Source organism: Nomascus leucogenys, chromosome 7b (assembly GCF_006542625.1).
Source record: "Nomascus leucogenys isolate Asia chromosome 7b, Asia_NLE_v1, whole genome shotgun sequence".
Lineage (NCBI taxonomy): Eukaryota > Metazoa > Chordata > Mammalia > Primates > Hylobatidae > Nomascus > Nomascus leucogenys.
The window spans coordinates 78,487,229-78,631,407 of record NC_044387.1 but is presented as its reverse complement, the minus strand read 5'-3'; positions in this window follow the sequence as shown (position 1 = coordinate 78,631,407).

Sequence of the window (144,179 nt, the reverse complement as noted above, 5' to 3'; positions counted from 1 at the left end):
GTATCTATTTTATTAATTTTTTCAAAAAAAATCAGGTACTGGATTTGTTAATCTTTTGAATGGTTTTCATGTCTCAGTCTCCATCAATTCTACTCTGATTTTGGTTATTTCTTGTCTTCTGTTAGCTTTGGGATTTGGTTGCTCTTGGTTCTCTAGTTCTTTTAGTTGAATTGTTAGGTTGTTAAACTTGAGATCTTTCTATCTTTCTGATGTGAGCATTTATGCTATAAATATACCTCTTAACACTGACTTAGCTGTGTCCCAGAAATTCTGGTATGGTGTATCTTTGTTATCATTAGTTTCAAAGAACTTCTTGATTTCTGCATTAATTTCCTTATTTACCCAAAAGTAATTCAGAAGCAGGTCATTCAATTTCCATGTAATTGTATGGTTTTCAGTGAATTTCTTAGCCTTGATTTCAAATTTGATTGCGCTGTGGTCTGAGAGACTGTTTTTATAATTTCAGTTCTTTTGCATTGACTGAGGAGTGTTTTACTTCCAAGTATGTGATTGATTTTAGACTATAGGCCATGTGGCTATGCAAATAATGTATGTTCTGTTGTTTTTGGGTGGAAAGTTCTGTAGATGTCTATCAGGTCAATTTGATCCAGTGTTGAGTTAAAGTCCTGAATATCTTTGTTAATTTTCTGTTTCAATAATCTGTCTAATATTGTCAGTGGTGTATTAAAATCTACCACTATTATTGTGTGGGAGTCTAAGTCTCTTTGAAAGTCTCTAAGAACTTCTTTTATAAATCTGGGTGCTCCTGTGTTGGGTTCATATGCATTTAGAAGAGTTAGATCTTGTTGAATTGAATGCTTTACCATTATGTAATGCCCTTGTCTTTTTTTATCTCTGTTGGTTTGAAGTCTGTTTTGTCAAAAACTAGAATTATAACCCCTGCTTTTTTCTGTTTTGCATTTGCTTGGTAGATTTTCCTCCAAGACTATGTGTGTGATTATATGTGAGATAGGTCTCTTGAAGACAGCAGACCCATGGGTCTTGGTTCTTTATCCAGTTTGCCACTCTGTGCCTTTTAATTGGGGCATTTAGCCCATTTACATTCAAGGTTAGTATTGCTATGTGTGGATTTCATACTGTCATCATGATGTTAGCTGGTTATTTTGCAGACTTGTTTATGTGGTTGCTTTATAATGTCACTGGTCTGTGTGCTTCAGTGTGTTTTTGTAGCGGCTGGTAACAATTTTTCCTTTCCATATGTAGTGCTTTCTTCAGGAGCTCTTGTAAGGCAGATCTGTGGTAAAAAATACCCTCAGCATTTGCTTGTCTACAAAGTAACCTATTTCTGTTTCACTTAAAAAGCTTAGCTTGGCCAGATATGAAATTCTTGGTTGGAATTTATTTTCTTTAAGAATGTCACATATTAGCCCCCAATCTCTTCTGGCTTGTAGGGTTTCTGCTGAGAGGTCCACTGTTAGAATGATAGGCTTCCTTTTGTAGGTGACTTGACCTTTCTCTCCAACTGCCTTTAAATTTTTTTCTTTCATTTCAGCACAGGGGAAGTTGCAGTATGGGGAGGGTACATGCGGGCTAGTGCATGGCCATAGGGACTGCCTTGCTAAGGCTCTCCACCATTCAGGCACTGTCTGCCGCGCAGAAGCTATGGTGTGGATCCCAAAGGCACCTGAGACTGCTCCGTAAGCAAGCATGGCCAGGCTGGAGTTCTGGGAGAGGTCAGCAGATCAAGGGGTGCTTAGGTCGGACCAGCCCTGTTTGACATGCAAGACCACTGGGCAGAGGGCAGGTCTGATGGTTGCCCTAGACCTAAGTCTTTTATAGGAGCAAGTTGAGCCTAGAAGAATAGCTGTCTCTGGCAAGGCTCTGCTACACATGCTCCTGAACCAAACCCTCTGGGTTCCATATCATCTGGCTTGCTGCTCCACCACTTTGCTTGTCCCCTGGTGGCTCCACCTCAGAGAGATGTGGGTCAGCAATTGCTCAGAGCAATCAGCCCAGGAAGAAGGGCCTGTGTTGTGGGCCCAAGACTGGGGTTCCCTGTCTTGTGATGAGCAGTGGGGGATGTGTGCAACCTGTGAAAGATGGACTGGCCTCCTCTCCTTGGGATGACTACAGCTTGTTGAAGGTGTGGATAAGGCACTTAGGGTCTTCGTTCCTTCATTAGTCTGAGGGTAGCAAGGACAGGTCCACTGCAGAGGCAGTGGCAGAGAGGCTTTCAGTTGCCCCTGGAGGCTCTGTCCAGGGAGTTGCTGAGTTGGCTCAATAACCCTGGCAGGGGGTGACTAGAGGCCCAGGCTTGGAGAACCTGCCTGGTGAGGAGGTATGTGAATAGGCATCCACTTAACGGTTTGGCCATGTTTTTGTAGGGCTGCTGTGATATGCTGGGGGGTCTACTCCAGTCTGTATTTGCCTCGAATTTTCTAGTACCTAGAGGTATCACCAGTGAAGGCTGTGACACGGCAAAGATGGCAGCCCACCCCTCCCTCTGTGAGCTCCATCCCAGGGAGATACAGACCTGTTGCTGGCCTGAATGCACCTGTAGGAGGTGGCTGAAGACCATGGTTGGGAGGTCTTTCCCAGTGAGGAGAAATAAGGTTGGGAAAACACTTTAAAAAGCAGTCTGGCCATGGCCATGTTTTTCTAGAGCAGCTGTGCTGTGCTGGGGGTCTGCATCAGCCCCCAGTTGCCTTGGACACTCCAAAGCCTGAAGGCTGGAATGGCTAAGTTGCCCACACAGCAAAGATATTGGCCCACCCCTCTTGCTGGGAGCTCAGTCCCAGGGAAGTTTGAAACCTCTGTCAGCTGGAGAACACCAGCAAAGGTAGCTGGAGACCCTGGCTGGGAGGCTCCATCTGGTGATGAGGGATGGGTTTGGGGACCTGCTTAAAAAAAAGTATTCTGGGCACGTTTTTACCAGGCAGCTGTGCTGTGCTGGGGTACCACTTCCACTGCTGGTCAGGGCTCCTCAAAGCCTGAAGGTTGGTACCGCTAAGTGGCCCAAACAGCAAAAATGCCAGCCTGCCCCTCCCTCTGGGAGCTCCATCACAGGAAGCTTTCAAAACTCTGTCGGCTGGAGAATTCTGGCGAGGTTGGCTGTAGGGCCTGGTTGGGAGGTCCCACCCAGTGAGGAGGAGTGGGATTAGGGATCTTCTTTAAAAAAAGAGTCTGGCCACGTTTTTGCAGAGCAGCTGTGCTGGGGGATACCTTCTGTCTCTGGTTGGCTTGGACTCTTTAAAGCCCGAAGCCTGGAATGACTAAGTGGCCCAAACAGCAAAGATGGTGGCCTGCCCTTCCCCTTGGAAGCTCTGTCTCAGGGAGGTGAAGTTTTGCTACTGGTTGCTGACTGGAGTTCCATACTGTGAGGTGCTGTGGAAGCGGGGCCTACAGACTCTTGCTGCTTGGCCCCCTGGATTCAGCCTGTTTCCTAGGGGTATGTACAGGGGTCTAACCTCCCACTTTGCCCGAGTTGCAGCTGCTTTTGCTGGGAAGCCTGGAAAACCCTAGTATCTCAGGCTCTCAGGTCTGTGTGTGTGCCTGAGCAGCTGCTCTGCCGAAACTCCACATAGCTGTGTGTGTCAGACTGAAGGCCCTGGTGAAGTGGGCTCACGAGAGGATCTCCTGATCTGAGAGTTGCAAAGATCTGTAGGAGAAGCATGGATTCCCAGGGTCACACATTCACTTATCACTTCCCTGAGTGGAGGATGGTTTCCCGGGCTTCATGTGGCTCCTGGGCAAACTGTCATCCTGCCTTACTTTTCTCCATTCTCTCTGGGTTGAGTTGTTTCCTTGATTATTACCAATGTGAGTACCTGGATGTTTCAGTGGAAGGTGCTGTATTTACTTGCCCCTTCTGTTCCTCTTCATGAGAGCCACACACACTAGCTGCATCTAGTTGGCCATCTTGGCCACCTCCCCAATTTTTGAAACTATAAATTAAAAGGGTAATGATAGAATTAAATGAGATATTTTCTTATTTTTATTGCCACATTATTGTCTTTATTTTTGCTATAGTCTAGTAAAAAATATACTTGTAATATATTTGTGTCAGATTACACTTTACAAAGATGGTCATAGCCGTATCTCCCATCTCACATGATATTTTTACAATACATCTTTTATATTCCAATTGAAAGATAAGACTTATATCCCATACTCATGAAACAAAGAAGGTATCTGGGCTGTTGGACTAACAAAGTTTGGCAAAAGTGATGTTGGATTTTTTCCAAGGCTAGGTCATATTAGGAGACTCAGCTTCTCCCTTGATCACTGAAACATGCAGTCTGGAGTCCTGAGCTGCAATGTGACTAATACTACTGCCTTGAGGCCACCATGCTGTGAGGAAGTATAAACTGTCCTAATGTGAAGAGGTCACATGGAAAAGCTATGAGACTATATGAAGAGAGGGATGGTTGGCCATCTCTACTCTCCCGTCCACACTTTCACCTGCAATCTGTCACTTCATGAGAGACCCTGAGACACATCTGCCTAGCTATTTATGCATTCCCAACAGAGAGAAATGAAGAGAAATAATAACACTATTATAGTTTTATGGTATTAAGTTCTTGGAGATTTGTTTTACAACACTAGTAACTGATAAGATTATTTGTCTAGCCTTTCTCAAGTTTATATTTTAAAAAGTTTCTTTAATACATGGAAAGATTACATTTACTGTCCTAAGAATGAGATATATAATTTCAAGAGCTGACATTATTTTCCTACTCACATTGATTGCTTGAAATTTGTTTTCTTTGATCTGGGAGGGTTATAATTCTCACTTCTTTTTCTCTTCCTTACTTCTATCTCTTTTGGGAGAAATGAATTTGAATTTCATAAATGAAAGTGACAGCAAGAGGATGATGCATTACTTTCTGGTTCAGTACAGTTATTAGAATCAACAGCATCTTCCTTCAGCATAAGCTTATTGAAATTACCTTTATATTATGCATAATGTATCTTTAATGTATTTTAGAAATCTATCATTTGGAGATAATCGTGGTTTTCTGTTTATTCTCTACTTCTGTAAATCTCATTATTTTGATCTGCTTTTCATACGCAGTTGATTCTTCACATATTTTGCAGTATAATTCTCTTCTTTAGTGTGTTCAATGGCTTGTATCATTTACACTAACATAGTTCTTCATATAGTTCTTATTTGCAATCTTGTATTTTGTGATCAAATTTCTTGAAACACCTGATTTCAGTGGTTATTGAGCTGAATTGATGATGGTGACAATGGTAATAATAATGTGAGTCTTTCTCTTTCTCATTCTCTTCTTGTCTGATCTTTTTCAAGGATATCCATTTACTTATTTTCAAATTTTGTTCTGTGCTAAAGGGGTTACTTACAGTTAAAATACCTTTACTCTCTACTCCGTTGATATTGTGAAATCCAGTCTTTATTGTAAGTTAGCCTTAGGAAATGTGCATCATCAAGGAACAAATGAAAAGCAGTTTTTCTAGTTTCCTTCTCAGATATCCCTTGAGTCCTTATAAAAGTGGTTCCAAGACAGGTTTGTGAAATGGTTCAATCTGCCTTCAGTGTTCTAGAGTTTGTGCACTTTCTCATTGTCCTATTCCAGATATCTGCTCTTCTTTTCACCCCTCCCACGTCTCAGAAGTCACATGTGCCCTAAGAAGACCATAGAAAAGCTTATTCTCAAATTGTTGTTCACACAGAAGTATGAATGACTATTAATGACATACATTTAGCCGTTTCAGAAACTCATCCTTTTCTTTTTATTTGTATAAATTTAAGCGGTACACCTGCAATTTTGTTATGTGGATATATTGAGGGGTGGTGAAGTCTTGGCCCTTACCGTATCCATCGCCAGAATAATGTTTTTTGTGCCCATTAAGTAATTTATTGTCAGCACCTTTTCTGAGTCTCCAGTGTTTATTATTCCACACTCTACATCCATGTGTATACATTATTTAGCTTCCAGTTATAGGTGAGAACGTATGGTATTTGATTTTCCGTTTCTGAGTTGTTTCACTTAAGATAATGAGTGGCCTTCAGTTCCATTCAAGATGCTGCACAAGATATGATTTCATACATTTTTATAGCTGAATAGTATTTCATTGTGTACATATACCACATTTTCTTTAATCCAATCATCTGTTGATGGACACTGAGGTTGACACCAGATTTGCTATTGTAAATAGTGTTGTGATAAACATATGAGTACAGGTTTGTTTTTGATGTAATGATTTCCTTTCCTTTGGGTAAGATACCCAGTAGTGGGATTGCTGGATCTAGTGGTAGATCTATTTTTAGTTATTTGAGAAATCCCCCTACTGTTTTCCATAGAGGTTGTACTAATTTACGTTCCCATTTACAGTACATGAGTATTCCTGTTTCTCCACATCTACCTTTTTCTCCACATCTTTGTCAACATCTGTTATTTCTTCACTTTTTAATAATTGCCGTTGTGACTGGTGTGAGATGATATCTCATTGCGGTTTCAGTTTATATTCCTCTGATGCTTAGTGATGTTGAACATTTTTATATGCTTGTTAGCCATTGATAATACATTCTTTTTAATGGTAATAAAGCTAAAGAAATGAATACCCCATTGCATATTTGCCAGTAGCTAAGGAAAGTTTTCGAAAGTGACCTCAGTTTTTTTTAATGGCCCTGAAACAATGCTTGTAGGTGATCCCTGGATCAAAGAATTAGTTCATTTCAAACTCATGTGTATTAATTTCCTGACACTTATGTATAAGATCATTTTTGCTCAGATGTGGGTCTAAATCGGTTTGTTCATATCTGGATAAAAGGGAGAAGGTATTTGATATCTTCAAACTGTTGTTTTTCAATCTATGAGATTTTCTTAAGTACAAAAAATACTCTTAATGAAAGCCATGGTGTAAAATACAGTTTAATATTCAGTGGTTTTCTTATGTCTTCTCTATCAAAGCAGGAAATTAGAGTTAGTAAGTAGGATGAAAAGAATGCATTTCTTATACTGCACATAAATGAGATCATTTTATTTATAGCCACCTCATCCTTGGGAATCACATGCAGAAGGCAAGTCTTAAACAATACACCATTTCCAGAGGGTTGGAGAGAATGTAATTTACACGGTGAAATCCATTCTCTGTTCTTAAGAATTTTATTCCTTGAGTATTGTTTCATCTAGGTGCTGAATATATGTGAATTTTAAGATTTATAGTCTGGTTCAATGTTGCTGGAATCATAATGGCTGTGATTCTACTTTGCTGATCACTTGAAAGCCATACATAAGTTGATGGAGATAGAAATTCGGTCACCTTTATACCTAGGTTAGAATGATCAATTCTTCCAAAATACTACCGAGGTTAACACTATGTTTTTACATTTGATTTCAACACACATGTAAAAGCAGCAACTGATAATTAGGTGTTTTTGTTGTTGTTGTTTTGTTTTGTTTTTTGATACAAAGTCTCACTCTGTCAACTAGGCTGGAGTGCAGTAGCACGATCTCGGCTCACTGCAGCCCTGCTTCCTGGGTTCAAGTGATTCTCCTGCCTCAGCCTCCCAGGTAGCTGGGATTACAGGTATGTGCCATCATGCCTGGCTGATTTTTGTATTTTTTAGTAGAGACGGGGTTTCCCTATGTTGGCCAGGCTAGTCTCAAACTCCTGACCTTGGGTGATCTGCCTGCCTTGGCCTCCCACAGTGCTGGGATTACAGGCATGAGCCAATGCGCCCAACCATACTGATCATTAGGGGTTTATTGGTAGAATACATCTCCTTGTTTATTACATGAAGCATATGCGGACTCCAACAAGTCACAACATTTGGTATAATATATAAACAATAAGTAATTGTTAAATAAATAAATGCCTGGGATTGAATCTTCTTTCTACCATTCTTAGTTGTATGATGTTTCTCTTCGTTTCCTCATTGGTACAAACGGTGCTGATAGTAACAGTTTCTACCCATTAGAGTGGATTAAACATGTTAATACAGGTAAAGCACTTAAGAAGGTGCCAATGCATGTTAATAGTAAGCCCTGCCTTAGTCACCCACCTCTCACCAACATGTCCAAAGATAGCTCCTACACTCTTGGCCACACCACCAGACTCTAACCAGAGCTGTGATTGACCTTCTTAACCTTGATTGACTTTGTATAGGAAAACTTAGAGGGCTTTCAAAAAATACTGACATCTAAGTTCCCACTCCTAGTGAGTTTGATTTAATTGGGTTAGGGTTTGACCTGAGCATAGAGATTTATAAAGACTCTGCAGGTAATCCTAAAGTGCAGCTAAAGCTGAAGAAAAACTGGACTAGATGTGATCAATAGGGCTTGTCTACCACTAAATCTTATAGCTTTTCTTCAGAGTATCTAGAAATCAACAATAATATATCAAAATCACTCCTCTTAGATTTACAACTCTTTTTATGCTAGATGAAATCCAGATAGGTAATATCTTTATAATGTTAACATATTTTTAGTTCTAGATTAATGCCTCTTTGGCCCAGGGTGTGTGAGTTGTTAAATTCGTTCCTATCATTTTAGTGTTATCTTTGTGAGAAATGAACATACTGATTAATACTACATTTTACAAAGTGGCATATTTTCAAAGCTTCTTTGTAGAGACTACTGCTTTGACTTAATATCAAGGAATAGAATGGCTAATGCTCTCTGAATAGGCATTTGTTTTGCTGTAAGAATTCCTTAAGCATGATGTCGGTGACTGACAAGATGAAAAATGGTTCTGTGATTCATTTCCAGCCTCAGGCTTATAGAACCACTTAAATATTTTGAGATGTCCTCCTACATCCTGAAATTGTACTAAATCAGAACTGAAAGGATCTCAACAGTCTGAGATTGATCCAAGAGTTAATATATCATACTCTATTTCTTTTCCATAATACAGTAATGCTATGAAAATAAAGTTTACTAAGAAAGATTAAATATGATTAACAGGCAAATTTGAGCTTGAAACTTACTATCATATTCCATTATAATTTGTCTGAACAAGTTAAAAAAATGTTATATGCCCCTCTCATACTCCTAATCATCAGATGCTCCTAATGAAACAACATATCCATGGATTCTTGAAAGCATTCACAATTCCAGACCATTTTGAGCCAGTCATTAAAATATTTTGTTCTCTTAATTCCTTGTAAAGTTATTCTCAAGCAATGTTCCAGCTGACTATGACTCATAGTCAGGGGACCAGGACAGTGGAACTTAGCATGAAGTGCTTTCTGTGGTATAAAGAGGCTTCTACTGTATTTCAATGTATGGACTTTGAAAGTAACACACAGTAAAGCCAGATGGTAAACACATGTTGACCCCATTCAGAAAACACGGTTCTAAGATTCAACATAAGCTCTACATCAAGAAAGAATGCAAGGTTGTTAAAGAATAACAGACTCTCACTGAAATAGATAAACAATAGTATAAGGGCCTACAAAGATAATTCAACTGAAATACTTCCTTGTTGGTTTTAGCAAAAAGAGAGTATCCTTGATATTTTCAGATGACTGACTATATTCATGTATCAGAATTTATTTTTAGACACAGCCTATTGACTGTAATATTCATTATAGATTTATTCATTCCACAAATGTATAGAGAGTGTCTACCATGTGTCAGGTATTGTGATAAGAGTTGAGACTTAGTGAACAAGATTAGCATCAAACTTATTAGGAGCACTGGAGAAGCACCCAGAAGAAATGATTATTATTTATATAGTTATCATGCTCATATGAAGTCCACCAAAATCTAGAATAATACAACACATATAGAACTTAATATGTGTGAGATTCTGTTCTAAATGTTTACACATAATAACTCATTTAATCTTGCAACAATCTGTGAAGTGGTTTCTACTACTATCCCACTTTAATGTGTGAGGAAAATGAAACAAAGAGAGGTTAAGTAACTTGCCTAGGATGACCCTGCTAGCAATGTCAGAGCTGGAGTTCCCTGCTTTCCAGATAGTCTGGTGTCTGTTTTACATTTTGAGCTACATCATGAGCTAGTGATACAATTATTTGACACTAATTATACTTTACAATAAAGCATATTAATTCAAGTAATTTTAATACAGTAATCCTTTGATGTTTATTACTTGAAGGAATAGTACAGGTTAAGACAGAATAGCAAGAAAACTTGAACGATAATAAAGAGATACCAGGGAGAAAGTGTTACTTTATGTATTATGCCGTAACATTTAAAATATTTTTAGTAACCTTAATTTTATTTTTTAAATATAAAAATAATTAACACTCATAGTAGAAAATATAGAAAAGTGAAAAACCACCATACACTATCTCATTTTCAAGATGAGAATATTTTATTACTATTCTTTTTCTATATGTAAGATTCATAGAATTATAATATAGTGATTAAAATAAAATTGTATGCTACTGATTGCATACATTAGTATAATATAAACATATCTCACAGTAAAATAGTTATTTCTAAACCTTATTTTCAAAAGTAGCTCCCCATCCCATCTTTTTAGGCAAAGAGGATTATCTTACACATTTTTCCTTGATACCAATGTTATCCAGAGTCTGATATTTATCTAAGCCAGCCTGGTGGTTTGGGAGTTCTTTAACATGGGCAGAAGGATGGTCTGGAAAAACCTAAGTGATTGTTCAACAGCTGAATAAACTATCAGTATCAAGAGAGCAGTCCAAATCTCTCTAAATAATTCTTTTAAAGAGGAAGCCATCTCAATGGAAATGGGTGAATATTTATCCTTTGTAATATTATGATGCTAATTTCCAATTACTGAACCCAGTGTCAGCTCCTGAACAAGTGAGATAAATGCCTTAGCTCACAGGTACTTTTGACTCCCAAGACATGTCACTCTAAAACCTCATGTTCATTTATTTCACCAACATTTAATACCACAGCACATGATTTATTTGGTATGATTCCAATGCATTGGCAGAGAAAATAAATAATAGTTCTCTGCATATAATTATCTAGGAGACTAGGTCTTTGACAGGGGAATTACCCATTTAAAGATGGATGGCAAATGCTGCTAGTCATTGGAGAATGTCTGAAAGCATTTTCTTGTTCCAAAATTAGTCTTTAAAGAAGGCATCTATAGAACAAATGATTATAGAGGTCACATAGTTCAAATGACAAATTCTGCTAACAAAGCAAGGCTCCTGTGTATTAGTGGGCACTTTTGCTTCTTAGGTCATGGAAAGAGAAAAATAAAGAGATAGCTAGGGAAGGAAAAGCAATTGTTCCAAAAACCACCACTATCACCAGCACCACCACCAATGATAACAATAAAATCACCAAAACAATTGCAACAAAAAGTAGATAAAGTTGAAGAGAGAGAGCAAAGGAGCAAAAAGGGAAGTGAAATGTGGAAAAAAGTACATATGGTAAGAATTATGGAGAAATTCTGTCAGTGGTACTAATTGAATAAACTGTCGAATTGATCTAATATATGGTTCAGAGGACTGACAGCTGAATTTCAGGTATCTTCATTAGTGATTGTGCACCTTTAAAATGGGGCATATGTTTATTTTTCTGTCTTGAAATAAAACAATAGAATATCAAGAAACTGCATTTACCTATAAGGCCCTAATCAGAATGAAATGATGGGTATTAGATAATGTTCTAGACATGATTTCAAATACAAAGACCCATTATTTTAATTTATTTTATGATGAACATATATTTTTGTGATATTCTCTGATCTAATTTCCATCCTTTATATCTCTGTATGCTTGGTATATTTATCATAAATTTAAAAAACAGAGCTGTTTACCAATGTCAAGTGAAAAGTCTCATAATAGTGAACAATTAATAACTGATTACAATACTAACCCAAGAGGTCAATGTGAACTTTCTCATAAATTTATTTGAGTTAGGTGGTATTGTTATACTTTTTTTACAGCTGGGGAAACTGAGTAACAAAGCAGTTAAGTAACTTGCTCAGTAGAGGAGCCATGACTTATAACCCAGGCAGTCTGATTCTGGAAGCTGTGCTCTTAACCACCACATGAAGTAAAAGAATAGTAAAAGAAAAACAAGCCAGGAATAAATGAGGTTTCTTCAAGCATACTTTATGATTTTTACTTAATATTTTCAACATTGATTTACCTAATATTTACCAAGTACCTTCTAGATTCGTTGTACCATGCTGCACTGTATTATTGTGATTGATGAATGATATGTGTGGTGCCTGCCACATGGAATATGTAATCGAGAGAGATAATGAAATATAAATAATTTGTCAATTTTTCATTTATTGCAAACACAGATCTGGGTGTTCTGGGGCCAGTTTAATTTTTATAATATAATTATTACTAAAGGTTAAATAGCTTAGAATATATATGTATACATATACATATGTTAGTACATATACACAATATATGTACATATACAATATATACATATATTCAGTTTGTGAGTCTTCTATTCTAATGTTAACTTTCCTAAAAATGTTGACTATGTTATTAGGCAAGTTGTAACTACTTTTTACATCAAGCATCCCACTCACCAAATGACGCTAATGCCTACTACAAATGCAGGAAAAAATGATGACATAATTTTTGGGTAGAGTTCTCAGCTCTGTGGTAGGGCAAGAAAAACAAAAACCTTCATTGTCCACCTTGAATAATTACTATACAGTGGAGACTAATCCTTGATCTCAAGTTAATAACGGGAAGCTATCTGAAGGTGGTTACTTTGAAAGGTTACAGGCTTAAGCAGATATAGGGGGATCAGAAATAGCAGACATATTGTGAAATAAAATTTTACTCCAGGAGTACTAAGAATGTTTTTATAAGGATGTTGAAATAATGGGTTGAAACCATGGAGACTGAGTTAGGCATTGGATGAGCTGTTTCCACATTGTGCCAGAGGTGAAAAGATGAAGGTGAAGAGTGAAGCTATTGAACTGTGAGAAGGTTATAAGTAAACTAAAAAGTGGACTGAAGGATAGAATAACTGTTTCTGGAAGGAGTTGCCTAAGCCAAAAACCTTTTCCTGGCATATCCGTAGAACATCTTGTTTTTATGCTGAAAAGAGAGTCCACATTAACGTAGTTTAGTTGTGTTTGCATCCTTGTGATTTTCTGAAGCTCATAATAAGGGTGCTAGGAATAGCTTAATTGTTGTAGTTTACATCATAAAGTAATTACCACCATCATGGTGGTCAGTAGAGATCTTCTAAGGATAAAATATGTGCTAGTGTTTTTTTCACTTTGCGTCATTTTTTCTTTCTTTTGGCTATGATTTCTTGGGAATAATATAGAGACAACAAATGATGTCTTAAATTCATAGTTCTTACTCTTCTCCCAACTTTTTTTTCATATAACTATCCCCTGGTTGGAATAGGATTTTCTACCTTTGCAATATGTGTATTAAAAACCGAATTTGTGGCCGGGTGCAGTGGCTCACGCGTGTAATCCCAGCACTTTGGGAGGCTGAGGCAGGCAGATCACTTGAAGTCAAGAGTTTGAGACCAGCATGGTCAACATGGTGAAACCCCATCTCTACTAAAAATACAAAAATTGGCCGGGCATGGTGTCATGTGCCTGTAATCCCAACTACTTGGGAGGCTGAGGCAGGAGAATCACTTGTAACTGGGAGGTGGAGGTTGCAGTGAGTTGAGATGGTGCCACTGCACTCCAGCCTGGGTGACAAGAGTGAGACTCTGTCCCAAAAACAAGCAAACAAACAGACAAATAAATGGAATTTGTAATTGTCCAAAACATACAAACAAACAAATGGATTGCCCACAACAAAAATTGACAGTAGAGAATATAACCAATTGTATCTACTTGTAAATAGATGGTTACTTTTTTTGTTTGTTCATAACATAGAAATAATGATATTATTAAAAATCTCTCTCTTTTTTTTTTACCAGTTATGGGCAAAGTAGTAGTGATGTATATCAGTGTGTGAGTCATGGGCAGATACCATCTGCATTACCCACAAACCAGCCTTTTTTCAGCCCTACTGAATTAGAAACTGTTGGTAGAGTTCAGGAATAGACGGTTTAACTAGTTTCTCAGGTGGTCTTTATGAAAACGAAAGTTTGAAAAGTCCTAGTTCATGTCACTTTCATTCACATTCTCTTGGCCAGAACCCAATCATATGACCCTAATTTCATGCAAGGCTGTGAGAGAAGCCAGTTTCCAGAGCAACTCTACCCTTTGGTACACAGAAATGCCCAACTCGACCTAGTGTTTGGCAAACAACTAGCTATCTCTAGCTAGCATTAATCTTTCAGAAGAAAAGTTATGTCACAAGAAAATAAGCTTTAGAAGGTACTGGAAATGTTGTTTCATCAATAGTCAACCCAATTTTATTTACTTGTATTGCTTTATATCTAAAATATAGTGCTAATTCTCTCTTATATTTGTGGCACTTTGAAAAAAATTCAACCAAAAGGCTTAATAGAAAAAAAAGTTTCAATGAAAAGGACATGTTCTGAGCAGAGCCAAATTTCTATTTATTTCTGCCAATTGCTAACCAAGTGGCATTGGGAAAGTTGAACCTGTTTTAAGAAATTCAAATTAAAATAAAAGCTTTAACATTGAGGTTACTTGAGGTTTGACAGTTTTATGTTTTCTAAGTTAATATTTTGGGATTATAATTAAATCCAATGATTAAATGAATATGTATTTGATTATAATTTTTTTAATGTTTCTTTTTGTTATTGTACTTCAAGTTTTAGGGTACATGTGCACAATGTGCAGGTTTGTTACATATGTATCCATGTGCCGTGTTGGTGTGCTGCACCCATTAACTCATCATTTAGCATTAGGTGTATCTCCTAATGCTATCCCTCTCCCCTCCCGCCACCCCACAACAGTCCCCGGAGTGTGATGTTCCCCTTCCTGTGTCCATGTGTTCTCGTTCAATTCCCACCCAAGAGTGAGAACATGCGGTGTTTGGTTTTTTGTCCTTGCGATAGTTTACTGAGAATGATGATTTCCAGTTTCATCCATGTCCCTAAAGAGGACATGAACTCATCATTTTTTATGGCATAGTATTCCATGGTGTATATGTGCCACATTTTCTTAATCCAGTCTGTCGTTGTTGGACATTTGGGTTGGTTCCAACTCTTTGCTATTGTGAATAGTGCCGCAATAAACATACATGTGCATGTGTCTTTATAGCAGCATGATTTATAGTCCTTAGGGTATATACCCAGTAATGGGATGGCTGGGTCAAATGGTATTTCTAGTTTTAGATCCCTGAGGAATCACCACACTGACTTCCACAATGGTTGAACTAGTTTACAGTCCCACCAACAGTGTAAAAGTGTTCCTATTTCTCCACATCCTCTCCAGCACCTGTTGTTTCCTGACTTTTTAATGATGGCCATTCTAACTGGTGTGAGGTGGTATCTCATTGTGGTTTTGATTTGCATTTCTCTGATGGCCAGTGATGATGAGCATTTTTTCATGTGTTTTTTGGCTGCATAAATGTCTTCTTTTGAGAAGTGTCTGTTCATGTCCTTTGCCCACTTTTTGATGGGGTTGTTTGTTTTTTTCTTGTAGATTTGTTTGAGTTCATTGTAGATTCTGGATATTAGCCCTTTGTCAGATGAGTAGGTTGCAAAAATTTTCTCCCATTTTGTAGGTTGCCTGTTCACTCTGATGGTAGTTTCTTTTGCTGTGCAGAGGCTCTTTAGTTTAATTAGATCCCATTTGTCAATTTTGGCTTTTGTTGCCATTGCTTTTGGTGTTTTAGACATGAAGTCCTTGCCCATGCCTATGTGCTGAATGGTAATGCCTAGGTTTTCTTCTAGGGTTTTTATGGTTTTAGGTCTAACATGTATGTCTTTAATCCATCTTGAATTAATTTTTGTATAAGGTGTAAGGAAGGGATCCAGTTTCAGCTTTCTACATATGGCTAGTCAGTTTTCCCAGCACCATTTATTAAATAGGGAATCCTTTCCCCATTGCTTGTTTTTCTCAGATTTGTCAAAGATCAGATAGTTGTAGATATGCGGCGTTATTTCTGAGGGCCCTGTTCTGTTCCATTGATCTATATCTCTGTTTTGGTACCAGTACCATGCTGTTTTGGTTACTGTAGCTTTGTAGTATAGTTTGAAGTCAGGTAGCATGATGCCTCCAGCTTTGTTCTTTTGGGTTAGGATTGACTTGGCGATGTGGGCTCTTTTTTGGTTCCATATGAACTTCAAAGTAGTTTTTTCCAATTCTGTGAAGAAAGTCATTGGTAGCTTGATGGGGATGGCATTGAATCTATAAATTACCTTGGGCAGTATGGCCATTTTCACGATATTGATTCTTCTAGCCCATGAGCATGGAATGTTCTTCCATTTGTTTGCATCCTCTTTTATTTCATTGAGCAGTGATTTGTAGTTCTCCTTGAAGAGGTCCTTCACGTCCCTTGTAAGTTGGATTCCTAGGTATTTTATTCTCTTTGAAGCAGTTGTGAGTGGTAGTTCACTCATGATTTGGCTCTCTGTTTGTCTGTTATTGGTGTATAAGAATGCTTGTGATTTTTGTACATATTTTTCATATCCTGAGACTTTGCTAAGTTGCTTATCAGCTTAAGGAGATTTTGGGCTAATTTTGGGCTGAGACAATGGGGTTTTCTAGGCTTACCAACCAAAAAGAGTCCAGGACCAGATGGATTCACAGCTGAATTCTACCAGAGGTACAAGGAGGAGCTGGTACCATTCCTTCTGAAACTATTCCAATCAATAGAAAAAGAGGGAATCCTCCCTAACTCATTTTATGAGGCCAGCATCATCCTGATACCAAAGCCTGACAGAGACACAACCGAAAAAGAGAATTTTAGACCAATATCCCTGATGAACATTGATGCAAAAATCCTCAATAAAATACTGGCAAACCGAATCCAGCAGCACATCAAAAAGCTTATCCACCATGATCAAGTGGGCTTCATCCTTGGGATGCAAGGCTGGTTCAACATACGCAAATCAATAAATGTAATCCAGCATATAAACAGAACCAAAGACAAAAACCACATGATTATCTCAATAGATGCAGAAAAGGCCTTTGACAAAATTCAACAACTCTTCATGCTAAAAACTCTCAATAAATTAGATATTGATGGGACATATCTCAAAATAATAAGAGCTATCTATGACAAACCCACAGCCAATATCATACTGAATGGGCAAAAACTGGAAGTATTCCCTTTGAAAACTGGCACAAGACAGGGATGCCCTCTCTCACCACTCCTATTCAACATAGTGTTGGAAGTTCTGGCCAGGGCAATTAGTCAGGAGAAGGAAATAAAGGGTATTCAATTAGGAAGAGAGGAAGTCAAATTGTCCCTGTTTGCAGATGACATGATTGTATATCTAGAAAACCCCATTGTATTTGATTATTTTATGCTTTGCAAAGGTAGTTACTGGGGATTAAAACTTAGTCTAGTGATAGGAGAAATAGATATGTAAATAAATAAAAACAGTACATATGTGATTTTATTGTCTTTTATAAGTTTCATATGTTTCAGCTTTAAAAACAAATCTATTAAAATAGTTAATTCACAATTTAGGACAATTTCTAGTGGTATTATGAGACAGACCATGCAGACTTTTTTTTTTTAATTTTTTTATTTTTGAGGCAGTCTTGCTCTGTGACCCAGGCTGGAGTGCAGTGGCATAATCTTGGCTCACTGCAACCTCCTCATCCTGGGTTCAAGCAATTCTCCTGCCTCAGCCTCCTGAGTAACTGGGATTATAGTCATGTGCCACCACACCCGGCTAATTTTTTTTTTTTTTTTTTTTTAGTAGTGATGGAGATTCACCATGTTGGCCAGGCTCGTCTCAAACTCCTGACCTCGAGTGATCTGCCTGCCTTGGCCTCCCAAAGAGCTGTGATTACAGGCCATTACACCTGGTCCCATATAGCATTTATTAATTATATATTTATAATAATATATATTTATTAATCCTCATTACTGTATAAACAATAACTATTACTGTATTCTCAGTTCCTGGAACTGTATATACTTAGTAGAATAGCATGCACTATATATTTGTTAAATGAATGAAACAAAATATGAAAATATTAAACCCCATGGTTTAGTTACGACTCAGAGTATCTTCCTTACCATTCCCTAGTGCATTGTGGCCAAAAATTTTCATGCCTTGTGTATCTATCAAGCAATGTGATCTATGATAATCACCAGTGCAACTAAAGAAAAATAAAAAGAGCTTAGTGTTGTTATCTCTGAAAAGTGAGTCAAGTGGTCACTCTGGTCTATGTGGATTTTTAAAGTTTTGTGCTGGTAATAAAGAAGTCCCATTTGTGAAGGAGAGAAACACACATAGCAAAAGGAGAAGACTTCTGTTTGAGCTTGTGAATAGGCAAGAGAAATAAAATAGATTTAAATAGGAAAATCATATAGCTCTTCAATTAAAACAATAAAACCAAAAGATGTTAGAGTGTCTTTTAAAAGAAATAAATGCTTAGGATAAATTCAGATTTTTAATTGTTGTTGTTTTGTTTCATTGTCACTTACCATTAACTTCTTTGTCAACCCAACCCCAGTGGCACTTTCTAGAGATCTTTGGTTTGTTTCTTAGGAGTGGGCTGTCTTCTTTCTCTGTTTCAAAGCAACAGCCGTCTATTTCCTCTCCTAGGCTCTAAAAATGAATCACAAAATGTGTCATTTGTTCAAAGCAAAGATAGCCTCTTCTGTATTCAGCAGGACCAAATCAGGTAATATACATGAACAGGCCTCATATAACTTGTTTTTGCTGTTGTTTTTAGAATCTGGAGAACAACTACCCTACTGCAGAGTGGGGGTGTTGCTGCTGCTCTGTGCATGTTTGTGTTTTAAGAGACTGAGTGAAATCACTCATTTTAAAGGACAGATCAGAGACATTTAAACAAAATTGAATTTGGAGTTTGGATGAAAAATTTAGTTCATTTTCTTACAAAAACCAAACTAAATCAGACCATGTTTTCGTTTTGTTCACCATCCATTGAGAATATTATGGATTTTTTCTGTTTTTTAAATTTTATTATCGTATATTAAAATTTGGTTTTAAAGTTTGTTTGTTTTTTTTTGTTTGTTTGTTTTCAGATGAGATTGGGCGCGTTCAGGGCGATATGACCGTAGCCTGGTTTTTTTTTATTTTCAGAAATGATGCCTTTAGTCCTTTAATTTCCTGACTCCTTGCTCATCTGACATGTGTTCCTTGCTCTCATTCTCCTGCTTCTCTAAATAATATTAAGTAACAGAAGGCCAGGTGCTGTGGCTCACGCTTGTAATCCCAGCACTTTGGGAGGCCGAGGCGGGTGGATCACAAGGTCAGGAGATCGAGACCACGGTGAAACCCCGTCTCTACTAAAAATACAAAAAATTAGCCGGGCGTGGTGGCGGGCGCCTGTAGTCCCAGCTACTCGGAGAGGCTGAGGCAGGAGAATGGCGCGAACCTGGGAGGCGGAGCTTGCAGTGAGCCGAGATCGCGGAGCTTGCAGTGAGCCGAGATCGCGCCACTGCACTCCAGCCTGGGTGACAGCGCAAGACGCTGTCGCAAAAAAAAAAAAAAAAAGTAACAGAAAATGTGCTATTTAATAAAATTGAAATGAAGTTTATTAACGTATTTTTCAGGATACTATGTGTATTCTTAATATTTGTTTATGTCCGGAGAATTTTTACTTTAATGTAATATAAACCTTAGGACTAATTGAATTGGAAGTATATTCTAAAGGCTACTTACTCCATCATTCTATGTTAACTCACAAACTATATAACAGAAAAAAATCATTTTTTCTTTGTGATAAATCTTAGATTAATTTTGACAAGCTCAGCGTAACAATCAAACTTGCTGTACAACTTTGATTTATGTGAAAACACACACACACATATACCATCCATCAACTCAGAAATTTCTTCTGATTGATTGGCTAGAGAATGAAAGATTTACAGAAATATATTAGACAAAAGAACAAGCTATGAAGCTAAAATACTAATTACTAATGACAGAAGGGCAATAACATTTATAGGGAAAAGTATCTCTTCCCCTGAAGCATCTTAAAGGTCGTCTATTGATGGCTTCCGTGCTTTTCAAGGGTTAAACAAGACAATCAAATTAAATTCATATTTGCATATATGTAAATATGGTTGAACAGTATAAATAATGCCACCTCTATGTCTAATAAATTGTACTACATGAAAAAGATGGACTGCTCATCATCAACATGTTCTAATTAAATTTCTTCTGTGAACTGAAGTGTGCAGTTCACAGTATGCATGAAAGCTTTCCAGGCTTTCAGTTTCTTAAAGCATTTGAGAAGGATCATAAAACTGTAAACAAACAGAGTCCTCTCTAAATAACCAAATTAAGTCTCCTATCATAATTAAAATAATTTTCTTAAAGCACATGATCCAAACTGAGCCAAGAATTAATTTAAAAAATAAACAAAATAAAATAATATTAAATATAAAACTGAAACTATCTACACAATCACCTTATATACAGAAATATGTTATATGATGACAGTGAAGGTTACATATTCTTCCCACTTTGCTAGAGATCAATGCTTCTAGGGGAAGAAAATTTGAGAATTATCAGGATGATATTTCTTCTTATTTCACCAGGTACATGTTAGCATCTCAGTTTTCCTAAACTGAATGTATGCATTTTTCATTATAAAGTACCTGTACTCACTTAAAGCTTCCAGTTAGCAGAAAGTTCATTTCTGTGTGGCTTTGGGATTTGCACTCTTTATTTGGGCTAAAACCTTGTGAAGCAAAGACAGCTGAGGGGAAAGGACAAGAAGCTACATGGAATTCTTCACCTTAAGGCTGGAGCCAGAGAGGAAGGGAGCGCCAGCGACCCCAGGCACGTGTCAAGGCGTTCCCCTCCCAGAGACTTCGAGCCAACTCCAGCCACTACCTGGTGAGATACTGTACTGCCACTGCAGCAGACCCATCTCCAGGATCCACTTCATTTCTTTACAACAGCTTGCTCTGTGACAAACCCAGTGCCTAATCCTACCTCCCTGCACAAAGAAGAAGATTCAGGTGCACACTCTGCCAAAAACTTTAATATTGACAGTAGTCTTTATGATGTGTTTCAGTCCCACTGATAAGTGCAGGAGGCAACTTGAGAAGAACTGATTGTGTATAAACTAGAGCCTTGGCAAATATATCAGAATATCAACACTGTATATAGCTGGAAGGCATTGGCTTGCAAAAGTCTTGGCCACATCCCCTAGAGGGGCACAGGAATGATGCAGGGGTAGGGAGGGGGCACTAGGATGGGGACCACGGAGAGTTCTGCTGTCTTTGGGTTCCACATGTCAAACAAGCACCAGCTACAAAATGACAGTTCCGAAAGACTCAGCATTGGTACATTGGAAAATACCCAATAAATGTGGTAAACATAAAAAAATGTGAAATTTGACAATTTAGCAAAGTTATTTGTGATTATCAAAACAAAATCCCCCAAATTTAAAATGGCCATATTTAAACCATAGACTGTAGTGACTGTACAGGCTGCAATGATAGTGAATGAATATTTTAAATTCAGTTCTGGTGACAACTATGACCAAAGGTGATATTTTCTAAATTTATTCCTTCAGAAAATAAGTGATACAATTTCATTTGCTTAATTTTTACAAAGATAGAATTCTTCATAATCGGGAAATGCTGTTGGCTTTTATTCTCTAAGAGTTTAGCAATGGTTATAAACTTCAGTTCTATTTGATCATTTGTTCACATCTCCATGTTAACAGGTTGGCTTGTGATGAACCCTATTCAGCTAAAGCCACTGAAGTACTGCAATATAGGGCAAAACAAATCATACAGTGTTTTTAGTGGGCTATCAAGATACTTCACGTTTTTTCAAGCATTTTCTACTGCATTATATAATGTTTCCTCTAGATATTTCAAATATTGCACAGTTTAAGATCCCCATATTCACTCTTCTCCAAACAGACCTTGGCAGGCAAGACATGATGGCTCATGACTATAGTCCCAGCACCATGGGGGGCTGAGATGGAGGGGCGATTGCTTGAGTCAGGGAGGTCAAGGATGCAGTGACCCATGATCACACCATTGCATTCCAGCCTGGGAGACAAAATGAGACCCCATCTCAAAAAAAAAAAAACCCCAAAAAAACAAAAAAAGTAAACAAAAAGCAGAAATTGGCCATCATTTCCCTTTAGAAAACTAAACTTTAACCTCCAAAGAAATGCCATTCCCTCATTTATACTCTCCTTGTGCACTGTATAGACTTCTCTCAAAGCATTTATAGTGATAGATTCATTAAATCTGTCTATCTCTCTATCTATTATCTATCTATCTTGCTTGGTTATTAACTTACCCTATTTATTCCCTCACACAGACTTAAGTGCCCTATGCTCTGAAGGCTTAGGCTGTATTCATTTTTACATATTCAGCTCTCTGCTTCAAACCTAGCACACCTAGTTATTTAACAACTATGTATTAAGTGCTTACTTAGAGTCAGACTGGTGTAGTGGAACAGCGCACTAGCTGTGTGATTGTCAGAAGTGTTTGAACCAGAGCAACTCCATCTTGAATAGGGGCTGGTAAAATAAGGCTGAGACCTACTGGGTTGCATTCCCAGGAGGTTAAGGAATTCTTAGTCACAGGATAAGACAGGAGGTCGGCACAAGATACAGGTAAAAAAGACCTTGCTGATAAAACAGGTTGCAGTAAAGAAGCTGGCTACAACCCACCAAAACCAAGATGACCTCGAAAGAGACCTCTGGTCGTCCTCACTGCTCATTATACACTAATTATAACACATTAGCATGCTAGAGGACACACCCACCAGCACCATGACAGTTTACTATTGCCATAGTAACATCAGGTGGTTATCCTATATGGTCTAAAAAGGGGGGAACCATCAGTTCGGGGAATTGCCCACCCCTATCCAGGAAAACTCATAAACAGCCCAGCCCTTGTTTGGTATATAATCAAGAAATAACTGTAAGTATCCTTAGTTGAGCAGCCCATGCCACTGCTCTGCCTATGGAGTAGCCATTCTTTTATTCCTTTACTTCCTTAATAAACTGACTTTCACTTTATGGACTCACCCCAAATTCCTTCTTGTGTGATATCCAAGAACCCTCTTTTGGGGCCTGGATCTGGACCCTTTTCCAGTAACATGATCATGGGTAGTTACTTTATCACTCTTTATTTCCTTTTCTTCATTTTTAAAATGAGTGTAATATGTCATTTAGCTTGCAAGGTTGAAGGGATTGGAGTACAAACCTTCTCAACAAGCCTGAGGAACTTGCCCTCAGGTTTGTCAAGGAGCAAGGCTGCAGCCGACAAATGGAGCCACTGTTCTCTGTTTCTCTGCTGTGTCAAGTTCAGAACTGATGACCCAAGAATGGAGCTCATCAATTTCAAAAGGAAATAATTCTATGCTTTTTTTTAGCCTCAGAGGATAAATATTTCTTGTGGTACCTCTGACATGGCAACATGCCCATGCATGTCGGCAGTAAATAGATGGGGTTGGTGGATGGAAATGGCAAACAGACCGGACAGACCTCACCCAAAACTTACATCAGCGGGCCCTGAGAGGGCCAGTGAATCTCTCCATGATCCTTGGTTAGTGGTCAATCTGAAGCTTTTCTTACCAAAACAAATAAAGATATGTCTACAACAACCAATATTGACTGAGAGGCGTATCAGGCAGGGGTAGCTGCCTGAACTCTGAAAGGGACAGAGAGGAGGCACAGTGAAGACAAAGAGGTAATGTGTAACTTTTAGGGAATGAGGAGGCTACAGAGCCTGATGGAAACACTATGTCAGCTGCTCAGGAGGGAGAAGCTGGAAGGGAAGTTTGTTGTTCTTGGCAGGCGAATGTGGAGGTTGGAATGAGTGTAGTCCTTTTAAGTTTTGTTTTGTTTTCTTTCCAGAATATCAGTGACCTTTTCTCCCAATCTAAAAATTTAACTTGAGAATGTATTATGTGTAAACTTGGGGCAATAAGGGCAAAACAAAACAGCAGCAACAACAAGGCAATAGCATTTGCTAATCTTTACCTGACAGCTGAAATAGATAGCATTTGTAAAGATGCCTGGCTCAAAGAAAGTACTCACAATTGATAATTACTGCTGTTGATGTTTAGTTGTGGATCTGTTATGAGTGCCATTTATTTGTTGTGTCACTAGGCTTTTGTTTATGTGCAATTCATTTTCTCTAATATATTCATAACAAACTTATACAAAAAGTATCAATTTCCCATTTTGTACTCAATGGAATTGAAGTTGAGAAAAATTAAATTAACTGAATAAAGTCACATAGACAGGAAGTCAAAAATCAAATGCAGACTAGTATATGTCCAGGTTCTTTCTTTTACATGGCATTGCAAATATTTAACATACAAAGTGTGAGGTTCTAACCTATACAAATATAGAAAATGGAGGAGCAAATGGATGGCAACTAAAGTATGAATACACTAAAGATCTATTTTCTATTAATCCACACTTGTCCTTATTTTGACATTGTCTCTATCCCAAGCACAAGTAAGTATTTCCATTTGGATGCTAATAGGTGCAAGCTTTCCAGCTTCACTTTTAAGACTTGTTAAAAGAAAAACTTTAGCTGAATTAAATTTAAAAGAGTTTAATAGAGCAAAGAACTATTCGTGAATCATGAATCAGCAGCCTCCCGAGCCAGAGTAGGCTCAGTGGCTCCAGCACAGCCACAGATTTAGGGACAGAAAAAGCAAAGTGATGCACAGAAAACATAAGTGAGGTGCAGAAACAGCTAGGTTGGTTACAGCTTGGTGTTTGCCTTATTTGAACAGGGTTTGAACAGTTGGTCACATCTGATTGGCCAAAACTTGGTGATTGGCCCAAGAGTAGGTTACAACTCCATTTAGTTTATAGTTCAGGATGTACAGAGAAACCTTTAGGGTGAACTTAAAATATGTAAGGAGATGGCCTTAGGCTAAACATAATTGAACCGACTTAAGGGATTTGAATTTTTCCCATAAATTGTGGGAAACATCAATAATTTAAGGATGATCACTTATATCATCTTTCATCAAACTATAATTCTGTATTCAAAAAGCAAGAAACCATTGAAAAGAGAAAAACAACAGGTTTACAAGTTATTAATAGCCTAAGTCACAGCTTTGGAAGACAATTAACATTTTTAAAGACAATTATAAAACTTATGAACATGGTTTCCACAGTAACCACTGTTTGCTATTTAATTAGGATATTCTTAAAATTCTGTTATAAAATAAGACACTTCCAGCAATTGTCAAGATATAAAAAGGTTCATGCTGTGTTATGCATGGTAAGGGTTTTCCAGAATTAATGAGGAAGTGTGAACTTGTTGGTTTGTTGTTCTGCTACAGCTGAGGGAAAATGCTGTAATACAATGAGTAGGCACTCAGCCAGGCGGCCATTTCCTAATAAAAACAGTTAGCATTGTGCCATAAGCATATGAAAAACAGCTTATAAAACACCAGTATGAAACTTGAACTCAAGGAAAAAGAGGATATGATTTTTTTGTAACATCCTAACTTAAAAATAAATGTTCTCTCTTTTGGCCACCAGTAAATACCTAAAATAGTTTGATAATTATTTCTACAGTTGTGTCACTTTTTCTTTTGAGCATTAAAGTAGGTGGCACATTGTCCGAAGGCAGGCATTTAAAACATACACCTTAAAAATAGATTGTTGTCCACCTTAAAATACTCTTGTTTATGAACCTTCAGCAAAGTGTTATTTTTAGCCAACTGAAGTACTGATATAGGAGTAAATGAAAGGAAAAAAGAAATTCTGGTGGAACTCAACAGATACAAAGCACACAAAATTTGAATATATTTAGGCCGTAACACTCCAGTTTCTACTCTGTGTGAAAATATTACAAATAAGCATAGATATTCAAGAATTAAAACTTTCTTGCTTAGAAAAGAAGTAGTATACTTAAAACAAAGATTTTCAAAAGGACCACACATTTTGGAAATAACAGTGTAACTGCTATTGCCAATGCCTTGTTACAAATTATTTTAAATCCTATATAATAATTTTCTGCTTAAAGCCAAAATAACAAATAGAGTGTGAATAACAAAACCCCGTTGCTGATTGACAAAACCTCTGTATCATATGTGAGAGACATACACAGGAGATCACATGTTTTAGTTGTAGTCTTAGAAATGATAATGACTTTGGAAACATGAATCTATTTAGAAGGTTGGGGATGTCTTTACAAAGGAAGAAAACAGATAGTTGAGCTTTACTGGGTAAATAGAAGTTTTCCAGGGAGGAAAGAGAAATAAACATCCAGTCAGAAGCCTAATAAGAATGAAGTCTTTAAAATGTGAAAATAATGGTTATGCTTGGTGTGGCTATGGTATAAAATTGTGCAATGGGGAGGGAGAAATAAATTCAGAAAGTTAGTTGGGATTTTTTTTTTCCTGTTAAAAGTGAATGCAAATTCAATCTCAAGCATCTCTAACTAAAAAGATAATTAATTAGCTTAATGTTACTGAAAAATCCAGAGTTAGATAAATGTAAGCTTTCAGTCTCTCAATTCAGGGTCTGATGCAATTAGTAAGACTCAGTTTCTTTCTCTTCATCGTTGAGCTCTGCTTCCCCTCTGTTGGGTTCATATTCAGCTAGAGACTCTCCTCATCATAAAATGGGCCTTTGCCTTGTATCCTGAACCAGGTCCCTTCCATGTTTGACCTGTAATTTCTTCTCATTGAATCAATTTGGTCACTTGCCCATTGCTGATCCAATGCTGCTGTGTACCATTTGGCCAGGTGTGTGGTGCTACTTTAACATTGAAGTTGAGAATAGAGATACATTTGAATAATATAGGGGGCATGGGTCCTGGCAAATTAAAAAAAAAACAACTATAATCCATCCCTTAGGCCAGCAAAAGTACAAACACAACCTTATTCTTAAATTCCTTTTTCCCAGTTACTACATTCACTCCAAGCCTATGGCCTCTGGTCAATATTAATTCCTTCTCATCAGGTCTGGGTGTAGTTCCTCATGGTCAACAAACAAGTAGAGAGTTTATCTTTGTCATATGCAAAACACATTGATAGAAAATACAAATATCTACCACAAAACTTCCATTGGATGGAAAGAATGGGAAACAAAACATGGTGGCCAAGAGGCCATACCATATGTCATATCTGGCTCAAAAAGAATAGCAAAGATTATTTGCTCCATTTTCCCTGACACTGTAAGTTCTTTTGTCAGCAGACCTGAATTAGTCACCCTAGTTCTATTTTACCCTATAGTTTTCCTTATTTTTGTCCTCAGTGGTCATGTGTGAGATGTGTGTGTTGGGTATCCCCTATCTGTTTCCCTTGCTATCCGATTAGGAATTTGGGATATGCTTTAGTGGTTGTACTTGCAGCCTGTTTTATTCCAGTGTTGATAGCACAATTCCATTAAAACTTAAGTGGACTTTCAATCTGTCTTCTAGACAATTCCATGGGCAAGTGCCAAAGGCCAGAAATCTCCTCAAGCTGGTCTTTGTATGAGAACTAGGCCCCATATTTTTCTTAATTAATACTGGGCTGACACATTGCTCTGCCCATCTTCCTTAACCAGAGAATCTGCATCTTGCCCCTGCCTTGGGCCATTTAACATAAGGACTGGGGCTGATGTGGGATCTTTATACTGAGGTGACCATCCCTCTAAGTATAGTTTAAAAAAGGAGCTTTTCAAAGAATCCTGAGGAGGATGGCTTCTTTCTGGTTTTAATATTACCTCCTGTGATTGCTCCTACTTCCCTGCTTTTGCTGGCAATAACTTTAATTTGGAGGAGAGTATCCAGCTGTCTGAACTTTCAAATTTTTCTGTGACCTCGAATGGAAAGTCTCAGGCAAGAAACATATTTCTTGGTAAAGCCATATATTTTTTTCTTCCTGTCTTTACTTAGAGGAACAGATTTCAATGTCAGCTTCTTTTTAAAAATAAGACTTACAGTGAACCATAAGAACTAGCAAGCATATGCCACAATTCTACATTTTTTAAATTCAAGACGATTAGTTCTATTGTCTCAGTAAGGATAGCTTCTGAACACCAAGCTAATACGGGTGTAAATTTACCTATTTGTAACCTCTGTTACCAAATTACAAGTGTTACCATCTTCCCAGCACGAAGTGTTAGAGTCCTCCTCCCTCCTTGATTCTTCCAATTATGAATTTAGTGTCTGTCACTTGCATTGTTCCATTCTTAGTATTAGCTTTTGTACGTTCTGATGGCATGTGAGAGAAAAGACAATCCAGAGTACATTATGACAAAGCGGGTTTATAGACTCACACAACTGAAAAGGCCAGGGTTTGCTTGAGCCAGGGAGATGTTAACAGGATCAAGTTTTTCTTTGTTCATGTTTAACATTCACATCTTCTTTGTTGACTTGTTTTGCAGATAGTGTGCTTGTTTGAGTTGTGTCAATTTTTTGAAAGATGGTCAGATACTGTGTGAGGATAGATAGGTGAGAAATAATTGAGTCCGAATTATGGATTTGCCTAGACAGGAAAATACAGATGAAAAGAGAAGGATACCAGGCTAGAATTCTGGAATATACCAATGCTTACTGCAAAGGAAGAAGTGATGATAAAGGAGGTGGAGAGACAGCAGTAAAAATGTAGTAACTGGGGTAAGTCTTCTTATGACTTCACTAGACTAGTATATAAGCTAATACTTTCAAAAAAAAATTGAATATTTAAAAGCTTTGACAATTTTTAATGCATTTTTGGTAGCACATGATTCTGAAAAAATAAATGAGAAGTTGGTTTTTTGAAAAGAAAGAGAATAAATGGGGAATAATAACCAAACATAACAGTGAGTTCTTTTATTTGAGAATAAAACAACTATAAATAAGACAGAAAGTGAGTAAAAAGTAATCTGTTCTTAGAAAAAAGAGTCTGACAGTTTATCCAAGTTTATCATAGAATACCCGTATAAGTACACTATTTTAGGTGCTTTAACATTTTGGAACATTCCAATTTTGTTATTTATCAATAACACTTTCAAATGTTTCCTAATAAGAAACACATGTATTACATATAAATTTGTTATTCTTCTACCATTACTTCTACTTTTTAGAATTATTCTTTTCGGATCAGTTCTTGAGTGTTCATTTCACCAGAGCCAACACCTAAACAGAGAACCCCAGGGAAATTCAGGTTTTGTGGTTTGTATTGCAGCTTCTCAGGAAGCTAGCATGAAGTTGTGTAATGTCTTTCTATCACCTATTCCTTATGGTTATAGTGACCTATTTTCTCATGATTAGACTCTATAATTACAGACATTTAATAACAAATCATGTAATGATTGGCCTAGGAATTTCAGCCATAAAATTGGCACTTGCCAAATATCAATTATAAAACTCAAAGCATTATATAGATATTGGTAGTATTGTTTTGTTCTCAGACCATCAGCACATATGCATAACAATTATTGTCATTGCCACATAGATTTTAAATCCCTTTGGGAAGATAATGCCTGCCTCAGTGGTAATAGTATTTATCGTTTGATCTTTCTGCCTAAGGTATTATAAGTTACTAACTCCCAGAGTCTTTTGATTTCTTTGAGTAGGTTTTTGTTAAAAAAAAAAAAAAAGCCAACAACACATACAAACATCAACCATAGTGAAGCACAATTAGAAGAAAAGGTAAACTGCTAGTTAGAGACTGCCCATGAACTCGGACAGTGAGTGAGATATTTCAGTGTCAAGTTTATCAAGGGACTTGAAATCACTCTCAGACTCGTCCCATAAGACTTTCAGCTCAGTGTTTTTTAATTGACAAAATAAAAATTTATATACTTATGATATACAATATGATGTTTTGAAATATATATACACTGTGAAATGGCTAAATCAAATTAATTAACATATGTATTACCTCAGCTACTTATCATTTTTTGTGGTGAGAAAGAACACTTGAAATATACTCTCTTAGCAATATTCAAGTATACAGTGTATTGCCACTAACTATAGTCACAGTTTCTTGAACTTATTTCTTCTATCTATCTGAAATTTTGTATCCTTTCACCAACATCTCTGCAATCTCAACCCCTACATTCCCCCGACCGTTCACCACCACACAGCCTCTGGTAACCACCATTCTACTTCTGCTTCTAAGAGTTCAACTTATTTAGATTCCACATAAAAGTGAGACAATGCAGTATTTGCCTTTCTGTGCCTGGCTTATTTCAGTTCACATAATGTCCTCTAGGTTCATCTATGTTGTTGCAAATGATAGATTGTTTTAACACACACATAAAAATGAAACTCTGCTGTTATATAAGACAAAATTCAAAGAGGGAACAAAGTTTGTAAAGCAAAAGCAGTAAACAAAAATTCCAAATTGTCATCTAAATGATATTTGAGATAAAAAAGTGATTAGAATTTATAACTGTAGACTATTAGAACAATAAAAATGAGAACCCTATATTAAAACTAATGTAAGTGGTTCAAAGCTAAATTCAAATGTGATTACATGGTTAAACAACAACACAAAAGCAAATTAAACCTTCAACTTAGAATGGTCCAGAAAAAGTTAAAAGGACACACACACATATACACAGAAGAGAGGAATAAAAGAAACAGAAAGGAAGGAATTAAAGTAAGGAAATTAGAGAACAACAAAAAAACAGTTGAACTGCAAGGGAAACCATAAGAATTGATTCTTTGGGGAAAAATAGTAAAGCTAAACTTGTGGAAACTATAATAATGAGATAAAAATTTTTCAACAGAAAAAAGGAATGTAACAATGTTTAAGCAGGATATTAAAATTATGAGACTATTGTATACTCAATACTAATACACTTAAACATTTCTATGAAATAATTGTTTTGTAGAAGATAATAAACTTCTAAAATATATCAAGAATAGAAAGTAAAAAACACATTTTGAAAAATTATTTCCACATAAAACTCTAAATAAAAACAGATGACTTATTACAGATTTACAAGGAATGGATTTAACATTTCCATGCCAAATTGTGTGGCCAAGAGTATCGAAAAGGATGGAAAGTGATCTAATTAGGTTTTTGAAGGTAGTATAATTTTGAAAGTCTCATCACTTACATAATTGTAAATATAAACATTCAAAATAAAACTGATTACTGAGAAAATAATCACTATTTTCAAGTAGTTTTATTCTGTGAAACAATGGTTAAATATTAGAAAATATACGATATAACACAAATTATATGTCCAATAATTAAAAAAGCTTATTTTAAAAGAGACTAAAATATATTTAATAAAATTAAACCTTTGACTATGTGTCACAGCTTTCAGAAAATGAGGATGGAAAAGCCCTTTTTTGATTGCAGTCTTTTCCCCTATTCCACACCATGCACCCACTTTTGTGTTTCTACTTTGTAGTCTTTCACTAAATTTTTTATTTCGCATATTCCTCTTAGCCCTACTTTTTATCCTTTTGGCTTGGTTTCTCTACTAATCCCTAGGATGATCATGGTTTGAATTAACACAGGTCTTCAATACATTTTTCCTACCACGTTACTTTTCACCAACCCCCTCCCACCCCCTATCTTCATTTACCTTTTAGCCTTGTCTAAATTCCAAGATGAATCATCATAATCACTCCCTTGCAAACAGATTCATCTCGTTTGTTATCTTAACCCCTTATAACAATTGTCAATATCTGAGCCTCAATTAACCCAGCTGCCCACCTATACCATGCTTGCAACCCAATAGCTTAACAAGGGAAAAGTCCAACTGATTTCACTTTAATTTGTTAACCAGAAGCCTCAAAACACCCTCCGCCCTTTCTGACACTCCTACTCATTTTCTGATTATCTGAGATGACTGTGTTATCCTTCATGTTCTTGTCCCCAAGTTCTTCCGCCATCTCTTGCAAGCCTCGCTCTCAGAAGATTATTTAGTGTTATAATTCATGGGTTAATTAGATGCAGGATATCAGAACATCCTCTACTTACCTGAAATTATAAAAACTTAGCTACGTTTGTATCCATAATGCTGTAGTCTACTTGTTAACATGGAAGACGTGCCTGTTCTCCAACAAGGCCAAGTCCTCCACCAAAGATTGGTCACTTTCACATAAAAGAAATCTAACAACTTTCTTCATTCTACTTGTTAAAATGGAAGTGCCCCTGCGCTAATCACAGGTGAATCTTTCTGTTCACCTGAATTTTATTCCTTGGGGCTTCTGAAGACTTCTTTACCTACCTCCATTTGAATCACATCTCTCTCTCAGATTGGTTCAATCTGACTGATGCGTAGTCAGACCCTCAGGGTGTCTTCGAACTTTTTCTCTATAAAGAGCAACGGACAGTCGCAACAAAAATAACAAAATTTTGATCACACGTTAATTTCTCTGCATCCTTCTCAGCAACAGGACATATAATTGTCCTCACTCATTGCCTTCATTTTATTCCTTTGCATTCACTTTTTGTCCTACTTAAATAATTTTAATGTAGTTTTTTGAGAAGGCAATATATGACTGTCTTACAAAATTTGAGCAGTACAGAATGTTAGCACCCTTCTATCATCAATCCCCAATACTAAGGTTTCTCCAAGTTGAAGTGATTTTTTTTTTGCATAGATTAAAGCATGCTTTGCTTTTCCACTTATCAAGGAGATCGTTCATGAAGTGTACACAGGTATGTCTCATTCCTTTTAATCACTTCTTGGCTTGCTGTCACATAAATGTATTTACACAGTTCCCTACAATGAAGAGTTAGAATGCTTGCAATCTCTTACTAATACAGAAAATACGGCTCGGAAAATCTTTGTAATTATATTTTTATGCCATGTATTTATAGGATAAACTCTTAAAAGTGGGATTATTGAATCCAAAGGATATGTTTATTTATAATTTTGGTAAATGTTGGAAAATTGCCTTCCAGATGTTTTACTAACTTAAATTTGTACCAATACTGTATAAGAGTGCTTGATTCTCCACACCTTCACTAATACAGTATAGTAAGAGAATTTTGCTTTTTGCCAAATGCAATATTCAAAAACTTGATATCCAAATGTAATTATAATTTACATTCATTTTATTATGACTGAGGCTGATAATATTTTCAAATTTTAAAAGGCCTTGCGTTTCTTTTTATTTCTGAATTCACGTCTTTGCCCATTATTTTTCCATTGGTTTGTTGATAATTTTTGCATTAGTTTGTATGGGCAATGTATATATATATATGTTAAGAAAATAAACATTTCAGCAGCTGGATTACTAACATATTTAAGCTAGTAAGTTTGTAAATTTTTTTTCTTTTTCTTAAATTTATTAAGTTTAAAACTTAATTTTGATGAACTCAAATTTATACATTTTTAAATAGTTTTGCACCATGTTTTGAAAGTTTTTACATCATGCTTATAAATACCTTACACAATCAAGTATATGAGAAGGTTTGCCAATGTTTTTCTTTCATTTCCTTTCAATTTTATAGTTCGGTTTTTACACTTTGAAAACATTGGTCCTTCTGAAATGTATTTAAGAAGCAAGAGAGAGAATCTAGCTCATTCGTTTTCCCTAGATGCTACCCAATTATTCCAGAATTATTTGATCCACACAACTCCCCCGTCTGCCTCTGAATACCCATTGATTTAGAATGCCACTTTCACCAGTAACTAACAATCCATATATATTTAAGACTATATCTGACTTCTTGGTTATATTGACTATTTGTGGCCAGTGCTAGTATTTCCTATTGTTTTAGAACATTTTTTTTTCTTGTATAGATAGTCTTTGCTTATTATTCTTCTGCTTCATATTTTCTTGGATATTAACACGTTTATTTTTTCTTTATAGACTTTAGAATCAATTCATAACATTCCTAATCATGAGAGAAATACAAATCAAAACCACAATGAGATACCATCTCACACCAGTCAGAATGGTTATTATTAAAAGTTAAAAATCAACAGATACTGACTAGGATGTGGAGAAAAGTGAATGCTTATTCACTGTTGGTGGAAAGATAGATTAGTTCGGCCCCTTTGGAAAGCAGTTTGGAGATTTATCAAAGAACTAAAAATAAGACCACCATTCAACTCAGCAATTCCCTTACTGGGTATCTACTAGAAGGAAAAGAAATTGTTTTATCAAAAAGACACCAGCGCTCATATGTTCACCACAGCACTACTCACAATAGCAAAATCATGGAACATCCTAGGTGCCTATCAACAGTGGATTGGATAAAGAAATTGTGGTACATATACACAATAGAATACTATGCAGCCATAAAAAAAATGAAATCATGTCCTTTGCAGCAACATGGCTGCAGCTAGAGGCGATTATCCTAAGTGAATTTGAGCAGGAACAGATAATCAAATACCTCATGTTCTCACTTACAAGTGGGAGCTAAACACCGGGTACATGCAGACACAAAGATGGAAATAATAGACACTGGGGACTCCAAAAGGAGGGAGGGAGGGAAGGTGGCAAGGATTGAAAATTACCTATTGGATACTGTGTTCACTATTTGAGTAACGGGTTCAATAGGAGCCCAACCTCCAGTATCATGTAACATATCCATGTAACAAACCCATACATGTATCCCCTGAAATTAAAACAACAACAACAACAAAGTTTCATGAAAAACTCTGGAATAAATTCATTTGTATTGAGTTAAATGAATAAATTATCTTAGGGTAATAGATATATTTATAATGAGTCATTTCATCAAAGCACAATAAAAAATTTAAACTGTTTACTCTTTTAAAACTTAGGTAGTTTTATTATTATTTTGTAAGTCTAGACTTCATGGAGTTCTTATTAGATTTATTTGTAATTTAATGCTACCCAGAGTTTTAAAAAATTACATTATTTTAGCTGCTTATTGTTCCAGTCACTCAAGAGTAGCTCTTGTCACCACAAGTCCACTGAAATGTTTGTTGTTAAGGTGACCAATGATTTTTCTTTTGCAGAACCCAGTGGCCTCTTCTGTATTCTTCCTTATTTTGATTTGGAGCAGCATTTGACCCTACACTCTACTTCCTTGAGAATCTTTCCTCCTGTGGTTTCTTGGGCACCATATCCTCCTGATTTATTTATTTATTTATTTATTTATTTATTTATTTATTTATTTTTATTTTTTTACCTAATTCACCAGGGACTTTTCCTCTATCTACGTTGCTTTCCCTTCCTCCTTACCTAACTTAAATATTGAAATGCCTTTGGGTCCTTTTGTCTTCTCTAGCTACAGTCTCCCTAGGTGATGCCTTTCAGCTTGCTACATATTAACTTATATGTTCTATTTCATGAGATAATCATGAGAGACTTTCAGATATTTAAAACTAACCTCCCACTAGCGGTTCATATAGCCCTGGATGAAAAGTTGTTTATCACCCTTCGAAAAGAGGTACATATATGCTTTTTAAAGAAACTTTTGGAAGGGATAACTGACTCCTTCATACAGATTATCTGAGCTATAATTTTCACATTTGGAATAATACAACTGCCAAAATGGTGCAAAGCTTTACTTTGACCCCAGCAAAAGCCATAAATAATATAACTTATACTCTGAATGCCCAACAAACTAGTCTCAATTCATTAGCTAGGGTTAGGAAAAATTTGCAATGTTCTTGCTTTCCTTATAATTAACCAAGAGAAAATTTACATTACAGCAAATACTTCTTGCTGCACTTATGGACTACCAAGACAAATACATAAACACATGAAGAAGATAAAATGAAATAGAGACCTGACTTTCTAAAACAAACACAAAAGGATTTATTGCCTAGATTTTATGATCTAGAATCCTGGCTTCAAGACCTGTGTCAAGGACTAATAATCATTTTGCATCTGATAATTGCTTACATTGCATTTGGCAGATGTAGGGCATTCTAAGTTTCTGTATAGCAATGATCATGCCAGCACATTCAGTAACTCATCCTGCAATGAAAGACCATGTGACTAATTTTAATTGAACTACAGACTATGTTCTCTAAAAAAAACTCTTCTTAGCAGCAAAATCTTAATGATGGTAAAAATATAAATATTATGGATTAATGTCTTGTGGCCTTAACTATGTTTGCCCTTGACCCAGAGGGGAAACTGAGAAAGAGAAAAGCAGCCCTTGACATGTGGGACTGGCCTGGTCCTATCAGCCGGACTGGTATGAAGAGCTGGCCTGGCACTTGCAGTTAGGCCTTGTGTATTTCTTTTGATCATAAACAATTTCACAGAACATCAGCATCAGACAAGGTCACTCTATGAACAAGATAAATCAAGACAAAAGTAAGACCACTCATAACCAGGTCTGAACACAGACAAGAGATACACACTGCTCCAGCCACAAAATACCAAGCACCCCCCTAACCTGGCAAACACGAGTGCCTGCTGTTCTTTCCCACTGACAACTCTATTCTGACTCCAGTCTTCCCTCCTTCCAGATGAGATTAAGATAAACAATCATAGACTTGCCCTTGCTTCCTGTTGGCGTCTACTCCAGAGCAAGTCCTGGTTTCCTGAACCACCCCCCCCTCCAAAATCATCTCATATGAAGCCAAATTCTTTGATAGTGAGATTTAGGGATAAAAATTTAAAAAATAATATACTGTGGAAACAGAAAGATTTAAAAATTCTTAATATGTCTAGTTAGGTAGCACCTTACTAAGAAAAGTGAGAGCAGTCATCTCATGTTCAATAGTAGAAAGGCAAAATGATATTATTTTATATGCAAATAAACATGATAAAGTTCTAAAATCATTTACCATTGTATGGAATGAATGAAACACAGGAGAAAGACAAAAGTGATGTATGGTTTGGGTATGAACTCAAGATTTTAATAGTAATTTTCAATATGAACTGACTTTCTATCACCTAATTTGTCTCTGCTTTGTGATAACTATGACATAGGTACCACAAAGGTATAAAACACAAATGTATTTTATAGCATTAGTTAATTTTTCATGTGTTGATTTCCTTTTATTAACTATATGTAAGCATGGAAGCCCAGTACCTCATCATAATTTCTTATCCTGTTTCTTACCAAGTGTTGAGATTTTCACATTGATGTATTTTAATATTTAAGGATTCATTTTATTATCTTTTAGAATTATTAAAATTTAGCCAAATCAGAAATTTTTTTGATGCATAATAGGTAAATATGGTACCAAATTATCAAATGGAAAGAGAGAACTAAGGTTGTTCTCTCTTGTTTTATGCATCAAATAGCAGAAATGGAAAGTGCTTTATGGTTGGGCCAAATGAAGGCCACTCTATCATTAAGAATTTACTCGTGGCCGGGCGCGGTTGCTCACGCTTGTCGGAGAGGCTGAGGCAGGAGAATGGCGTGAACCCGGGAGGCGGAGCTTGCAGTGAGCCAAGATTGCGCCACTGCACTCCAGCCTGGGTGACAGAGGGAGACTCTGTCTCAAAAAAAAAAAAAAAAAAAAAAAAAAAAAAAAAAAAAAAAAAATTTACTCGTATACAAACAAATTGAAAACCAAGCAGGGTATGTATATATACATATATAAATATAAAATATATATTCAGAATATATATTCAGGATCTACCAAGAGATAAGTAGATTATCTCTTTCCTTCATCATTTTTAGAGATATAATGAAAGATTCGTTTATTTGGCTTTGCTTTTTCCTGGCTTGCCACTCTTATGCCGTTTTAATTAATCGCCACCAGTTGCAACAGCTTGATTTTTCTGGAATAAGAAATGAGCTGTTTTGCTCTGTAAACATTTTCTATGGGCATTCAGACACATGAGGAGACGAATGAACAAATGAAAGGTCTTTCGTAATACTGGTAGTTTACCAAGCACAAACAGAAGATCAAAGTGCCTTTGTTTGGCTTTATCTCTTTTCTTCAGAAGAAATGCCCAGCCATGACTGTTCCTTGTTTACAAAGTCTCAAGGATTTCAGTTTTTTGAAAGAGAAATGTAAGAAAAAAGGAATGCAATTAAGAAACTGAAACACTGTCTTTGGGCTATACTGTTGGGTTTAAATCTACAAATCTCCAACACACTTTCATTGTTCTCTACATTGCTTCTGGCAAAAATGTAAACAATATTCGTTTCATCAATCTCTGTCCTAACTACTGCCTACTCTGCTTGTTTTTGCTAGATTTTCCTCTAAAGCTGAAGAATATATTAAACTGACGTGTGTGTGTATATATATATATATTTGTATATACAAGTATATATGTATTTATGTATATACAAATATATATACACACACACACGACACACATATATACATATATGTATGTGATATATACACAAGACATACACATATATACATATATATGACAAATACATGAAGCCATGATGAAATTAAAAAGTAGATTTATATGTCAGTTTAATATATTTTTATTTACATTTATTTTTTATTTTTTTGAGATGGAGTCTTCCTCTGTCACCCAGGCTGAAGTGCAGAAGCTAAATCTTGGCTCACTGCAACCTCCACCTCCTGGGTTCAAGCAATCCTCTTGCCTCAGCCTCCCAAGTAGCTGGGACTACAGGTGCAAGCCACCATGCCTGGCTAATTTTTCTATTTTTAGTAGAGACGGGATTTTACCATGTTGGTTAGGCTGATCTCAAACACCTGACCTCAAGTGATCTGCTTGCCTAGGCCTCCCAAAGTTCTGGGACTACAGACGTGGCCACCATGCCTGGCAGTTTAAGGTATTTTTAATATCTATTACATATATACATACACATATATTTAATTTTCTCACTTTAAATATTTTGATATCACCCCAACAATATTCTGGTTTTGTGTCAACACCCTGTCTAAAGGTAGAAATACTGAATATTGGATTCTTTTGGAGTCAACAAATATTTGTCAAGAATTTGCTTTAAATGCAATAGTAATGGCTATTTTTATGCCATATTAGGACATTTGGACTCTATTGTATGGAAGAATGGAGACTTATTGTAGGTATTTGGACAATGGAGTGAGATAATGGCATGTGTGAAAGAAAGCGTTCTGATAGTATAGGTAATGTTTTTGAGAGATTCAGGGTAGAGTTCAGTTAAGTTACTATAGGTCTGTAAAGTGACAAAGGATCTGAGAAATATCTATAAAATAAATATAAGCTAAATTAGTTGATTTGAGGACATGCAGGAGAGGATACAGTCGAGGACGCTTTTTGGTTACTTCACTTGGATGAAGTGATGAGATGTGGAATCCCCACACTTTGCTGAGAAAATAAGAGGATGAGCAGCTTTAGATGAGAAGGCCATGAGTTAGCTTTAAATACATTGACCTTGAGGTGCTTCACAGTATTTGAACTCTGGAAGAAACATTCAACTATTTGGTTATAGGAGTAGGAAAATAGATTTGTAAGTTGTTAGCATTTAGGTTAAAATGTAGAGCTTTGTAGTCATAATAAAAAGGGGTTTTCACGCATTTTACCTTCTTTTTATCTGTTTTATGTCTTCTTAAAACTTCAAACCAATATCTCTTTCCTTCTACAGATAAATGGGAAGCTTGTAATGATATTGAGGGGTCTTGTCTTTAACATTTTTATGTTTTTATCAATTCCCAAATGGACCAGCTACTTCTCAGCTTCAAGCACATCTTGTTTAATGAGTACACTTTGTTTCTCCTTTAATTTCTAAGCTCAAGGAAACAAACTATAATTTTGCAAGAATGTTCAATAGGCAATAAACAAAGTCAACATCACATGTTCAGGGTCAATATTAGAACAGTGACATTAAAAACAAACTCTTTAATTTTGTTAGTTGACAACTCTAGTATTGTGTTACTCTGTGGGTTTTATTTCCAAATAACCCCTGTAAAATCTGATGTTTCCTTAGATCTGGAAACCCACCAGAACGAATGCTAATAAAATCAGGACTTTCAATGCATTTTATTATGAATTTTAAAAGCCCCAGCAAAAGTAGGATATATCACTCATAAGTGATTTTTTAAAATAAGTTTAGATTCCCTTCTGATATTAAAACAATGGATGTTCATTTAATAAACTTGTAAACATGTATATATAATAAGTTGAGAATTCAAAAAGGAAAAGGTAGATGATTGAGTTTTCCTATTAACCTATTTTTAAAATATTTTAAATTAATTTCTATTAGTAGTAATGGCCATTGAAAGTATAATTGATGCAATATTTTTGCCTTTATAAACACTTGTGTGTTTCCTGAAGACTCAGAAAATAACACTGTATTTAAAAAGTTATAAATCTGTTTCATTTGTACTGCTCAAGATGGGGAAACAAAAATCATGAGGAAACATCTGGTCTTTTTGGAGAAGTAGAAATCCCACAGAAAGTCTAAATGACCAATTTCATAACTTTCTTAAAAAATTGGAGCTACCATAATTGTCAGGAAGTTACGCAGTTTTCATTTTTGAGAAAGCCTTAAAATGTTCATTGTTTGCTGATAAAAATTGAAGTGGCAGGCAATTTTCTAAAAGGTGGCAGAATAGTGCAAGTTTTTGTTCCAAGATGATGTATAGATAAGACTATAAGATTCAGAGAAACATTTAGGGAAAGCACTGGCCCTTTGGTGTCTCTAGAACGCTCAATGTTTTTATTAACTTGGATTAAGAATCAGCATTTGAATTCATGCCTTTTCTCTGATCTTTGCTGCCCCCTAGTGACTCACATTACTACATTACTCCTGTTGAAATCTATGTAGTCTACGTCTAATTAATATTGTAATTATTGTGCTGAATTAAATATTTATGAGAAACAAATATTTAAAGATTTCTAATGTTTAGGTAAAAATACTAACCTTGCCTCAAGGTTAACCCACTGGTCTCAAGAAATAAGTTGGTTGGATTACTCACCATGATGGATGAAATAGTTGAAAAGAGAAACACCATTCCAAGTTATTAAAATAGTAGCGCTGAAAGTGTGATTTGACAGAATATTTTGGATGGGGAAAACACAATACTTGATGAAATCATGTAAATTTTCACATCTTTAAGCCAACTAATGCCATATGGGGTATAATTACTACCCAAGAAAGTAACGAAAAAATATAAATTAAAATAAATGCAACTATTTTTACTAAGTTGTTAATAAGTTTGATACAAATGATAATACAAAATTAGGAATGCATCGTATGGCCTAAAGTTGAGAAATGCTTTAAAAAGTGCGTGCATATATACATACACTTACAGATGTTTGTGTAAAATTGTATGTCCTATTGTTGCCATTAAAAATAGAAAATATGCAAGTTATATAATAACCTGCATGTTTCCAACTTTCAACCACATAGAATACAGAATTTATCCTGTAAATTATAATGCTTTCAACCATTTGTAATACAGAGTTTATTACTATAAAATAAAGTGGTTAGTATGCAAAAGTGAAGAACAACAAAATTCAGAAGGGGTTTTACTACTTGTAAATGAAAACTGGATTTGTATTTTTTGTGTGTTTACTGATTTGTTTTTTCTGTATGGATGAATAATCATGCATGAAAAATAAATTAAAGGATGTGGCATGTGCATGAATGATAGGGCTTGGTGAAATATTGTCAAGTATTATTTTCATTTAACCTTGCTTGGATCGCAGCTGGGGCTTATAGATTTAGAGTGCTTGGCTGAATAGCCACCTGGCTATTATGAAAAATTCATGGTTTCAGGCAAGATTTCAATCACTGCCACTTTTCTAAAGCTGAAAAATAAAAATCCCATCTTTATTCACATAGATGCCCTAAATAGTAACATCTGTAACATGATAACTATAGTTATTTTAGGAAAAGGGGGATAAAAGCTTATCTTTTGTATAACTCCTTAGAATTCCAAATATTTTATTTTAATTTGGTTTACTATCAAAATTTCCTAATTGTTGAAGTTCAAAGGTGATTTTTGAATTCATAAAACAATCAAACCCTTCATACTCTTCCAAAGCCAAATGTATGAATAGCTATCTGTCCTGTTATACATGTATTTTTAAACTCACACCTTCACTATTCCAGTTTTCCCCTAAGGTGGGCATTGCCTGAAGTTTAGTCCCATCTTTCCATTTCTGTCTCTATGTGTTGCGCTTTGGAGATCTTACTCTCTCCAGCTGTGAGCATTTCTCCTTGTAGATACCTCTACAGTCAGCCTCTCCAGCCCTGACTGCTTGTCTCAACTTGTGTTCGACATTTCCAGCAGTCTCCTGCATATAAGTCACTTGGTTGTTCCACGGCTAATACCAACACAAGTGTAAATTCGTCTCAAACAAGATGGAAGAAAAATAGAGATCACTGAGTTCAAAACCTTTACTTTCTTTCTTTTTCTTTCTTTTTTTTTTTTGAGACAGAGTCTCACTCTGTCGCCCAGGCTGGAGTGCAGTGGCACAATCTCGGCCCACAGCAACCTCTGCCTCCTGGGTTCAAGTGATTCTCCTGCCTCAGCCTACTGAGTAGCTGGGATTACAGGCATGTGCCACCACGCCTGGGTAATTTTTGTGTTTTTAGTAGAGATGGGGTTTCACCATGTTGGTCAGTCAGGTCACGAACTCCTGACCTCGTGATCCACCCGCCTCAGCCTCCCAAAGTGCTGGGATTACAGGCGTGTTCCACCGCGCCCGGCCAAAACCTTTTCTTTAAAGATAATAAAACGGAAGCTATAGAAGTAAATTTACTTGACCAAACTCACAAGTAAATTGGCAGTGGAAAAAGGATTAGGAATCATGTTCTCTGACTGCCAATCAGTTCGGCATACATCCTTCCTCACCAAACTCTGATTTCTCTCCTATATGATTGTTTCCAAAATTATCTTCAATCATCCAGACAAGATATCGTAGTGTTACTTTAAAATTTATCATTTGCTCCAAAATCTGGTCATTCTGCTTTTTTTTTTCCCATAGATTCTTCTTTGCAATAACTTCTGCCCTTTTTCTTCTTTAAAAAATAATCAAAACAATTCATACCCACGGTTTAAAATGTAAAGGAGTTCGACAAGACTTATAACAAAAAATAGTAGACCGTTTCCGTATTTCTTTCCTGAATTCCGTTCCAAGATACAGAAATCTTTGCATCTTTTACCTGTTTCTTTGGAGATTCACATCCATGTCTCTAAAAAGAAGGCATATGTTTTATATTGTCATTTTTAATTTTTTAGGTAATAGCACTTTGCTTTCTTTCTTGGAAGATATTTCCCTAAAATGTTCACCTTCTCTTCCTCTTATCCTTTCCTGATCGTCTTAGTGTAATTATTTTAATTTTTGCTTAAACATTCAGTGTTTTCATTATAGTATTTATATTGATATTATCCACAACTGTGGCACCTAAGTACACTATGATCACATATTCTTTCTTGTAATTTTTTTCCCTCAGGAATTAGTAATAATTGATTTATTCTTGTTTTTAAGTGTACTATGTAACTCTTATCATTTCATCTACAAACACTTGGAGAGCACAGTAACTCCCTCCTTGACATCGCTAAACATCAGATGATGCATCAATTCTGTTTTATCTTTAGAGACTTCCTTGCTGGAGCCCTTCTATAAAACTTTGATCTAGACAGATGCTTCTCTAGGACTGCTGCACAGCTGTTTTCTCGAGCTTTCCCTTCACTGTCATTGTGGGAGTTTTATAGACTGCTCTTCTTTTTACATCTACTCTTTGTATTCCAGGTTTCCTGCATCTTGATTATTCTTTGATTCTTTTTTTTTTTTTTTTTTTTTTTTGAGACAGTCTTGCTCTGTCACCCAGGCGGCTGGCTGGAGTACAATGGCATGATCTCAGCTCACTGCAGCCTCCGCTTCCCGTGTTCAAATGATTCTCCTGCCTCAGCCTCCTGAGCAGCTGGGGTTACAGGCATGCACCACCAAGGCCCACACCTGGCTAACTTTGGTATTTTTAGTAGAGGCGGGGTTTCACCATGTTGGCCAGGCTGATCTTGAACTCCTGACCTCAAATGATTCTCCCACCTCGGCCTCCCAAAGTGCTGGGATTACAGGCATGAGCCATTGTGCCCGGCCTATTCTTTGCTTCTTAATAAGGATTATCTTCTTGCAATTTCTTGAGCAGAAGTATATGAGAGGTAATTTTGTTTAGAACTTGTGTATATGAAAAATTAAAAATGTTTGTTTCTACCTTCTCATTTGATTGGTAGTTTGTCTGGGTTCAGAATTCTATGTTGAAAATTATTTTTCACAGAATATTGAAGGCATGAAATTCAATTTTCTTTCTGCTTCCAATTGTCTGTTTTTCTCTGTATCTCAATTGCCTGAAATTTTACAGTACTGTGCTTTGCTATGAATTATCTTTTCATTCATTGTGGTAGGTACTAATCCACCCTTTCCATGTGTGGAAAGGAAAAATCCAGACATTTCAATCCTAGATGTTTTTTTGTTTCTTTCTGTATAATTTGTTTCCTTTCATTTTCTTCTTTGTCTTTTTCTGAGGCTCTTATTTGACTGTTTGAACTTTAGTAACAAACCTCTAAAACTTTAGTAACAAACCTCTAGACTTACCTATTTTTCTTTTTTTTTAAAATTTTATTATAATTATACTTTAAGTTTTAGGGTACATGTGCACAATGTGCAGGTTTGTTACATATATATCCATGTGCCATGTTGGTGTGCTGCACCCATTAACTCGTCATTTAGCATTAGGTATATCTCCTAATGCTGTCCCTCCCCCCTCCCCCCACCCCACAACAGTCCCCGGAGTATGATGTTCCCCTTCCTGTGTCCATGTGTTCTCATTGTTCAATTCCCACCTATGAGTGAGAACATGTGGTGTTTGGTTTTTTGTCCTTGCGATAGTTTACTGAGAATGATGATTTCCAGTTTCATCCATGTCCCTACAAAGGACATGAACTCATCATTTTATATGGCTGCATAGTATTCCATGGTGTGTATGTGCCACATTTTCTTAATCCAGTCTATCGTTGTAGGACATTTGGGTTGGTTCCAAGTCTTTGCTATTGTGAATAGTGTCGCAGTAAACGTACATGTGCATGTGTCTTTATAGCAGCATGATTTATAGTCCTTAGGGTATATACCCAGTAATGGGATGGCTGGGTCAAATGGTATTTCTAGTTCTAGATCCCTGAGGAATCACCACACTGACTTCCACAGTGGTTGAACTAGTTTGCAGTCCCACCAACAGTGTAAAAGTGTTCCTATTTCTCCACATCCTCTCCAGCACCTGTTGTTTCCTGACTTTTTAATGATGGCCATTCTAACTGGTGTGAGATGGTATCTCATTGTGGTTTTGATTTGCATTTCTCTGATGGCCAGTGATGATGAGCATTTTTTCATGTGTTTTTTGGCTGCATAAATGTCTTCTTTTGAGAAGTGTCTGTTCATGTCCTTGGCCCACTTTTTGATGGGGTTATTTGTTTTTTTCTTGTAAATTTGTTTGAGTTCATTGTAGATTCTGGATATTAGCCCTTTGTCAGATGAGTAGGTTGCAAAAATTTTCTCCCGTTTTCTAGGTTGCCTGTTCACTCTGATGGTAGTTTCTTTTGCTGTGCAGAAGCTCTTTAGTTTAATTAGATCTCATTTGTCAATTTTGGCTTTTGTTGCCATTGCTTTGGGTGTTTTAGATATGAAGTCCTTGCCCATACTTATGTCCTGAATGGTATTGCCTAGGTTTTCTTCTAGGATTTTTATGGTTTTAGGTCTAACATTTAAGTCTTTAATCCATGTTGAATTAATTTTTGTATAAGGTGTAAAGAAGGGATCCAGTTTCAGCTTTCTACATATGGCTAGCCAGTTTTCCCAGCACCATTTATTAAATAGGGAATACTTTCCCCAATGCTTGTTTTTGTCAGGTTTGTCAAAGATCAGATAGTTGTAGATATGCAGTGTTATTTCTGAGGGCTCTGTTCTGTTCCATTGATCTATTTTTCTGTTTTGGTACCAGTACCATGCTGTTTTGGTTACTGTGGCCTTGTAGTATAGTTTGAAGTCAGGTAGCGTGATGCCTCCAGCTTTGTTCTTTTGGCTTAGGATTGAGTTGGCCAGAAGAGAGTGGGGGCCAATATTCAACATTCTTAAAGAAAAGAATTTTCAATCCAGAATTTCATATCCAGCCTAAATAAGCTTCATAAGTGAAGGAGAAATAAAATACTTTACAGACAAGCAAATGCTGAGAGATTTTGTCACCACCAGGCCTGCCTTACAAGAGCTCCTGAAGGAAGCACTAAACATGGAAAGGAACAACCGCTACCAGCCACTGCAAAATCATGCCAAATTGTAAAGATCATCGAGGCTAGGAAGAAACTGCATCAACTAACCAGCAAAATAACCAGCTAACATCATAATGACAGGATCAAATTCACACATAACAATATTAACTTTAAGTGTAAATGGACTAAATGCTCTAGTTAAAAGACACAGACTGGCAAATTGGATAAAGAGTCAAGACCCATCAGTATGCTGTATTCAGGAAACCCATCTCACGTGCAGAGACACAAATAGGCTCAAAATAAAAGGATGGAGGAAGATCTACCAAGCAAATGGAAGACAAAAAAAGGCAGGGGTTGCAATCCTAGTCTCTGATAAAACAGACTTTAAATCAACAAAGATCAAAAGAGACAAGGCCATTACATAACGGTAAAGGGATCAATTCAACAAGAAGAGCTAACTATCCTAAATATACATGCACCAAATACAGGAGCACCCAGATTCATAAAGCAAGTCCTGAGTGACCTGCAAAGAGACTTAGACTCCCACACAATAATAATGGGAGACTTTAACACCCCACTGTTAACATTAGACAGATCAACGAGACAGAAAGTTAACAAGGATACCCAGGAATTGAACTCAGCTCTGCACCAAGCGGACCTAATAGACATCTACAGAACTCTCCACCCCAAATCAACAGAATATACATTTTTTTCAGCACCACACAACACCTATTCCAAAATTGACCACATAGTTGGAAGTAAAGCTCTCCTCAGCAAATGTAGTAGACTTAGCTATTTTTCATTTTGTATTTTCGCTGTGCTTTCTGGAAGACTCTGTCATCTTTATTTTAATCATATTTTATTTTCTGGGAGCTTTTATTGTTTGAATGCTCCTCTTTCATTTTAAAATAATAGTCTAAATATTCTAATTTATGGATATATTATCCATAAATTTTTATCTCTTTAAGGCGACTTTTATCTCTTTAAGGCAATTGATTATAGAGACTTTTATCTCTTTTTAAGGCGATTGACTATAGAGTTTCTTTGCGTTCTTTCTCCTAGTTCCTGCCTTGCCTCAGGTCTTCTGTGTTGCTTGTTCTCTTTGTTGGGCTTCTATGTTTGAGTTAGTGATATGACTTTCCTCATCCTTGGCTGTTATTTGCCATTTAAGAGTAAAACCCTAGAAATATATTAGGAGCTTTGTGTTAATTTCAGGGCTTGTTGACCAGTGTGATTTTCTGTAGGATAATTAGACAGAAACACAGTTGTTTTCTCAAGGATACTCTTTCCCCAAATGTCAAGAGTTTTTCCTTAAGCCAGTGGTTCCAAAGAGATGAACCCTGCAGCCTTCTTCCTGTGAGGGAAGCTGGTTGCTTACGTGATGGAAAAGTGGGAGAGTATAATATGGGTCTCACTGTTCAATGTGTAGACCTTCATGCAAAGTCTTGACTGTGTTAGGTGTCTCTGGGTTCAAAGTGTCTCCAGAGAGTAAAACCTGAACCTCGTTCTTCTGTTAAGTAGGGAAAATTTTAGACCTGATCTCTTCTCATATAGAATTTTAGGATATGCAAAGGTCTAAATGCTTTTGGAGAGTTGCAACCAATCTTTATGTTGTCTGCCTAACTACACCTCAGCTGTCAGAGAAACATGATGCCTCTAACTTGTAGGCCTCCCTGGATTCCAGGACATGAAGTGACTAGTGTCTGACTCTCCACTCTTGCACCTTGCAGACACTATCTTTCTTCTTCCTCTGGCCTTAATTTTCTGCTGGATATCTTCCTGTTTTTTTTTTGCATCTCAATTTTTTTTGTTCCCACTTCTGGTTTTTCTTATGTAATTTTATGCATTTTTAAAATCCTTTTACTTAACTTTTATGGGATTGTAAGAAGTGAAAGTTAATCCCACGTAATTCACCAAAATTTAGTTCCTTCTTTTTTTTATTCTATTGCTATTAACTTATATCATACTTTAATCACTTAATGCTGGGGTAAATAAATTGTTTCCTAACTAATTTCCTCCTTTCAATTTTTTTGTCCTCGACTAAAATGTCCTGTTAACTGCCACCCTGGGAACAACTCTAAGATAGCACTCTAATTAGATCACTCACCTGCTAAAAAAACTCCAGATACTTTTAATACCTAAAAAACTAAATTTCTGACCCATTCATGATCTACTCAGATTTCCAGGCTTATCTTTTACCATGCTTCAATATGTACATTCTCCTTATACAAATGACTTTACTCATTGTCTTTGGAAAATATCTGCCTATCTTCCCACTATTCTTGGCAAAACCTGTTCTTTTCATTTAGTCTTACTCATTCTTCTCAACTCCTCCAAGAAGTCTTTTTGATCCCTCTAGTAGAAAAAAAAATTATTAGTGCCAGGTTTGCGGTCTATTTCTTTCATTATAGCGTCTGTAACACTTAGTATTTATATTTTTATCTTTCTCTTCTAGATTCTAAGTTTCACTGGAGGCCAAGACCTTGTTATATTTTCTTGTTGTATACCAATTTTCAATCAATATTGAATACCTACTATGTGCCAGGACCTGTGCTAAAACTTCTTTAGGCATTCCTCGGGTAAAGGCATATAAGCAGTAGTTTTCAGAAACAGTGAAAGCTGAGAATGGGGTCTCAGTGGCTACCTGGAGTTCAGAAAAAAGACTCCAGATTCCTGAGAGGATGAATTTAAGCCAGCCTCATCTCAAGACTTACAGAAAACGAAAGTATAGACTCAATTCTATCATAGGTATCCAAAATGGATGAAGCATAGGGAAATTGTTTTCTTGCTGGCCAATAGACAAGGGACCAGAGCAGGACTAATAGCAAGGATGAGTTGCTTAATGTTGTCTTCTTTCCATCCCTTTTTCTCAGGCAGTGTTGGTCTGCAAGCTTCAAGAGCCAGTGACCCTGACTGCCAAGTGATTTGCCAAAGGGAGTTAGGGTAAGTTAATAAGACACCTGGAATTGTGAAAGACTAGATTTCTCTAAATTTCCTGGAAGGCTTTTTGACTCCATGAAGTGTATGTCACTCTCATCCCAAGAGGAGTTCTAGATTTTTCTCTTTATGGTTTTCAAGAGCAGATTTCATATGCTTAAGAAAGTTACTCTACTGTTGACTTTTAAGTTACATTTATAAGGTAAAGTTCTTCCATATGTCTAATCACAATAGTTCACTTAATTTATGCTAATTATAAAGATCTTTACATTTTTATGTTATTCAAAATCATGTTGACTGTAATTCTTAAAAGTTAGGCTCTTTTATGTGTTACAGAATTTCACCCTCCTGTAAGTAGTTGGAGTGTAGGAACCATGGTTGTGCATCTTTAAGACTCGATTATGTTTAGCATATTAGAAAGGCTGAGTTGAAGTATTGTGGGAAACTAATACTTTTAGCATTAGAATATATGGGTTTGGGTATCAATGATTCTGTCAACTAATTGTGTGATTTTGCTCAATCCCTTAAACTTTTAGGAGTTTCTCAGTTTTCTTATTTGTTAATGCAAGATGTTTATCCTTGCAAATCTGAAGGTTGTTAGGGTTAAGTAAGAAGAATATGAAAACACTTTGTGGTCTCTAAAGCACTTTACCCACAGAACTTTTAAGTATTAGTTGAAATGAGCAAATGAATGAACACCCTCTGGTGGACTTCTGAAAGTTATTTGTCTCCTGCAGCTAAACATGAAGACACTTTCATGTTTTATTAAAGAGTATAATATGGGGTAGTGATTAGAAGAGGGGTGAAAGATTATCTTGCCCACCGAATTTCCAATAATCTCCCTGACAATATGCCTAAAATACTGTTAATTTTCAATCTTGTGTATTGAATGTTTGAGTCCTCAGGAGGCACCTGCTAATATTTTAAAAAGCAACATAGGAAGTAATTTAATATAACAATGTACATGTTTATACAGACTAATATATCAACAGAGAGCAGAACCTAAAGAAGGAAGTTCTAGGAAAGATAGGTCGTAGAGAGACCTATGCTTCTTTTTTTTTTTTTTTTTTTGAGATGGAGTCTCGCACTGTTGCCTGGGCTGGAGTGCAGTGGTGCGATCTTGGCTCACTGCAACCTCTGCCTCCCGGGTTCAAGTGGTTCTCCTGCCATAGCCTCCCAAGTAGCTAGGATTACAGGTGCCCATCACCACGCCCAGCTAATTTTTTGTATTTTTAGTAGAGACGGACTTTCACTATGTGGGCCAGGCTGTTCTCAAACTCCTGACTTCGTGATCTGCCTGTATTGGCCTCCCAAAGTGCTGGGATTACAGGCATGAGCCACCGCGCCCAGCCAAACCTATGCTTCTTTAGAGTAAAAGTGCACGGTGATTCTGGGGAAAAACTAGAAACATTATTTTGAACAGATGTAATGCTTTTATTTACTACTTTATGTAATCTCTTTCTAGACTTCAATTTTAACATGTAATTAGGCATTCAACCCTTCTCCATATTTTAATTTAATTGACTGCTATAGATTTATGCAATAGTTAAAACTCCTTTGAAAATATGAAAGAATAAGAAAGAATAGTTACCCACTGCCTACAAATCCTTGGCAAGCCCTCCGAAAACCCATTTGTAGTAGAAGTTTTCCTAATTTTACTCTGAAATGGTGTGCAATGATGATTAAACTATTTCTTAATGAAATTAAACAAAAAGTTTACCAAAATAGATGAATCAAGATAAATGCAAATACATTTCACAGTTTTATGTAATTTATTATTTATGTTATATAACTTATTATTTTTGAAAGATATATAAAACCCATACAATTTTCAATATTTTTTAATATGTGTAAACCCAAGGAATAAAAATTGTAACCAGCCTGGCTCGGTGACTCACGCCTGTAATCCCAGCACTTTGGTAGGCCAAGGCAGGCAGATCACTTGAGGTCAGTTCGAGACCAGCCTGGCCAACATGGTGAAACCCCATTTCTACTAAAAATACAAACATTATCTGGGCGTGGTGGCATGCAGCTGCAATCCCAGTTACTCGGGAGGCTTAGGTAGGAGAATAGCTTGAATTCAGGAGGTGGAGGCTGCAGTGAGCCGAGATCGGGCCACTGTACTGCAGCCTGGGCAACAGAGCCAAACTCCACCTCAAACAAACAAACAAAAATTTGTAGCCATTCCTGGATTCTGATCTGCTACATTGCTCATCTCTCCGTCAGTTTGCATGCAATGAAGTAAATACACTGTGTATAATATAGTCTCTAGATGGAATTATTTAAAAATACAAGTCAGCTACCATTTGTTAAGCACTTATTAAATGTAAAACACTCAAATATCTGTTGGTGTAACTGTGTACGTGTGTGTGGGAAGAGGGTGGGGTATGGGAGTGCATAGATTTCCTCTTCGAACGTATTTTGAGCACTCACCATGTACTTGACCCTCCACTGGATACTGAGGTGGTCAGAGCTTACATAATAGTGGAGAGAAAGATAAGCAAGAAAATTAAGTATATCATGCTAGATGGGGATGAGTGCTATGGAGAAAAATAAAGGAGGCAGGTACATATGAGTCCAGAGTGGGAGCTGCAGTTCCACCCTACATGGTTAAGGATGACTTCTCTGAGAAGTTGGTGTAGAACCAAAATCAAACAAGGTGAAGGAGCCAACCATGAGGATATCTGAAGAAAGGCCATTTCAGCCAGAGTAGCCAAGTGCCGAGACCCTGAGGCCAGAGCATGGCCCAGATACATGGAACTGCAACATGGTCTATGTGGCTAGAGCAGAGTTAGAGAGAAGGAAAGTAACAGGAATGATTTTAAGGAGAAAAGGGGAGAGTAGGTCATGTAGGTCCTATAGACCATTATAAAGACCTCAACTGTCATTTTGGATGATAGGAAAAGTCATTGGAGGTTTTAAGCAGTGGAATGACATAATATGACTCATTTTAAACACGAAAAATAAGATAGGAGTTTCTTCTGGTTTATTTATTTATATTTTAGACAGGCCTCACTCTGTCATGCAGCTGGAGTGCAGTTGCATAATCATGGCTCATTGCAGCCCCAAACTCCTGGGCTCAAGCTATCCTCCTGCCTCAGCCTCCTGAGCAGCTGGGACTACAGGTGTGCACCACAATTCCTGGCTAAATGTTTTATTTTTTGTAGGGAAGAGGTCCCATTATCTTGCCCAGGCTGGTCTCAAACTGGCTTGGAGCTTGGCTTCCATTTGTTTCACCTCCCAACGTGTTGGGATTAAAAGCGTGAGCCACCACACCCAGCCATGATTCACTTAAAAATTTTAAATAGACCTAGAAGAAGAAAGTGTAAAAGCAGGAGGTGATCCTTTATGCTGTTATTAATAACTCGGTTAAGAGTGGATGTTGGATTGGACCAACGTGACAGGGGTTAGGTAAGATATGGTTGGGTTTTATAATAGATGAAGGCCTACCTTATAAGATTTGCACATGAAATAGATGTGAGTGTGAAAGAGAGAAATTAAGAAGAACTCTAGGCTTTAGGGCCTGATAAACTGGAAATATTGGGTTGCCACTGACAGCAATGAGGAAGGAAATAAATGCATCAAGGAGAAAAGTTAGGATTTTGGTTTTGAAGAGTTTGTGTTTGTGATTAGACTTCCAAGTGGAATGCAGGGTAAGCAATTGAACATTGGAACCTGGAGTTGAGAAGACCAGTCTGAGCTAGAGTCAAGTAAAAATATAATACTTGGGAATTGTATATTTATGTAATATTTACTATCAAAGATAGGATGATATCATCAAAGGAAAGAGTGTACTTAGGGCAGAGAAACGGTCTTTGGTTTGAGGCTTTCCAATGTTAAGGGTTTGGGTAGAAAGAGAAAGTAACAAAGGAGTCTAAGGGGGAGACCAGAGTGGGGAAAGGAAAACCAGGAGAGTGTGGCATCCCGGAACAAGTAGTTTCCAGGCAGTGGATTTGACATCAACTATGTCAAATGCTTTTGATAGATGGTCTAATATGCATATAGAGTATTGTCCTTTGGATTTAACAATGGAGAGCTCATTGGTAATATTTTCATTAGAAATTTAATGGAGAGGAGTGGGTAAGACTTTGACTGACATTGCCTCAAGAGAGAATAAGAAGGGAAGAATTAAGAGGGGAGAAGTAAAAGCATGTATTTTATGTGCATGGAAATGATTCAGCGGAAAGGAAAATGATGCAACAGGAGAGAGAATTGCCGAAGTCACAGCTTCGAGCCAGTTAGCAGTGCTGGAACCTCATGCACAAGTGTAGGATTTGGCATTCTTCACTCAAATTAGGAGAGATGGAGGGTTAGACAAGTCCAGCTGAAATTAAGTGAAAAGCTGCGGAGATAGGAGCTTTTGGAAGTTCTCTTGCGACTGCTTCTATTTTCTCAGTAAAACAGAAAAGAAGGTGGCTTCATACTCTCAAGGAGTTTAAAATACAGTGGAAGAGACAGAGGAACATACTATATCAAGGCTGAATATTTTCAGAGTTAAGGCAGATATATCTGTTGTATTGAACAAACATGACTCATGAGATATTATTATAAAACAACTTTATTTTTGTCCTCCTTTAAATTATTCTATGCGGCCAGTCTTACTTCCCACTGGATGAAACTTAGGACAAGTCACCACATTTTTTTCCAGTCATGTTCATTAATAAAAATATCGTAAGGAGCAATTAATATGTCCAGAGTAATAATCAAAACTTTATTTATTTATTTATTTATTATTTTTTGTTTTTATTATTATACTTTAGGTTTTAGGGTACATGTGCACAATGTGCAGGTTTGTTACATATATATCCATGTGCCATGTTGATTTCCTGCACCCATCAACTCGTCATTTAGCATTAGGTATATCTCCTAATGCTATCCCTCCCCCCTCCCCCAACCCCGCAACAGTCCCCGGAGTGTGATGTTCCCCTTCCTGTGTCCATGAGTTCTCATTGTTCAATTCCCACCTATGAGTGAGAACATGCGGTGTTTGGTTTTTTGTCCTTGCGATAGTTTACTGAGAATGATATTTTCCAATTTCATCCATGTGCCTACAAAGGACATGAACTCATCATTTTTTATGGCTGCATAGTATTCCATGGTGTATATATGCCACATTTTCTTAATCCAGTCTATTGTTGTTGGACATTTGGGTTGGTTCCAACTCTTTGCCATTGTGAATAGTGCCGCAATAAACATACGTGTGCATGTGTCTTTATAGCAGCATGATTTATAGTCCTTTGGGTATATACCCAGTAATGGGATGGCTGGGTCCAATGGTATTTCTAGTTCTAGATCCCTGAGGAATTGCCACACTGACTTCCACAATGGTTGAACTAATTTACAGTCCCACCAACAGTGTAAAAGTGTTCCTATTTCTCCGCATCCTCTCCAGCACCTGTTGTTTCCTGATTTTTTAATGATGGCCATTCTAACTGGTGTGAGATGGTATCTCACTGTGGTTTTGATTTGCATTTCTCTGATGGCCAGTGATGATGAGCATTTCTTCATGTGTTTTTTGGCTTCATAAATGTCTTCTTTTGAGAAGTGTCTGTTCATGTCCTTTGCCCACTTTTTGATGGGGTTGTTTTTTTCTTGTAAATTTGTTTGAGTTCATTGTAGATTCTGGATATTAGCCCTTTGTCAGATGAGTAGGTTGCAAAAATTTTCTCCCATTTTGTAGGTTGCCTGTTCACTCTGATGGTAGTTTCTTTTGCTGTGCAGAAGCTCTTTAGTTTAATTAGATCCCATTTGTCAATTTTGGCTTTTGTTGCCATTGCTTTTGGTGTTTTAGACATGAAGTCCTTGCCCATGCCTATGTCCTGAATGGTATTGCCTAGGTTTTCTTGTAGGATTTTAATGGCTTTAGGTCTAACATTTAAGTCTTTAATCCATCTTGAATTAATTTTTGTATAAGGTGTAAGGAAGGGATCCAGTTTCAGCTTTCTACATATGGCTAGCCAGTTTTCCCAGCACCGTTTATTAAATAGGGAATCCTTTCCCCATTTCTTGTTTTTGTCAGGTTTGTCAAAGATCAGATAGTTGTAGATATGCGGCATCATTTCTGAGGGCTCTGTTCTGTTCCATTGATCAGAGAAAACACATTCAAAAGCTAGTAGAAGGCTAGAAATAACTAAAATCAGAGCAGAACTGAAGGAAATAGAGACACAAAAAACCCTTCAAAAAATTAATGAATCCAGGAGCTGGTTTTTTGAAAAGATCAACAAAATTGATAGACCACTAGCAAGACTAATAAAGAAGAAAAGAGAGAAGAATCAAATAGATGCAATAAAAAATGAAAAAGGGGATATCACCACCGATCCCACAGAAATACAATCTACCATCAGAGAATACTACAAACACCTCTATGCAAATAAACTAGAAAATCTAGAAGAAATGGATAAATTCCTCGACAAATACACCCTCCCAAGACTAAATCAGGAAGAAGTTGAATCTCTGCATAGACCAATAACAGGTTCTGAAATTGTGGCAATAATCAATAGCTTACCAACCAAAAAGAGTCCAGGACCTCATGGATTCACAGCCGAATTCTACCAGAGGTACAAGGAGGAACTGGTACCATTCCTTCTGAAACTATTCCAATCGATAGAAAAAGAGGGAATCCTCTCTAACACATTTTATGAAGCCAGCATTGTCCTGATACCAAAGCCTGGCAGAGACATAACCAAAAAAGAGAATTTCAGACCAATATCCTTGATGAACATTGATGCAAAATTCCTCAATAAAATACTGGCAAACTGAATCCAGCAGCACATCAAAAAGCTTATCCACCATAATCAAGTGGGCTTCATCCCTGGGATGCAAGGCTGGTTCAACATACGCAAATCAATAAATGTAATCCAGCATATAAACAGAACCAAAGACAAAAACCACATGATTATCTCAATAGATGCAGAAAAGGCCTTTGACAAAATTCAACAACCCTTCATGCTAAAAACTCTCAATAAATTAGGTATTGATGGGATGTATCTCAAAATAATAAGAGCTATCTATGACAAACCCACAGCCAATATCATACTGAATGGGCAAAAACTGGAAGCATTCCCTCTGAAAACTGGCACAAGACAGGGATGCCTTCTCTCACCGCTCCTATTCAACATAGTGCTGGAAGTTCTGGCCAGAGCAATCAGGCAGGAGAAGGAAATAAAGGGTATTCAATTAGGAAAAGAGGAAGTCAAATTGTCCCTGTTTGCAGATGACATGATTGTATATCTAGAAAACCCCATCGTCTCAGCCCAAAATCTCCTTAAGCTGATTAGCAACTTCAGCAAAGTCTCAGGATACAAAATCAATGTACAAAAATCACAAGCATTCTTGTACACCAATCACAGACAAACAGAGAGCCAAATCATGAGTGAACTCCCATTCACAATTGCTTCAAAGAGAATAAAATACCTAGGAATCCAACTTACAAGGGAAATGAAGGACCTCTTCAAGGAGAACTACAAACCACTGCTCAGTGAAATAAAAGAGGATACAAACAAATGGAAGAACATTCCATGCTCATGGGTTGGAAGAATCAATATCGTGAAAATGGCCGTACTGCCCAAGGTAATTTATACATTCAATGCCATCCCCATCAAGCTACCAATGACTTTCTTCAGAGAATTGGAAAAAACTACTTTAAAGTTCATATGGAACCAAAAAAGAGCCCGCATCGCCAAGTCAATCCTAAGCCAAAAGAACAAAGCTGGAGGCATCATGCTACCTGACTTCAAACTATACTACAAGGCTACAGTAACCAAAACAGCATGGTACTGGTACCACAACAGAGACATAGATCAATGGAACAGGACAAAACTTTATAAATATTATTCAAAGATAAAACAACTCTACTTTACCAGTGCTGACCATTTACAAGTTGGTTTCCTTAATAAGAAAGAGGCATATTAATTGGGGTTTTTTCCTTTTCTATTTTCAATCCTTTCCCTGCAACAGTTGCCATTCTGAACCGCTCTAGTGTTTGACACAGGGTGGGTAGTATAGAAAATTGAGGAAGGAGTAGGACAGTTCTTACTTAGTTAACAACATCATGAGCTGGCATTATATACTGTGGGCTCGCAAGGTTTAAAGCTGACTTTGACTTCTCTTGGGAGACTTGTAGTAGTTATGATGTGTGTGATGCATCTTGTCTGGCTGGCTTACTGTCATCTCATACAGAAAGAAGAAATCAATCATCTTCTGACTTCAGTTGACACTGAGGCTATATTAGTTCCACTTTAGCATTTTATTGCATAAATGAAAATCAACTGTTATTGGTAAGTAGAAGAGAAAGGAGAGAGAGAAAGGGAGAGACAGAGAGAGATAGAGAGAGAGCACACACTGATTTTTACTTAGGAACATAAGGGCAAAAGGAAGAAGCCTTTGAGTTTGGTGATAGGATTTAATAGGACTGATGTTCTTAGCAATTGCCACTCTTATCTCTCTCTCTCTCTAAAAAAAGAAAAGAAAAGAAAAGAAAGCAGCTGTTGGTTTCCTATGGGTCACCATGTACTCTACCGTGTAACTTTGAGTCACACGTTGGGTACGTGTGACTGACCCAGAGATCAGATACTTAAAGGAGGGTCACTACCTCTGAGGTTGCCTTATATGTATTAACTGTCCAATATAAATTCTTTATATGGGATGCTGACTATGACCAATCAAACTTACCTTCAAAAAATTAAAATAAGAATATTCAGAGTTGGTCAGAAAACAGGATGGAGAGGAGAAGAAGAAAAATAAATGAGACAGAAAGAAGTATGGAGTAGAAGCCCTGGGACAAAATAAGCCCTGAGCAACTGGTATCATAAAATGGAAAGTGAGTAAAGGGAGGTGTTGGCAGCTCAATGGAAGGACTGAAACAACAGAAGATTCAGAGTAGCTGAATCATCAAAATGATGATGCACTAGACTCTAGAGCCATATTTGTAAAGTGACCATGGGTTTATAGATGTTCAGAGACGTCACTGACATCTAAGAGCAGCTGGAGTTAATCACACAGTGGGTCTAGACAATCACAGGGTTGAAGCTGAGTGCTTGGCCTCTCATTCTCCATCCAGACTGGGCTCCTCCATTATTCTGTCCATCCCTGGTAAAGGCATCACCAACCAGCAGCTTCCTAACTCTAAAATCATGGACTTTAGTCTTTGTTCTTCTTTCTTCCCTCCCATGCATGCAATTCGCCAGTTTTAACTCTGCACAAGTCTCAAAGAAATCGCCTTCTTTTCTTCTTTACTACTACCGTCTGTTTTATATCACAATAATTTCCTACCCGTAGAATTATAATGATACTTCTATTTCTACTGTCACCCACTTCCAATTCATTCTCCATTTAGCAAAGTGATTCTCCTAACGGTGTAAGTTAGATGATTTTATTCATCTTTAAAAACCCTCTGAAGGCTTCCTATTGCACTTAGAATAAAATGCAGTTTCCTGGCCCTCACCACAAAGCCTTGGCTCATCTTACTCTATGACCACACTGGCCTACTTTTTCCCATTCAAACTTGCCGGGATTATCTCTGCCATTGAGCCTTTGCACACCCATTCCCATTCCCTTTACCTGGACTGGTCTTCCTTCCAGCCTTAGCATGGTTGGATCCATCTTAACATTAAGCTGTCAACCTAAATGTCATCTCCTCAGAGATGCCTTCACATTCACCCAACTTCAAGTAACCATCCATTTGTGGTCTAGACCTCACCCATTTTAAATCTCTGGCATAGCACTGATGATTCTTTCTGGGTGGCTTTTTTGTCAGTGCATTGGATTGTGTGTGTGTATGTGTGTGTGGTTTATTGATCTATTTTTGCTTGACAGGAGAGTCTGTCTCTATTGGAAGGCCAGAGAAGTAGGTTAAGTAAAATGCTCACATTTACAGGTTAGACAGCTGTTATTTTCTTTTTTTTTTTTTAATTATACTTTAAGTTTTAGGGTACATGTACACAACGTGCAGGTTTGTTACATATGTATACATGTGCCATGTTGGTGTGCTGTACAGCTGTTATTTTCACTTAGTCTCTAAGTTTTGATTTTTTGACCCAGCAGAAAATTTGTTCTCAAAATCCCTTCCTAGGGGTAAGAGTATAATTAGTCTGAAAACTATTTGTCTTAATGACAAACTGACAATAGTTAAGATAAAAAAACTTGAGAGACATTTTCAACAAATTTATGTCTCTTTTGGTTAAAAAAAATCTTTCCTGACACATATTCAATATTGGCACAGTCACTATTCCTTCCATTCATTTATTTATTGGATTTATGAAGAGCTTTCTCCTCCACTAACTCAATTTAATTTTATTCAGCTTTGTGGTTGTCATAGTTCATATTTGTCTATGTGAAGGTATCAAATCTGGTCAGGTTTGATTGGGTAAGAACATAATTCCCTGTTTTCCCTACTCATACAAATATTAATAACTGAAAGATAATGAAGAATTAATGTATTTCCAAACAACTCTGAACTCATATTCAAAGACATTTACATTCTAATTGGTTAATGGTTCCAAACAGCAGTGTCCCAAAGTGGTTTTGGATTATAAACTTAAAGTATTTAGGCCCCTGATTTGCATTCTCTTCTTTTTCCTTTCTATTAAATCTGCTTATAATAGCAAGTGTCATTGCTACATACACCTGTGAACAAAAATCTGCAAAGCTAAAATGCAAGAGTTGCTGTTTGGTAATTTACTTCTTTTCTGTAGTTAAACGTTATATTATATATTCTCTAAAGGGAAGAGATGATATTTGATTTTGTGGTCTAAACAGATGAACCAGAGGCAGCCCATTCCCAGCTTTCCATGGTGTAAGTGAGCAGGCCTGAAACTCCAGAAGTTCCCATTTACAGGTGGGAGGATGAGAAGCGCTGAGAGAGCCAATGAAAAGGCAGAGGTCTGAGTGAGAATGAGGAGACAGAGTGTGTGGCAATTTCATAATAGCAAGCAAATGGCTGGAGCCGTGGGCTCTGACACTAGGTGCCAGCAGATGAGAGGGCCAACCTGGTCAGAAGCCATGGGCTAACATCATGAGGTCACTCTGCAGCAGAGGCCAGAGAGGATAGTGATGATAATCGTGGGTTTCTAGTTCCCAGGGATGGTGGCTTCTCAGAAAACATGTCAGAATTTATGAAAGCGTGGCTGTATCATTAATGGAGAGATGGTGGTGATGTTTGGGAGCACTCCATTTCTGGGGACAGGTGACATGGTCTTGAATGAGAAATGGTCATGTATATCTCAAGTCAGCTGAACATGGATCAATGCAATTACAGAAATACGGATAACCTACAAAGCTCGCCATACTCTAGCCCTGCCTCCCCCACTTACCCCCATCTTTTCAACCTCATCTGGTACTTAAAGTGTATAAGATGAAGATTTATATTGCTTACAAAAGAGCACTGATTTATATAGATGTAATTCACATTGCTTATAATTGGGTGGTGCTTTATGTTACATACTGTTAAAGCATCAATTCTAGGGTCTTTTACCCTAGAGTAATGGAATGTTTTCATAAAGAATATTTTAATGTAGAACAGTAAAATGAATTAAATGACCATGGTTGGTGATAGTTTGTTAATCAGCCTTTCTCTTTGTCTTAGTATTTTGCTACTTTAAAAAAGTCCAGAGGAAAAAAGAGAGGAAGCTATTTGCTATTAGAGTATTTAAATAGTAAGATCTGAGAGGTGCTAACCAGGGTGACCATATAATTTATCAAACAAACCAATTTCCTTTGAAAACAAAAAGGAGGTGCTGCTAAAAATCTCACCAAAAGAATTTTAAGCTGGTCTCTCTTTCATAAAGTGGAGTACATTATTCTTATCCTTTGTCTTTTGGTTTTCTGGTTACTTTTACAGAAATAATCAGTACACAGAAATGAGGGTTTTTTTTTTTTTTTTTAGTAGAGTAGTGACTGATGGTCTTTAAAATTTTACCCAGGTATTGCATTCAGACTGTCCAACCTAATGCCTAGATTTAATATGCCAGTTGAAATTTTTGTGGGGAGGAATTTGAAATTACTACGAGCAATGCAATTTTATAATTAATTATGGATTTTAAATACCCACATTCTACAAGTCCTTCTTTTGCTAAATAAAATTAGGTTGTCTGTTGAAAGAAGGAAGAAAGGCAGGGAGGGAATATGGAAAGCAGTAAAAAACAAAGCATACAATAAAATTTTTCAGGTACTTTTAAATGGTTCAGGCAGAAAGCATATAAAATTTGGCTAAATTCAGAGCCTGTGTTTTCTCATGGTGAGAGAAAAATCACTGTGTTAGCAGCAGGAATATCCCTAGTCTCTCAGTGAAGCGTAAAATGGTGTCTTTTGCTTTGCCGATGATGGAAGCTTCCAGATATTTAGCTCTCAGCCACTAGAGGGCAATAGAGTATTGGGAAGAAAACAGTCTTTAACAAAGAACATTCTCTTACCCACGTGCACCCCCCTACTGCCCCCATTAGCCACTCACTGTTAAAAGAGAAAGATAAAAGCCATAGAGACAATCAGGACAGAAGAAAACACATTATAGCGCGAATACACATTTCATTTCAGTAATAAGGTGAGGGAAAAAAGGAAGGATTGTTTCAACATGCCCCAAAACTGAATTGAAATGGAGATTCTTGCATTTTATGGAGTGAATTATACGGACCGAAACAAATTATTTAAGTCGGCAATTTTAAGAAGTTTTTTTTTTCTAATTTTTGGAAATGCTCAACAGTGCAAAATGAATTTCTGAAAATCTACAAACAATTGAGAAAATATAAATAAATAGTTAAGTGGTTTGCAATCACTGATTTCCAATCACGTAGTCACAACCTTTTGAATTATTTCCTCTGTTGCTTTTTGCTATAATGAGAGCCTAGGTATGGGATTCAGATAATTGAAGGACTTTTTTTTTCTTTTTCCCCGATGAATAGTTCAGAGATCTAATTATTTTCCTTTTGAACAAGTCATTAATAGCAACTGAGTTTCTACTGTTTTAAGTGATTTTGTTTTAATTCACCACATAAAACAAGATGAAGTCATATATCTTAATAAAAATGCTTTATTTCCTTTTCTGTTTTTCTCCCAAGGTACAAGTCATTTTTTTGTAACTGATATGTTATGCTGTATCACCCTTAAAATTCAGAAATTTCTCAGTTTCTAAATGTATATTTAGCATCAAGACTTGCATTTTTTAGTACGGCATATGTCTGAGAAAACTATAAAGATGACTTTTTTATGGCTTACAAAGGAATCTGGTGAAAAGACTTGTACTGTTAGAAATAAATAGCAGCTCCTATTATTAGTATTTAAACTATTTATATATTTGCAGTTTTAATTCAGTCATTACTTAAAAATTAAGATACTGCTGGACATTATTGAAAAAATGTGTTAGAAAAATTTTCCAGAATGTTTCAAATTGAAGAAGAAGCAAGAATAAAAAGGAATTTGCCTCTATGGGCTCCTTGCTTTAAGTCAAGGCTGTATTCTTCAAAAGATGTCTGTCAATTGATTTTTTTATGAATGAAGTCATATTTTTTACTGACTTTTATGAAAATTTTAGAGGTGTTTATCTTTATTGTCAGTGATTCCTAACATTTAGCTTCAAGGTTTTTCTGCCTGGCAAGTAAACAATCTAAAAACAGTCCCATGAACCAAACAGTTACATTTTTTTTTTTTTTTTAAGAATCCTGTGGAAAATTACTTTCAAAGTAAAGAATCATTTAGCAATATATAAAAACAAATCCTAATTTATCTTTCTGTAAAATGCAACTTTCAATCTTAGTTTTCTGGAAATAAATATTTTCTACCTCTCCCTTGTGTTTTTCAATCAAGAATCATACTGACTGAACAAATCTAAAGCGTTACTATATGTCAACCAGAATCTTAAGTAAAAGAGCATGTACAATATTTTCATTCCCTTTCAAAAGAATACTTAAGAGCTTTATTTTCCAAGAGTTCACTTAAAATTTTCTGAACAATTTAATAACTCTTTTCTATTTACATAGGGGAAATCTCTTAGAAGAAAATATTTCCTAGGCTGCCCATTCAGTGACTGTCAGCTGGATTCGATTATTTTTCCACATTAAGTAGGAAACATTGTTGAAATAATTTTGCCAGGGAAGCAAAGCCAGCTGTACATTCTACCTTTTCTGGGACTAAGGTGTTAGTGGCTTGGAAAAGTAACTTTCAAAGTTAGTGTGTTTGTTTTAAATTTCTAAAATAACAACCTATTTCCTGAAAAAAGGAAGGCAGAATTTTAAGGCTGTTAGGCAAAATACAAATGTTTGAGGTCTAGTGATTCTAAAAACTTGTGCTCCCACCCCAAACAATTTGGGATATATAAGCACTTAATATGCCAAAGGAATTGAAATACACAAAATAATCTCATAATCGTCATGTTTATATTTGGATAAAATTGCCTTAAATATACAGCTTCCACAATTTTCAAATGTCAACCTATGTTTTTTTGAAAAATATAACTAAAACATTATGAATTTAAAATTCCAATGTATAGCTCATGTATACTATGTTCATATTAAAAGAGTCAGGTATTGAAAGGAGTCATCATAATATTAAAGCTGAGCCAATTCTAATCCATAAGTTTTCTTGCTGCCATTACGTAAGTGGCTTCAAAGATGATGATGATGATGATGTGTGTGTGTGTGTGTGTGTGTGTGTTTATGCATGTTGGAGGTGGAGTTCCCTATTAAATTAGTTTGGAGAAAGGTGATTAATTATGTATTATTAGTTAGCTGTCATTTTTACATCGTCAATATTATTTCTTAAGTAAAAAGACATTGACGCATAAGATACAATATTGTATTTATACAATTCAAAGTTTTAATTATGCATCTTCTTTGTGCTGGGGGCTACAGACATTTTAAAATATTTATATTAAACAAGAATTTCAATTCAGGTGAAAGCATACAATACATACTAGCTTAGAGAAAAGGCAAGATGGTAGAAATAATCATTCTATCTCTTGAACTAGGCATTACGCTAAGTGCTTGTAAGTGATTACTTCCTTAACTACCTTTACCTCTATGAGGTACTGATATCATGCTGATTTTACAAATGAGGAAATGGAGGAACAGAGAGATTAATTAAATTATCCAAGGCAACACAGCCAGTTAGTAAAGTCAGAAGTCAGACTTAGACGTTGGCCCCAGAACTTACGCACTTAGCCGCAGCACCACCGTGACTGTTCTTGCACGATTAAATGCCAGAAGGGGTAGTACTGATATCAATAATTCATGTTGCCTTCAATTCATGCCCATCTCTCTGCCCATACTTTAATTGGCATTTTAAGATTGTTTATGTTTCTTTTTCACTGAACCCAATAAAACAATTCTGAGGTTTATGTTTACCCATTTTAAGAAGGACCTTATATTATCTGGCATTTTGACTAGATGGATAACAAACACAATTTTTTTATAGTTTATGAAAAAGGAGGAAAAACTTTTTAGCATTTACTGACTAAACAATACTGAAGAAAACCATATTATGTCCATCTACTCATTTATAAAAAAGAAAGGTAAAGGTTGACTTCTTTTGATTATTAAAGTCACTGACTGTCTTATGATTACATGATACTGGAGTTTTTCATTGCTTAATTGAATTTTGTGGATATCAAAGGTCAACATGATGAAAATCATTCTTTTGAAAACTTCCATCGACAGTACAAAGCATTATTTGGTATAGTTATATAAAAGAAAATGTTGGTATAGTTATTTGTTAGCATGTATTGATTTTACCTAAGTCAAATTTGGGTAGTAATTGTCAATTTACTTCTGTTTTTAGATGAATAATTTGATGAAAAAATGGGATTAGTATAAACATTTGGAAGTCAGTAAATAAAGCAAAGGATAAGATTTTTATCTTATTTTGTTCCATGAATATGTTACATAAAATTAAGTGTTTGGAAGACATTTTTTTCTTAAGAGTTATTTTTGTTTCTCAAAAAGATAGGTTTTTTTTTTGGCTGTTGGGAAGATCAGAGACATATTTGTATTGCAGCCATAAAAACTATATAGGCATTGCAACAGTTGCTTTTACCTGTTCTCTATCCTGGCCTTCTGCTATTTTATTTTGTGTGTCTCTTGATTTAATTCTTTTTTTTTAACAAGTATATTTTCCAAGCTTCATCAGATGGATATACAGTTGGGGTGCAAATGATGAAACAACACACAGCTCCATCCACCAATTTTTAAAACTCTAGCTAGCATTCAAGATCTCATTGAGGGTTAAAGGGTGGGGAGGACACCCTTCAGGTGATGCAAAACATGATTTTTAAATTTTCCTTAGCTCTCAGAGCTCTTGATTTCATAGGTCATCAAGAAGTCTATAGTCGTGAAATCTTTTACTTCCTAAATATTTTAATCATCAAGGTTTGCAGCAGAGACAGGAGGAGGAAATGGGCCTCAAAGTCTTATTTTTTTTTCATAGAGATATATCTGTCTCTTAAGAATATCTCTTCAACCTCAGAACTTCCTTGATGATTTCTGTTAGGAAAATAAAATCTTAACTTCCATGTTATTACTCATCTTCTACTGCTAACCTTGGAGACTCTAGATGTGATTTTATGAAGGTTTTCTATTGTCAGTGAATTTGAGTACCAGGTAACATGTGGCACGGATGCCTCAGTGGTGCCATTTGCTGTTTGCAAGCTCTGCAGTGACGTCTCCTGCAGCACCCCCACCACCACTATATCTTTTCAGTTGACTCTGCTTTTCCAGGCGCTGAGACCAAGCCTTTGCAAAACCTTGGTTCAATGAAACATGTGCCAGTGAAACCAGCTACCATGGCCCATCATCATGGCACTGTTATTTACCTAGGCAATAGCCTTCTCTTTTCCCATTTCCCCATAGTTTAAATATTTAATAACATATTTACTGGGCTTCTGTTATTATTACATGCCAGACACTGATATCTTTAGTGGCTTATTCTCACTGTTCCATTATAATTGTGAATAGCTCACACATACCTACACACAGAATCCTTGTACTTATGGCACTTACATTGAAGGGGAGACACAAAATTTGGCAGATAAATAACTGTTGTAATCCTGGATTTTGAAAAGTTACAGGTGCAGTAATAGAGAATAATTGGAAGGGCAGATAGGTAATCCAGGAAGATTTCTACAAAGATTTAGTGAGCACGTTCAATCTCAGAAGCTGCCCAATGCACATATTTCTACTTTATCATTATTTGTTGGTGTAACTGCTCTGAAATCAATCCAAACTTTTATGAAAGTAGCAGGATAGAAGTAATAAGTAGCAGAAATTGCTAGCTAGCAAACTAGTAATATAGATATATATGAGTATGAGGTTTGGGACCATAAAAAGAAACATAATTGGTAAACTAGTTTCTACTTCAGTGTAGATAATTTCAATTATATGACCAGCACGTGTCTGATATTAAAGTCCTGCAAATCTTATATCTACAGTTGTTTACTCATAGTAAATCTTCTGGGGCTTCATGATCTATACAAAGAGAAAGGAATTGAGCTAAGCTATAGAATGTTGCAAGAGGGAATTTGTGCAAGCTTATTCCAAATTCTGATAAATATGCCTTGAACATTGTTAAGATTTCTGATGACGAACATATATTGAATGAGCTTTAGGATCATTAGGCAGAGAAAACACTGGATTGCTGTTGCTACAGTGCAGTGATTTACCAGCTTTCTTCATGCTCAATTAGAAGTTTCTAGAGCACAGAAGTTATCAAGTCTTCCACAGGGGCTGAAAAGGAGAGCAAAGAACACAGAGTCAAACTCCTATCTTGTTTGGCTAAGTCATTAATTTTAACTGCATTGCAATCTGAAGTCTGTTGTAAAAAGACTGAAGAAGTCAGAGAGAAGCAGTAAAATAGTATGAACTAGATAGAAAGTAGGATTCCAATGACACACTGGAGGCCAACTGCAAGGAATATAATTTAAGAAGTTTTGGCCAGGCGCGGTGGCTCACGCCTGTAATCCCAGCACTTTCGGAGGCTGAGGCAGGCGGATCACCTGAGGTCAGGAGTTCGAGACCAGCCTGACCAACACGGAGAAATCCTGTCTCTACTAAAAATACAAAATTAGCTGGGCATGGTGGCACATGCCTGTGATCCTAGCTACTGGGGAGGCTGAGGCAGGAGAATCACTTAAACCTGGGAGGTGGAGGTCGCAGTGAGCCGAGATTGCGCCATTGCACTCCAGCCTGGGAGACAAGAGCAAAACTCCATCTCAAAAAAACCCCCAAAAAACCCCAAAAAAACAAACAAAAAAAAAACCAAAAAACAAAAAACTAACTTTTGGAAAAAGTATTACAGAAGCAAACAACATAACCAATATTTTTTTCAGAAGTATAGTATGTATAATGAACAGTATTAGATAATAAAATAACTAACCTCCTGCAGATTTAACAACATGCATGCTTCAATTATGCTGCATTGCAAAAAAGAGTTTCCAGTGATAATATTAGGACTCAAAGACTGTATTAATTGTCAAAGGAATATAATTATTTTTATAGACCGATATCTTTATTTAAAAGAAGCTAAAAACAGTTTCTTATTTACATTAATGAAAGTCTGTGAAAGTAGAGGGAAAAGAAGCATGCCATTAATTTTAATTCATGTTCCTTTATATTTTGCTCTTCTGTCCTCTGACTACCAGCCTTTAATCTCGTTTTTACCCAGATATTCAAGGGTCTTATTGGAACATCTGGAAAATAGCTTATTTATAAACATGATTTTAAGAATTATAATCTTCTATAAGATATAGCTTTACAAATGGAATGAAAAAACAGAAAATAAGGAGTGACATTACTGTGATTTATATAAATAAATTGATAAAATAATTAATAATACTTTCTGGATTGATAGAAAAAAAAGAGAAGGGTAAATTATTCACTTTTTATTCACCCCAACATATTTCCTAACGTGTTAATATAACCACAAAGCAAGACTGGTCATGAGTAAAATTATGAAATAAGTAAAATATATGGGCATTTTTCTAATTAGTTTCTTATTGCTGTGTAACAAATTACCACTCATTGGCTAAAAGCAACACAAATTAATTCTCATGGTTTCTGAGGGTTAGGAATCTGGGAATGGGTTAACTGAATCCTCTGTTCAGGGTCTTTCACAAAGCTGTGATCAAGTGTTGGCCAGTGTTGGAGTCTCATCTGAAGGCTTGACTGGGGACAAATTAATTTTCAAGCTTACTATCATGGTTGTGGTAGGATTTAATTTTCCAAAGATTGTGAGACTGAGGTCCTGAGTTCTTGATGGCTATTGGCTGGAGACCACAAACACCTTTTGTTCATTGCAATGCAGGAACATGCAACTTACCTCATCAAACTAGTAAGAGAGAAAGAGCCTGTTAGAAAGGCAGAAGTCACTATCTTATGTAACCTAATCACAGAAATACTATCCCACAATCTTTGCCATATTCTGTTAAGAAGCAAGTCACAGGTTCCACCCAGACTCAGGTGGAGGAGATTTTGTAAGGGTATGAATACTAGGAAGTGAAGGGAAGTTTTGGGGGTCATGTTGGAAGCTGCCTGCTGTATTCTCCAAGTTCATTTCTTTCTCTTTCCACTTTTCTGTTTCTTAACTTGTTCACATGCAGAATCTTTATTAGGAACAAAACAAAACAACCGGCTGTATAATTCCCATGAAGAAATAAATAATCCTATTTTGTCTGCTGTTAAAAAATATATAGTTTGCTTCGTTCTACAGAGACAGGAAACTGAAAATTAATGCAGTGAAGGAAACCACAGAAAATAGAAAGTAGAATAGATTGTCAACATGGCATGGAAGAAAAATGGAATATATATTATTCAGCACATAAAGTTCCATGCAGGTGTTATTTCTGCTCTGAGATTTTGGCTTTGATTATCTAAGTCTTAAAGCAATAAGAAAAAATGATTGTTTATATAGTTCTCCATGTCTTTGAATAAAATGTATAACATTTCTTAAGGGAAGCAAAATTTTTCCTGGTACTTATCCTAAAATAATGTGTTTTTGTTTTGTTTTGTTTTAATGGGACTTTATATAAAGCAAACATAGAAAAAGTCATCTACATTTTTTTTTTTTTCTTAAGAGACAGGGTCTTACTCTTGTGGCCCAGGCTAGAGTACAGTGGCATGATTATAGCTCACTGCAGCTGAGACTATAGGTGCACACCTCCATGCTTGGCTGTTTTTTTAAAAAAAGCTTCCTAGAGACAGGGCCCCACTATGTTGCCCAGGCTGGTTTTGAACTCCTGGACTCAAGTGATGCTGCTACCTCAGCCTCCCAAGTAGCTGAGATTATGGGTGTTAGCCACCACTCCTGGCCTAAAATTTCTTAACAAGTACATATATTGGTTCTGATAGGCTATTCTTGGTATTGTTTCCTGATGAAATCCAAAGCCTACATTAACACACAACTGAAGGGGGAGTGATTCTGTAGAGGACAAAATAATAGGGTCCAGTTGAGCAACTTTCTTATGGGTCAGTTTGATCCCTGAAAATTATTGAGTCTATGTAGATTCTAAGTCTTCTAAGAAACCTCAATACATATTACTTTTCTTAATTGGCTTTTCATAACATTTCTAGCAGTGGACAGTTGGATATTTTACCCTCTGGCCTGGGTGTGTTATACAGATCTCCAGTGTGACAGTTAAGAGTGAATTCACTTGCTTTAGGGATCACATGAAGGTGGTAGACTTGGCATTCTTTGAGCAAAGTATGAAGGAATAACATTATACCTTAGTTTGTTTTCTGTATTAGGGGATGCCTGGAAAGGCAATGGATAAACTAAAGAAATCAACCTGCAACAGTGAAACTTTACGTATGATAACACATGACTGAGATCTGTTCGTTTATGGCTGTATATGGAAGTAAATGAGGAATCTGATGCCTTCCAGGCCATAACGTCTCTTCGTGAAGGCTTTTCTGCACATAAGGATTCCTTTACTTGAGGATTATTTAACTAAATCAACTACTTTCTGATCTGTTATATTTGTGGATATGGAGGCAATGGAGGGAACAAAAAGAGAAATAAAGCAAAATTTGCTTCTTAGACACTAAGTATAGTAACAGTAAGAGAATAGGAGAAGAATTATAGCAGCTAATATTTAAGTGTGTATTCCATAAGTGAAATAAAGTCAATGTAATCAATAAATATTTTCATCTTCTGTTCTTTTGGTTAACACATACTCAAGGTAGAAAGGTCAAAATTCTGTAGTCTTCTGAAAGACCTGAAAATAGAATGACTTGATGTGGCTTTAAAAAATCAATTATAGGGAAAGAAAATTAGTGATAAGATTTTCAAGGGGGCTGAATTGTGCACATGCCATTTTTACATTTATTTTAAATTTATGTAGAAGATAAATGGACTAGATTGGATTTATTTTTTCATGTATTTGTTTTTTTTTTGTTGTTTTGGTTATATTAGTAGCTTTCTTTTTGTTTTTTAAGCATATTATCAGGCCCTTCCTCATCTTGCAGGATGGTTGTGGAAACAACTGCGAAGCTGGATACTAAGGAAAAGAAGCCTGAAGCCAAGAAGGCTGATGGCAGTGGGAAGGTTGAAAAAAGTGACCTCAAGGCTAAAATGCCCAAGAAGGCAAAGTCCCACGGCAACTGAGATCTTGCCTTTTTCAGGGGAATTCGCAGGTATTCCTGATCTGCTGTGTATTCCAGAAAGGCCATGGGCAAGAGGAAGTACTCAGCTGATAAATCCAGGATTAAAAAGAAAGAGAAGGAGGTCCTTGCTATGGTTACAAAACCAGTTGGTAGTGACCAGAATAGTGGTACCCATGTGGTACTTTGCAAAATGCCTAGATACTACCCTACTGATGATGTGCCTTTAGGGGTATTGAGCCATGGCAAAAAAAAAAAATCCGGTCAGCATGTGAGAAAACTGTGAGCCATCGTCTCTCCCAGGAACATTCTGCTCATCTTCACTGGGTGCCATCGAGGCAAACAAGTGGTTTTCCTGAAGCAGATGAGCAGTGTTTTGCTGCTTGCTATTGACTGAGCCTTGGATCCTCAATCAAGTTCCTCTGTGTAGAGCACTGCAGAAATTGTCATCACCACCGCCATCACAAAAATTTATATCAGCAATGTGGAAATCTCAAAACATCTTACTGAGGCTTACTTCAGGAAGAAACAGCTGTGGAAGCCCAGACAACAGATGGTGACGTCTTTCACACAAAGAAAGAAATATGAGAAGGCAGGGCATTGTGGCTCACGACTGTAATCCCAGCACTTTGGGAGGCCGAGGTGGGCAGATCATGAGGTCAGGAGTTCAAGACCAGCCTGGCCAACATAGTGAAACCTGTCTCTACTAAAAATACAAAAATTAGCCAGGCGTGGTGGTGCATGCCTCTAGTCCCAGCTACTCGGGAGGCTGAGGCAGAAGAATTGCTTGAACCCAGGAGGCGGATGTTGTGGTGAGCCAAGATTGTGCCACTGCACTCCAGCCTGGGCAACAGAGCAAGAATCCATCTCAAAAAAAAAAAAAAAAAAAGAAAAGAAAAGAAAGAAATATGAGATTACAGAGCAGGGCAAGGTTGACCAGGCAGCTGTGGACCCACAAATTTTACCAAACACCAAAGCTATTCCTCAGCTCCAGGGATACCTGCAACCTGTTTGGCCTGAAAAATGAAGCTTCTTCTTACAAATTGGTATTATAAATTTCTTACCAGTAACGTAATTAAATAACTGATACATTAAAAAACCAACCAAACAAAAAGAAACATATTATCAGCATCATGGATTTTACCAACACACTTTAGCTGCATATATTTTATGTGTAAAGAACTACTAATAAGCCACGGAATGCCTTGTTACTTCATTATACAGAATTCAGTTGGGGAATCCAGCTACTAATAATATATGTTAGACATTTATGACATATTACATTAAATATCTATGCATAGTATATATTAGTCACTAATAAATATGAAATGACTTATAAGTGCTATTGAATGTGATAATCAGAATTAAATAAACATCACGAGAGTCTCATTAGTTCTCTGAAAAGTTCATATTCTAAATGGGCCATTAAAGTTACATGGAAAGTAAGAGTAGAGTTTGGAAGAAACAGAATTAATCTGCCTGATTCTCTACAACCTAAAGTTATGGGATATTACTGGAGTGAGAGCTTTAGTTATAAGAATGGCACTATAATATCAGGTGGTTTTAAAATCATCCTTCCATTATTAAGAGCCATGTGTAATACAAAAAGAATTTATCTTTTTGTAAGGAGAAGGACATTACTGCCCTAAAAACAACATATATTCTATTGTGCTGCAAATCAAGAGTATGCAAGTAGAAAGGACATGGCACATCAAGGCTGAAGAAAGGGCTGATCCTTTATAGCTTAGTTATGTTTTTGCTACACTGTTTGGATTCTGAAATAAAGATATATGGTTAAAGAAATATGTTGTGTAGCAGCTTTTATTGACAGAATGAGAATTGATTTTGTGCATACTGTGCAGTCAAATAATATACAGTTGTATATACAAATGATATATAACGTTTCGTGATTTTGAGAAACTTTTATATGGCCTGGGAACCTAAATACAAACAAAAGAAACCATATAAACTACATGTAATGGGATAGACAAGTGAGATTATTTGTAGCCATTCATGACGAATACTAAAAGGGCGTTGTGGTCATCCAGAAGCAAGGAAGAGGAAAACTCAGCAAAGCATGGAAATTAGGCCCTTTTGCCACCAAATTATTTAAAAATACATTGACTACTTGCTGTGTTCATTGCATGATCAAAAAGAAGAAGCTTCTGCTATCATATTCTTTTTCTTTTTTCTTTTCTTTTTTTGAGATGGAGTCTCGCTCTGTCACCAGGCTGGAGTTCAGTGGTGTGATCTTGGCTCACCGCAGCCTCCACTTCTTAGGTTCAAGTGATTCTCCTGCCTCAGCCTCCCGAGTAGCTGGGACTACAGGCGTGCACTACCATGCCAAGCTAATTTTTGTATTTTTAGTAGAGACAGGGTTTCACCATGTTGGCTAGGATGGTCTCGATCTTTTGACCTTGTTATCCGCCTGCCTCAGCCTCCTGAAGTGCTGGGATTACAGGCATGAGCCACTGAGCCAGGTCTTGCTATCATATTCTTAATGAAATAATATTAATTTAATGTGTACATAGTACTTTAACTTTCATTAAGAACTTTAATGTTTGATCTTACTTGATTCTCATAGCAGTCCTTCAAAGTACGCATACTTCGTCATCATCTATTTGAAAATGAAATAAATAAGTAATGAAAGTAAAAGTTGAATAAGGTATTTGAAATGCCTTTCTTCCTTAGAGAAGTTATATATTTTTTTGCTTCTTTTTTTATTTTGGAAAGAAAATTTGACTACTTTTGTTATTTCAAGGAGGCCGTGTAGATTGGAAATTATTTTTTGTTTGGTTGTTCCTCAAGGTGTATTTTTCTTCCCCATCTAACTTTTGCTTATCAGGACACGCCAAGTTGATGCTACGTGACAGAAAGGTGTTGATGAGTAAGACTTCATCACCTCATTAGTTTATTGTCAAATGTGGTTTACTTGGGAGGAAAGTAGCCACTGTCACCCTGCCTGTCAGGATAAGAGACAATAAAAAGTTACAGCTGTATGCCTAATGTAATTCTGGCTCCATTGGGGAGAATAAAAATAAATGTTCTCATTTTAAATTGCCTCAGGAAAAAGCCCCGAACATTATTAACCTGGCATAATGTTTTCAGGCAGTCACTACTATAAAACTCAGGTCCCTGAAAAGCATGATGCAGTAGCCCATATTGGCTTCTTATGGAAATAGTGTTAAATTATACAACTTCAAGATTGCCTCAATATATTTTAATAAACACTGCTATTGATTTCATAAACAGGCAAAAAGTATTGATTCATGAGAAAAAGCACATAATTTCATATGTAAAATCTAGTTAAGCAACAATTAAAAGAAATGCAATATTTTAGTCACCATTATATACCTTTTAAGTCTTGTAGATAAAGGGAGAAATGATATATATTTGGGAATACTGTAAAAAGATACATGATACGACAGTGGGAAGAAGGAGGACAAACAGGAAAGAGTAAGGTATATCAGGGTTTATGCTGGAGTGTATTGAATTATTAATAAATACTTCAATAGCATCTGAGATTATGTATAGCATACATGACTTTAAAGGAAAATAAATGTTTCATCTGGGACAAAGTAAAATATCAACAAGTAGGAAGTTTTATCTTGTTTCTAAAAAACCCCACCCTTCTTGATGCGAATTGTTTTGTTAGTGCTGGTGAAACTATATACTTGATTTCAGTAATGTTGGGTACCATGTCTATGTTATTTTTCCTATTTTATGGATTTTTTTACCCTTTGATTTATATTTTGCTCTTGAGTAGGTAAAACTCTTTTACTTTGCCAACCAGTCTTGGAGATAAGTCATAGATATGGTTTCCAATCATTCAAGAAAATACTTCATTTGCTTGTTTGTACTTAGAATCCATTCTGTTTTCTGAATATTTGCCCTTTCGAGTTTCATCAGGTTGTGTGTTGTTAGACAGCCCTTACCAGATTCATGGAGCTTTTGGTTTTTATTAGACATTCTTTGGGTATACTTAGGAAGTAGTTTAATGTCTTTGAATTCAAGTTGCACAGTCTGATACTTTGCTCACAGTCACAGTGGGAAAATAATGAGAAAAATAACCACCCCGGCCTTTGTTACCATAGCAGAAAGTGAAGGCGAGAGGAGAGTTACTATAAATATGCAGTTTCTCCCCCTCTCTACCTAGATGTCATCAAATATTAAATCTACTTGTTGCTGAATATGAACACCATATAGAAGTCATTGGTGAGCTTTATTGAAATAACACCATAAACAATACAGACTTAGGGTTGAATATTGGGAAATTATATGCCGCATAAAACGAAGGAAATTTTCCCTGGTGTTTTAAAACTGCATATCACAGTGTAAATCAGTGATAAAGGCCTGGTAGCTGTCAGGAAGAAAGAGAAGCTGTTGAATGGGTTTTGATAATTATCCCAAAGCTTAGATAGACTTCGGCCTTTGATATATGTAGCACAATCTAAAAATAGCTGATTTAATTGCTCAACAGTTGTCTGCTCATTAGGCCTTAACCTTAATAATGCATCAATGAATGACATCCAAGGCTTCAGCCCTCCAAATCTCCGCACTTGAAAATCCTCTTGTCATGCTCACCTTAATGCTGTTCTCTAAGGAAGGTATTTGCCAATGGGGAAGACTCTTGCATATAGAATACTGGAGTGTGGTTTCAAAACTTAGGTTAAAAGCTGTCAAATCTGTGCCTTGAGTGAAGGCCAAGTTTTCCATAGATCAAAGGTAATTCAGTATTGACTGCAGCCCAACTTCCCTTAGGCAAAAAATGCCAGTTGAGCTGCTTTGGTTTAAAACAGGAGGATGTCAGGCTAATTTTATCTTTTTTTTTTTTTTTTTTATTTTCTTGTGCAACTTCTTTATCCAACTCAGCAATCTGATGCTCTTATTTCTGCATGAGACTGCATTTTTAGAGCGAGGAAATGATGGTCTTATCAAAAGGGCAAAACCCTTACTTGGAAATATGGGAAAAGTCATTCTAACCTAGTTGTTCTTCAGTATCTCTTGCCTCCTCCATAGAAATAGAAATTTTATCAAGGGATGCAGCCTTCAAAAAAAACTGTATTTTCCATTCTCACTTACTACTAGGTGAAGGCTGGTGATTGGGTTCTAGCCAATAGGGTATAAATGGAAGTGATCTGTGCAGTTTCTAGAAGTATTCCCTCAGAAACAGCTGGTGTACACCTTTGCCCTTTGGTCTTTGTCTTTTCCATCCTGTGGTTTGGAACATAGATGTCATGGCTGGATTATCATCTTGGAGTATGATTGTGAGGGCTGTATCCTAGAAATAACAGAAGAGAAAAGTGTAACAAGTCCCAGTGTCTGAAGACTTTTCAGAGCTCCTTTGTCAGCTTTGTAGGACTACAAAGGGCATTGCAGGCTGTTTTGCTTGCCCTGAAACTGAAAATCCAGAGGGAAACTAAACTTCTAACTTGTTTATTTTTATTTTTTATTTATTCATTTTAAACTTTTATTTTAGGTTTGGGGGTACATCTGAAGCTGTGTTACATAGGTAAACTTGTGTCACAGGCATTGGTTGCACAGATTATTTTGTCACCCAGGTATTAGGCCTGGTACCCAATATTTATCTTTTCTGCTCTTTTTCCCCATCCTACCCTTCACCCTCATGTAGACCCCACTGTCTGTTGTTCTGTTTTTTGTATTAATGAGTTCTGATCATTTAGCTCCCACTCATAACTGAGAACATGCAGTATTTTGATTTCAGTTTCTGTGTTAGTTTGCTAAGGATAATGGCATCCAGCTCCATCCATTTTCCCACAAAAGACATGATCTTGTCCTTTTTTATAGCTGCATAATAATCCATGGTGTATATGTATCACATTTTCTTTACCCAATCTGTCACTGATGGGCATTTAGGTTGACTCCATGTCTTTGCTATCATGAATAGTGCTGCAACGAACATTCGCGTGCATGTGTCTTTATGATAGAATGATTTCTGTTACTCTGGGTATATATCCAGTAATGGGATTGCTGGGTCGAATGGTAGCTCTGCTTTTAGTTCTTTGAGGAATTGCCATACTGCTTTTCACATTGGTTGAACTAATTTACACTCCCACCAACAGTGTATAAGCATTCCTTTTTCTCTACAACCTTGCCAGCATGTGTTATTTTTTGACTTTTTAATAATAGCCATTCTGATTGGTGTGAGATGGTATCTCATTATGGTTTTGATTTGCATTTCTCTAGTGATCATTGAGCTTGTTTTTATTTGCTTGTTGGCCGCATGTATGTCTTCTTTTGAAAAGTGTCTGTTCATATCCTTTGCCTAGTTTTTTAATGGGGCTTAAACTTCTAACTTATCAAAGCTATAGTATCTAAGTTTTCTAGTATTAATAGCTGAAACTAACATTAATCAATACACCTTTAAAACAGTTTTGTTTTTTATTTGCGTACTGGAGTTGTTCAGGTGTGATTAAATTAAGCACACCAATACATACATATAGACTTTTTAATGTTATAGTTTGAAAAGCCTACCATAAATATGTGGAGCTTCAAGGAATGTTCTTGAAATATATGTATTTTCAAAGGCAGACTTGTTTAAATATGACAGAAAACTAACTTTGGTACAGTGATTTAATGCAATTGTACATGCCTGAGAATCATTCCTATAAAATTGCTAGCAATAAATATTTAAATAATACTAATTCAATTAAACATTTTTACTTAAGGTAGGGATTTTTATTTGTAATTCTAAAATTCTTTGATTTGGATAAGAACATTTATACTAGCTTTGACCAAATAAAAGTTTTATAAAGCTTGCTTGAAACACAAACTAGTATGCTGGCTTACTAATTTAGTTTTTATCAATAAGCATCACTTTCAGTAGAGATAGGTTTTCTGATAATAACACACGAACCATTATGTGTTAATGTGAATAATGTCATCATTTTGGTGAGGCTTCTGTCTTTGCTCTGCCAATTCTTCTTGGTAAATTGTAGACTACATTACTTGTTGAATTATTCTCTTTCTGTAGGTAGGAGCTTTATAGGCAAAAAAAAAAAAAAAAAAAAAGGGATGTACATTATCACCATTGCTGTTAAGTACCCTTGCTGTAGAGAAACTTCTCAGACATTAACTTTTCTGCTGTATCTGAATTACTATGTGCTGTAATTTACTTCTCTAAAAGGTCTTCTAAGTATTTTTCTCCATGACTTTAGGCATGTCCACTTCAGTCATCCATGATGAGTGCAATTCTCTAGCCAGTCCTTTCCAACCTTTCCAGGATGTCTCTGCTGCTGTCTCCTTCTACTCCCCAATTCTTCCATCTTCTCCTAAACTTTGGAGCATTCTCTAGAAATCAAGAAAACGGAACAAATGTAGAAATGTGTGGAAATAGTTTCAGTTTTTAATAAGCTTTTACTACTGTTATCTGCAAACACCAATTAAATGTCAACCACGACAGCAACATGATGATATCATAATGGATCATGTTCCCAATACTATTTAATGATGGTATTTATTTATCAGATAATTTTACCTAGATTATATTTATATATTAACTTGTAGTTGATTTTTAACAATAAGCCCATTATATCAACCTTATTTATCAAAATTATAGATCATTGTTACAATTTGGTGACACTGACATTTTGCAGACTTGTTTTCCACTGGGTAATAAACCACCAGAGGTTATATGGGTGGCTGATGACAAAGAAAATTCAGTTGGTATCTCAAGAGAATTCCTGCTTTTGGCCACAATATCATCTCATCATTAATGAGATGCACTATTCAAACTTGCACATGCTTCACCGACTATATTGCTTTAGGCATGAATTCAATTTTTAACAGATAGCATAATTTATGAGTCATGTTACCCTGCTATGATTTTTGACAACTGTTAAGTCAGCTAAACAAACCTACCAAAAATGATTGTGTTGCATTGTATATGAATTTCAGAGCATATTTAGAGAGAAAAAGTTAAATTCAGTTTCCTTATCTATTTCCCTTTGATAAAATGTTTTTCAACAAACTATATATCACATGGGCTCCTAAGTAGGACTTCCACAATATTCAACAGCTCTTGTATCCTGGATGTCTTAATGTGAGAATGGTCTGATATGAGTGGTCACGAGTCTTGAAAACAAATGGAACTAGGTTAACATTTTCTGAATATCTTACATAAGAAATGTTAAATTCTTTGCATATTCAAGCCAGTCATCTTTTATATTAAAGTATTGAAGTATTAAATTAATTATGTTCTATATCATGCTTTTGAATTTATGACTCTATCAATCAACACGAGACCACTGAACTTTAATAGAGTGAAACATTTTTCTGAAGCAATTTCCATACCAAATCTGTTCTTATAAAAGCAACCTTATACAGTCAAGATACACTGATATAAAAGATCAAAAAAGGAACATTCAAAAATCTAAACAAAGAAACATTCAATTGAAGGAAAATCGTAGCACATAAATGCAATCCTGCTCTATGCAGAGGTTCTCAAGCACATGCTTATGGAATCAAGCGAGGCTTGACTGCCTTTGACTATGAATTGCCTAATTTAGTAAACTTTATGTTTTTAGTGTAATAAAAAGGAGCTGAAGAAACACATATATTGTAATGATTTTGTTGTTGTTCTTGGTTAGCCCCTGACAACATCCTTTCAATGAATCTGAATCAAGTGAGTAAAGGGAAGTCTGGGTGTCTCTTAATCATAGCCAAAACTCACCATCACTTTATAGACCCTGAATCATTTTATAATTATATTCTTCATGAAATTTCATGATGACTTTTGGTTGCATATCATTCACAATAAATTTTCATTTAGACTAAGTGTAAATTATTAGGCTCTACATATCACTGTCAAGTAGGAAGACATTAGATTTGATATTTAATGGGTTACTGTGTGATTCCAATACTAAACATTAAACATTTTCTTATATGTAGATGTTGTTACTGACTCATCATAGTTTTGATGTTTTTAAACATGCACTTTTTTAAGGTTTTACCAAACTTAATCCTCACATCAACCTCTGCTCCCAAAACAAAAAAAAAATAAAATAGTGAAACTAAATTATTATAATAGAATTGAGATTTTGTTTAATGAACATCCATTCAATCATACAGTCATTCATTTAACAGTTATTGAGTACCCACAGGCACTACTATACCATATTTTCCTTAGTAAACTGTTAAACATAGATTTTTAAAATATCTGGTATGATTTCTAACACAAGCACATGATAAATAGGAGTCTAAAATCCCTCAAAGACCAAATCAAATCCAGTAGTTCAGTCTCCATGCATGTACTTTATGAACTAAACAACTGAGAAAATAAGTTAGGTAAAGGAGAGCCCACTGAAGAGCCAGTTGTTTAAATGAAATGTTTCTATAAATGTCTGAATTTAGTATTATTTCTAAAAATTCTGTTTTTTAATTCCACATAGGCATACCTTGTGATAATAATTTAAAAATATATACCGTTGTGGTATTGTAAAAGATATTGTGAGTGGTTTTGTGATTAGCTAATTTTTACAGTATGTTACAAAAAATAAATATAAGAAGCAGGAAGATTGGGGATTTTCTTTCTGAAGATGTTTCTCTGCCCTTGAAAACAGAACCAACTCCATACTTAGATTTAGAGTCTAGAAAATTAGTCTGTTTTTACATTTAATCATGAACATATCAAGAGTCAGATTATAACTTTGCACGAGCCAAAATGACAGTGTCAGGTCATTATGCTTGTCTTCCTAACTAAGAGAAAAGTTGAACCAAAAATAATTAGACATCTCCTTTCCCACACTTGCCACATACACATCCATCCCACATATTTCTTTTCTGCTTGCCTCTTAGGAGGCTATGAGAAAAGGAAAGAGAAGCTTCCAGCCTAGGAAATACCTTAGGGGAAGAGGGACCAAGGAGAAGCTGTTTTTAGTTTGGACAGGGGCTGTGTGGTATTAAAAGATCTGAACCCTACAGTCAGATTGGGGCTAGTCTTTTGGGCATGTTACACATATTTTATTAGGATGATGCCTGGAGGCCCAACATTGCCCCCTCTTCACTTCAGAAAAACACAGATGAGGTCTTCTGTAGGAGTACAATTGTTCAGGAAGAACCTAAACACTTATTTAGTGGCATTTATCTCAAGGGGATGGATGCTTAGACATATGGAAATTTTATACCCTGGCTGACTCAGTGTTTTTTTCATTTTTACTTTTTTCTCTTTGTTCATAGATTTCATTTTAGGGGCCACTTGACTTTTCAGACCTGTGTGTTAAATAGTACTTAATTCTAATGAATCATGCAAATGACTAATGTTGTATCAGGACTCAATGTACATCATAAGCCACATAGAAATCTATCCAAGTAATTATATCAAAGCCTTTTCGTGGTTATTTTTATATAAGTAAAATAGGGAACATTTTCATAAAATATTCTAGTTGATCTTTTTTTCAGGTACAGTGAATTTGAAAAAACAAAAGCAAAAAGAGGAGAGGTTTTGAAACAGCTTAAATTACTTTTTCTATCTCTCCACCTTTTCTTATTAATGGTGGCATCCCCATCCACTTTTAATCTTTGCAAATGTAACCATAGTTTTCACAGCTCATGATATACCTTTATAGTAGTACATGGTTGAATATACATTTCTAGTCCTTTAAAATGCCACTAACGATCTGTTTTAGTAGTCTAAATTTGTTTATTTATAAAATAGAATCCTCTTATTTTCCAAGCATATATTATATATTAAATTTTCCTGATGTCTTAAATTACAATTTGCTATAAAAGACACACGCTAGAGTCAGAGAAAGGGAAAAGGACGTATCTTCTAGTGATTATTTTTATGCTTTGGAAAAATTAAACAATTGCCTACCCGTATATAAGATTATATTTACAATACTCTCACACGAATCTCTATATAACTAAAGAACTAAAAAAATATTGGTTTTACAGTAGTTGACTACTGGTTTTTTTTTTTTTTTTTTTTTTGAGACAGAGTCTTGCTCTGTCGCCCAGGCTGGAGTGCAGTGGCACAATCTCGGCCTCCCGAGTTCACGCCATTCTCCTGCCTCAGCCTCTCCGAGTAGCTGGGACTAAAGGCGCCCGCCACCACGCCCGGCTAATTTTTTATATTTTTAGTAGAGACGGGGTTTCACCGTGGTCTCGATCTCCTGACCTCGTGATCCGCCCGCCTTGTCCTCCCAAAGTGCTGGGATTACAAGCGTGAGCCACCGCGCCCGGCCGACTGCTGATTATTCAAGTAGCTCATTTGGAGGTAAATACTCAAGGTTAGCTAGACTAAAAAGAAAACTGTACATGAAATATAAAAATTATTATTTTGATCATATTGACATAAATGTCTTTTTCTAAATGTAGGAACAAATATATTTCTAAATGTAGGATCATCAGGAGTCAACAAAGTCTTTTCATTAACCACTGTATAGTAAATATTTTAGACCTCATGGACTATACAGTTTTTGCCACAGTGACTCAACTTTGTCCTTGTAGCTCAAAACTAGCCATAGACATTATGTAAATAAATTAGTGTGGTTGTGTTTCAATAAGACTTTATTTTTGAACCCTGAAACTTGAATTTTATATAATTTCCACATGCCACAAAATGTTATTCGTTTGATTTTTGCCCTAACCGTTTAAAAATGCAAGATCCATTTTTAGCTCATGAGCCATGCAGAAACAGCAAGTGGGAGGATTTGGCCCATGTACCCTATTTGCTGACTCCTGAAGTAATTTATATGCCAACTTTTATCATTTATTCTGACAAGGGTATGCTCTTTATAATCTGCTGTGATTTTAGTTTTAACATTTTCTGAAGTTACATGATTGATTTCATATCATATTCAAAAGCAGGCCTAAATCATACTACCAAAACCATATCATGTGAAAGTTTTTAAAAGTATCTCACCAGGTTTCTCAATATAAAGGGATTTTTCGTATTACCTTTTTGTCCTTTTCCAAAGCATCATTTTTGGAATTAGGTGGGGCCCTGACTTACTGCTTTTTCCATAGTGTGTAGAAGTTTTACTTTTAAAGAGCAGTGATAAGACACACAAGTCAGTGAACTGGACATGAAAAGGTCTGTATCATTCTAAAATTTAAAGGAAAGGAAGTTAGTTTGTCCTGGTATCAAAACTAACATAAATTTCCATAGTGGCCGTACTAGTTTACATTCCCACCAGCAGTGTAGAAGTGTTGCCTTTTCACTGCTTCCATGACAACATCTATTAGTTTTTGATTATTCTTGCAGGAGTAAGGTGGTATTGCATTGTGGTTTTGACTTGCATTTCCCTGATCATTAGTGATGTTGAGCATTTTTCATATGTTTGTTGGCCATTTGTATATCTTCTTTTGAGAATTGTCTATTCATGTCTTCTGCCCACTTTTCAATGGAATTATCTGTTTTATTCTTGCTAATTTGTTTGAGTTCATTGTAGATTCTGGATATTAGTCCTTTGTCAGATGTATAGATTTTCTTTGTCCTTTGTCAGATGTATAGAAGATTTTCTCTCAGCTGTGGGTTGTCTGTTGTTGACTGTTCCTTTTGCCATGCAAAAGCTCTTTAAGTCTCAGCTATTTATCTTTGTTTTTATTGCATTTGCTTTTGGGTTCTTGGTCATAAAATCCTTGCTGAAGCCAATGTTTAGAAGGGTTTTTCTGATGTTATCTTCTAGAATTTTTAGAGTTTCAGGTCTTAGATTTAAGTCCTGTATCCATCTTGAGTTGATTTTTGCAAAAGATAAGAGATGAGGATCCAGTTTCATTCTTCTACATGTGGCTTGCCAATGATCCCAGCACCATCTGTTGAATAGGGTGTCCTTTCTCCACTTACATTTTTGTTTTCTTTGTTGAAGATCAGTTGGCTGTAAGTATTTAGGGTATTTAGGTTTATTTCTGTGTTCTCTATTCTGTTCCATTGGTCTATGTGCCGACATTTATATCAGTACCATGCTGTTTTGGTGACTGTGGCCTTATATTATAGTTTGAAATCAGGTAATGTGATGCCTCCACATTTGTTCTTTTTGCTTAGTCTTGCTTTGGCTACGCAGTCTCTTTTTTGGTTTCATATGAATTTTAGGATTGTTTTTTCTAGTTCTGTGAAGACTGATTGTGGTATTTTGATGGGAATTGCATTGAATTTGTAGATTGCTTTTGGCAATATGGTCATTTTCACAATATTGATTCTACCTATCCAGAAGCATGGGATATGTTTCTATTTGTTTGTGTCGTCTATGATTTCTTTCAGCAGTGTTTTGTAGTTTTACTTGTAGAGATCTTTCTCTTCCTTGGTTAGGTATATTCCTAAATATTTTATTTTATTTTATTTGCAGCTATTATAAAAGGAGTTGAGTTCTTGATTTGATTCTCAGTTTGGTCACTGTTGGTGTACAGGAGAGCTACTGATTTGTGTACATTCATTTTGTATACTGAAACTTTGCTGAAATATTTTATCAGTTCTAGGAGCTTTTTGGAGGAGTCTTTAGGGTTTTCTATGCATGGAATCATATCATCACAACCACAGTGGAAAACAGTGTGGAGATTCCTTAAAGCACTAAAAGTAGGACTACCATTTGATTCAGCAATCCCACTACCAAGTACCTACCCAGAGGAAAAGAAGTCATTATACAAAAAAGAAATACGCTCGCGCATGTTTATAGCAGGTTAATTCGCAATTGCAAAAATATGAAACCAACCAAAATGCCCATTAACCAAAGAGGGGATAAAAGAAACTGTGATACGTACATATATATATATATATATATGTATGTATGTATGTATATAGATGGAATGCTACTCAGCCATAAAAAGGAATAAATTAATGGCATTTGCAGCAACCTGGATGGGATTCGAGACTATTATTCTAAGCGAAGTAACTCAGGAATGGAAAACAAAACATCATATGTTCTCACATATGAGCTCACATATGAGATATGTTCTCACATATGAGATATGTTCTCACATATGAGATATCTCACATATGAGATATGTTCTCACATATGAGATATCTCACATATGAGATATGTTCTCACATATGAGATAAGCTATGAGGATGCAAAGGCAGAAGAATGACACAATGGACTTTGGGGACTCATAGGGAAAGGGTGGGAATGGTGTGAGTGATAAAAGACTACAAAATGGGTTCAGTGTATACTGCTTAGGAGATGGGTGCAGCAAATCTCACAAATCACCACTAAAGAACTTACTCATGTAACCAGATACCACCTGTTCCCCAAAAGCCTATGGAAATAAAAAAAAACCCTAACATAAATTATAATAAAAGTATTTGGAAATTATTTTTCTGTATTTTATAACTTTTTCTTATAAGAGATGATCCCAATAATTTCTAGTGATGACAATTATTTCTCAACATGTGGTTAAAAGCAAAGAGAAAATAAATCCATCAAGTAAAAATGAAAATTAAGACTTTCAAGTGTTCACTGCTCAAAATAGTTTACCAGCCATGTTGAGAAATTTAATCTTCCAAGTAGAAGTTTCTGTGGGTAGAATACTAACCTAGCTTTTTTTTCTTCTTTCACTCATACTAGTTAGTGTGGAAGGAGAATCCTCCAAGCAAGATGAATATAATTCATATCAAATCTAATCTTGGAAAGTTACAAACATTGGACCTCTAATAGTTTCTACATATTTTTAGCTGCAGAAAAACCTATTTAGGGATTTGTTAATGCACAAGGTCATAAGTTGTAAGCAATTTACTCTACACACTACTTTATATATTTTGATATAACTCTAGAAATTAGAATCTAATCATCATGACTCAAACAAATAAAATATTTGTATGAATGGCTGGAAGTAGAAAGTAATATTCTTGTTAATTAAGTGAACCAGTCATCGATCCAGGTTATTCCATGTTATTGACTGCTCGTTAGTCACAGACACATGCTCGCAGAGATGAGAGCCCATGTTTATCAAACATGAATAAAACTACATTGGTTCAGCTTGGTTATCTGTTATGGACTAAACTGTGTTCTCCTTCACCCTCAAAATTTACATGTTGAAACAGAACTCACTACGTGACAATATTTGGAGATGGGGACTTTAGAAGTTAATTAGACTTAGATGAGGTCGTGGGCATGGTACCCTATGACAGGATAAGTGCCATCATAAGAAAAAATGCCAGGGCACTTCCTCTCTTTCTGTCTCTGCCACGTGAAGAAACAGAAAGAAGGCAGCTGACTGCAAGCCGGGAAGAGAGCCCTCACCAGAACCCAACCATGCTGGCATGCTGATCTTGGACTTTCTAGTCTCCAGAATTGTTAGAAATAAATTTCCATTGTTTAAGCCTCCCAGTCTGTAGTATTTTGTTATGGAAACCTGAGCAGACTAGTACATCACCTCTTTCAAATTTTTCAGTGAGAAGCAATTTTAATTATAAATTTCAACATGATTCAAGAAATGAAATTGCAGGACTCTGGGAGTTTTTATTTGCTCACATTTCCACATCTGTCTGCAGGTTAGTCTAACAGGAATGACTAAGTCGAAACAAGTCCTTCTGCCTAGTTCAGCTCATTCATCTGGACACAGGATATGTGATGGACCTAAACACTAATATTTCAAAACTTCTTTCACTGCAATTTTATGTACATATAAATAAAATGACTCGTTTTTGTTTTCAAATGATACTGATACCTGCCTTAACTGTCTACTTTACTTTCAATATGATCTACACCTCAAGAAAGTGAAATAAGTAATGTTTATATCACTAAAAATGAAATGTATTTCTATACATAATAGGGGATGATTATGCTTTTTGGAAGGAACTTAGATAAAAGTTACCACTTTTGTCCAAAAAATAAGCTGGCAATTTAGCTAAGTACCTGGTTTTACAAAAATATATAGTTTCTGTTCCTATTAAAATGGTATTTTAAATGCAAGGGATCAGTTAGGTTCATCAGAAACTCATTAGGTATCTACTACTTGTAGTACAGTGGATAAATATAATTATTACCTGTTTTATGCTGCTTGAATTCCCTATATGACTTGATCTTTTTTGGAAATATTGATAGGTTATATATAGGGTTTTCATTGGTGTTTTAGTGTAAGTTTGAAAGAAAACAGAAATGATCAAAACTGGTATTGTTTTTCTGAAAGTGAAAATATTGTGAAGTTATTTTTGTGGATTATTTTAGATAATCTAAACAAAGATAATTAATAGATTGTTTCAAATATTGTTACTAATATTTAATGGTATGAAAAAATGGTCCTATGTTGTTGAATAAAAAATGGTGAAAAAGAACAGGTAGCTCTGAAAAATATTATTTAAGTTTTCTAGACAAATACATATTACTATTCTATTTAGTAATCACACCAAGAAATGATATTAAAATGGATAATCTAGGAAATCGTCAAGTCTTGGACAAAAGTTGTGTGAGGGTTACATTTTTCCCATGGAAATTATATTATTCATGCTGTTTGGTTTTTGCAACTCCCCCCAAATCCTATATAATTTATCATTTCTCTATTTTTTATACTCCAGACCAGTACTATCCAAAATAACTTTCTGTAATGATGGAAATGTCTTCATATCTACATTGTCCGTTGTGGTAATCACTAGACACATGTGGCCACTAAGCACTTAAAATGTGGCTGCTATAATTGAAGAATTGAGTGTCTGATTTACTTAATTAGTTAAAATTTAAATATAAAAATTGTAGTAGCATGAAATATTTTTCCATTTAACTAATTTTATTGTTTGAGTGGGACTATATTTGACTTTTACCTTTGCTTTATTCTCCTGGAGTGTGCATGCGTTGGATCTATGTATTGTTCCTATGATTGCATGCAAACATATCTCCAATCTAGTTATATTCAATGGATTGAATCAATTTGAATGATTATTTTCAATGATTGCTGTAACACTGTAACTTTTTTTTGAATATTTTTTGCAGACAGCATGAGTTGTAGTAATATCTGTGTAAGTTAGGATTGGTAATTAAGTTGAAATACACATTATTATTTTAATTATAACATAAAATATCTTGCTAGTTGAAAAGAATAAGTACGGATAAAATTTCAAATTAAAAATGAAGGTATGCTGTTGATACAGAATGCAGGAGAGATACTAATACAGCTGCCATGGAACTGTATAGATAAAGAGAAACTGGAAAAAACTATGTTGCAAACTGCAGAGTAAGTAACATTTGCAATTTGTTGTGATGAAGCAAAATTAAAAAGATGTTTATTTTGCAAAAAATAATTTAACAGAATATATAGTGATTTTGGTGTATCAGTCCATTCTCACATTGCTATAAAGAACTACCCAGGACTGGGTAATTTATGAAGAAAAGAGGCTTAATTGACTCACAGTTTCTCAGGCTGTACAGGAGGCATGGCTAAGGAAGCCTCAGAAAACTTACAATCATGGCAGGTGAAGGGGAAGCAAGCAAAAAATTGAAGATCTTTAGGCCACTGTCTTTAGAATACAAAAATTTCCACCAGCATCAAATATCATTTCTTTCAACATTTAGAAAATTACAAGGTTTTTTTTTTTTTATTATACTTTAGGTTTTAGGGTACATGTGCACAATGTGCAGGTTTGTTACATATGTATCCATGTGCCATGTTGATTTCCTGCACCCATTAACTCGCCATTTAGCATTAGGTATATCTCCTAATGCTGTCCCTCCCCCCTCCCCCAACCCCACAACAGTCCCCGGAGTGTGATGTTCCCCTTTCTGTGTCCATGAGTTCTCATTGTTCAATTCCCACCTATGAGTGAGAACATGCAGTGTTGGTTTTTTGTCCTTGTGATAGTTTACTGAGAATGATGTTTTCCAGTTTCATCCATGTCCCTACAAAGGACATGAACTCATCATTTTTTATGGCTGCATAGTATTCCATGGTGTATATGTACTACGTTTTCTTAACCCAGTCTATCGTTGTTGGACATTTGGGTTGGTTCCAACTCTTTGCTATTGTGAATAGTGCCGCAATAAACATACGTGTGCATGTGTCTTTATAGCAGCATGATTTATAGTCCTTTGGGTATATACCCAGTAATGAGATGGCTGGGTCAAATGGTATTTCTATTTCTAGATACCTGAGGAATCGCCACACTGTCTTCCACAATGGTTGAACTAGTTTACAGTCCCACCAACAGTGTAAAAGTGTTACTATTTCTCCACATCCTCTCCAGCACCTGTTGTTTCCTGATTTTTTAATGATGGCCATTCTAACTGGTGTGAGATGGTATCTCACTGTGGTTTTGATTTGCATTTCTCTGATGGCCAGTGATGATGAGCATTTCTTCATGTGTTTTTTGGCTGCATAAATGTCTTCTTTTGAGAAGTGTCTGTTCATGTCCTTTGCCCACTTTTTGATGGGGTTGTTTGTTTTTTTCTTGTAAATTTATTTGAGTTCATTGTAGATTCTGGATATTAGCCCTTTGTCAGATGAGTAGGTTGCAAAAATTTTCTCCCATTCTGTAGGTTGCCTGTTTGCTCTGATGGTAGTTTCTTTTGCTGTGCAGAAGCTCTTTAGTTTAATGAGATCCCATTTGTCAATTTTGGCTTTTGTTGCCATTGCTTTTGGTGTTTTAGACATGAAGTCCTTGCCCACGCCTATGTCCTGAATGGTATTGCCTAGGTTTTCTTTTAGGATTTTAATGGTTTTAGGTCTAACATTTAAGTCTTTAATCCATCTCGAATTAATTTTTGTATAAGGCGTAAGGAAGGGATCCAGTTTCAGCTTTCTACATATGGCTAGCCAGTTTTCCCAGCACCATTTATTAAATAGGGAATCCTTTCCCCATTTCTTGTTTTTGTCAGGTTTGTCAAAGATCAGATAGTTGTAGCTATGTGGCATCATTTCTGAGGGCTCTGTTCTGTTCCATTGATCTATGTCTCTGTTGTGGTACCAGTATCATGCTGTTTTGGTTACTGTAGCCTTGTAGTATTGATGGGACTTATCTCAAAATAATAAGACCTATCTATGACAAACCCACAGCCAATATCATACTGAATGGGCAAAAACTGGAAGCATTCCCTCTGAAAACTGGCACAAGACAGGGATGCCCTCTCTCACCGCTCCTGTTCAACATAGTGCTGGAAGTTCTGGCCAGAGCAATCAGGTAGGAGAAGGAAATAAAGGGTATTCAATTAGGAAAAGAGGAAGTCAAATTGTCCCTGTTTGCAGATGACATGATTGTATATCTAGAAAACCCCATTGTCTCAGCCCAAAATCTCCTTAAGCTGATTAGCAACTTCAGCAAAGTCTCAGGATACAAAATCAATGTACAAAAATCACAAGCATTCTTGTACACCAATCACAGACAAACAGAGAGCCAAATCATGGTGAACTCCCATTCACAATTGCTTCAAAGAGAATAAAATACCTAGGAATCCAACTTACAAGGGATGTGAAGGATCTCTTCAAGGAGAACTACAAACCACTGCTCAATGAAATAAAAGAAGATACAAACAAATGGAAGAACATTCCATCCTCATGGGTTGGAAGAATCAATATCGTGAAAATGGCCATACTGCCCAAGGTAATTTATAGATTCAATGCCATCCCCATCAAGCTACCAAAGACTTTCTTCACAGAATTGGAAAAACTACTTTAAAGTTCATATGGAACCAAAAAAGAGCCCGCATCGCCAAGTCAATCCTAAGCCAAAAGAACAAAGCTGGAGGCATCACGCTACCTGATTTCAAATTACAAGGTTTTGAAAAAACTTTTAGATGATTTATGTGGTATGAAACACTGCCCAGTTAATACTTTGGATACATTTTGTCTCAGAAGATTTTTAAATTGACAAAGAAATGTTACCAATTTGTGGCCTAATATATTAAACTTTTGGCACGGATATTCAACACTTTATATATCTATCAAAGAAAAGTTTTCAGCTAAGAAAAATTAGTTTCAATCATAGCAAGCAATGCTCTAGTTTTGTTTGGTTTAAAAAAATCAAATTTTAAAGTAAAACATTGGTATTTCCCCTATTGCTTTGCTCAGTTGCAAGATACATGTTAAAACTATTTGTAAAAAAAAAAAACTATGCATTGTTTCCTAAAATAGATTTTATAAAATCAATTTCTACCAAAGTATCTAATACAAAATAGATGATCAATACATATTTCAAAGAAACAGATAAATTATTAAATGAATAAATAAATGTATGAATAGGGATACATGCCAGACTATCAGTTAGAAAAATATGACAAGTTTAAACCAGTCTGAGGTAAATGTGACATAAATTGAAAGAAAAAAAAGGAAAAAGAAAACTAAGGACTTCAGGAAGTTCTTAGCAGTAGGTGTCAATAAGTAAAAAGTCACAAGCTGTAGTATGTGAAAGAGAATGAGAGTTTCCCTATGGGAGTCACTAAAATATAAAGGACATTTTAAGCTAATTATACATTAGTTGGCAACTCATCAACCTGAAAGGTGCCTTATATTCTGTGACTACCATCATTACAAGGATTCTTCTTTAAGAAACTTAATTGTTTCCACATTAGTAAATAAGTAACAGTATTGGTAGTCTTAGAATATTTGAAGCTGAGGGGTTACTATACTGAACTAGAGGTTACATTATCTTTTTTTTTTTTTTTTGAGACAAAGTCTCACTCTGTCGCCCAGTCTGGAGTGCAGTGGCATGCTCTGCTCACTGCAACCTCTGCCTCCAGGGTTCAAGTGTTTCTCAGCCTCAGCCTCCCTAGTAGCTGGGACTACAGGCATGCACCACCGCGTCCGGGTAATTTTTGTATTTTTAGTAGAAACCGGGTTTCACCATGTTGTGGCCAGGCTGCTCTCGAACTCCTGACCTCAGGTGATCTCCCCGCCTTGGCCTCCCAAAAGTGCTGGGATTACAGGTGTGAGGCACCGCATTTAGGTAGCATCTAATTTCTATAATATATCCAGATTCTAGTATACTGGGAAAAGAAAACAACTAGAAATAGTAGTGTGCTAAATATTTTTATTAGCATTTTAACCATAGAGAGCAAATCTTGAATCTTGCCAAGAGAATTTCAAAAACATCAGACCAATGTTAATTTGGTACAACAAGCTGGAAGGAGAGTCAATAGATAACTTATTTATAAATTGGTGTAATTAGAGGACGCTTTCTAGACTTAAGTGAATACCCATATATTGAAGAGTTTGACTTCAAATATATTTTAATATAGTTATTGATTTATTTTGCTTTTAGTCCTCCTCACCTCATAGAATAACTTTTTTCTTATATTTTGAACTCAGCTCATAACTTTCTTTAGAAGATATATTCCTCAATTAAGAAAGATGTGTCATATGACTGGCTACATAATTTTATTAATGTTGGTGTAACATTAATAAACTATAGAAATATTTGGAACAAAATGTTATATTATGTTGACAAGGTACCCTTGTGCCTGTTTGAAGTGCCATTTATATCATTACATTTAGTTGGAAATTAATTAGTTTATTATACAATTTAAAAATCTTAATATTTTTAGGAGACAGTTTTATTAGCATGGTTAAGTATCTATAGCATCCAATGTAACCAAATTAGAGAAAGAAAAAGTAACAGATGGTGAGCAAAGAGCTGGGAGGGGAACAAGAGGGCCCAGACTGCCTTAGTTTTAGTTGAGAAGAAAATACGTTTCAGTAAAATTCAGTGCTAGGGAGGCATTTACAATAATTCATTCTTGTATTATTTTCTTCAACAGTTTATCTTCAGGAAGAGAGTAGAAGTATGTGAGATGAAGTGATAAGAAAAAAGTTGAGTCAGGATTTCTTTCCCAACATATTTAAAAACTGTGGAAATTCCCTCCACATCCAATTGTGTGTCATCAACAACAGAAATTAAAGAAGGCTTGATTTATTATCTAGTCTCCGAATACACAGTACCTTCCAGAAGACAAAGAAAGAACTATTAATCAGGTTCAGAAGATTAAATCAACATTTTTGGTAATAGAACGTAGTGTGAAATTTTTGTGTTATCAGATTTGTGCAATCACATTAAGGGCTTTGAGATGCCATATAAAATCGCATTTTTTTTTGAATTGTCAAATATAAACTAACTAAAAAACTCTTAAGATGATTTTCTAAATTCTATATACTCTACAAGTGACAATCAACTATGTCTGAGAATAGCAAAATAAATCAAGTTGATCTAGGTAACATGAATGAAATTAAATTCATATGGTATTCTTGGATCATTTAGAAATGACTTTTCTTTTATATTTTTAAATTTCAAGAAGAATTTTAAAATTTTAAAAAGAAATGACTTCTTTTATTTTTTAAAAATAGGAATATATATAACATGGAAGAGGAATGAGAATTTAAAAATTCTCATATTCAAGTCTATACATGTTTATAATAATAATATGTAGCATAATACAATTTGCATCATCTAGTAATTTATTATAGATGTGTTTTTTCTTATTGATTGGCTGCTAAGGTATCCCCCAACACACTCTCAGCAAATCTATCATAGGGAAATGAGGCATTTTTAGATATCTCCTTTACCAATTCATTTGTACTTATAAACATAACAAAAAACAAACTTGATCACCTTAAATTAGTTTGTCATCAAATTGCATTCCCTTTCCTTGAAAAAAAAATATGATATGTACATTTCTCTTTTTTGGTCTTGGCCAATGCCTATCTGAATGAATGCAGGGATTTTCTTATTGGACCCATTACTTCAACCACCACCTCACTAAGGCAAATCCTCATCAACATTAAGATCTTGAGCTGAGTGCCAGAAAAAGTGTCTTATTATCTCACAGACTTTCTTGAAAATTGTCATTTTTATTGCCTTCCATCCTTTTTTAAATAATTGTTCTGTGAACCAGAGTATTTTGTTTTTCAGGTATTTAAATAGAAATTTGAAGGCCACTTTAAAACTCATAAGAAACGAATAAAATCTATCAACTATTAGTTATTTAGTTTGGATTTCTTCCATGCAATAAATAAATCAACTGACTTTAAAAAATATAAGCAAAAACATTACTATGCTTGGTGTTACCCCACGCTAAGTCTGTAGAACTTGGGCTAGTCCCACATAGAGAAACCAGTCACCAACATAATTTTCTTTCCTTTTGAAGGCCTCTTTAAAGAGATGGTAATGCTCCTGCTTTCCTGACTAATGCCTAGACCTGAACATCAGTGCTTGAGGAGAAAATCATCTCCTGTATTCTCACTCAATCACCTCAGCCTGTCTTCTTTTCCATTGTTTGCCTTGATTCATCTTACCCCCATGTATAAACCTGTCTCTTGAATCCACTGCTGTACAGCTGTCTATACTCTAATTATTCTAACTCTGGGTTTTCTCAACCAGGCCTTCCACATATGCTGAGCTAAGTAAATTTGTTTTCTAATCATAGAAAATGAAATGATCTTGCTTCATGTAGATATGACCTATGAATATAAATACCTAAAATTTTACCTCTGACAGACATGTTTTGGATATCCGGGTGTTTATTTAGTTCTCATTTCGTATTAGAGCCCCTAGTGCCGTTACATGAAAGAGCACTTTCAAATTGTAAATTTTAAATGCAGCCACAGGAATGAGAAGAATGAAAATGTCATTACCTTAGAAGTAGTGAGCACAAAGTACAATAGTCAAGTTAATTAAAACCCAGTCAAAATAAAGAAACACTGGAAGAACACGTTGGAAACTAAGAACAGTGTTTACCTAATGAGGTGTGGGGATGGGAACTCCTCAGGAACGGGAAAGGATGGTGGAAGAAATGTTTTACCATGGACCTGATTATATCTTCTGGACTTGGATCTATAGGAATGTATTGGCTATTCAAATAATTAAAAATAAGTAAAGCAATGCATGGACTGTTTAACAAGACCCGATCTTCTGTTTTCTTACACTGTTCTATTTGCAATTACAGTGTTGTGAAACAATGGCATGGCAGTTTCTGTGCTACACCATGGTGGAAATGAGACTACTCTAAGTCATAGCCTTAGCCGTGTTAGAAAGGTGGTGACTTTCCTACAACTGGGAGGAGATGCTGGCTGGTGACATGTAGCAGCCTTGAGTTAGGGCAGTGACAGTAGAAAGTGAAGAAAATGGGGAAATGTCTCTGTTTAATGGCTGTGAGTTCTAGAGAGACATGAGGAAGCCAATAAAGTTTTGTCTTATGCTATACACAGAAGATTCTAGGACTTGTATCATAAATGTTGAACCCACTCTCTCAACTGACCTCCACAAGGCACTGTGAACACTCCTACTCTTTCCTGAATGCTTTTAAGCAAGTCTGTGTTAACGAGCCAAATCTGGCCTGCCATCCATTTTTATAAATAAGCTTGTATTATAACTCAGTCAAGTTCATTTGTTTACATATTGTCTAGGACCACTTTTGCACTAAAGTGGAAGAATTGAGTAATTGCAATTGAGACTGTATGGCTCACAAAACCTAAAATATTAATATCTGTCTCTTAACAGAAATAAAAATTTGCCCATCATTGCTCTGAAAGAATGTAAGTTTTTCTACATAGTGTGACATCACTGGGCAGTTAATGTCATTAACTTACTGGACACAGGCATTTTTCAATAGGTTTCCACTCCTCATAGTCTGGAGATGGTGTCCCACACACAAGAAGAAAGAAAGAAAGGAAAGAAGAGAGGGAGGGAAAAAGGCAGGGAAGAAGGAAGAGAACAGAAGAGTGATACGTTGATCTAGATTACCATAGAAACAGTCTCTGAGATGGAGATTTGCTTGCAGAAAATGCTTTGAGGAATGCCCTCAACACTAGAGAGAGAGAGAGAGAGAGAGGAGTGGGATTAGGGAGAGGCAGAAGTTAAACTGTAATGCATGGCCTGCATTCCTGCCACCATGGCTTCTCCATGGTACTCCCATTGTGCCAGCATTGGAGTTTCAATGGCACAGGGAGAGTGGTGTGAACTAGCCCTGGTCACTCTGTTTACTGGGTTGTTTAATGCCCCTTCAATGGTAGATGCATTTTGGGGGGATGATATGAGATTTTTGTACTTCTTGTCCACTTGTTTAAGGCCATCCTCATGCATCATTCATCCTTGCCTTGATATTCTACCCTTTCTTCTTTCAGGAACCCATCCAGTACCCAAGCCATTAAGCACTACCTTTGAGCCATATGCTTATCCTGCAGGCTATTTTTCTTTCTGCAAAGTGGGTGACTAGGTTACATGATCAAGGCTATGCACATTGGGAAGATTTATTTTTGCTGTTGTCATTCACCTGGGCGGGGGGGCCATAGCATAGTGAAGCCACAGTCCATTTTTGATTGGTACTCACATGTCAAGCCATGATATCGCTAATATAGTGGACCAACATAATATTCTGAAGAATGTACAATTATGTTAGTGAATGTGTTTCCATATCTACATATACATATATATATATATTTTTTTTACTGATAGAATGTTTTCTGAAATATTTGTAAAATATGTAAGAAATTATAAAAAATAATTTTTGGTCTGTTTGAAAATGTTTTTTATAGTTTAGTTGCAATTCACAAAAATAAAAATAATTGTATAGAGTCTGCTACAGGTTGATTGTTTGTTCCATCCAAAACTCATGTTGAAACTTAATCCCCAATGTGACAGTATTGAGAGAGGTGGGGCCTTTAAGAGGTGATTGGGTCATGAGAGCTCTGCCTTTATAAATGAATTAATCTATTCATGGGTTACTGGGTTACTGGATTAATGGGTTAATGAATTAATAAGTTATCATAGGAGTGGGACTGGTGGCTTTATAAGAAGAGGAAGAGAAATTTGAGCTAGAACTCTCAGCCCCCACACCATGTGATACCTGTGTTGCCTCTGGACTCTACAGAGTCTCCACCAGCAAAAAGGTCCTCACCAGATGCAGCCCCTCAACCTAGAACTTCTCAGCCTTTAAGCCATAAGAAATACTTTATTTTCTTTACAAATTACCCAATTTCATGTATTATGTTATAAGCAACAGGAAATCGACTAAGAGGAGTCTGCTGACTCCAGTAGGAACTGCAGTTAGCAGTATCATCCTTAGACTCTGCCACAGAAATCCCTTCCATGAACCCCACATTTTAGAGGTTCATTGACCACGGCCTACTTCACTGGGAATCTGTATGTCAAAAGGGATGTGTCCGCACTGTTATTACCATCCCTCATTTCCTCAGATCATGCTCCTGGTTCTGGAATCTTGGAATTTCCCACTCAAAGAGCCTTGAGCACATTTCCTGAGTCTTTGTAGGATCTTCCCCTGGATCTATCTTCCTAGACCTCACTTTTTTGTCTCTTGAAAGAATTAATGATTAGGTGCTTTCTTTAAAATAAAATTGTTTAAAACCAACAGATAAAAAAAACTTAAAGAGGTATTTTATTGGGTCTCCAGTTGGAGGGAAAGGAAATTTGTTTACAGAGAACTGTAGAGGAAAATCTTATTCCAGTTTTTCGATTTCAGAAGTGTCCCTTCTCCTTGCTTAGGGGCAGAATAACATTCAGGGCTTAATCACACATTTTGGGTTCCAGATGCCCCTGTACACTCCTCAGTGTTTTCCCAGAGAAAGTAAACATCTATTCTGACCTTGTCCTTATGAACTAATGGTAGAAAAATATTAGAAGTAATGTGTGTTGATTGATACAGATCATTTACATATAATTTATATGTGATATGCATTATATATAATTTATATATAAATTATTTTCATTCTCATTGCTGAAAATTTTAAATATCAAGTTTTGTAATTATATGGGAAAATTTAAACACTGACAGCCCCAATTTCTGTAGCTCTGAATAGTTCTTCTCACAGAAGCCCACATGAGAGCGTTAATAAATATACTTCAATGTTTATGACTATCATGCTGATTGAGGAAGATATGCTTCAGTATTTTTTGCAACACTCTCTAGAAGGTGTAATTATAGAAAACAAAAAGCTCTATTTGAAAGAATGTGATGTATTCCTTCTAACTTGCAACAAAACTATGTAATTATTCTCACAGTTATTTAAATTTAAGGATTTGTTCCCTTGAAGCCTGAACACCCATCTGTGCCCGAGTCTCATTTTCCTGATGTTAAATGCCATAGCACTCAAAACTGGCATCTTTCAAACTGCAGAAGCTGAACTCAAATTATACAAATTTGCATTAGCTGTAAACCTAAAACCACTGTTTATATTTCTTGAGTTCTCCTACACTGTTTCCTCCCAAATCTCACAGGTACCAGCAAACTCCCCTTGTCTATTTTGTGCGACCACCTATACCATAATTAGTCTCACTTTCTAAGGTCTTACTCCTCAGATGACCTGGAAGCTAATTGGTGTGAATAGTAAGCAGAAGATAAACAACATCAAGACGTACTATGATAGGCATATTTTATTCATTTTCTTCACGTCAGAACATTTTTATCTTTGAGCCAAAGAACCAAACCAAATCAAACAACTCAAAAAAAAAAAAAATCCTAGCCTCACTATAAGGCACTTCAGGAGAGATGTTTTAAAAAAATAAACCAAGCTCCAAACTTCTCCTTCAGTATATGCTCTGAAGAGAATTTATCAGTCACTTAGAGCTAAGCCTATTGGTAACATTATGGCTAAGTGATGGTCCAAGTGTGGTAATGAGAAAAAATAAGTTGGAATCATCATCAATCTTTCCTGCTTTTAGTTTCTTTCCTTCTCTCTATTATCAGTACCCCAAGTATAATTTTCTACTATTATTCGGAAAGAAAATAGCAACCACCCACAAAGATACTTGTGTTTTCTCAAGCAAGATGCTCCATTTGTGCCCTATATACCCCCAACTCTATATACTGAGATCTGTAAAATATGTTCACTTATTTTTTTTCTCTTCCTGCCTTTCCTCCTGAGGACAAATTTAGACAGCTTTTATATCTATCCCCCAAACCTCCAATCCTTTATGTTTTAAATGGTTCTATGCTGTTAGTTCCATGCTATTATTTGAATTTCCACTACATTATATTTCATCTGTTTCAAGGATTTTATTTAAACTTGCATCACCCATTCCCAGATAGTCCATCTTTTTCCTTTTCAAATTTAATTATTTGTATCTATATACTGTGAGGAAAAATTGTGAAAGACTTTGAAACGTGGTGGGTGTCCTGACAAGCTCTTCCATCTGAGTTATCTCTGCCTTTGTCTTTGACTAGGCTGTTTCATAACTTTATAGAGATAGATGATAATTTGTAGAAAACTGAGAGAAATGCAAATGATTTCTGTCCATAGAAATGCAAATTGTGTCTGATGAAATGCAATTAGTTATTGCTCTGAGAATATTGACTAGTTTTGCCAGTTTTTCATTCCTGTGTAAATAACATTTCAGCATTCCTTATCTGACTATAAATGTTGTATGCGACTCTGAGTTAGCTTTTTAACCCTTGTGGCACTTTTGTCTGTTTTCTTCATTAATTAATTTAGTAATAGTTATGGCAGGCAGGCCTTGGCCTATATTCATTTTACACTTGTAAGAGAGTTACGAATTTGCCTTTTTTATTTATATTCCTTTCTCCACACTTCAGCCTTGTTCTCTAGAAACTTACTCATCCCCTCAGAAAAAAGGTCTACTCCAGTCCTCTATAGAATCCAGGAGAGGCATCCTTTTTCCTGTGCTCTGTCACTCATAGGTCCCAAGCAGCTTTGATCAGCAGTGACAGATGGCTTGGGGTTGGGAGTCAGGAGAGGGGAGCTATCTTCTGGTCACCCCATATCCCAGAATCCTCTCCTCTTTCACTAATTTTAATAAGCACTCCTAGGTCCCTGATTATTTGCGTTTCAAAAGCAGATAATTAATAAACCCAAAGGGAGAAAGCCTATCTGATTAATATCTTTAATAATTATTGACCAATCCTTATTTTCAAAGAAAATTGAATCAATTCTGTGACTGGGGAACTCATACATAGAACACAGAGTTGAAAGTACTTGAGATTAAAAAACTTTGAGATTTTAAGAGTCAGATTCCATGCACAGATGTATTTACATTTCTTGAGTAAAATTATTATCGTTTAAACATTTTGCCTCAATTTTGAACTTTCTTGGATAAATCTCTTTTATTTATATTCTTTGCCATACCTATATTTTCTATATGCATGTTTAATAAAACAGTTTTATTATTCTAAAATACACATAACATAAAGTTTATTATCCTAACCACTTTTGAGTACACAGCTCAATGGTATTAAGTACACTCATATTATTGTGGAATCATCACTATGATCCATCTCCAGAACTCTTTTCATCTTGCAGAACAGAAACTGTGCCCATTAAACAGTAATTCCCTTTTCCCCTACCTCATCCCTGGTAACCACCACTGTACTTTCCATCTCTATAAATTTGCCTACTCATAGGTGCGGGATCATAATGTATTTGTCTTCTTGTATCTGGCTTATTTCACTTAGTATGATATCTTCAGGGTTCATCCAGTTGCAGTATGTGTCAGAATTTTAAGGATACATAGTATTCCTATATATATATAGGAAATGTATATATTTTTATACGTGTATATAGGAAATGTATATATATATTTCCTATATATATACACATATATATAGGAAATATATATATATATAGGAAATGTGTATATATATATATATGAAATGTATACGTATATATGTATGTTTTTCCATTCGTCCATTGATGGACACTTGGTTGCTTCCACATTTGAGCTATTGTAAATAATGCTGCTGTGAACATGGGTGTATAAATACCTCTTTGAGACCCTGCTTCCAGGTCTTTTGGGTATATATTCAGAAGAGAAATTGCTGAATCATATGATATTTTCATTTTATTTGTTTTGAGGAATTGCTGTACTGTTTTCCATATCAGCTTTGCCATTTTACATTTCTACCAATGGTGCACACAAGATTCCAATTTCTCCAGATTCTTACCAGCACTTGGTATTTCCTGTTTTTATGTATTTATTTATTTTTTGGATAGCAGTCATCCTAATGGTTGTGTGATGGTATTTCATTGTGATTTTGATTTACATTTCGCTAATGATTAATGATGTTGAGCATATTTTCATGCACCTATTAGTATTTGTATATATTCTTTAGATAATGCCTATTCAAGTCTTTTCCATATTTGAATCAGGTTATTTGTTTTTGTTGAGTTTTAAGAGTTTTATATATATACTGGATATCAGTTCCTTACCAGATATATAATTTGAAAATATTTTATCACATTTTGAGTTGTCTTTTTACTCTGCTGATTGTGTATTTCTATATACAACAGATTTTAATTTTCATAAAGTCTAGTTTATTTATTTTTTCTTTTGCTGTCATATCCAAGAAGGAAGATCACCCATGAAATTACGTTTCCAGAAACAATATGCCTTCAAAAACATGTTTTCAAAAGGCCTCATATTTTCTAATGCTTATTTAACCATTTTTACTTTTTATTCACCTGTAGTTTTAAAAATTTCTGAAAAGTTATTTAATATTTCTAATAAACCCACCCCTGTATCAGTTTCCTTTCATAATTTTGAAGTAAAAAGTTTTCAAAGACTAAAATAAGTGATTTTCAAGCAATCTTTTAATAAGATCAGGTTCCCTGTAATATGCTACTTCTTTTTGCCTCATTATGTCTCATCACCTGTCCCAGGCTGCCTTCCCAAGTTCAGGGAAGGCAGATTTCATCGTTTTTATAATCCTTTAGGATCAGAGAAAGGGGCCAGCATTTGATTCCTGTTTTAGGCACATAAAAGCTATGCCCTCTCTCTTCTAATCTGGGGTAAAGCAACTTAACCTTTCTAAATATGTGACATGAATAGGAATGAATAGATTACACAATTGCTGTGATGATCAAAATAATGTAGAATCTTTGGCAACAATATTAGCTACTAACTACTATTACCATATTGACACATAATAGGTGTTAACTAACAGAAGGAACAAATAAATCCTGGACTGGCATTTAAACTGTGCTGAATTAATATTCTTAACTGTATTCTGCCTTGTCTTCAACCCTCATTACTGTGACTAGAATGCGGGTCAACTTAAAATCATTTAAAGTACACAGTTCAGATAGTTTGTGTAACTAGCAGGCTGAACCATTGTAAATGAAACACACTGCTGCTTATGAGTACTTTAGATTTTTATGTTGATACAGTAATTGGGCTTCACAATTTTAAAACTATATTTGTGGTTGAAGGATTCACAACATCGTGTTAAAAAAAATCTATCTTATGTAATTAAAAATGCCCATAGAAAATTTCTTTAAGAACATAAAGATTTTGGTTGGTTTGTATGGCCCACATAATTAGTTACATACTCAATACTACTTTTCCCTTATTTAGTAACATATACTTGATTAAACTCAATATAGTAATGTGCAGAATTTTAAAATGTAGTCATTTCCGACTAAATATCAGTAATCTGTTGCTAAAATAAATGTTATGTGACAAAAATCTACTAAACAGCATAAAGTTAGATGTATTACATTTTATCATCTGACCAATATCTTAAATGTAATTAAGACACAGTAAAATGCCTACACACACATACACACACACACACACACACACGTATATGAATGTGTGTAGCTATCACACTAGGATCTTAAGAAACAGTTATTTTTAATGCAATAACATGAGACCTTGTAGGGTTAGTAATATATAGGAGGCATCTTTTAGATTCTGGGATCCATTTATTAATTTTCCATGTGCTTATTAAAATGTCATTGTATGATTCCTATAGTTCTTAAATTGTATTTGTATTCTGATTCAAAATTATTTCCACACATCATGTTCTATAAATTTTTACAAATATATAGTTTAGCTGAAAAAGATGTTGACAAATACATACAACAAATGAAACTTGGATCTTTTGTTTCTGAAAAGCTTTAAATTGGAAGTGATATACACAAAAATGTGAAATTATTACCTGGGGAGACATTCTGGAGAATGTGCCTATCATCAACTCTTTAGTCTTCCTTACAGCTAAGAGTAGCTATGCAACCAGTCCTCGCTAACATAATATAAGCAAAGGCCTACCACATACATTTCCAGAAAAGTTACTGCTTTCATCAAAATAAAGGCATACAGTCAGTATGGGCATGTCTTTTGTCATTTACCTTTTTCTCATTCTTTTCTTTGGAATGCCTTGATATCTGTATGTGAAACAATCATATGACAACCACAAACAAAGATGGCAGTGTAGGTGGAAAAAAGGTGCTTTGGCCTTTGATGACTTCCTTGAGCAGCTATGTTGTTTTTGATATCAACCTGTGAGTGTCTTTATACATGATTTAATAATAGCTGTTTTGGCCTATGACACTATATTTTTTAGTGGGATTCTAGTTAACAAGGATTGTTTTCTTTCATTCTATACTGTTATTTTATGGGCTCTGTATCCTTAAAAGTTCAAACAGGAAGACTTACTTTGCTTATATTCTTCACCAGTGAAATAATTCTATTATTAGGGGATCATCTTCAACAGAAATGGTTTGTGGAGGGCATATTTGGAGTAGTGAGGATGCAGGGAGAGATGTTTAACCAGGTAGACAGAGTAGTCAGATCCACTCTAGCAATTTACTGGTGACAAATATTAGAGTCAGGTTGATCTCTCATGTCATTTTAGGTCTTCCTTCAGGTGCTTTCTCTTACCAGATAGAAAATAGACATTAGGCTTCAATTTTTCAATTATTGTAATAAGACTATATTGTTTAGCTTCTATAACAAAGACCTTGAGCTGCAAAAAGAATATCCAGTGGTGCTTAATGGCCTGAACAAAAAAGGAATTTATTTATTGCTCACTTAATAGTCCTAAGTAGATGTTCCTGGTTAGCAGGTGATGCTCTTCCATTTAGTGATTTAGAGAGAAAGGCTCCTTTCACCTTATGGATTCACTTTCCCCCACACCTTTGAGGTCATTTGCCTTGAGCAGAAAAAGAGCACAAAGAAAGAATACTTTGGAAAGAAATGCTTTGGAAAGATCACTTTGGAAAGAACTCTTTGGAAAGAAACAGTACCTGTCACCTTCACTCACGTTGTACTGGCAACAACAAGTCTCATGTGAAAACTCACAGAGGCGAGTGATGTTGGGGAATATAGTTCCTGGCTTGATAATTAATTTCCAAGTAAAGGCTCTATGCCATTAAGGGAAAGGACGCACATTGATATGTAGTTAGCTGACTGAAACACAGTCAAAATTAACTGTGGTCAACAAAATTATCTTTTATAGAGGTCCTTTATATTTATGACTATCCAGTTTGCAGATAAAAACAAAACACCAGCAGTAAGAATCAACCCCATCAAAAAGTGGGCAAAAGATGTGAACAGACGCTTTTCAAAAGAAGACATTTATGCAGCCAACAGACACATGAAAAAATGCTCATCATCACTGGCCATCAGAGAAATGCAAATCAAAACCACAATGAGATACCATCTCACACCAGTTAGAATGGCAATCATTAAAAAGTCAGGAAACAACAGGTGCTGGAGAGGATGTGGAGAAATAGGAACACTTTTACACTGTTGGTGGGACTGTAAACTAGTTCAACCATTGTGGAAAACAGGGTGGCGATTCTTCAGGGATCTAGAACTAGAAATACCATTTGACCCAGCAATCCCATTACTGGGTATATACCCAAAGGATTATAAATCATGCTGCTATAAAGACACATGCACACATATGTTTACTGTGGCACTAGTCACAATAGCAAAGATTTGGAGCCAACCCAAATGTCCATCAATGGTAGACTGGATTAAGAAAATGTGGCAGATATACACCATGGAATACTATGCAGCCATAAAAAAGGATGAGTTCATGTCCTTTGCAGGGACATGGATGAAGCTGGAAACCATCATTCTCAGCAAACTATGGCAGGGACAAAAAACCAAACACCACATGTTCTCACTTATAGGTGGGAATTGAACAATGAGAACACTTGGACACAGGAAGGGGAACAGCACATACTGGGGCCTGTTGTGGGGTGGGAGGAAGGGGGAGGGATAGCATTAGGAGATATACCCAATGTAAATGACGAGTTAATGGGTGCAGCACACCAACATGGCACATGTATACATATGTAACAAACCTGCACGTTGTGCACATGTACCCTAGAACTTAAAGTATAATAAAAAAATACTAAACTCATGAACCAATTCTAAAAAAAAAATAAATAAAAATTAAAAAATAAATGCAGATTTATCTGACTCCAAAAAGAAAATAAGGAATGGCTTCCAGGTAGATGAGATGACTTTCTATAATAACATTAAATTCATAATACATTATTGGAATAATTATAAAATAATTATTTTCATTTGTCAGTGTGTGTCTGTTTTCCTCATAGCATTTATGCAGCAGAAGCACTAAGGTTCACAGTGAAACTAGCAAATAAATGACAGGAAAACATTGACACATTTCCTAATTAATTTTGTATATAAATAACTTTAATTTTATTCTGAGAGTGGCTGGGTATAGGGATTTAAACACAGAATTAAGCTCCAGAGTCATTTTATAAAGAGAAGCTTTTAAAGTAACAGATGTCAAAGAATCTCTAAAGATGCAAGTTTTCAATATTTGCCAATTTCTATTGTTGTGGGTTTTTCATGGGCAAATAATACACCATGGTCCTTAAGATTTTTCCATTTTACATAATGTCACATAAGCAACATAATGGGTTAGTTTTTGGCAATTTTTTGCATAAATGAGGTTTGGATTTTATTAGCCTACATGTTTCTTTTTAAATGAATATCATCTCCCAGTCTCACAAAGAGTATGTCTTCTTAATGTGTTATTTTTCTGGCCTTGTTGAAATTTTTTTAAGCTGACAAAATTGAAAATTATATTTGGAACAAATACATTCATTCTAAAAGTCTGAAACAAAAATAACACACCACCTCTTTTTTTCTCCTTTAATCTCCCCATGATTCTTCTGCTTTAAATGTTTAAATTAATTACTTAATTATATTTTACATGCTTATAAATTTTATGATAATATTTTGCCTTTAGTTTCTCAATTCCTTATCTTATTGTTGTTTTTAATCAGTTGATTGCATGAAACCAAGAGAGAAATGCACTATTTGCATGTGAGAAATAAGAAGTAATTTAATTTTAATGGTGTTTTAAATCTCCCTTATTTATATGGTAGTCTCCCCATCCATCTTTAATGGTAGAGAAATTATTTTGGCCATCAGAGATATTTCATTGTTCTAGTAAAAGACATGTTTAGGTTATGATAATTAAACTTGTGTTAAACAATAAAATGAAAAATATATGCAATTGAGATTTGGAAGCAGTTGGCGATTTGTAGCAGGCTATCCTTTGTGAACACTCTGAATTTAAGGAGCTAAGGTTTAAATATAAAGAAAAATGACAAGAGAATTATCCTCAAAATATTTCATTCTCAGTGAAATAGGTATGTGAGGAAATAAAAAAAAACATGAAGGTTGTATGTATGCTTCTGATGTCCTTGACATTTTGCCAATACCAAGAGGATAAATAATATTAGAACAAATGGTGTTCTTGTTTTCAGAGTTTTAGCAATATGATTGAAGCAGTAACGCAACTTGAAAGTTGGGGCTAACGTTTTAAAATACAAATATTTTTTCCAAATGAACTCTTCATTCACAGGATCTATCTAATAGGACCATCACTTTAGGGATAGTTTCCCTCTGATCTTAAGTCACCAAACCTTGCTTTAGGTTTCTTTAGCCCTAAAAAAAGTATAATTTCAGAAGTAGAGCATGGAACACTCAGTAAAACTTTGTTGACTAGATCTTAGTCCTATGGCTACATCTAATAACAGAAGAGGCTGGGAAATAGAATCTCGATGTGTGAGCAGGCAAAAGATAAGAGCCTGGAGTTTGGTAATCACTAGCAGTCTCTAACATGGAAGAAATATTGTTGCTTTTTCTTCTTTTTAAAAGCATATGTAGTTACAAAATTAACAGAAACATATATTCTCTTCAGAAAAAAATCAAAACATTACAAATGAAAATTAAATTGTCTTTGATCACTACCACATTTTCTTCTAGCCCTCCCCCAGGCATAATTGCAGTAAGAAGTTTATTGTCAATTCTTGCAGATTTTACTTTCTCTTTAATACGAGAGAAGCAATCATTCTGGGAAACTAGGTCAAGGAACAGAGGAAGTAGCCTGTGTGAAAACAGCAATTACATAGTTCTTACTATGCTACCCACTCTTCTAAGAGCATGGTGCATAATAACTCCTCTAATCATAACAACAAATCCTCGAAGTAGTTATTGTTATTACCACCTTTACTTTACAGATGAAGAAACTGAGGCACAGGAAGGTTCATATGTTGCTTAAGCTCCCAGAATTAATACTGAAATTGCTTTTGCAAATATTGTGAAAGCGAGAAAAACCTGACATAGGAAAACTGTGACAGTAAAAGAAATGTGACCTAACTGATTCTCTTGCTTCTAACCCTCAAGCTGCCCTTGTTCATTCCTGGGCATAGGCCCAGCTAATTTTGGGAGGAATTTAGTTTATATTTAACTTTGAAACAAAGACGATAACAGCCTTTTCTCAAAACAAACCTCCTCCTTTCTGTGGGACCAGACCACCTTTGTAAAATGAACAAATTAGTCACAAATTAGAAATTATGGCTCAGGAGTCACGTAGTCAGATGCCACAAGATTCCTCACCTCCCCAGTTGCTCCTGTGGATAACAGCACTATTGTAAATCCTAAGATTGGTGTTGGAGGTATTTTTCAGACCCTGTGTTGTGTTGGATCCGCTGGTGCCACCCAGCCCAGTGAACTGGCTCATTTGGTCTTGTGGTCCCCACCTAGGAGCTGACTCTGAAAGAGGACAGCTTCAACTCCATATGATTTCAACCTCAACCCAACCAATCAGCACTTCCCATTCTGTAGCCTTCTGCCTGCCAAACTGTCCTCAAAAAATCCCTAGCCTCTGAATTTTCAGAGGGGCTGATTTGAGTAATAATAAACTCCTGTCCTTCTGCTTAGTTGGCTCTGCATTTATTAAACCCTTTCTCTATTGCAAAAACCTGTTCTCAGTACGGTGGCTTTTCAGGGCAGCAGGCGATATGAACTCTTGGGTGATTACACTATTCTGTGGATCTGAAATGGAAATGTATGCCATTTCTCTCCAGAGTCTGTGTGCCCTCCACCACCTCTGACAGAAATGATGCAAGATGTGCTTCATGACAAACCTATGAAGACCAGAATCACCCTCCCATTGTCTAGAAATAGAAATCTCGACAAAATGTGGAATCATTGCTTTAAGACAAGGGACAATAGGCAGTGCAGGCCTGTGATCCCCAAGGGAAGGGAAACAAATGAGTCAGGTGTTGGGGCTGCTCTAGCTACTGGAAGCAATTTTTGTACTGTGACACAGAGAAAAAGGACCCAAACAGAGCCTACTGTGATCATGAGTTTTATGAGACACGGATCAGAGTTTAGGGAGGTTGAGACAGGTAGAATTGGTGAGGAAAAGTACCAAGAGGACAAAGCTGCCAAAAGAGAAGTTTCCAGAAATCTGCATAGAAAGTTATGTTAATCTTTCTATGTGTAGAGTCAAAAAGTAGTTCTAGGAAATGAACAAGTACTATTGACCTCTAAAGAGAAAACTGCCTAGTGCTCTCACAGGAGCAAGAATCATGGCCGTTTCCAGCAGCTGGAGTTGAGAGACACTTTTCGATACATGGGGCTTTCCGTGTAGACCCTCTGAATGGCCAGTCTTATTGGGACCAAAGAAGCCAAAAGGAACACCAAAGACCTGCCCTTTAAAAAATTAAAAAAAAAGATTCACAGAGAAAATAGATATTAATACGTTAAAGATAAATCCAATGATAAGCGATCTTACATTAAACATAGATCAAATAAATATTCCCATTATGAGAATAAAGAAATAAGCTTCCAAAAGATAAAATCTGTAAGCCACTTTACTACTCACCAGCGCAGAGCCCAAAACTCTTTAAAATAATAAATAAAAGCAAGCACTCAGTAGCATAAAGTTTGCAAAGTCAAGCATACAATCCTGAAATTACTAGACTTGCAAAAAGGAGGAAAATGTGATCCATAATAGCAAGAAAACACTCAATCTCTCTAAGGAAGTAGAGAGGCCAGGCACGGTGGCTCATGCCTGTAATCCCAGCACTTTGGGAGGCTGAGGTGGGCAGATCACGAGGTCAGGAGTTCAGGGCCAGCCTGGCCAACATAGTGAAACCTTGTCTCTACTAAAAATACAAAAAAAAAAAAATTAGTTGGGCATGGTGATGGGCACTTGTAGTCCAGCTACTTGTGAGGCTGAGGCAGGAGAATCGCTTGAACCCAAGAGGTGGAGGTTGCAGTGAGCTGAGATCACGCCACTGCACTCCAGCCTGGGCAACACAGGGGACTGTCTCAAAAACAAATAAATAAAAAATAAAAAAATTTAAAAAAAGAAATCGAGAAGTGACGTAGATGATGTAATTAGTAAATAAGAACATTAAAACAGATTTTATAAATATACTCAATATGCTTAAAGACTTATAGGAAAAATCATGAGAAGAGGAATGAAAAATACAAAAAAGGAACAACAGTTTGAGTTAAAAATCAGTATATAAAATAAAAATTTCACTGGACAAAATTAACAGCTAATGAAATAGTGTAGGAAAAAAAGATTCTTCAACTTGAAGACATAGCAATAGAAACTATCCAAAATGAAGAAGACAGGGGAAGATAAAAACTGAAAATAAATTAACAGAGACTCCAACCTTCTGGGAAAATAGTAACCTAATATAAATTTAATTTGAATTCCAGAAAGAAGAGCTAGGCAAAATTATTTGAGGAAATAATAATTTCCAAATTTGATGAAAATCATAAATCAAGGGATGCAAAAAACTCACTAATTTCAAGCAGGATAAAGACAAATTAAAAAATACCAAGGTATATCAAAATCAATTTGCTGAATGCAAATAAGAAAAATCTTTAAAGCAGCCAGAATACAGTGACAGATTACTACAGAAGAGTAAATATAAGCATAAATTTCCCATCAGAAACTATGCAAGACAGAAAACAAGGGAGGTGACTCTTTAAAATACTGGGGGAAAAACTCTGTCAATTTAGATATATACAGCTAAAATGCCTTACAAAAATTAAGGAGAAATAGACTTTTTTTTTCACAGAAATTTTGCAGAAGAATAATAGCAAAGAGAATTTGCATCTTTACTGCAAAAAATGTTAAAGCAATTTTCTGTGTCATAAAGAATGTAAGACCAGATAGAAATTTGGATCTGTAAAAAAGAAATACGGAACTCCAAAAATAGTTAAAATAAAGTTGGATAGAAAAGGTATTTCTCATTATTGTTATCTGCTCCTACAGATAGATGACTATCAAAAGCAAAAATAGTAGCCGTGCATTTTGGGGTTTCAGCCTACATAAAAGTAAAATTTATACCCACCGTAACACAAAATGCAAATTAAAACCACATGGTGACAATATTTCGCACCCACTTGAATGGCTAAAGTAAAAAATACTGATTTAAGAATCTAGCAAAGAGGACAAGATGTACAGGATTACCTGTATAGGATTATGTGGGTATGTTCCATAAGACTTACTTCCAACTCCCAAAGACAGCTGTGATAGGTTGTGTGTTGCCACTTACTCTTAGAATAACCTGGAGAAATTTGCATAATAAGCCTCTGGTTCCTTGTCAATAGAATGAGCATAACATAAACTTTCGTGCCTAGCACACAATAAGTACTTAATATGCTTTATCAACTGAGAAAATTTACATTATACATTCTTGTGAAAATATATTTATTATTAATTCTTCCCTTATTTTTCTGGCTGCAAAACCAGTTTTACAACTTCTGAACTGAGTCAAGAATGTGTTCTATTAGAGAAGGAGCAAATCTGATTTCTTTCACATACAAACTTGTGAAATTTGAGGTTCATAATAATCAAATGTATGTTTTCAGAATCAGAAACATGACTTCAAGGTCAGTTGATTGATTCAACTTTTGAACTCCAGCATTACATTCCACAAAGATTTACAATGGGTTTAGCATTATATTTTAGTATTTATTTATTTATTAAACAAGTTAAGAATTGATAATTAACCATTCTAAAAAATAAGATATATTCATAATATTCAGTGTTGACAAAATTTAAAGATACCCATGAGGCTGTAGGTGGTAAAATATAAAATGCAAATGTGAGAATATTTTTGTTTTTTGACATTATTGAGGCGTAATTGATATAGAAAAATTGCACGTGTTTATGCATTTTGATGAGCTTGAACATATGCATGTTTGCTTTGTTTTATTTTGTTTTAAATTTGGTCACAAAGTATACAATGGACTCTTTATTATCTGAAGCTTCAGGGAGGAAGCGGCAGTCAGATATTGTGGAGTGAAATGTGCACCTCCACAAAGGAGCAAGGCTCCTTCACAACCAATCCTAACTTTTCACTGCTAAGCGTCAGCCTAATATATCATTTATAAAGGCTCATGGTAGACTTTTTATAGCTACAAAGGGCCACATTTGGCCAAAGGCTTCTGGAACTTCTATTAAGTTTCCAGATATTTTGGCAATAGCTTTCAAAAAATGACAGTTTTTGCTAACCGTAACTTAATTTTACTAGTCTAGTCAATGGGATGAACTAGTATTCAACTCTTCTAAGCTGCTTCCCCTGTTCTATAAGGTATGAGTGCACTGTCTCTTTCTCTGCCAGGTTTTGCATTTGATGGTTTCCAGGAACTGCTAAGAGTGAGATCATCCCTGAAGCAGTGACTGCCAGAGGAAGGCGAGAGACATATGGTGGCCTTACAGGTATTCTTTCCAAATCTATATTAAGAGATTACACAGAAAATGTCTGCATCTAAATATATGTCTCATGAAATAAAGTTCATGAACCTTTTTTATTTCCTCTTATGACCCATGATTGGGATTTTGTCTGAATATCAGTAATGCCAAAAATAAATATAGAACTGTTAAGATCTCACTGCATTATCCATTATTATAAGGAAATTATAGTAAACACATTGTGAGTATAGAGACAAAAGAGTAGAACTTATAGGATTAAAAATAATGTTTATTTTACAGTATTTCATGAGACCAAGAGTCAGAGCGTAAAGAGTTCATGCAGTCTGTGGGATTGAGTATCTTTCACTTCTGTTCTTCTTGCACTTTACCTATTATTCTCTTAATCCTGCACACACTGCCTTCTTGTTGAAAAAAAGTCATGATAGAGGACAATCAGAAGTTCTATTATGGAGAAAGTAAATGAGGAAAATGTGAAAGTTAGGTATGTGAGATTAAATGTGGCCAGCATGATATAGTAGAAGCAAAAACAAAACAAAACAAAAAAAACAAACCTACAGTACAAGGCAAAACTCCTGGTTTCTAAACGTAAGTGTACACTTAAAAGTGTTGACATTTAGTTTGGGTTGATTTTCCCCTACAAAATAGGAATGATATGTAACAGCTTTGAAGCCTGTATCATAGGGATTTTGTAAATGACAAATCACATGTTTGTAAATCTATTTTGAAAAAATGAGATATGTATTTCTGCAGAGAAATCTCAAGTCTTCTGGAGGTAAATATTTAAAAAATCTTCTAAAAATCTGTGACTTTATTACCTCTTTGTGAATGACTCTACCCTCCATCTAATCACTTAAGCCAAAAATATGGGAATCCAGCACCAACTTTTAAAATCCAGTTTAGTAGTATTTTGACAGCGCCCACACTGAGACTCTGAGAGACCAACATAATGAGTTAGGCAACATTGTCTTCCTTAAAGGTTCTCAAGGTATTCTGGACCTACCAGCTTTTTACATTTTGTATCTTATTCATTGACATGAATGGTAAAACACAAGCTGAGCCCATTCCATAAGGTGTTTGGGACAAAAAGTCTAATGAAAAAGAATTTGAACGTGGTCCACTACGAATTTCAGAGTTGTTTGATAGGTGATGGGGAGGGGGACAGTGAAAGTTGAATTGAAGAGAGAAATAAGAGGATCTCTAAAATAAGTCATGATGAATAAGTAAGAATTTGTGCAATGTGTGCTATACTGAGAGGCAAGGCCAGAGGGTGTCAAAGAATCATGGTCACAGTTATAATGTGAAATGTGCTCAACATATTCCTTGTTTGATTGACCTTTTCACTTCTTACAGAAGGCAGAGTGTAGACTGAGTAGAACAATAGTGTTCAATGATGCTGATAAAAAATGACAGTAAAAGATAGAAGATTTGGTTTAATTGATATGCCCTCACTTTTGATTCTTAAAAGGAAAATTACCACGTTACAGTCAATTTACATGTTTAATTGCCATATGCACTCTTATTGAACCTCTGGGTTTGAGTAAGGTATATTTGGGAATAGTATTTAATGAGTCAGAATAGAGGTTATGAAGCATTCAGATTTGAAATATTATCATAAATGTCACACATTTGTACTTAATGGCAAGTGAGGATGAGAATTCAGCAATTGCACTTAAGTATCTCTTATACTTGTTCTTGATTTTATCTCTACTACCATTGCTGTACTTTAGACACTTTTCTCAAATTTTTTTTCAAAACACTTACAACTGATAAAACATTCTTCAATCTTGTCCATTCCAAACCATCCTTAACTCTGCTTCCAGAATTGTCTTTAAAACTTGAAAGTCTGGAGGAGGTTCCAAGATGGCCAAATAGGAACAGCTCCAGTCTATAGCTCCTAGCATGAGTGATGCAGAAGACGGGCGATTTCTGTATTTCCAACTGAGATACTGGGTTCATCTCACTGGGGCTTGTTGGACAGTGGGTGCAGCCCACAGAGCAGGGCGGGGCATCGCCTCACCCAAGAAGCACAATTGGTGGGGGAATTCCCTTTCCTAGCCAAGGGAAGCTGTGACAGATGGTACCTGGAAAATCGGTACACTCCCACCCTAATACTGTGCTTTTCCAGTTGTCTTAGCAAACAGCACACCAGGAAATTATATCCTGTGCCTGGCTCGGAGGGTCCCACACCCATAGAGCCTAACTCACTGCTAGCACAGCAGTCTGAGATCAAACTGCAAGGTGGCAGTGAGGCTGGGGAGGGGCACCTGCCATTGCTGAGGCTTGAGTAGGTAAACAAAGTGGCTAGGAAGCTTGAACTGGGTGGAGCCCACCACAGCTCAAAGAGCCCTGCCTACCTCTGTAGACTCCATCTTTGGGGGCAGGGCACACCTGAATAAAAGGCAGCACAAACTTCTGCAGACTTAAACGTCCCTGTCTGACAGCTTTGAAGAGAGTAGTGGTTTTCCCAGCACAGAGTTTGAGATCTGAGAATGGACAGACTGCCTCCTTAAGTGGGTCCCTGACCCCCGAGTAGCCTAACTGGGAGGAACCTCCCAGTAGGGGCCTACTGACACCTCATACAGCCAGATGCCCCTCTGAAATGAAACTCCCAGAGGAAGGATCAGGCAGCAACATTTTCCATTCTGCAATATTTGCTGTTCTGCAGCCTCCCCTGGTGATACCAAGGCAAAACAGGGGATGGAGTGGACCTCCAGCAAACTCCAACAGACCTGCAGCTGAGGGGCCTGACTGTTAGAAGGAAAACTCACAAACAGAAAGGACATCCACACCAAAAACCCATCTGTATGTCTCCATCATCAAAGATCAAAGGTAGATAAAACCACAAAGATGGGGAGAAACCAGAGCAGAAAAGCTGAAAATTCCAAAAATCAGAGCACCTCTTCTCTTCCAAAGGAACACAGCTCCTCACCAGCAATGGAACAAAGCTAGATGGAGAACGACTTTGATGAGTTGAGAGAAGAAGGCTTCAGATGATTGGTAATAACAAACTTCTTTGAGCTAAAGGAGGATGTTTGAACCCATCACAAAGAAGCTAAAAACCTTGATAAAAGGTTGGACGAATGGCTAACTAGAATAAACAGCATAGAGAAGACATTAAATGACCTGATGGAGCTGAAAACCATGGCACAAGAACTACGTGATGCATACACAAGCTTCAGCAGACAATTTGATCAAGTGGAAGAAAGGGTATCAGTGATTGAAGATCAAATGAATGAAATGAAATGAGAAGAGAAGTTTAGAGAAAAAAGAGTAAAAAGAAATGAACAAAGCCTCCAAGAAATATGGGACTATGTGAAAAGACCAAATCTACATCTGATTGGTGTACCTGAAAGTGATGGGGAGAATGGAATCAAGCTGGAAAACACTCTTCAGGATATTTTCCAGGAGAACTTCCCCAACCTAGCAAGGCAGGCCAACATTCAAATTCAGGAAATACAGAGAACAACACAAAGATACTCCTCGAGAAGAGCAACTCCAAGACACATAATTGTCAGATTCACCAAGGTTGAAATGAAGGAAAAAATATTAAGGGCAGCCAGAGAGAAAGGTCGGGTTACCCACAAAGGGAAGCCCATCAGATTAACAGTGGATCTCTTGGCAGAAACTCTACAAACCAGAAGAGAGTGGGGGCCAACATTCAATATTCTTACAGAAACGAATTTTTCAACCCAGAATTTCATATCCAGCCAAACTAAGCTTCATAAGTGAAGGAGAAATAAAATCCTTTAGAGACAAGCAAATGCTGAGAGATTTTGTCACCACCAGGCCTGCCTTACAAGAGCTCCTGAAGGAAGCACTAAACATGGAAAGGAACAACCGGTACCAGCTGCGGTAAAAACATGCCAAATTGTAAAGACCATCGATGCTAGGAAGAAACTGCATCAACTAACGAGCAAAATAACCAACTAACATCATAATGACAGGATCAAATTCACACATAACAATACTAACCTTAAATGTAAATGGGCTAAATGCTGCAGTTAAAAGACACAGACTGGCAAATTGGATCAAGAGTCAAGACCCATCAGTGTGCTGTATTCAGGAGACCCATCTCATGTGCAGAGACACACGTAGGCTCAAAATAAAGGGATGGAGGAAGGTCTACCAAGCAAATAGAAAACAACAAAAAAAGCAGGGGTTGCAGTCCTAGTCTCTGATAAAACAGACTTTAAACCAACAAAGATCAAAAGAGACAAAGAAGGCCATTACATAATGGTAAAGGGATCAATTCAACAAGAAGAGCTAACTATCCTAAATATATAGGCACCCAATACAGGAGCACCCAGATTCATAAAGCAAGTCCTTAGAGACCTACAAAGAGACTTAGACTCCCACACAATAATAATGGGAGATTTTAACACCCCACTGTCAACATTAGACAGATCAATGAGACAGAAAGTTAACAAGGATATCCAGGAATTGAACTCAGCTCTGCACTAAGCAGACCTAATAGACAGCTACAGAACTCTCCACCCCAAATCAACAGAATATACATTTTTCTCAGCATCACATCACACTTATTCCAAAATTGACCACATAGTTGGAAGTAAAGCACTCCTCAGCAAATGTAAAATAACAGAAATGTTGACAAACTGTCTCTCAGACCACAGTGCAATCAAACTAGAACTCACAGCTGAATTCTACCAGAGATACAAAGAGGATCTGGTACCATTCCTTCTGAAACTATTCTGATCAACAGAAAAAGAGGGAATCCTCCCTCACTCATTTTATGAGGCCAGCATCATAAAAATGTCCAGGACCAGATGCATTCACAGCCGAATTCTACCAGAGGTACAAGGAGGAACTGGTACCATTCCTTCTGAAACTATTCCAATTGATAGAAAAAGAGGGAATCTTCCCTAACACATTTTATGAGGCCAGCATCATCCTGATACCAAAGCCTGGCAGAGACATAACCAAAAAAGAGAATTTCAGACCAATATCCTTGATGAACATTGATGCAAAAATCCTCAATAAAATACTGGCAAACTGAATCCAGCAGCACATCAAAAAGCTTATCCACCATGATCAAGTGGGCTTCATCCCTGGGATGCAAGGCTGGTTCAACATATGCAAATCAATAAATGTAATCCAGCATATAAACAGAACCAAAGACAAAAACCACATGATTATCTCAATAGATGCAGAAAAGGCCTTTGACAAAATTCAACAACCCTTCATGCTAAAAACTCTCAATAAATTAGGTATTGATGGAACGTATATTGAAATAATAAGAGCTATCTATGACAAACCCACAGCCAATATCATACTGAATGGGCAAAAACTGGAAGCATTCCCTTTGAAAACTGGCACAAGACAGGGATGCCCTCTCTCACCACTCCTATTCAACATAGTGCTGGAAGTTCTGTCCAGGGCAATCAGGCAGGAGAAGGAAATAAAGGGTATTCAATTAGGAAAAGAGGAAGTCAAATTGTCCCTGTTTGCAGATGACATGATTGTATATCTAGAAAACCCCATTGTCTCAGCCCAAAATCTTGTTAAGCTGATTAGCAACTTCAGCAAAGTCTCAGGATACAAAATCAATGTACAAAAATCACAAGCATTCTTGTACACCAATCGCAGACAAACAGAGAGCCAAATTATGAGTGAACTCCCATTCACAATTGCTTCAAAGAGAATAAAATACCTAGGAAGCCAACTTATAAGGGACGTGAAAGACCTCTTCAAGGAGAACTACAAACCACTGCTCAATGAAATAAAAGAGGATACAAACAAATGGAAGAACATTCCATGCTCATGGGTTGGAAGAATCAATATCATGAAAATGGCCATACTGCCCAAGGTAATATATAGATTCAATGCCATCCCCATCAAGCTACCAATGACTTTCTTCACAGAATTGGAAAAAACTACTTTAAAGTTCACATGGAACCAAAAAAGAGCCCGCATATAGCCAAGACAATCCTAAGCCAAAAGAACAAAGCTGGAGGCATCATGCTACCTGACTTCAAACTCTACTACAAGGCTACAGTAACCAGAACAGCATGGTACTGGTACCAAAACAGAGATATAGACCAATGGAATAGAACAGAGCCCTCAGAAGTAATATCACACATCTGTAGCCATCTGATGTTTGACAAACCTGACAAAAACAAGAAGTGGAGAAAGGATTCCCTATTTAATACATGGTGCTGGGAAAACTGGCTAGCCAAATGTAGAAAGCTGAAACTGGATCCCTTCCTTACACCGTATACCAAAATTAATTCAAGATGGATTAAAGACTTAAATGTTAGAACTAAAACTATAAAAAACCCTAGAAGAAAACCAAGGCAATACCATTCAGGCCACAGGCATGGGCAAGGACTTCATGACTAAAACACCAAAAGCAATGGCAACAAAAGTCAAAATAGGCAAATGAGATCTAATTAAACTAAAGAGCTTCTGCACAGCAAAAGAAACTACCATCAGAGTGAACAGGCAACCTACAGAATGGGAGAAAATTTTTACAATCCACCCATCTGACAAGGGGCTAATATCCAGAATCTACAAAGAACTTTAACAAATTTACAAGAAAAAATCAAACAACCCATCAAAAAGTGGGCAAATGATATGAACAGACACTTCTCAAAAGAAGACATTTATGCAGCCAACAGACACATGAAAAAATGCTCATCATCATTGGCCATCAGAGAAATGCAAATCAAAACCACAATGAGATACCATCTCACATCAGTTAGAATAGCAATTATTAAAAAGTCAGGAAACAACAGGTGCTGGAGAGGATGTGGAGAAATAGGAACACTTTTACACTGTTGGTGGGACTGTAAACTAGTTCAACCATTGTGGAAGAAGGTGTGGCGATTCCTCAAGGATCTAGACCTAGAAATACCATTTGACCCAGCCATCTCATTACTGGGTATATACCCAAAGGATTATAAATCATGCTGCTATAAAGACACATGCACATGTATGTTTATTGTGGCTCTATTCACAATAGCAAAGACTTGGAACCAACCCAAATGTCCATCAATGATAGACTGAATTAAGAAAATGTGGCACATATACATCATGGAATACTATGCAGCCATAAAAAAGGATGAGTTCATGTCCTTTATAGGGACATGGATGAAGCTAGAAACCATCATTCTGAGCAAACTATGGCAAGGACAGAAAACCAAACACCACATGTTCTCACTCACAGGTGGGAATTGAACAATGAGAACACTTGGACACAGGGTAGGAAACATCACACACTGGGGCCTGTCGTGGGGTGAGGGGATGGGGCAAGGATAGCATTAGGAGATATACCTAATGTACATGATGAGTTAACAGGTACAGCAAACCAACATGACACGTGTATACATATGTAACAAACTTGCACATTGTGCACATGTACCCTAGAACTTAAAGTACAATAATAATAAAAAAAGAAAGATCAAAAATGACACACTTCTAAGGCCCTTCACAATCTCATATTCATTATCTCAAGTCTTTGTATTTTTCAAGGAAAGGAGGCTCCCAGTTGCTCCTGTCTGCCTCATCACCTCCCTCTATATTTTTCTTAAATAGTGTAATCCAGCCTCTCTTGGTTTATTTAATTCTCCGCTTCACCTCTCTCACCCTGATGAAACCTAGCCAAACTCCAATAAATGAACAAGCAGGAAAAAAAAAACTAGAAAGTCTGATTAGGTTATTAAGGTTCATTAGTACTTTAATTCCTTCAGTGGCATCCCAAGACAAAGAATACAACAAAATCTATTTTCAAAAGCCATAAACCTGTCTAGCCATGGTTCTTACCACTCTCTCATGACTTAAATCAAATGTGGAACATAGATATATATATGCAAATGTGTACATATACATATATATGACATAAATTATACATACATATATCTACACATACATAATCATTTTTCAAATTCTTTCTGAACACCTATTGCATTTTTTGTTAGAGGAACTTACATTTCATGGTCACAGATGAACAATAAACAGCAGCAGCAAAACAAAACAAAACAAACACCAATTCAATAAAATAATAAATATGGTAATATGTTCTGAAGAAAATGAAAGATGATATGAAATACAGTGACTAAAGTGTAGAGATGGAATAAGCCCTATATTAGGTAGGCTGGATCTTCCAGAGGAAGTGATATCTGAGCTCAGACTTGAAGTACTTCATTGATACAAATAGCTGGGATAAGCAAAGTCTAAGAAAAGAGAACAACATGTGGAAGGACCTTCAAAACAATCAAACCTTCAGAGTGGCTGGAACATAGTCAGGGGTGGGTGGAGAGAATCGGTTTAAGGTAAAATTGAAAAGTCAATAGGGCCAGGTAGTGTATAACAATAACTTTTCTATTAGCAAGAACAACAATAACAGTAATGATAATGAATATACGATATGCCAAACACTATTTCAAACAAGCATTTACTAGTTTTATCTTAACAATATCTGTGTGTCAAAGGAACTATTATTAACCACTATTTTGCAAGTGAGGACATGGAGCAAAGAGAAAACTAATGGCTTGCCTAAGATCACATAGTAAAACTTATAGCTGGTAAATGATTAAATCTGTCACTACCACGGGCAGTCTAACTTTAGAATCTATGGTTGTAATCATCATTCTACACTATATGTAGGAACTTATTGTGTCTGGAATTGGTGGGTTGTTGGTCTCACTGACTTCAAGAATGAAGCCGCGGACCCTCACGGTGAGTGTTACAGCTCTTAAGGTGGCGCGTCTGGAGTTTGTTCCTTCTGATGTTCGGATATGTTCGGAGTTTCTCCCTTCTGGTGGGTTCATGGTCTCACTGGCTCAGGAGTGAAGCTGCAGACCTTCCTGGTGAGTGTTACAGCCCTTAAGATGGTGCGTCTGGAGTTGTTCGTTCCTCCCTGTGGGCTTGTGGTCTCGCTGGCTTCAGGAGTGAAGCTGCAGACCTTCGTGTGAGTGTTACAGCTCATAAAAGCAATGTGGACCCAAAAAGTGAGCAGTAGCAAGATTTATTGCAAAGAGCAAAAGAACAAAGCTTCCACAGTGTGGAAGGGGACCGGAGCAGGTTGCCACTGCTGGCTTGGGCAGCCTGCTTTTATTCTCTTATCTTGCCCCACCCACATCCTGCTGATTGGTAGAGCCCAGTAGTCTGTTTTGACAGGGCGTTGATTGGTGCGTTTACAATCCCTGAGCTAGATACAAAGGTTCTCCACGTCCTTACCAGATTAGCTAGATACAGAGTGTCCACACAAAGGTTCTCCAAGGCCCCACCAGAGTAGCTAGATACAGAGTGTTAATTGGTGCATTCACAAACCCTGAGCTACACACAGGGTGCTGATTGGTGTGTTTACAAACCTTGAGCTAGATACAGAGTGCCAGTTGGTGTATTTACAATCCCTGAGCTAGACATAAAGGTTCTCCAAGTCCCCACCAGACTCAGGAGCCCAGCTGGCTTCACCCAGTGGATCCCGCCCAGGGGCTGCAGGTAGAGCTGCCTGCCAGTCCCACACCATATGCCCTCACTCCTCAGCCCTTGGGTGGTCCATGGGACTGGGCACTGTGGAGCAGGGGGTGGCGCTCATAGGTGAGGCTCGGCCCGCACAGGAGCCCATGGAGGGGGTGGGAGACTCAGGCATGGCGGGCTGCAGGTCCTGAGCCCTGCCCCGCGGGAAGGCAGCTAAGGCCCGCTGAGAAATGGAGTGCAGCGCCGGTGGGCTGGCACTGCTGGGGGACCCAGTACACCCTCCGCAGCCGCTGGCCTGAGTGCTAAGCCCCTCATTGCCCGGGCCGGCAGGGCTGGCTGGCTGCTCAGGTGTGGGCCCGCCAAGCCCATGCCCACCCGGAACTCCAGCTGGCCCGCAAGCGCCGCGCGCAGCCCTGGTTCCCACTCACGCTTCTCCCTCCACACCTCCCTGCAAGCTGAGGGAGCCGGCTCTGGTCTTGGCCAACCCAGAAAGGGGCTCCCACAGTGCAGCGGTGGGCTGAAGGGTTCCTCAAGTGCGGCCAAAGTGGGAGCCCAAGCAGAGGAGGCGCCAAGAGCGAGCGAGGGCTGTGAGGACTGCCAGCACGCTGTCACCTCTCATTATCAGACTAAATAAGTATTTTGATTTCTTCTAAATGCAATGGGAAGATAATGTAAAGTAACAAGCAAGGAAGATAAGATATAATTTACCCTTAAAAAAGATCCCTCTTGCCACTATGTAGGAGATAGTTTGTTTGTTTGAGGGGGGTGTGCTTACAAAAATGAAAACAGAAAGGTCAGTTAAAGCACAAGTGCAGTCATTCAGGCAAAAGATGGTCATGATTTGGACTAAATGGTAGTAAGTAAGCTTATGAGAATTTGTTACATTCATATGCATCTTGAAGGTAAAGATAACAGATTTATTGATCAATGAGAAGAATAGATTATGAAATTAGACTATTAAGGAAGACTTATTTTTTGCTCACTGAATGCGTAGATGTCAATTCCATTAACTAAGATGGGAAATATCAGGTGGGAGGGAAGTAAGTTGGGAAAAGTAGGAAATAAAGGGTCTTTGCTTGGAAAATGTTAAGTTTGACATGCCTATTGGATATCCAAGTGGAAAGTTTAAGAAGATAATTAAAAATAAATGTTTGGTGCTCAGGGCGAGGTGAGGACTAAATCAATAAATTTGGCATCATCAGTATATGGATAAAATTTAGGCCCAGCGCGGCGGCTCACGCCTGTAATCCCAGTACTTTTGGAGGCCGAGGCGGGCGGATCACGATTTCAGAAGATCAAGACCATCCTGGCTAGCACAGCGAAACCCTGTCTGTACTAAAAAAACACAAAAAATTAGCCAGGCGTTGGTGACAGGCACCTGTAGTCCCAGCTGCTCCGGAGGCTGAGGCAGGAGAATGGCGTGAACCTCGGAGGCGGAGCTTGCAGTGAGCCGAGATTGCGCCGCTGCACTCCAGCCTGGGCTACAAAGAGAGACTCCATCTCAAAAAAAAAAAAAAAAAAAAAAAAAAAAAAAAAAAAAAAAAAAAAAAAAAAAAAAAAAGCTTTTTAAAGCTAAAGGGCTGAATGAGTTCGTCACCTTGGAAAATAGTAGTCATTCTGATTTACTTGTTACATCTCAAACACTCCATGCTTTCTCATGCCTCCACCATTACAGGCAGTTAGGTAATAGTTTTTGCTGAAAAATACAGCTAATCTTTCACATCTTACCCAAGTCTTCCCTCTGTAGTAAAACTTTTCCTGATGACTTGTAAAGAGTTTCGGAGTGATTAAAACATTTATTCCAACCATCCATTCATCTATTCAACTAGTGGATGTTGGGTAGCTAATCTATGCTACAGAGTTTGCTAAACATTTGGGGTTGCCATGGTAAATACAAAATACTGTATCTCTATCTTTTTGAATTGTTTGTCTTCATACATCTTCTGGAGCCATATTTCTCTAATGTTGAGTTGTAACATAGTGGGCCATTAAAACAATTTCCTAAGTTTTGGTTAGCTTGAAGAAAAGAGATAGAAAAAATAAAATAGAGGATATCAGAGTGTATCATGCATAACAATAGTAAATAATGCTTTATGAATTATTTTTTATCCTGATACAGATATCTACCATATTGAAACAATGTTTTATTATTATTTTTTTTTATGGAGAGTGTTCAGAAAAGTTGGAAAGACATTGTAGGAAACCACTTACCACTTTATAAGTCTTTCTTTCTCCGTTTGACTGATCTCTGTGGGGGAAAGAGCCCAGTCTTCTTACAGCCTTATTACATTTGAACCCTCAGCATGTAGCTCCTGATGTGGATCAGGTAAGCAAGAAATGTTTGTGGGAAAAGATGGTGGGAGGGAGAGAAATCATAGAAAGTGGGGCATTACAAGCAAGCAGCACTTAGTACCACTGAAAGTTGGCCTCTGGGGAGTCATGAGTGATTAACCAAGCACTGGGGTTCTCTGCATTGTGATTGGAGGGTTAAGTACAGGGCAACTCCAGAAATAGATAGATTTTGCAATTCCTGTACCACACAATGAAATAATACCTATACATCAAATCAAATGAAAGTCTTTTTTAATGTCTGGTCCTGTATTGGTTGTTATAAAAAACTGACCTTTTGTTTTATAATACCAATTCCATTTGGTTTGAAAAATAAATAAATATTAAATCATTGTTACTTTCTTCATCTCTAATTTATTGATGTAAAATTTTATCCTCTGTGCCAATGTGCATCTCTGATTTGTAGATAACTTCTTTATTCTTGGTAATAATTAACAGCCTTAGGAGAAAGAAGTCTGTGTTTAAATGGAATGCTTGATCTCAGAAAATGATCTCAGAAAAAGAATTTCAAGACTCTGATTACTTTATGACAAAGATATTTTACTGCCAGGAAAAATGGTAAAAAGCTTTTACTTTGATTTAGTCCTTGTTTTTCAATTCTTCCATTAAATTCAAATTTTATGTAATAGACCGTAAATATCCATTTTTAAAATTTAATATTTTTTACATAAAATATTTATTTCCTATGTCTTTGAACTGGAATAGAATTTGTGCATGCTGTGTTTTAATTTAAAATACAATCATGACCATAATCTGAACATGCAGAAAAATATTTCTAGACCTCTTTGTTTAGCTTACTATTTTATTAAGAACTTTTCTAAACAAAATGTTCTTATTTTTACAAGTTTCTCAAAACAGAAGGGTAGAATTTTAAAAGCTCTGAATATAAGAGGGCTTTGATAATGTTTTGATTAAGGAAGGAAAGAGGGAAGAAATAAAAGGAAAAAAGAGGGTAAGAAAGGAAACTAAAGAAAGGAGTTAAGGGAAGAGTAATGAAAAAAAGTATTTAACATCTACCTCTTGCTATAAGGTTAGATTCCCACTTCTTCCAACTTTTTCTCCCTTTTTTTCTTTCAGATTATGGTCATAATGGTATTTTAAACCAAGCAACATTAATAATAATAATAATAATAAAGTTCTACCTGGAAACAGAAATAGAAAACACCATAAAAAATCATGGTCCTGCAGCCACACAGTTCAATCCTATGAAGGTATTCAAATTAAATTCTAGAGTATCAAAACCTTTTTTTTAAATCAAATTATAGAGCAAACGACTCTTTAAAAAACAGATTAGACCAGGCGCAGTGGCTTACGCCTCTAATCCCAGCACTTTGGGAGGCTGAGGCGGGTAGATCATGAGGTCAGGAGATTGAGAGCCATCCTGGCCAACATGGTGAAACCTCATCTGTACTAAAATACAAAAAATTAGCAGAGCGTGGTGGCACGTGCCTGTAGTCCCAGCTACTTGGGAGGCTGAGGCAAGGGAATTGGTTGAACTCGAGAGGTGGAGGTTGCAGTGAGCCGAGATTGTGCCACTGCGCTCCAGCCTGGCGATAGAGCAAGACTCTGTCTCAAAAACAAAATACAAAACAAAACAAAACAAAAAACAATTTAAAAAAACAGATTGTATATAGCCACATGCCCAGCAGAGGTGACAATGTGGCGTATACTTGCAGTAAAGTACAAATGTGCTGGGGAAAGAATTGTATTTTCATAGATTGTTTCTAAGAAGAACATTATTTTCTTTTGGCCAAAAACCCTGAAGGTAGGAAGGGAAACGGAGGGAACTGCATGCAGAGATGAAATAGGAGTGGGAAGTTTCAGACAAATAAAAATCAAGCTGAAATCCCCCTTTTCCACTCTCCCTCCTCACACACATTTTTTATATGGTTACTAAGTTCATAACATGTTTGGCACACTGATTAGCATATGGTAGCACTCAATGAATGTTAGATATTATATTGAATGGATTGAAACTGATGGAGTTGAGGCAACACTCTTGAAGAGATACATAAATGTGGGAAGCTGAACAATAGTCTCCAAAAGACATCCACATCCTAATCCCTGTTATCTGGCAAAGGGAAATTAAGGTTCCACATGGAATTATAGTTGCTAATCTGCTTTTTTTTTTTCAATGAAAACAATATATTATCCAGGTAGGCCCAATGTATAACAAAGGTTCTTAAAAGTGGAAGAGGGGAGCAGAAGAGAAGGTCAAGGTGACATGATGTAAGAAAGACTTAATGCACTTTTACTTACTTGGAAGTTGGAGAAAATGGCTAGGAGTTGAGGAATGCAAGCCTGGTCTAGAAGCTGGAAAAGGCCAGTGAATGGATGGATTCTCTTATAGAGACTCCAGAAAGCAACATAACCCTGATGAAACCCTGATTTTAGCCCATTAGGACCTGTACCAGACTTTTGACCTACAGAACTATAAGATAACACACTCCATGTGAATTTAAGCCACTGACTCTGCATTAAATTGTCACAACAATAAAAAACTAATATAATAAGTAAGCAAACTTACAGGGATCTGCAGAAATGATTTTGCTAGTGATGTTTAGGAAAAGTGCAAACAGATCTCAGAAGAGATTGTGAAGATCTCATTTAATGGTTTACATTCTTAAAGATATGGTAAAACAAAAAAATCAGTTCATATATGTTCAATCTATTGTAAGAGTTAAAACAAAATCTGCATTTAAGTTAGTTGTAATCTGTCATTAGCTCCTGTTTTTTCCCGTTTTCCCACTATTTCTGACATTGCTACCACCACCACCACAACATATGCATATACACTATGCACTCACACACATAGACACACACACACTTACTTATGACTTTCCAATTGTATATCCATTAGGCACTTTTAAAAGTTTTAAATATTTGACTATACTTTGACATCTCACATTAGAAATTCTTTATTTCTTGAAATTCTCTTTCTTTCCTATCCAAAATATCATTTTTTTTAATCTTCCTTTTTCGCCACTCCTTTTTAGCTTCTTTCTTACTTCTTCCTTGGACTTTTTTTTTTTTGAGATGGAGTTTCACTCTTGTTGCTGAGGCTGGAGTGCAATGACACGATTTTGGCTCACTGCAACCTGTGCCTTCCAGGTTCAAGCGATTCTCCTTCCTCAGCCTCCCGAGTAGCTGCGATTACAGGCGCTGGCCATCACGCCCAGCAAATTTTTTGTATTTTTAGTAGAGACGGGATTTCACTGTGTTAGCCAGGCTGGTCTTGAACGCCGGACCTCAGGTTATCCGCCTGCCTTGGCCTCCCAAAATGCTGGAATTACAGGCGTGAACCACCACGCCCGGCTCTTCCTTGGACTTTTCATCATTGCAAAGAACAAAGACTCACAGAAATTTAAGCGCTATTGGCAGGGAATGCTTCAAGTATATAGAAAGCAATATGGGAGGCAGAAAATCATGGGAATTCTAGAGCAGCAAATGTGAGCATCTAGGTCCTTCAAACTGAAAGATCTGGACCCTTGGAGGAGGAGTTTATGGACCTTATTTTAAGGTCCTCTATTTAAAAGGCAGGTGCTCTCAGTCTCTCATTCTTTTAGTGTGTCTTCTAACTTCTTGCATAGCCACTTTTTTGACTCTACTTTTCCATTGCCCAGCTTTTGATTACATTTAAGTGTGAGATGCTCTGGTCATAATCCCAAATCATAACCTCTTATTAATGTGAGACCTATTTTATTTACCATCTACTTTATACCAGTCACAAGAAGCTGGGATGAAATGATTAACAATATAAAAACATCTGAAGCCTCTTGAAACTTATTTTTTGAAAGGATGATTCCAAAATAAAAACTAAATACACATATTTAATGGCAGAGCTTTTTGAGCAGGTGGGTTGATGATAGTGCCATTTACTGAGCTGAGGTGGGAAAGATTATTGGAGCTTAAAGAGGTTAAAGATTATTGAGGCTCAGATTAAAGAGATTAAAGATTAAAGAGGTTTGAGGGTAGAAATGAAGAGTCTCATTTTTGGCATATTAACTTGGAAATGCCTATTTGACATGCAAGGGGAAATGTTAAATAGTCAGTTGGCTACATGGATACCAGCTGACTGATGTCTCCATATTACCCAATTTAAATTTATGAGCAAAAGCTTTTTTTCTCTTAAATCTACTGAAAAATCCCTTTATCAGTTTACATCCTAGCTTCCTTTGAGTCAGATCAACAATCATGATTCACATGTTCCCCACTTCTTGATTTCACTTCACAGGAACTAATATTTCCTTTACAGGCAGATACATCTGGGTTCAAATACTGTTGCCTTTAGGAATTTAAATGTATTGTAGGTCTCTAAGTTCAGTTTTCCCACCTTTAAAGATGTCTAGTAATACCCACCTGCAGAGATTTTGTGGGAATTAAATGAAGTAGGTATACAGAACTGCCTAACTTGAATAATAGAATTTCATTCATATTAAGTGATTAATTTGATCATACATATTACCATTTAATCTTTTAATCTTTACCACTACAATGAAAATACCTTGCTCTAGCTGTCAGATATTTGGCCTTGATTAACTAGAATGTGTATGAATTTGGATAGTTAACAGGGTTTCTGAAATTCTAATTGAACAATATATCAGACACAGAAGAAATAGTTCACAAACATAATTTTAAGGTAATTATAGGTACTAGATACAGTCTCTGGTCAGGCCACCATTCTCTTTAGATGCTTAATGGATGATTATATTATTGCTATTATTATTATTGGCTCATCTGACCTTTTCTCCTTTCTAAGGAGCATCTCAGTTTTATTTTGTGGATTTACGTTTTCCCCTTTGAACATATCTTCATGGCACTGTAATCCAGTAGACATATCCCTTAAGCTAGGCAACTTGACTCTCCCTCTATGGAATATCAATTTTAAACAGGGGAATAATACACTTAAAAAGATTGATGTTTATCCATACCAGAAGTTGCATGCTAACTAGACTCTTCTTGCTAGAAAACCTTGCTCATAGTTTTTACTTTCTAGTCCTGGGGTGTAAGTCTTGGTCTCTGTGCACTTCCAAATCTGATGCATTAGTATGCTCTGTTGACTTGTGGGTTCCCAAAATGCTCCCAGTAAGTTTCTTTTCATATAAATTCGTTAGAATGGGATCTCTAGCTTGCAAAGAAAGAGTCTCAACTGATATAAAATGTTACTGTAAACATCATCTTAATTGTGTCAGTACCTTTGAGACATGAGGCTTGACTGAATGCAGGTAGACTTCCTTGGTGCTGAAAGTTGAGGCAGAAGTTTCTAACCTGAGGGATGCCAGAATTCAAGGGGTTGAGAAAGGAAAATCTATGCAGAAAAGGCAAAGGAATAGAGGAAAGAATTTCAGAGAGTCATCAAATTAAATCTGGCCACAAATGGATGTTAAAGCCAGGATTATGGTGGTGGAAATCTGAGTCCAAGAAGAGCTCAAATCAGTCCAGGACAATGGAGCAAGCATGAAGGGGAAGGAGAGTGGAAATGGGAATCCAGGAATTGAGATTAGAGGTTTTGCTGAGCTTCCCTCCTATGGCCTATGAACTGTGTAGGGAAGAGGGCTAGGATAGCTATGCCTCTCTGAAAGTGTTCAGACATACAGTATCTGCTAAGAGGTGAAAAACTAGAACTTTCTTTCATCCAAGTTTGTCTGTATCGATCTTTCCCCACACCTTTATTCTCACAGGTTCTTTGCTGGAGGACAGGTTGGGCTCATTTCTCTTTATTATGACAACTTTGTATTTCATCTGCTTCAAGGTATATATTTTGAGTTTTTATGCACATTTGACTTTATTTTAATTGGTGTTACAATGCACTTACCATAACCCCAGTTATCAATGGAACTTTCAGTGTCACTTGTATTACTTCTATCTTTAGCTGTAATATTTTGGACCAAAATAATATTTCCCTTTTTCATACTAGAAAATGTCCTTCCCTACTTTTGTAATGTCCATAGACTATAATAAAAGAGTGCTCTAATATACAACATAATGTTTGCTCAGTGTCAAAGATGCTGTCAGTTAAATTTAGAAATTTTTATTTAGCTTTCCCACAAGGCCCCCCTCCACCCCATGCCCAGTGATGTTTTTTATTCATTTACAAATCTGGGCATTGGTAGACCTTCTCTATCATGTAGGCAGTGTGAAAATTCCCAGTAAAGTTTAAGTTTTTGTGGGGATGGGGCGGGGGAAATTTCAAAATAAAAATGAGTCTCAGAATTTCTAGATAGGTCAGTATTAAGAACATGCTTTATAATATTTTCTTCTGTACAATATAGGACTTTAAAACTTAACAGATGGCACCAGAAACCTTTCCCCTCATACTTAGCAAGGGGATTTTTCCAAGTTCCTCCTCACATTCCGAGGCAGAAAATGAAACAGCAGATTAGTGACAATAATGCATTTCTAGACACTGTGCATCTACATGTGATTTAACTACAAATATGTATCTTTGGCATGAAATCACTTCCTCTGAATATAATAGAACCCAGCAAAATCCTACCTTTAATGTAATTGTATGCATGAATTTTTGAATGTTATTCTTTCAAATAAGGAGTATGTAAATAAAAACTGATGCAAGAATCTTTAAAAATCCATGTTAGCTTCTGCGGTCCACATAGAGCTTTCTACAGCCTGACACAATTTTAGGGTAATACACAAGTAAACTTAAGCTATTTGGAGCCTATAGAGATTATATCAGAGGACATCTGCAGAATGTCAGTGTTTTTGAAAGAAGTAGGATATGAATGGTATTTAGAAAGAAAAGCTTGATAAAGATCTTTTGTACTATTGTATAGAATTGTTTCAGAGAAATATTATCTTTTGTTCGCTATTAAGCTTTGTCAGATCCAAATCGAAAAAGCATATTGATTTGTTGTCAGTAAGTTGCATATGCTGGATGGATCTGTTTATAGAACTATTGTAGGAAGCTGATTTCATTCTGCCTGTGTGGGGCAGATAGCAGTAGAAAAAAAGATCCGATTTACCTCCACTCTACCCTTGACAAGTAATTTCTTCATGCATTTTGGATTTGATTCATAAATAAAGGATAGAGTAAGCCATCTCATAAATCTAAGGATCGGCTTGAACTATTTTGTTGTGACATACTCTGCAAATTATTTTCTTTCCTAATTTTCACTGCTAATGCTTAATGGATAGGATGTGTTCTTCGGTCTGTCTCAAGATATGAGATACTAGTCATATTTAATTTATTAGCAGCTAATTTTACTCCCTTTACTCCAAATTTGATTATCTAAGGAATCAGAATGGAAGCTGACATATGGTATCTCTGCAGTACTGGTTGAACATCTGCAATTTATGCATTATTTTAAATTTATCAAGTAAATTGCTTACATAAGTAAGACAATGTTTTATCTTTATTCAATTAGGTTGACTTGAATCTCTACGCTTTTATTCTAAGATGTACAGTGTGCTCTGTTGTACAAAAAACAAGAAGAACCAGAGGGCAAAAAAAAAAAAGTTTTGTTGAGGTTTGAACTCAGATGCAAATACTTAAAAGGGAAGCTATCATTCTTTGGAAGGGAAGATGTGTTTCAGTGGAGAGAAAAATGAGGAGGAAGAAATTTAGAGCTGTAACTGTGGCTTTATGGAAGTATGTACCTACTAGGAGAGCAGCAAAAATGTTCTCTGTCTCCTTCTTCTCCTCCTTTTCCTCCTTCTCCGGAGAAGAATGAAGGTTTCCTTGAGCATTTTACCAGGTGATCAATCATATGTGCACAAGTATGTCTATTTAATTCAGGAATTGGATTAGGTGTGAATCACAAGAAAAATTTGCCTGGAATTGTGTGACTTCCCTTATTTCATTCATTGTGAGTTTCTCCAGGGATCCTGGGTCTCCATTTAAGACTAAGTGTCTAAAATTCTCCTTTGTGAAGATGCATCCAAACCTGATTGATTACACTTACTAACAATCTGAAATTCTTGATGTTGTGTGCATTTCTGAAAGTCTTTTTCTCATCAGATTTTTCCTGCGACTTCTTTTACAGATACCATAAATTCTTATAGGTAATATGCTCAAATAAAATCCCAAACTGTGGTGCTCATGTTTCAGAGTCTTTGGGCTTCAAAATATCCATTTAAAAACTGACAGCACCATTTTCCCAGTTCTGCATTATATCCCATGTAACATCTTTTATTCTGTCTACTTGACTAGCCCCTTGTAGATAATAAGCACTGAAACTTTTATTTTTGTCAAATAGTATCAAATTTGCTATATTTTCCTTTGGATTTTATAAACTTTCAGATTTACTTCTTAACACAGAGTGCCAACCTACGTACCAGACACTGTTCTAGGCACCAGAAATATAGATGTGAACAAAATATGCACTCTTTAAGCTTATATGTGTGCATCAGGTGGGACAGGGAAGGGCAGATAATACTAAGTCAACAAATAAAAGAACAAAGTGATTTCTAATAGTGAAAAGTGCCAAGAAGGAAACCTGGGCAATTTTCAGAGTGTGATAGGACTGGATAGTTAAGGAAGGCTCATTGGAGAAGGTGTCGTGTGAGCTAAGATATCACTGTTACAAAAAAGCTGAGGATGTGAAAATCTGGGGAAGGACATTCACCAAGAATGAGGGGCAACTGCAAGAATCTGTGGAAGAAATAAATTCTTTGTGTCTGAGGAGTGTAAAGAAAGTCAATATGAATGACGTATAGGAAACAAATGACACAGTGGCAAGAAGAAGGTTGTAGGGCACATTCAGGTCAGATCATATTGGTCTTGCAGGCCCTGCGTGATTTTGTTTAAGGAGCCATCTCTGATTCTAGGTGTGCTGGGATTCCATTGGTTGGTGTAAGCCAGGGAGTGACAGGATCAGATCATTCGTTCAGGCTTCTCTGTGGAGGATGAATATGAAAAAGGGAGCTTGACTCAATGAGTTCCTAAGTGCAAGCAAAGAAACCGACTTTGGCTGATTTAAGCAAAAAGTTATATTTTTTGGTCAGCATATTGATTAACCCAGAGAATTGCCAGGAAGGTTGGGGAAACAGACCGAAACACAATGAGAATTACATCACCCAGCTGGTAGACCGGGCTGCAGCTGCGGTCTCACCCAGTTCTGCACACCTAGAGGCCCTGCGGTATTCTGTCTCTGGATATTGACTCCTGCCCAGAGATGTTCTAGTCTCTCTACTTCTGTGGGTCACTAGCTTTGGACTCAAGGTCCTGGGAGTTGTCTTTGGTTTCTGAAGTTCTGCAAGAATAAAAGCTATGGAAATGTGCATCCTGTAATTTCAGCTCCTAGAGCAGGAAGCAAGTTTTCACGGCACATGCTATAAGTGTAAGAAAGGTTTCATAAGCTACACATATAATAAGGTGGCATATATTCACTATAGCAACTTGTGCAGTGGTTTAGTGGAGTAACCATTTGGCTTGGAATAGCCTGGTGGTAGTAGTGAGAGAGATCTTGAGATTCTAAATTATTTGAAGGTAGAGTCAGTCGAGATTTCTTTTGCCTGGACAAGGAGGATGAAAAGAGAAAGGAAGAACTGAGTGAAATTCTTATGTTTGGGAATTGAGAGCCTGGGTGGATGGTGAGAACATTGAGAATGGGGAGATGAGGTAGAAGGTGGGCGTGTGTTTGGCCACATAATCAATGCTCTTTTGGTTATGTTATATTTTATATAGCCATTAGACATTTAAGTGGTGATGCCAAGTTCAATTAATTCTAAAATTTAAGGGCAAAGTCAAGGGTAGAGATATAAATATGGCTTTAGAGGCGTCTTGTCCCTTTTTCCAATAAGACATTATGTTTATTCCTGCCCTTTGAGACTCTTAAGAATTTGCTTTAATGGTTTCAATTATCTTCATACTTAATAACTTAAAATAGCTATGCTAAATAGTATGTAATATAAAGTAGAAACTCATCTACTGAGCTTTCATGGCACCCTGTAGTATTTTTTCATTTTTTTCAATTGCTTTATTCATTTATTTCAAATGGATTTATTTAATGGGTAAAATATATATATTTATCATGTACAACATCATGTTTTGAAGTTCATATACATTGTGGAATGGTTAAGCCATGCTAATTAACAAAAGGATTACCTCACATGGTTGTCATTTTTGTAGTGAGAGCACATATTATCTACTCTCTTAGCATTTTTCAGACATATTCATATTCATATGTTATTTTCCATTGCTTCCTCGCACACAGATAAGTGCTCCTGTGATTAGTCCAGCTTTGTCACACGATGTCCCCTAAGCCTAATTCCAATTTTTGTTGTTGTTGTTATTTCCCCAAACTGGAAACATTATAGCAGAATGTTTAAGAGAATTTTGGAGTATGACAGACCAGAGACGGCTCCTGGACAATACCAGTTATTGGCTGTATAATCTAGGGATTCATTAAACCTTTCTAGTCCTCATTTGTAAAATGAAGATAAGACCTATTCCATGGGGATGTGGTGAGAATTAAATGAGAGAGTGTTTGTAAACACTTGGCACACATTGAGGTACTCAGTACATAGTAACTATTGTTGCTAGCCATTCCCTTACCTTTCCAAATGCAAAAAAAAAAAAAAAAAAAAATCATCCTTCAAGCAAAAATTTATCCTTCAAGTCCAAACTCATGAAGCTCCTTGAAGTCTTCCTCAGCTGGTCAAGGCTGTAATTGAAAGCAGCAGCTGTCCCTCCAAAGGTTTGTTGAAAGAATGACAAAAGTTTGTAAATATCCAAAAACAAAATGCAAAGAACAGTCAGCCCTCTGAGGCTGAGGTTGGAAGTCAAGTCTAAGAGGATCCCCTTGCCTTGCCATAGGTCTGTGAAGTCTTGGAGTCTTTTATCCCTGCTTCTCTCTGTGCATCTGTGCCACCCAACTAGATAGATGCCATCTAATTTCTCTGTGCTCACCTAGTTTTTCTGCTTACAAAAGACTTCTCTGCTTCCCTTAATTTCCTGTTGCATATGCTTCTGGCTTGTTCTGATTTATTTCCACTATACAGCCATGTGAGTTTACAGGTCACATGAACTGTGACTCTTAATTTACATGTCTGTGACCTTCATTTAAATTTTCCAGAGACAAAACGTTTGGCTTAAAGCGTTTATGATTCCTTTTGGGTCAGATGTCCAGCCGTAACCTGGGTGCAAAATGAGGCTGCGTGTATTAGGCTTACGCCATTATAGAAGTTGTAGGCAGAACAATTTAAGCTAGAGTGGTTTTTGGTACAGAAGGTAAAATAATTTGTTGTCAGGGGTAATTTGTTTATAAAGAGTAGAAGGCCACTCAAACTAGCTCGGGTAATAAGGGATTTAACTGGAAGGATCCACAGGGAACATAAAAATGTAGGACATAAAATACAGCTGGGTCACATAGGAATTGGAAAATTGTCAGGAAAATTGCCTCTCTCTGTCTTAACCTGACTTTGCAGATCTCTATTTTTCTCTCTGCAGACTGGATGTGTTTACACATTTAGTACTATTAATTGCTTGTTCGACATAGGCAAACAATTTGTCCAGGCACAGTTCTAGGTTTTCTCTGCTTATTTATGGAAACAAATCTTTATAATTTTGCTTACCTTGATTCTATCTCCATTGATTTAGTTAATTGTAACATTGCAGTGTCCAGAGCTTGGTCTTTCCATCTGTTTTTTTTTCTTCTTCCCTTTATACTAATTCCATTAGTGATCTCATCCAGTCTCATGGCTATAAATTCTATGTATATGCTGACAACTGCAAATTTATATCTCTAGCCTGGTCCTCTTTCCTGAACTCCAGACCCATATATCCAGCTACCTGCTTAATATCTTTGCTTGCATTTATAATTGGCAGCTCAAACTTAACATGTCCAAAATATGACCCCTGATCTCACCTCCCTTTTTAAACTTGTTCTGATCACAGCCTGTCTCCTCTCAGTTGATAACTTTTATTTTTCCAGTGGCTGAGGCCCAAACCCTTGATGTTATCTTTGACTCCTTCCTTTGTCTCATACCTCATCTGAAGTCAGCAGTTCCTGTAGGCTCTACCTTTAAAATATATCCATCATCCAACTACTCCTCATCGCCTCCATCACTACCAGGCCACTATCATTTTGACTTGAATAAATGCACTGAATGTCTAACTAGTTTCCCAACAGTCTATTCTCAATAGAGTTTTCATAGTGATGCTTGTAACAAATAATTAAGACTGTTGACTCCTCTGCTCAAAACCCAACTTTGGCATCCCTTCTCATGAAGAATAGAAGCCAATGGTCTTATAATCCCCGCTAAAGCCCACAAGCTCTATCCCTTGCCCGTTTACTTCCAACTTTATTACTATCACCCTGGTTCATTCTTCTCTTGCTGCACTGACTTCTTTGTTGGTCCTTTAGCCAGCTAGACCAGACCATGCCTCAGGGCATTGTCACTTACTTTTTCTTCTGCCTGAAAATTCCTTTCCTAAGATATTTATGTGCTTCTCTTCTTCAACTCCTTTAACTTTTACTTAAACATTACCTTTTCTGTGAGGCTTTCCCTTACCGTCTTAGTTAAACTTGTAAGCTCTCCACCTTGCTCTTCTTGTTCTTGCTCTCTGTTTTAATCCATAGCACTTATCTCAGTCTGAAATGATACCTGTCCTATGATTGATTCATTCTCCCCCTCCAGAAGAAAGTAAAGTCTGAGATTTCTGATTGTTCCATTCATTGCTGTGTCTTCAGTATCTAGAAAAGTACCTGGTCATTAGCAGCAGTCAATAATATATACTGAAGTAATGAGTGCATTGATGAATGAGCAAGGAAATAGCAAGTTGTCATGATTTTGTTTGGTTACTAGGTAGAGTATCCATGGAGGAGAGATCATCTTTCTTACATAACGAGAATTCGAAAAGCATTTCACATTTTCTATTTCATATAACCTACTCTATGTGGTACATGATATTCTCCCCATTTACCAATGAGGACACAAATGCAGAGAGTGAAAGTAACATGACTGAAATAGAGCTGTCATTTCAACCAAGTTATATCTCTTTTCATCGTCGGTGCTCCTTCTATTAAGACATGCTGCAGAATTATAATTTCTATCCTCCTCCCTACACATAACATTTCTGTTTCTCAAGTGATAGTGAGCACCTTCACTTCTCTTTTCATTGCAGAAACAGCATTGGAAAAAGATATAGAGTTTTGCTTCTTTTTTTTTGGTGCATAATGTGAAGAAATATATTTTCACAAAAGATAGTGGACTTTGGAGTAAAGTCTTCCATTACTGGAGCTATTGCATTCCACCTCTGACAGTCATTAGTGACCCTTTGCCCTTCTTTCCAGATAGTTCTCGTCAGGTCCTTCTGACTTCTGTTCTCCACAGCCTTTCTCCCTTCCCAGCTGAGCCATTTCCTGCTTAAAAGCCCAATCCATTCTTAGGTTCTTGCGTCGTGAAGGCAATATTTCCCCTTAATGTTTCCGAGAATGGTAGTTGCAGGTTTTCTGAAAATTTCTTCTGTTCCCCACATTGTCTCTCCTTTCTACAAAATTATTCCTTTTTTCCCTCTTTGGTTTCTGTCTCCAATCTTACAAAGTTTTCTCTGTTCTTGTTTGCTTGTTCATTCATATTACAGAGTAAAAGGAAGCACTGGTTGCCTGAGTAGGCCTTAAGCATGAAGGCATATCAATGATTAAATCCACTTCCAAGTGTGAATATCTGGTTTCCTCTTGGTCTCTCCATCTAAGTTTCTGGTTTGGTTGTTGCATTTTGCAAGCTGAAAGTGCTGAGGAGGCCAGAAATCTCATTATTCAGTCTGTAGACTTCCCTTAATCCCTAGTTTGTGGTACAGCACATCAGCTCTCCTTGATGTGTGTCTCCAGGTCTGCAGGACTAATTACTTCATGCACAGTGAGGGCAGTGGAGTTAACCAGTCCTCTGCTTTCAGCTTCCCTGCTCTCCCACAGACACCCATTTCACCTGCTTCAAAAGTACATGTCTCCGACTCCTGAGTCTTTCTGAGATTCTGTGGCCCAAACATAATAAATTAACTCTTGCAGTTTTCTCCCCAGACAGGCACGTAGATGAGAACTTTCTGCATTCTTGTGAGTCATTTACCACCCAGAGCAACATGACAAATAGTGTTTAGGTGTCCAGGCTCTGGGGATTAACTGCCTTGTTTCAAATCTTGACTGCCACTTATGAAGTAAATGATCTTGGATAACTTCTTCAGCCTTTCAGTGCCTTCCTCACCTGCCAATTGTAGATAATAATATTGCCTGACTCATAGGGCTATTACAACAATTAAAGTACTTACAAAAATATTCAGCAGGTAATAGGTGCTAGATAAATGTTTGGATTTATTAGATACTTGTAGCCTTTCCAAAATTTGCTGATATCAATCAGTTACTGTTGTCCTCTCTTCTACTGTTTTGTCTTCGTGGATTTAAAGAGTTGTTCCTCTTCCCTTCTTGTCTATTTAGTAATGTTTTGGGAGAGTGTTGAGTGAAATGCACACCTTTAATATCTTATAATTACCTCTAGCTCAGTAATGAAACTCCCCCAAATTGATGTATCATAAGTGATACATCTCCTTATGTATCACTGTGGTAACTGAATACCCGTTTTGGTAATCTGCCTGGTACTCGAGTGCCTCTAGAAAATGGCTTCCCTTCCATTCGCCTTCCTAGGGACCAGGGTCCTACTACTGAACTCCAGCCAGAAATCTGCTTAGATTTGTATAAATCTCATATGCCTGGAGTAACCTTCACCATGCCCAGTTCAAAGATATATTATTACTTTCGTATGTTGGAATTTTCCATGGCTGTGGCTTGGCCTCAGCAATTCTAATCACTATGTTCTTGTTGACTGGGACCAAATTTCTTTTTTTTTTTTTTTTTTTTTTACATCTTTGGATTCTCCCCAGATTTTAACTGGACCATGCACAGGTGGACTCAACTTCCTTTTTGTTTTTTTCTTTCTTTTGATTTCCAAATTCTCCCAGCCATGGATGGTGGCTCACATCTGTAATCCCAGCAATTTGGGAGGTTGAGGTGGGAGGATTGCTTGAGCCCAGGAGTTTGAGATCAGCCTGAGCAGCATAGCTAGGCCCCATTTCCACAAAAAACAAAAAAGAAAGAAAGAAAAAAAAAGTTTGAGTCAGATTCTCACTTCTCATTTTCACTTTTATCTTTTTTCTCTAATTCCTTCCGTAAAAGTTGAAATTGTACTTTTAATAAAAACTTTTAATCCTATGAATTGATAGCAATAAGATGACAGATGTATTTATATTAAATCCACTGGAAATAAGTTTGAGTGGCTATATACATGTGAAATGATAATCAATGCATTACTGTTTGGGGAGATATGATTGTCTTTCCCTTTATTAGAATATGAGGCATTTTAAATTTGTTATTGTACATTAACAAAACATTCCAATTTCACCCTAGTTGCACATTAAACTTCCTATTCCAAAAACAGAAACAGTAATATGTTTTTATTCATAGTTTACTGTAGTGAAAATGTCATTTTCATAACCACTTTCCTATGCCACTATTGTCATTAATATCAAATTAAGAAATATAAATATTTATTTAGAAATTGCTATGAATATGAAGGGTTTAAGATTGTACTATATTTACTCTTTCCTCTCACAAGCTTTTGGGAGAAATAGTCATTCTGAAGTGGATGAAAATGACCTCAAGATTAGAGAGCTCATCTAAAATATTTAGTAATGTAAGCTGCTGTGTGCTGGAAAACAGAAATTATCTTTATAGAAGCCAGAAGCACTGTAAACAGTGGAATTGAGACTACTAGGCCTGGAGTGGGAACTGTCCCTTGCTAAATTGTCAACTACTAATTAAAATAAACTGCAGTTTTTCCTTTATATGACTTTTTTTTTTTGGGGGCGGGGGGATGGAGTCTTGCCCTGTCACCTAGCCTGGAGTGTAGTGGCGTGATCTTAGCTCACTGCAACCTCCACTTCCTAGGTCAAGCAATCCTTGTGCCTCAGCCTCCTGAGTAGCTGGGACTATAGGTGTGTGTCACCACAACCAGCTAATTTTTGTATGTTTAGTAGAACACGTTTCATCATGTTGGCCAGGCTGGTCTCGAACTCCTGACTTCGTGAGCCACCTGCTTCAGCCTCTCAAAGTGCTAGGATTACTGCCATGAGCCACCGTGCCCGACTTAAACTGCATTTTTATTTGCTTGTTCATTTTTGGTTACAAGTATGTATATTACTGTGCTATGTTTATTCTTTCTGTGAGGGAGCAGGTGTCTTAATCACTGTACAGGGATCAGCAGAATTTCCCTTATAGAGCTCTAATAAAGCAGAAATCAACTTCTAGGAACACATCTCATAGAAGGAAGGAGGGAAGCAGGGAAAGAAGACAGAAAGGAAAGAAAGGAGGAAGGAAGAAATGAAGGAAGGATGGGAAAATTTGCTTGAACTAGTTCCTATTCCAATATTCCTTGCCTCCAGTACTGATTTACTGTTTGCTAACGTCATGCATACTCATTTAGACTACAGTGTTAAAAAGATTGCCATCTAAATACAGAGAATCATGTAGGAAGTCAAATAGGAAAATACTGCTTCTAATTCGAGTTTAGGCCTATTATTGGCTTTGTAAATGCTCAGTCAAAATTACTGAGTACAGCTATCTGGAGACTTAAAATTTTGTAACACTTTTAAAGTAAAAACAGATATATTACAATGAAGATAGGAATTCATTGTGTTTTAATTTTATTATCTAACTGATACTGGAGAGGCATGGTTATCTTTGTGGATTCATATATTATACTCCATTGTACTACAACAACTCAATAACTCCATAATTTTATTGTTATACTATTATTTTGTTGTGAAAATTAAAAGGTCAAAAGTAGATAATTCAAATATTCATATTATTTCTCCTATATATTTTTGTTTGCTTGTTTAGAAATGTATTTCTTTCAATTCTAGAGAAACAAATGACTTCTTTAAAAAATAATTCTTTGCAAACCATTTGATAGGAAACCATTTTGGCATTTAGTAAGCTTGTAGAATTATGGGCTTAGGATGCTTTCTTTTTTGTTAATAAACTTGAAAATGTTTTGAAAAATAATACTTTTTAAGACATCATAGATGACACAAACAAATGGAAACACATACCATGCTCATGGATGGGAAGAATCAATAATGTGAAAATGTCCATACTGCCCAAAGCAATCTACAGATTCAAAACAATTTCCACAAAAACACTACCATCATTCTTCATGGAACTAGAAAACACAATTCTAAAATTTATATGGGGCCAAAAAAGAGCCCACATAGCCAAAGCAATACTAAGCCAAAAGAACAAATCTGGAGGCATCACATTACTCAACTTTAAATTATACTACAAGGCTATAGTTACCCAAATAGCATGACAGTGGTAGAAAAATAGGCATGCAGACCAATGAAAGAGGATAGAGAACCCATAAATAAAGCCAAATACTTACAGCCAACTAATCTTCAACAAAGCTTACAAAAGCATAAATTGGGAAAAGGGCACTTTATTCAATAAGTGGTACTAGGAAAACCAGCAGGACACATACACGTAGAAGAATGAAACTTGATCCTCATCTCTCACCTTATGAAAAAATCAACTCAAAATGGATCAAAGATGTAAATCTAAAACCTGAAACCATAAAAATTCTAGAAGATAACATCAAAAAAACTCTTCTAGACATTGTCTTAGGGAAAGAATTAATGACTAAGAGCCCAACAAAACCAAAAATAAGTAAATGGGACCTAATTAAGCTAAAAATCTTCAGCACGGCAAAAGAAATAGTCAGCAGAGTAAACAGACAACCCACCGAGGGGGAGAAAATATTCACAAACTATGCATCTGGCAAAGGACTAATATCCAGAATCTATAAGGAACTCAAACAAATCAGCAAGTAAAAACCAAATAATCCCATCAAAAAATTAGCAAAGGGGATGAGTAGGCAATTCTCAAGAGAAGATATACAAATGGCCACAAAACTATGAAAAAATGCTCAACATCACTAATTCACAGGGAAATGCAAATTAAAACCACAATGAGATACCACCTTACTCCTCCAAGAATGGCCATAATTAAAAAATTAAAAGACAGTGGATGTTGGCATAGATGTGGTGAAAAGGGAACACTTTTATACTGCTGATGGGAATATGAATTAGTACAACCATTATGAAGAACAACATGGAGATTCCTTAATTGAATCAAAGTAGAACTACCATTTGATCCAGGAATCTCACTACTAGGTATCTACCTAGAGGAAAAGAAGTCATTATATGAAAAAGACACATGCACATGCATGTTTATAGCAACACAATTCGCAACTGCAAAGATAGGAAATCAAATTGCGTGCCCATCAACTAAGGAGTGGATGAAAAAGTAGTGTTATATATACATAAATATACCATGAAATACTACTCAGCCATTAAATGGAACAAAATAATATATTTTGCAGCAACTTGGATGGAACTGGAGGCCATTATTCTAAGTGAAGTAACTCAGGAGTGGAAAACCAAATATTGTATGTTCTAACTTATTTAGGGGCTAAGCTATGAGGATGCAAAGGTACAAGAGTGATATAATGGACTTTGGAATCTTAAGGGGCAAGGCTGGAAGTGGGTGAGGGATAAAAGACTACATATTGGACATAGTGTACATGGCTTGGATGATGGCTGCACTAAAACCTCAGAAATCGCCACTACAGAAGTTATCCATGTAACCAAAAACCACCTGTACCCCAAACACTATTGAAATATTAAAAAATTTAAAAATAATACTTCTAAAGATTTTTTTTCAAAAAAAGTCTCACATCAAAATGTTGTATCAGCCTCTCCCTGTCAAACATGCCAGGCTCATGAGTTCTGCAGGTCCAAGGTATGAATGTCCGCCTCCCTGAGCCTCGTTGGTCTACTAAGCCAGTTACACATGATACCAGAGCAGCTTAGTTCTAGCATTTTGTCAAAATGACTATAGCTTCCCTGTAAATTTGTAAAGTGTGGTAGATGGAAGGAGACACCTTCATATATATATATATATATATATATATATTTCTATAACACTACTTTTACCTGAGTTTACTAAGACTCAGAAGAGACAAGCCAAAGAGCCCTCAATGTTTTTCCTATTTTGAAGATTGATTTGAATGCCATAAAATATGCAGAGTTCAGAGTTATTTAGAGCATAGTGACCTTGGAGGCAAGCAATGCTGTGAGTTCCATCCCTCGGTGAGTTTTATAGTTCCACTCTTAGTAACTATGTGCCCAATTTCATCCGTAACTCTAGCTCAGAGTTTGCTAATCAGAGGCCCACAGGTCAGATCTAACCCTTAGTGTTTCATTTAGATCATCTTTTTAGATATTTATTGTTGCTAATATGCAACGGAAACATCTCTGTTTCTAATTTTACTTAAGAAATCAGAAGCTCTGTCTGAGTGATATGCACACGCCCCATCTGGGACCAATCGGCTGGAGCAAAGTGGCTGCTGCTCCCTTCTGATGGCTCTTCGTGACACCACCCTCCTCCCTCAGCCCACACATCTTGTATCTGTGAACCCGCCTGGGACATGTATCATTTGGCAACCTTGCTTTAGATCTAGGGCAGCTCTTAGCCTACATAGCATCATTTTATTATTTAGAAAAAGTGACCCTGGCTTCCCCATGCAGGACATAAACTGCATTTCAGCCTCCTCTCACTACTTCAGCCAAGTGTCCTTTTTAGCAGACAAACTGCCCAAGTTTATGCAGCATATACAACCAAAGCCAACATATCTAGACAAAATGGAGGTCCTTCATGAATTCTGAGGTTGAGTGAGCCAGTAGAGATGAATCAGCACAAGTTAATCATCGTGTCTTGGAAGAAAAGACAAAAAAAAAAAAAAAACCCACAAAACTGGAAGTCTACTCTTTTGTTTTAAAGGGACGACAACATTACTGGACCATACAGGCACATTTAATTTATGTTGTATCAGTAAAGCTTTTGTAAAGATTTCCCTTAATGTTACCATTTTTCAAAGTTCAAATCCAGTTCTTTCTTTTATAAATTTGAGCTTTTTCACAAATAACTAAACCTGAGTATTGTGGAGTGACTCATATGCTGATGGATCAGGCTTCCTTTTTAAATCAAGCAATCTATAGAGACATTTGAAAACCAAATTCATAAAACAAGGTTCATTTTGTCATGTGTGGGCATTCATAAATGTCATAGCTAGGAAAGGAGAGATGAAGAATTTCCTTTTTCAATTGTTAAGCACTGCCTAGGAGTCTCTCCACATGCAGTGGCATTGTGATGAATTTGTACAAAACCTTTCTAGCTTTACCCCAATGGCTGCTTTAATAAGGACACTTAAGACAGGCTTGAAGGAAACACACCATGCCTGTGCTTTGCTTACTGATGGTTCTACACAAAAGCCTGATATTGATCTGGCATCAGAAGGGGTTTCTGAAAATGCTGGAGATGATGTTCTTTGAAAGATATATTGGTAGAGTTATTTAGAAAGAAAATAATTAGGTTTAGTTTTCTGTGGTGACTAATCCGTAAATACTTTTGGAGGGAAAAAGCTTAGCATTCAGATATCTATTGAGGCACTGGGCAAAGTTCCTTATGTATTAGAGGCAGGGGATCAAGGGCAGATATTTACAAGATCCTTTAGCTTGTCAGCTGCACAGCATGAGGAGTATTTGTAAGCCAGAGTTATTCTTGCAGCAAACATTCAAGACTGCTAAAGAAGGAGCAGTCTGTGGTTTGTTAAGTGTGCGTTATTCTAGGTGACCCTGGGTTAGATTTGTCCAGATCATATGCAAGAATATGGGAGAAAATGTAGGCAGAAAAAAATTTCTGTTTGCTCTACGGTGGTTCTGTACTAAACTTACAGCCAGACAATTAGATAGTTGAATGTGCTTCAGATTATTATTATTTTACTAATTTCATTATCTCAACTCTCCTCAGAAGTAAACACAACAGTTAAGCTACCTGGGGACTCAATAAGCCACATCATTGACTCTGAGCCTCTAAGACTCAGCAGCAGTGGAGGATGAAGCCCAGTGAAGGTGTACTGAGTAGTTTTCCATTTTAACATGCCTCCCACACTCTCAACTCAATATTTCACAGATTGGGGTTGACAAGCAAAGTTGTCTGAAGAATGCAGCCTGATAGTCACATATTATCTGTCAAGGTAAAAACTCCCTTAGGGTTTTGGGAAAAGAATCTTTTCAACCTGACATTTAAAAACACTGCAGGTTTCAGCCTGTCTACTATCCCCCATTGCAGAGACCAGTCTCCAAATGCTATACCATATGATAGCACCCCACAAATACAAGACAGAACAAAGATGCATCTGACACTGTTTGAGTCCCCTCTCCTCAAACAGTCCTGGATGTCACAGG